We start from the raw sequence: 141,735 nt of genomic DNA, 5'->3' as shown, positions 1-141,735 counted from the left end.
TCATCACTTTGATTCTGGAGACAGGGTCTCTCACTGTGACCTGAGGCTCTTTGCTTGGGTGTTCTGATGGGTGAGCAAATCCCATTTAATCCCCGTTTCCGCCTCCCCTCCTATCCGGGGCATTGGAATTGTGCCAATCCCAATGTGCCTCACCATGGCTTTTTATGTGAGGGCTGGGACTTGAACTCAGGCCCTTAGGTGTGAGCTGCAAGCACCTTATTAACTAAGCCATCTGTTCAGCCCCGGCTTAGGGTCTTTTCTGGGGGTGGTTTTACACAACCTTTCCAGATAGGTATGGGTCCTCCATAAGAGTAGAACATGCTCTTAACCATTGAGCCATCTCTCCAGCTCCTGCTAGGATGGAGGCCACGAGGAACGGCTGTCCCAATCCTTCTTCCCTGCCCCATGCTTCCTGCTATCTCTATTGCCTATGTCCGCTCCCATTTCCAGTCCCATATCCATTCCTACCAGAATCCTGCCATTGCTTGAGTGTCCCACTTAGCTTCCTGCTCTCGCGCAGCCCCGCCCTCGCGCAGCCCTCAGAATAAGGATATTTAAGAGGCAGGGATGCGGCTAAGTCGGTAGTGTTGGCCTGGGTTCCATCCCCAGCATCACTAAGCTGGGCATGATGGTGCACACCAGTAATCCCAGCACTTGGGGAGTAGACACAAGATCAAGACATTCAGGGTCATCCTTGAAGCTCCGCCAGGCCGCTTGTGTGTGTGTGTGTGTGTGTGTGTGTGTGTGTGTGTGTGTGTGTGTGTGTGTGCACATGCATATTCAAAGCATCGAGTGTGTATGGAGAGTCAGTTAAAAGAGTCAGTTCTCTTCTTCCACCATGTGGGACCCAGGGATTGAACTCAGGTTGTCAGCTGATCCATTTTGCCAACCCCCCCTTTTTTTTGGTTGAGATTGTATCTTACCCTGGAGCCCACCGATTTCGACTAGACTGCCTATCTAGCAAGTCTGAGAATCCTCCTGTCTCTGCTTCCCTGACTTTGACATTACCCATATAGCCTGCACCTATTACATGGACACCAAGGATCCACCTCAGGTCCTCATGCTTGCACAATAAGTGTCTTAGCCACTGAATTCTCTCCCCAGTTCCATCCCTTGGGCTCTTGGTGCTAGAGGCCTAGACTCCTGCACTAAAGGGGGAGTAGTATATAAATTAAGTCCTTCAGTTAAGAGACCCCAGTAGCAAAATGAAGTGAAGTGGTCAGTGCTAGAGTGAGAAGAGCCAACAAGAGCTCTGGCTTTCCTGGCATCCAACCTAGTAGGAAAGGCCCCACCCATATGCTTGCCCGGAGTGGCAAGATCATGTCTTTAATCCCAGTACTTGGGAGACATTAATGTAAGCCTGATCTAAATAACGTCCCAGGCCAGTCAAGGCTACACAGTGAGACTCTGTCTCCAAAACAAACAAACAAGTAAACAAACAAAGTTAATTAACTAATTAAATGAAGGACTCATCATTACTATGGAGGGAACTTGGACCCGAAGCAGAACCTTCAGGCTGGTACTTGCTGTGGCCCCACCCACTCCCAGAATCCCTTCCTCGCCAATGTAGAGACTCACTATCCTCCCTTCCTGGGGGTGATTCTGCTGCACCCTTGCTGTGCTCCCCAATCCGGGTCAGGAACTACCAGACGGGATGAGTAAGGTCTGATGCAGGCAGGGCGAGTAACCGAGTAACCGTTATTCATATCAGTTCACTTTGAAGCACGGTCTTCCTGGGGGCCCCAGGGGAGGGGCCGGGGCTGCAGGGGGCAAGGAGAGCTGAGGTGGCAGATATGAGGCAGCTTCTGCTCAGTAGCTGGAAGAGTGGGTTAACCTGGGGTGTGTTTTGTATGCCAGGAATCAAGGGCTCTCTTGAAATTAGCATGTGAGTGATAGCAAGATTTGATTCATGTCTCTTTCTCGCCTTACAAATGCCACTGGCTCCAGCATGGTGGCCTACAGCCGTAAGCCCAACACACCCGAGGCTGAAGCAGGAAGGTTTCAAGTTCAAGGCCAGTCTAGGCTACAGAGTCAGACCCTGAGTCTCCACAAACTAAGGCTGGAGATACAGCCGGCATGGACAAAACCTTGGACTGAATCTTCAGCCCTACGTAAACTGGGCATGGTGGTGATATTGTAATTCTTGTACTTGGGATGTAGAGGCGGGGGGGGGGGGGTCAAAAGTTCAAGGTCATTCTCAGTGATGCAGGGAGCTAGGGGCCGGCTGTCTTAGTTAGGGTTTTCACTGCTGTGAAGACACCACGACCAAGACAATTCTTATAAGGACAACATTTTACTGGGGCTGGCTTACAGGTTCAGAGGCTCAGTCCATTATCATCATGGCAGGGAACATGGCAGTGTGCAGGCAGACATGGTGCTGGAGAAGGAGCTGAGAGTTCTGCATCTTGATGGGAAGGCAACCAAGAGAAGACTGACATCCAGGAAGCTAGGAGGGGGGTCTCAAAGCCCACCCCCACAGTGACACACTTCCTCCAACAAGGCCACACCTCCTACAACAGGGCCACACCTCCTACAACAAGGCCACACCTCCTACAACAGGGCCACACCTCCTACAAGGCACACCTCCTACAAGGCCACACCTCCTACAACAGAGCCACACCTCCTACAACAGAGCCACACCTCCTACAACAAGGCCAAATCTCCTAATAGTACCACTCCCTGGGCCAAGCACATTTAAACCACCATATCGACAAAGGCTACATAGGAAGTTAGAGGCCAGCCTGGGCTACATGAGACTCTGTCTTAAATAAATGAAGAGGAGGAGGAGAGATGGAGGAAGGGAAGGAGAGGGGGAGAGAGAGACAGAAAGAGAGAGAAGGGGAGAGGGAGAGGGAGAGGGAAAGGGAGGGCATCAGGCTACTCTGCCAGTGGGCAAGCCTCTGACCCGTGGCCAGCTCACGTCTGGACAGGAGGAAATGAGGATCTGTGAAGCACTACACGATGTCCTCCAGAGCAGAAATTCCACCAGAAAGGAAACAATAAGCTGAGGAAAGCCATTCTCCAGAGAGCTGTGATCCAGGAGAATAACCGGACCTTCCTGCCTCAGCCGGATAAACAAGCCCACGGGGCAGCCCCGGCTACATGCCACCCTCCAGGTGTGCATATGGCAGTCTGAGCTGTCGGGGAGGAGCTGTTGGGAGGCGGTCCTCTGTTTTGAAACCATGGAGAGTAGTTCTCTGTTACATCATGTTCTGGCCATAAGGTAGATGAATTCCTACTAGGAGAGTTTAGACCAGCAGGGGCTGCGAGTTGGCTCAGCTAGTAAAGAGGCTTGCTGACAAGCCCCCACAACCCGAGTTCGGTCCCAACCGACTTCCCAAATTGTTCTCTGCTTTTTTTTTTTGAGCTGGGGACCGAACCCAGGGCCTTGCGCTTCCTAGGCAAGCGCTCTATCACTGAGCTAAATCCCCAGCCCCTGTTCTCTGCTTTCTACACGCTGCAGCATGCATCACTTCCCCCCACCCCACACACAGTAAAATAAATAAATATACTTTAAAGAAAGAGTTACGGTCACAGGGATCAGATTAAGTCCAAAGGTGTGGGTTGGGGATTTAGCTCAGTGGTAGAGCGCTTGCCTAGCAAGCGCAAGGCCCTGGGTTCGGTCCCCAGCTCCGGAAAAAAGAAAAGAAAAAAAATAAAGTCCAAAGGTGTACTGAAGAAACATCTGGGTAAAGAATGTCAGCGTGGAAGCCAGGACAGCCACAGACACCAGTGGCAAAGTGGCTTCTAGAGACCAAGAAGACGGTTGTAGGTTTTAGGGAAATTCAGAAAACTCCATGATGGATAGAGGAGGCTATCCCAGAGTAACTATCTGAGTAACTGACTAAAGAAGGCATGTAACTAACTCTCCAGCGTCTTTTCTCTGAGACATATAGTCGGGGTAGACTTTGAATTCTTCCTGATCCTCCTGCTTTAGCCTCCCCAATCATGACATTACAGGGCTACAGGTATGCCACCATGCCAGCTCTTTCTTCCTTCAGAGCTCAGACACGGCTTGCTTTCAGGTAGGATACAGCCAATCAGGAAGGAAGAAAGCCTCAAAACTGAAGAAGGAACACAAGAGTCTTAGCTAGAGTCCCCCAGTGAGGGGCTGGGGGCGTGACTCAGTGGTAGAGCCCCTGCCTAGAATCCCCCAGTGAGGGGCTGGGGGCGTGGCTCAGTGGTAGAGCCCCTGCCTAGAATCCCCCAGTGAGGGGCTGGGGGCGTGGCTCAGTGGTAGAGCCCCTGCCTAGAATCCCCCAGGGAGGGGCTGGGGGCGTGGCTCAGTGGTAGAGCCTCTGTCTAGAATCCCCCAGTGAAGGGCTGGGGGCGTGGCTCAGTGGTAGAGCCCCTGCCTAGAATCCCCCAGTGAGGGGCTGGGGGCGTGGCTCAGTGGTAGAGCCCCTACCTAACGTTAATGAGGCCCAGTTTACAAAAGCAGGCTTAAGTAAGGACTCACACCCAACCTAAGTTAACGGGTGTCTAAAAGTCTGTAATGGTGTTTGGTCCTTTTGTCAGTGTGGCCATTTTCCTTTCTGCAAAACTCAACTAATTTTTAAGATTTGGGGGTCTCCTTCCCCAGATTTGGACAGTGGCCATGACTAAAGCATGTGGGCCAATGCTTTGGACAAATCCTATTTCATACCCATCACTCTTCATCACAGTGCTCAGAGTGGGCATGGCTCGCTGCCCATCCTGTGCAGAAAGAAATGGATACACAGAGGGGTTGGTACCTTGCTGGGACCAAAACTCCTTGAAGAAGCCAGAATCTTGACAATTCCCCAGAATTACTGGAAGTTGGGAATTGTGAAGAGGTGATGTTGTAGTCAAGTTATTGGAGTGGGGGCATTCATGGCCCTTCCTTCCTTCCTTCCTTCCTTCCTTCCTTCCTTCCTTCCTTCCTTGTTTTTTTAAGACAAGGTTTCTCTGTGTAGCCCTGGCTGTCCTCAAACTCACTCCATAGACCAGGCTGGCCTTGGACTCAGAGATCTACCTGCCTCTGCCTCCCAAGTGCTGGGATCAAAGGTGTGTGCCACCATCACCTGGCTTCATAGTTATTTCTTGACCACCTCTTCATCTGACTTAACATCTCTGTGACTTGTAGATAAAAAGTTTGAGCTTCCAGAATCCACCTGTCTCTGTCCCCAGATTCCAGGGGTTGACAGATAGTCATAGTCACGCCTGGCTCTGTACTGGAGTACTGAAATGCAAACTCAGCTCCTCCTGCGTGCACAGGAAGTCCTCTTACCTACTGAGCCAGTTCTCCCTCCTCCCCCTCCCCCCCCCTCTTCCCGCTTGGGACAGGGTCTCTCCCTGAACCACTGAACTTGGAACTCACTGATTCTGCCAGGTTGACTGGCCAGAATGCTTCTGGGCTTGTCTCCTTCCCCAGGGGTGGGATTTCAGGTGTGTGCCATCATGTCTGGTTTTCAAGTGGGTGCAGGGGATCGAACCTGGGTCCTCAAGTTTGCATAGCAAGTGAGTACTTTATGACAGACTGAGCCATCTCCCTAGGGCCTTTCCCAGGAGCTTTAGAGATAACTGGAGAAAAATTTGAAGATTCTCATCGGAATTCTAGAACATGGCTGTTTGGGTTTGATTTTGTTCTGTAGCTGTCTAGGAGCATCTAGGATGGAGGTGACAGCAAACGTCATGGTATTTGAAGTCCTTGCTGCCCCGAGGCAGGTGGTGAAGTCAGAGTCCTCTGTCATACTGGAAGCCCCAGGGTTCAGGGTAGACCTCCAGGGACTGAAAAGAATTCAGTCAATTTCCCAAGAAGGTCAACGCTGAAGATGGGCTGGGAGGTGAGGCTGGACTAAAACGGTTCATTAAAATGATTTCATCTGAAAAACATTTCTTTGTCTTGTGACCCAGAGAGACTCTGAGTCTACGGAGGGAAGGATGAACACTCAGATGTTTCGCCTTTATCTTTAAAACCGTTAACCTTTTTCATTTTAATATTTGTTCGTTTATGTTAGTATGTGTTTGGCACATGTGTGTACAAAAGTGTAAGTCCCAGAGGTTGATTCTGGATGTTTCCTTTGTCATTCAACACCTTACTTGGTATATTTAAATGGTTTTAAAAATCATGTTTTATGAGCTGGCCCAGACCTTTAATCCCAGCACCGGGGAGGCAGAGGCAGGCAGGGATAGGCAGATCTCTGTGTATTCAAGGCTAGCCTTGTCTAAAGAGTGAGTTCTAGGACAGCCAAGGCTATACAGTGAACCCTGTCTAGAAAAGGAAAAAAAATTAATTTATATATTATTCTATGTGTGTGTATGTGTGTGTTTTCTGTGTGTGTATATGTGTGTGTGCATGTAAGTGTATGTGAGTGTGCATGTGAGTGTGTGTTTTGTGTGTGTGTCTGTGTGTGTGTTTTGTGTGTGTGTCTGTGTGTGTGTAGTGTGTGTCTGTTTTCTGTGTGTGTCTGCGTGTGTGTGTATGTGTGTGTGTCTGTGTGTGTATGTGTGTGTGTCTGTGTGTGTATGTGAGTGTGTGTGTGTCTGTGTGTGTTTTGTGTGTGTGTCTGTGTGTGTGTTTTGTGTGTGTCTGTGTGTGTGTTTTGTGTGTGTGTGTCTGTGTGTGTATGTGAGTGTGTGTGTTTTCTCTGTGTGTGTGTGTGTGTGTGTGTGTGTGTGTGTGTGTGTGTTAAGGCTGGAGACTGATACTGGGTGTCTTCATTTCTCATTCTTCACCTTGTATTTTGAGGAAGGCTCTCTCACTTGACCCTGACTTGCGGATGTCACTAATCTAGCTAGCCAGTTTATTCCAGAGATTACCCGTCCTTGTCTTCAGAACTCTGGGCTTACAGCCAGTGCCTCCCGCCCCCCACTCAGCACTTCAGATGAGGCTGAGGAGCTGGACTCCAGCCCTCGGGTTTGTGCAGCAAACATTTTGCTGGCTGATGCCTCTCCATAGTCTTACCTTAGTCTTTGACACACGATCTCTGATCTTTCCCTGAACCCGGCACTCACTGATTTAGCTACGCCTGATAAAAAGCCCCAGAATCCTCTTGTCTCAGAGCTGGGTTTGTGGGCTTGTTATATACTACTGTGCCTGGCTTTTATGTTGGTGCTGGGAATTGAACCCGGACCCTCCTGCGTTTTATTGACAGTTATTCCTGTTCCCCCCACTCCTTATGCCTGCCAGCACCCACACAAGAGAAGCTTCTAGAGAAGCCTGTGACAGTTACTTCTTAAAATGGGCAATTCAGCCAGGAGGGTATTGAGATCGGGGTAAGCAAGAGAAAGTCCACAGACTTGACCTATGTGGAGTAAGAATATGGGGCATGATGGGTAGAAATGGGACAGGAGAGCTTGGAAATGGGAAGCCCTGATGGAGCCTGGCCTCAGGGGAGCCTGGCAGAGCCTCCCTGTTCCCTGCCTGTCTGTCACTCACCTGCCCCAACCTGCTGTGTGAGTCAGTGCCAGGTGCTTCCTCTCTTGCTGTTCCAGGCCAGCCGATGAGGCCCTTGTTATTCACAGCTTAAATCTTGACTCCCAGGCTACAGCCTGGCCTGCCAGCTAACTATTCCCCAGATCCAGACAGCCCCGGGTGTGCCCGGGTCAGAAGCAGCTCAGGCCCTGCAGGCAGAGCCCTCAGTCTGCAACAGCTAATGTCCTGGAAGGAACTGACTTCTCGGGAAGCTTGAGGCTAACTGTGTTTCCAAGCCTAGCTCCTTCAGAGGGATCCCCAGTGGACTGGAGAAACCAGCTAAAGCAGGCTTTGAGGTTCAGGAAAGATGGGCTTTCCCTTCTCGTCCTGAATCCTGATTTAAAAAGACATAAGATTTTTTTCATTATTAAGTGTACGTGCCTTGTAGAAAATGATAAATTTCAAGGCAGGGTCAGTCTCCCTTGTATTGAAGAATGGCCTTGAACTCGCAACCCTCCTGCCTCAGTTTCCCAAGTGCCGACACCACATGTATTTGTTTATTGCTGTTGTTTTGAATTTTAATTGAATTTAATTTTTATGTGTGTGTGGGTGCTCTGCCTGTGTGAATGCCTACATGTGTGCCATACCCACAGAAGAGGACACTCGATCCCCTGGAACTAAAGTTACAGAGAATTGCAAATGTGGGTGCTGGGACTCAAATGCAGGTCTTGGGGAAGAGCAGCCAAAGCTCTTAATCTCTGAGCTAGCGCTCCAGTCCCTGTTGCTTTGTTTTTGAGGCCAAGTCTTATAGAATTCAGAATGGCCTTTAACTTACTATGTAGCAGGGGATGACCTTGAACTTATGACCTCATCCCTCCCAGCACAGCACTGATGGTCAGGCTTATACCAACACATTCAGTTTATGCAGTATGGGTGATGGAGTCCAGGGGTTCATGCATGCTAGGGGAACACTCCCTCAACTAAGTTCATTTCCAGCTGCATCACTGACTTAGTGAAATGTGTGCATGGGTGCGTGCGTGCGTGCGTGCGTGTGTGTGTGTGTGTGTGTGTGTGTGTGTGCTTGGACAAGTGTGTGTACATGTGACTTTTTCACATGTGTATCATGTGCTTTGGTCAGTCACAATCTATCATTCTCTTGTCTCCCTCCGCCACCCCCCGACACTGAACCCCCTCCTTTCTCTTCTTTTTTTTTTTTCTTTCTTTTTTTCGGAGCTGGGGACCGAACCCAGGGCCTTGCGCTTGCTAGGCAAGTGCTCTACCACTGAGCTAAATCCCCAACCCCAACCCCCTCCTTTCTCAAACAACTCTGCTTCTATTGTCTGGTTTAAAAAGCATCTGGATCTCACATTTGTGAAAAATCACAGAACCTCTTTCTTCCCAAGTCTGACTTACTTCACTTCCTGACCTTCAGTCTCACCCATATTCCTGAAAATTATGTTATTTTACTGTATTGCTTATCTTTTTAACAATTTATGTCCTTGTACTTTACGTCATTGGTGTTTTGCCTGCATGCATTCTGCAAGAGGGTGTCAGTTCCTTGGAACTGGAGTTACAGACAGTTGTGAGCGGCCACATGGGTGCTGGGGTGTTGGGAATTGAACTCAGGACCTCTGGAAGAGCAGCCAGTGCTCTTAACCACTGAGCCACCTCTCCAACTCCTATTCTTTGTCTTTTTAAGACACAGTCTTGTGGGGTTGGGGATTTGGCTCAGTGGTAGAGCGCTTGCCTAGCAAGCGCAAGGCCCTGGGTTCGATCCCCAGCTCTGAAAAAAGAATAGAAAAAAAAAAAAAAGACACGGTCTTGTTATGTAGCATGGTCTGGCCTTAAACTCATGATCCTCCTGCCTGGTCTCCCAAAAGCTGGTATTAACAGCACTATACCATTCCACCTTACTTAATTTTCTTTCTTAAATAATTCATTTATTTATAACATTATTTTATGTATTGTGGGGGAGCATGCCTTTGGAGGTCAGAGGACAACTTTTGAGAATTGGTTCTTTCTTTTCACCATGTCGGCCCCAGGGATTGAACTTGGGTCATAAGGCTTGGCAACAAGCACCTTTACTCTCTGCACCATTTTGTTGGCCCTCCTTATGTCTTTATAAAACTCCACTGTGTGGATGTAAGGCATGCCAGTGTAGACTAGCAAACACAGACAGCACTCTACTTTGACGTGCTTCTCTTATCTCCGGACTTAAATTACCGGAGCTGCTGTCAAAGGGCTTTACTTCCCAGTCGTTATTTCTTCAGGAAATGGTGAGCCAATGTTTGTTTTGCTCTTGTCTGCCGTTAGAAGTGGCTCATGGACTCAGGGAAATGAGTGTGGCGATAGATGGGCGGCAGTGCTTGAGCGTGCGGATGGGATAGAAGGTTCTGGAAACTCCCAGCTACTCCTTCTGAGAATCCCAGGGGCTTGCAGGTGAGAGGTCATGTTGTGTCTGGAACGCCTGACTGCTTTTCCGGCCTCGCAGCAGGTGGAAGGCGTAGGGGTTTGGCTGGACAGCGCTATCCTGGAGAGACAGTTAGGTCCAACGTCTGTGCAGAGAGGAGTGTGTGTGTGAGTGTGTGTGTGTGTGTGTGTGTGTGTGCGCGCGCGTGCGTGTGCGAGATGAGCAACTGCTGGGGCTATGGGGATTTTTGTTTTTGTTTTTATGAGACAGGATCTGACTGCATACCCCAGGCTGGGCCTATAACTCACGATCTCCTGCCTCAGCCTCCTGAGTGCTGGGACTACCATTGTAGGTCTGTGCTGTGTTAGTTATAGGCTATCCTTCGAATATGGTGAGTTTCTTTCAAAATAAATAAATATTGTGGTTGTGGCGGTGGTGTTGATGATAGCGATGATGGTGGTGGTGGTGATGATGATGATGCAGTACTGGGCCTCCCGCATGCTACAAAAGCACCCCGATTCTTGTGTGTGTGAGCATGGACATGCATGTGCCTCACGTGCCTGTGGAGGTCAGAGAGCAACTTCAGGGAGTCAGTTAACGCCTTCCACAGTGGGTCCCAGCGATGGGACTCAGGTCCTCAGGTTTGCAGGGCAGGTACTTGAAAATCTGCTGACCTCCCTCGCCAGTTCCCGGGTTGATATTCTTAGTGTCATTTACATGTCTCCGAAGTCTCATGACATGTCTACGGTGTCCTTCTTCCAACTGTAGCACAGATTTCCAGAGATGGTGGTGTACACCTTTAATCTCAGCACTCGGGAGGCAGAGGCAGGTGGACTTCTGAGTTCGAGGACAGTCTGGTCTACAGAGCGAGTTCTACAACAGCCAGAGCTATACAGGGAAACCCTGCCTCCAAAAAAAAAAAAAAAAAAAAAAAACCAAAAACAAAAACAAAAGAAAGAAAAGGGAGGAGCTGGAGGAGGAGAAGGAGAAAGAGGAGGAGGAGGAGGAAGAGGAGGAGGAGGAGGAGGGGGAGGAGGGGGAGGAGGAGGAGGAGGAGGAGGAAGAAGTTGTTCGGGGTTCAAGCATTCCACGTTCCACGCAGAGGTCACACCACCATCAACAGTGAGGTGAGTAGTGACTTGGAATTCAGTCGAGCTCTGCTCTCCATGCCCTTCCTCCAAGGAGAAGAGGGCAATATTAATTAACATATCACATTACTGGCAAAACGCCAGAGGAGAGCAACTTAGGGGAGAGAATGTTCCTTAGACCCACAGCTGCAGAGAGAACTCAGTCCGTCATGGTGGGGAAGGCGGGGCAGCAGGAGCCTGAGGCCAGCCAATCACATTTCATCTGAATACAGGAAGCCGAGAAAGAAGGGACAGAAGGTGGGACCCGGCTATAAAACCACAAACACCACCTGAGTGACGTACTTCCGCCAGCTAGGCTCCACCTCATAAAGGTTCCATAACCGTCCTAAGCAGTGCCAACACCTGGAGACTTAGTGTTTAAACACGTGATCCTGTGGGGGACGGTTTCTCACTCAAAACACCACGAAGAGATACCTTTTATATTGGGACAGAGGGATGCCTGTGGATAAAGGGATGGAGTGGTAGTTAGGATCACCAAGTTCACAGGGTCTAGAATGTCCTAGAAGGCAGTCCTCTGAACATGCCTGTGAGGGATGATCTGGGAAACCGAGGTGGGAAGACCCCCCCCCCCTTAACTGTGTGTGGTGCCATTTCATAGGGTAGGAGCCAAGCTCCTGACTGAGGACGCAATGTGACCAGCTATCTAGAGCTTCTCCCACCATAGCTTCCCTGCCACAATGGACTAGACCTTAGAACTATGAGCCAAAAATAAACCCGCCCTCTTAGAGGTTTAATCGCGTATTTTTTTTTTCTTTTTTTTGGAGCTGGGGACCGAACCCAGGGCCTTGCGGTTGCTAGGTAAGCGCTCTACCACTGAGCTAAATCCCCAACCCAATCGCGTATTTTTTTAAGCTACATTTGTATTTATTTTTCTGTGAGTGTGTGTACCTGAAGTGTGTGTGTGTATGTGTGTGTACGCACTCCCATATGTGTGCATATTTATGCCTTGATGCATATATGGAGGTCGGAGGATCCCTTTCTATCATGTGGGTTCCAGGGATCCAACTCAGGTCATCAGGCTTGGTGGCAAGCACCTTTGCCTGCCCAGCCCTCTTGCTGGCTCTTGGTCAGACATTTTGTTGTGGCAACAGGGTGAGTAACTCCTACAGGTAGACAAGACAGGAATACACTTGTGGAGGGGCCCGGCTCCTTGTCCATATCCAGTATTCAGCCTTGGTAGCTAGACTTGGCAGCTGTGGTCCTCAGCTAAGGATTAAATGGTAGGAAATGAGCTTTCCAGGGGGAAATTCCAGTCTTGATTATTTAAAGAGGCGAGCTCTGGCATGGCGCCTGGGAGCACCCTGACAGTCCAAGTTTCGTTTCTGTTGCTGTGATAAAATATACAGAAAGGAGACAAGTTAAGGACAGAGAACGGAAAAAGCTGGTGATATCATACTGTTGTCGTTAGGCCTGGATCCTCCTCCCAGCCCCATGCTCTCAAGAAGATTCAGACTCAAAATATCTTTACAAATACCTTGGCAATATAGCTAGGCTCTACTCTGACTACATTGAAACTTAGACAACCCGATTATTTTGACCTACATTCTGCCACATGACTGGTTACTTGTACTCAGGTACCTGGCATCCATCTGTCCACATCTTCCCAGGGAAGATCTCCCACCTGGATTCCTCCCAGAATTCTTTCTCCTCCTGGACATCCCACCTTCTATTTCCTGCCTAAGCCATAGGCCATAGGCTTTTTAATTGGCAGGTGATACATCTATACAACACATGAGATATTCTTTCTACATCATACCCACAGCCAAGAGCAGAGAAATGAATGCATATATGCTTACAGCCCAGGAACTCTTGTCTAGGGAATGGTGCTGCCCATGGTGGGCTATGTCTTCCCACATTAATTAATGCCATCAGGAAAATCCACACCCCACCCTGACATGCCCACAGGTCAACCTGATCTACTTAATCTCACATAGATGATCTCATCCCAAGTGTGTCCAGGTTGTGTCAAAGTGACAAATGACCCATCCCATCTCTTCTCCCGTGTAGTCATGGATGAGGACAACCACCCTTGGCACTACGAAGAGTCCATGGTACTACCTCTAACCTGAACACAGGTCTTCCTGGATGTCACAGCTCTGTGCTTCCCCGAGCATAAGACTCTCAAGGGGTCCTTACTATGCAGCGCTGGCTTGCCTGGAACTCACTACATAGACAAAGCAAGCCTCAAGTTCACAGAGATCCACCTGCCCTGCCTCTCAAGTGCTGGGATTAAAGACAAGAACCACCACACAGGGCCTCTCCCATCCCATTCACAAGGATCATTGAGGAACCAGTATTTGGGCAGAGGCCGATGTCTATTATAGCCAGATTGGATCAAATTTCCCCCTATGTTCTGGTAAGGATTGAAGTGTACATGAATGCACACCCCCAAGTAATTTAGTGTGGTCAGTATTTTCCCTTTTCTTTTCTTTTTTTTTTTTTCTTTTTTTCGGAGCTGGGGACCGAACCCAGGGCCTTGCGCTTGCTAGGCAAGTGCTCTACCACTGAGCTAAATCCCCAACCCCTTCCCTTTTCTTTTTAAAAAATATTTTAGAATTATTTTTAAAATTTATGGTTGTACATGACATGTTGGGGGGGTGCACTGTGTGCAGCATGTATGTGGAGATCGGAGGACAACTTAGTAGAGTCAATCTTGGGATTGAACTCAGGTCATCAGGTCGGAAGCAAGAAACTTTTCCTATTGAGTCATCTCCCTGGCCCTACCTTATTATAAATAAATAAATTATTAATTAATTAATCAATTAATTAATGTTCATATGTGTGTTTGCCCTGCATGTATGTCTGTGCACCACATGTACACCTGGTGTTTTCAGGGGCCAGAACGGGCCTGAGAGAGACTGAGTGAGCCACCGTGTGGTTGCTGGGAATCAAACCTGTGCCCTCTGGAAGAGCAGCCAGTGCTCTTACCCCTGAGTCATCTCTTCAACACTCCTCCCCCCACACCTGCCTTATGTTTTGAGGTAGGACTCTCAGTGAGAGACCTGGGGCTCACTAAGTAGGTTAGGCTGGCCAGCAAGCTTCAAGGAGATAACTGCTTGTGAACAGTGCTGATGCAGTTAGGTGTACTGCCTTGCCTGGCTTTCACACCCGGTTCTGGGATTTGAACCAACACCTTCACATTTGTGTGGAAAGCACTTTAACCGATGGAGACACTTTCCTAGTTTCCCCTTTTCCTTTTTTCCCTTCTTTCTTTTCTGAAACAAGGCTCCCTATGTAAACTAGGTAGGCTTTGAACTTGCAGCCATCCTCCTGCCTCTGACTCCTGAAGCCTGGAATTAGGAGCGGGTATCGCCATGCCTGACTGGTCAGTATTTTCAGTCACACATAACCTGAAATCACTTGCAAAAGAAATTTCCCTCTGCCTTGATGGGCAACTTTTCTTTGACTGTAAAGATATTTTTCTTCCTCTTCAGGAAGTAAGAACTGATGGGTGAATGGAGACCGGTAGTGGTTGAAAACACACACGTGCATTAAGCCTTCTGTTCATATATTGATGATGTCTGGAAGGGAGACCTAGGGAGGGAATATTAAACAGGGTCCTGAGGGTGGGGCCACCACCCACTTCTTAGAAGATACTTCTTAGAAGACGTGGCACAGGCTGGTTCTGACTCAGCATAAGATGTCATCTGTCATGTTAAAGTAGCAAGAAGATCCTTATCAGATGGTAGCACTGTGCCCTTGGACTTCCTTGGAACTGTGAGTTAAGTAAATGCAGCATGCATGTCATTGTTGTTTATTGAGATGGGCTCTCTGTCTGTGACTCAGGCTGCCCTGGAACTCAGAACAAAGCCCAAGTTGGCTTCAAATCCATTATAATCCTCTGGCCTCAGCCTCCTACGAGCTGTGAACCACCACTCCCAGCTGAACTCATTATTTATAAATAATGGTCAAGTCTCAGGCATTTTGTTATAGCAACCGAAAACAGATTAAGAGTTGCCTGACTTTGTCTAGTAGACATAAGTACCTATTCATCCCAGACAGAGAGCATCCCAACACACTACAGAAGGATTCCATCCGAGTCTAGCTTGGTGAACCAATGAATTTATTTGGGGTAACTTTCAGGGGCAGGGGTGACTCACAGTTGGCTACCTCCCTGGAAAGTCCCCTAAATGACTTACAGGCAGCTACAGCATGGAAATGTCCCACCCGATCCATTGTTTACTGTGTATAGCGTGGGGATTGGAATGTCCAAGAGGAAAGTGGCCTCATGAGGGGGTCTCAGCTCCTGCTCTCCTGAGGTCATCACAACGGCTCAGCGCCCGTGGAGGCCAGAAGAGACCACTGGGAGGTCATGTCCCACCCACAGGAAGGATCAAGACAGAGGTGAGGCAGGGAGTGGGTTCCTATTCAAACAGACGGGAGGCTCATGGGCCCAAGGATCCCACTGCTCTTAACCCCTAGCTTCCGTGCCTGTTCTGATAGACTGCCCAGGAGCTTCCCAAGTTCAAGAGCAGGGAAGGGACTTGCCCCATTTTTCCTGTGGGTTTCTTGCCTGTAAAGCTAAACACCAGCAGAGAAAAGCCCTGCTCACCGAAACACCGGCTCCCGGGCAGGAGCAAGGGTGTGGTGGGGAGGATGCCTCATTTGGCAATGTGTTTGCCTTGAAACCATGAGGACCTGACTTAGAACCCCAGATGTTATATAAAGAAGCCAGGTATGGGGGATACACACAGGGAGTCCCAGAGCTGCAGAGGCAAGAGAACCCCTCCACCTGGCTGGCCAGCCAGTTCAGCCTAATAGGTGATCTAGATCAAGAGGAGATCTTGTCTCAAAGGAGGTGGCTGGTGTTCTAAAGGACAACTTCCAAGGATGTCCCTTGACCTCCACATGCACACACTTACATGTAAATGCTTACATACATGGTCATCTATCCATCCTGGAATATGCACGGCACATGTGTTACTATAGGATGAATCTTTTTTTTTTTTTTTTCGGAGCTGGGGACTGAACCCAGGGCCTTGCACTTCCTAGGCAAGCGCTCTACCACTGAGCTAAATCCCCAACCCCAATGTTACTATAACAACAGCAAAATGGAGCTTGAAAGAGATGGCTTAGCAGTTAAGAGGGCTTCTCTCAATGTTCCGTTCCCATTACCTATGTCAAATGACTCACAACTGACTATAACTCCCGCCCCTGGGAATCCAGTGGTCTCTTCTGGCCTCCATGAGCACTGATCGTGCAGATACCCAATCCCAACACACAGAGAAGGATAATACTAATACCAGTAATACCTGGAATCGAAAGCTAGAAACACCACCATCACCACCACCTAAGTTCCAACATCCTAGGCCCCCTTGGAGGGCAGAGAAAAACCTGAAGCTTCAGGCCAGCTTGAAGGGGCAGATCTCTGCCATCACTGGCCACTTCTCCCTTCCCACCAACTCCTGTTTCTCCCCAGATGAAGAGAAAGTATATATCCGAGCAGAGAAATATGAAGGGAGCTAGAATGGTGTCCATTGAGAAGTGGGAAAGACACACACACACACACAGACACACACACACACAGACACACACACACACAGACACAGACACACACAGACACACACACGCACACAGACACACACACACACAGACACACATACACACACAGACACACACACACACACACACACACACACACAGAGACACACACACACCGGGGTTAGGGAGATATTGGCCAGATCTGATATGGGGTGTGGCTTTGCTTCCTGGGAAGGTCTCCAGTGTAGCTTTTCCTTGTTAGGCTGTGACAACAGTTGGCCTCAGTAGGCCCTGGAGGGCTCTGGCCTCTGCCTGGCTCCTGGCAATCCTGCATGTATCACATAATTCTGTCCTCTCACATTCCACAGCCTGAAAATAGGCAGTATAGGAAGGCCTGGCTTAGACCTAGTGTTCCTGGAGAGCATCCATCCATCTATCCATCCATCCATCTATCCATCCATCCATCCATCCATCCATCCATCCATCCACTCACCTGATATATTCACGTATATCTCAGGAACTGTCCTTTTTCCAGTTTAACTGGTTTTAATAATTTTGTGTGTACACATGTGCACGCCTGTGTGTTCACATGTGCATGCATGTGTGTGTCTGTCATACATGTGCACATAGAGAAGAATGTCAGTGTCTTGCTGTATCACTCTCCATCATAGCCCTTTGATACGGTGTCTCTCGCTGTACCTGGAACTTGACAGGAATCCCCAGTCATCCTCCTGTCTCTGCCCCCTAACCTCAGCACTGAGGTTAGAGGCTTGTGTGTGTGCCTGGCTTTTTAGGTGGGTGCTGGGAATTGAACTCCGATCCTGATGCTTGTGCGCAGACTTCTTTTACCTGCTGTGCCATCTCCTCGGCCTTCCAGGTGCTCTTCTAAGGAATGATCATCTATCCATGAGCAAACAAAGCTTCTAGCTTGTGTGGGGGTGCATGACTACAGTCCCAATAATCAGGAGCCGGAAGCTGGAGGAGATCTTGATTTTGAGTCCAGCTCGGGCTTCACAAAACAAGGCTCTGTTCCATAAAAGCCCAAAGGAGCCAGTTGTGGTGGCTCCTGCATACAATCCTAGTGCTTGGGAGGCTGAGGCAGGAGGATTGTCACAACTTTGAAGCCAGGGACTCTGCCTCAAAAAATAACAACAACCAAAACAAAACAAAACAAAAAAACAAAAAACAAACAAACAAAAAAACCAAAAAAACCCCCACCAAACCAAAACCAAACAATAACAACACAATAACAGCAAAAAACCACCCCACCACCCCACCACCCCACCACCCCACCACCCCACAAAACAAACCCCAAACCCAAGGCAGAGTTAGGGGTGTATCTCAGTTGGCCCGGTGCCTGCCTGGCCTGCACTAATCCCCAGTACCACATGAACTGTCTGTGGTGACACACTTCCATCAACCCAGCGACTGGGAGGCAGAAGCAGGAGGATCGGAAGTTCAGAGTCATCCTCAGCTACACCGTGAGTATGAGGCCAGCCCGGGCTATCTGAAACCATCTCAAAACTAAATAAAACCTGCAAGAGAAAGCTCTCCTAGATGAACCCAGCATCTTTTCTTCCCAGATTTGAGCTATCCCAGTCTTCCTCATGCTTCCCTGCTAAGGAAAATCCAGCCCTGTGTTTGGGCCTCAGGGCCTTACCCCAGCTACAAAGTTGCCAGTAACTCCTAAGGCCGGGTTCAAGCTGGATGCAAGGAACGAGGTTTGGCACAAACACACGATGTGCTTTCTCAGCCTGTAGATCGTTAGAGAGTTCTTACCCAGAATGCACTCTGCTGAGTCAGGGTCCTTATGCTGTGTGTGTATGAGCCTGCCTATGCTAAACAGGTTTAGGAATGAATGCCAGCAAGGGCCAAGGGTAGAGGAAGATGGGTCGTGTGTGAGAGACATTCTCTTTACATGACCATGCCACCGCCATGGTGCCCTCCTTCCCTCCCTACCTCCCTCCTGTCCTGTCGTCGCAGCTGCCGTCTTCCTCCTCCTCCTCCTCCTCCTCCTCCTCCTCCTCCTCCTTCTCCTCCTCCTCCTCCTCTTCCTCCTCCTCCTCCTCCCCCTCCTCCTCCCCCTCCTCCTCCCCCTCCTCCTCCCCCTCCCCCTCCTCCTCCTCCTCCTCCACCTCCTCCTCTTCCTCCTCCTCCTCCACCTCCTCCTCTTCCTCCTCCTCCCCGTCTCTCTCCCTCTTCCTCACCCCCCCCCTCTCTCAGAATGTTATTCTCCTCCTCTCTTTCCCTTCCCTTCCCTTCCCCCATTCATGTGTGTTCTTCGTTTGACACAGTCTTGCTATGTAGCTGAGGCTGCCTCTTGGACTCTCCATTCCCTCTACTTCTACTTCCTAGGTGCTGGGATTACAGGCGCGGCCCACCAGGCCGAGCTGGGGATACGTCCCCTCCAGACAGCTCATGGAACCATCAGACTGGTCTGGAGAGGAGAACTAAGACGCTATTCTTTCTGAATACACAAAGATGTTTTCAGAGCTGGCCCCTTAGAAAAGTGAAGCCTTGGAGCTCCCTTCTCCAGTTCCTCAAGGCAGGCAGGAAGCCCAGATCATGTCTCCAGCCCCGGAAGAGTCTCTCCATCCCCCATCTCTCTCTATGTCTCTCTTGCTCTCTCTGGGACCCACACTCTCCCTGCACCCAGGCTTTTCACCCAGAGCTGTGGGCGCCGGGGTGGTCCCCGACACTTGTGTGGCCATGGTTTCCCCAGTGCAGAGCAAGAGAAGCGGGTTTGGAGGGAGGAGGCTCACAGCCACATGGCCTTGGAGCACGAGCCCCTCGTGGGTCTGACCACAGAGGCAGGCTTTCCGCCTTGGGGTTTGGAGCTGGGAACTGGTTGTCCTCTCTGTAATCTTGGCTCACATGGACTGAGGCAGTCTCCTGTCGCCGCCAGGCCCCTCAGCTTGCTCCTGAGTCACGTTCCCCCGGGTTCGCCCAAGCGCCCAGGTCTGGGCTTAGTCATCGGAGAATGAATTGCAGAATTCTTCTGTAGGCTGTCACTGCAGCAGCGAGGCTGTCCCTGAGCCAGGCCATTCACAGCATTCCCTCCTAGGCTGTCATTCTTTCTCTTTGTTGGGGGTCCTGGCTGGAAGAACAAGGCAGTGGAGGGAAGGGGGGGGCGGGAGCCCAGAGTGGAAAGCGTCTCAGAGTTATCGTCCCATATCCCCGTGACGGCCTTCTTCAAGGCCTCCAACCCCCTTTGTTCCATCTATCTTCCTGTTTTGTGTGTGGGCGTTTCTGTGCACGTGTCAGCCGGCGTGAGGTAGCAGAAACCAGAGGGCAGCCATGGCTGTTGGGCCTCGGGCACTGTTTACTTCGTGTATTTTTGGGACGGGGTCTCTCATTGGCCTAGGACTCACAAGTAGGAGAGGCTGACTAGCCAGAGAACTCCAGAACGAGCCATATCTTTAGAGCTAGGATTGTAAGGGAATGCTATCGTGTCTCTCTTAAAAACAAATAAACAATAACATTATTGGTTGTGTGTCTGTGCGTGCGTGTGTGTGTGTGTGTGTGTGTGTGTGTGTGTGTGTGTCTATGTGTGTACACCACTGCCTACATGTGGAGGTCAGAGGACAACCCATGAGAGACACTTCTTTCCCTCCACCCATGGGTTTCAGGCTTGGCAGCACACATCTTTTCCTGCTGCCCAGTGCCTGGCTTTCGGGAAGGCTCAGATCAGAAGTAGCATATTACTATGGAAGGCTCCAGTTGTCCTGCAGAAGCAGCAGGGCTGAGAGGGGCTGGATCTCAGGCAGTCACTGTGTGGGTTACTCTGCCTACTACAATGTCTCCAAGGCAGCTGTGGCCATCCTGGGAGTGACCACCAGGCAGCCATGGCAATCTTTTTCTGCTTCCTAGGTCCAGGTGTTGAATTCTCCAGGCCGGAGAGCTCATCTGCCTCGGTTTGAGTCTGAAATGTCTCCCACAGGCTCATGTTTTGAGATTCTATTTCTTTTCAGCCAGGTGTATATGTGGGTTTGTGTTTGGGCATGGACACTTGCATGCAGTACCTGCAGAAGCCAAAAGAGGGAGTCAGATCCTCTGGCACTCGAGTTAAGGGAGGTTCATGAGATGCTGGAAACTCGTCACAGGGCCTCTGCAAGAGCAGTACATGCTTTTAACTCTCACCACCTCCAAGCTCATGTTCCTGGCTTACAGTTGTCTTCTGAAGGCTGGGCTGAGGGGCAGAGTCTTGAGGAGGTGGGGCTATGTCACCAAGGGTGAGCTTTGGAAAGTCACACCTACCCCTGGCCCCAGTCTGCACTACAGAGTCTTTGTCACACATTCCTGTTGCCATGGCGAACTGAGACCCTCTGGAACTGTGAGCTGAGATGCAGTTCTCCAACCTTGTTTCTGCAGGGTTACTGTGTGTGCTGGTCTGTGTGACTATGTCTGTGTGGGGTACATATACACATGTGAGCCAGAAGTCAATGTTGGGTGTCCTCATAAATCCCCCCCTCTTTCACACACACACACACACACACACACACACACACACACACACTTTGTGTTGTTTTGGGTTTATACTTGGGGCAGGAGCATACACATGCCATGCTTGGCGTCTGAAAGCCGCAGGACCGCTTGCAGGAGTCATCTTATGTTTGTACCCAGGTGGATTCCAGGGATCAAACTCAGGTCATCTGGCTTGGTGACAAGTGCACTTGTCACTACACATCTGAGGGTCCCTCATTTAACTCGAAGCTCATCGATTCAGCTAGGCTAGCTAACCAATGAACCCCAGGGATCTATCTGCCCTCTGCCTCCCCAGGACTGGGGGCCATGGGCACATCAGCAAGCCGGGTGGTTTGTGGGTGCTGGGGAGCTGAATTCAGTCCCTCCTGCTTCATTTGGCAAATGCTTTATTCTCTGAGCCGTTTCCCCAGCCCCTGTGAGGTACTTTCAGTCACAGCCACTGTCCTGGCCAGCTTCTTTGTCAACTTGACACAAACTCGAGTCATCTAGGAAGAGGAATGTCAGTGAGGAATAGCCTCCATTAGATTGGCCAGAAGGGAAGCCCGTGAGACATCTTCTTGATTGACAGTTGATGTAGCAGGGCCCAGCCTATTAAGGGTGATACGCGGATGGGCCTGCGTGGCATTCATAAAAGAGCAATCCAGGGGCCTGGAGAAATGGCTCAGGCTGCTCTTCCAGAGGTGCTGGTTTCAATTCCCAGCTCACACAGGGGCTCACAACCATGGGGATCTGACTTCTGGCCTCTGAGGGCACTGCACACATGTGCTGCACAGACATACATGTAGGACAAATATTGACATGCATTCTAAAAAGTAAAATAAATAAATAAATAAATGAATGAATGAATGAATGAATGACCAAACTGAGCAAGCTAGGGGGAGCAGGCCAGTAAGCTATAAGCTGAAATAAATCCTTTCTTTCCCGAACTGCTTTTGGTCATGGTGTCTTTTCTCACTGCCACAGAAGGCAAGGAAGGCTAGGTACACAAAAGTAATTGATACAGGAATGGTTCCAGAGAACTTTATTAGAAACAGGAGGTACAAATATGTAACGATAAGGCTTCACAGCATAGGCACTTGGTCCCATGGCAACGGGGGAAGTGGGCGGGGCTGACCCTCAGGATCTCTCCTCAACCCATTCTCTCCTGGTCCCTAAGATAACCAGCTACAATTTCCTCTGGAGACACCTTGTGCTGTCTTCCCATGGTTTCCGCCTTCTTCTGACCTTCTTCCCTGTGTATGCCCACTGTCTTCTACTTGGTCACTGAGATACCTCACCTTGAGGTATCTTGAGGAGAGGGAGGAATGTTTGATGTCACTGCTCCACCAATGCCAGGTGTCTGGAAGTCCCTGAAGATCTAACATCCCCCCCCCCCTGCCCTCATGGGTCATTTTGATATGCTAAGTCCACAAGTCACTTGGTGGGCCAACTCTGGTACCTTCCAGCACACCCACTTCCGGTGCTCTCTCTGGCAGCTTCACTACCAGCTAGGGTAAGGCAGCTCTCTCCCTACTTCACAGATTGCCTCTCTCCTCTGCAATCCCCCCTTAGAGGACTGTTTCCACCTTCAACTTCCTGCCAAATAGAGATGGCCAGGCCTCTGGACCCTGGCGCCCGTCACTCAAACTCTGTCTAGCTCAGATCTCCATCACCACCCATTTCCTTAGACACATTTTTAAAAACTTCCCTTGGCCATCCGTACCCACAGGGATTAAGGAAATGATACTATGGAGTAATAGATTCAATCCTGAAAGAGCACGATCTTGCCCCACTTCCCCCAAATCCTATTTTCTCTAAACTATCCAAAGATAAACAGGGCCACTCTTGCCATATTGAAAATAAAAATCAAACTTTCCTGAAATGTCAAGGGTAATTGGTCCTCGATCAGAGCAGCTAATTCCCAGCTGGCGTTGAGAATGGCCCTGGCTCTTAGCCACAGGACCATTGGTCCCTCGTACTTCTGTGGTCACTTGTATGCTTTGCTGAGTGGCTTGTTTGTGTAACTTCTGGAAAGTAATACAAATACTGAGTGTAAACAAACTGAGTTCAGCATCTCCCTTCATCTTCCAAGGTCCCCGGAGAAGCCTTTGGTTCTGTCTCTGAAGCATTTGTGGAATTCTCTCTCAGAACCAGAAAACTCCTCCCTCTTTCCGGTGGCAGGTTGGGCAGCCCCTCACTGGGAGATTCTAGGCAAGCCCTCTATGCCCAACCCTCTTTTATTTCTTTTTTTTTTTTTCTTTTTCTTTTTTTCGGAGCTGGGGACCGAACCCAGGGCCTTGCGCTTGCTAGGCAAGCGCTCTACCACTGAGCTAAATCCCCAACCCCTATTTCTTTTAAAATATGATCTCGCTAAGTTGTGAAGGGAGGTCTTGAATCTACTACTGTTCTGCCTCAGTCTCCCAACATGCTGGGGCAGCAGCCTGCACTACGAGGTCTGGCTTCATTTCTGAAGCTCTCTCACTGAATCACACCCCCCCCTCCCCGACACACACACACCATCTGGGTTCCCCTGCACCTCTGTGTCTCTGCCGCTACACAAAAAAACGCCTGCCCAGGAGCCCCTACAGTCTTGTCCCTTACTCCTCCCTTTCCTAAAAGAAGCGGGACATCCCAATCTTCTCTCTGCTTTTGAAGTCTATCTTAGGAGGCACAACAGTGCCCCCTGCTGGAAACTTCCCGCCAGCCACGATTACTGCAGTTTGGATGGCTTAAGGTTGTGGCATACTGAGGTTAAGAAACCTTTGGTGTCAGAGCGCTGTTTGCTCTCTCTACACATTAAGTCACTTCACAGATGTTTAATGAGCAGCTACCTGTGCAGATCTAGAGCAACAACACACACGCTGTCTGGCCCTTTATACAACTGCTCTGACCCCACCAGGTTCTGTATTCCCACTACTTGGTCTGGATTGGTCAGGAGACTCAAGACTTAATGAATGCTGGGAACTTCATAGCCATCCCTTCACCTGTGGAGACCACCGGGTCTCAAAATAGCAATCCTCCTGCCTCACCCTATGTGCTAGAGTGACCAGTGTGCACTAACCGCATCTGGCCGGCTAGTTAGTTATTCTTAAGTATTATTTATAGAAGTATGTTTTTCATGAAGTATTCAAGCATATAATACTAACTGAAGTAGAAGTACACAGATGTGAGTATCAGCCCAAATAACTCAAAGAAAAAAAAGACATAACCTCGGAAATAAATCACTGACTATTTACAGATGAGGAGTCCATTGTCTGCCTGGCAGTTATTCAGACACAGTCCCACTGGTCGCTGACATGACACAGTCAGAATCCAATCAATCGAGCTCTCTCCTTCCCTGTGTGTGCGCGCTGGCACAAGGTCTAGAGGACACCGAGAGTCCTTTGCTGTCACAGGGTCTGTCGCTGAACCCGCAAGCCTGCCAGGAAACAGGTCTGACTCTGTCCCCCACCCTTATAAGTTCTGCTACCTGGGGCCACACCTGGCTTTGTATATGGGCACTGGGGACTTGAACTCACATCCTTGAAGAATGGATAGCAAGCATCCTTACCCACTGAGCTATCTCCCCAGCCCCATGCTCTCCCTTCCCTCTCTTATGACTGCGTCCCACACAATTTCTTCCAAATGCTTGTCATAGCTGTGAGCCACGGAGGTTCATTCTTCTAACACACCACAGTCTACTCAGTCGTTGCCCCACCACGGAGCGGTTTCCAGTTAATGAAGCAGCTATAAAGGTCTCTCTGCCAATATTTTTCTGCTACCGAATTATTTTCCCAGAATGTATTCCCCAAAGGGGGATAACATCCCCACCCCCACCCCACCCCAATGCCAGAGACTGAGCCACTCACTGGCCCTCTAATCCTTAGCCCCTGTTGGATTCTAGGCAGGCTGAGATTAACAGTTTTACAATCATACACCCCCCCAAAAAATGTGGCAAATATTGCCAAATGACTCCCTGGGAGGCATTATTTTATAGTGCCAGGAATCTACATGTTTCTTCAGAACACATTTTTATCTTTGGCATATGCCAGCGGTTTTATTTGGTGAATTCTTTTTCGTTTTACAAGTCGTTGCTCATAGATGCCTCCCCTGGGTGCATAAACTATTTTGTTCTTTGTCCAGCTAGGCATCTTTTTGCCAGAATGCCAGCATTTCAGCTTTTCCTTATCAAATCAGAATTCTCTGCTGTTTATAATCCCACGGGCTCTAGAGTCTTCTTTACGCTTCTCCGTGTATATATTTTGATCTCTACTTATCCATTTTGGATTTTTTGTTTATTTGTTTGCTTTTTTTGTTTTTAAGAGTGCTTTTTTTTTTTTTAAGAGCCAAGGTCTCGTGTAGCCTAGGCTGGTTTTGAATTTGCTTTGTAGCCAAAGATAACCATGAACTTCTGAGTCTCCCACCTCTACCCGACTGCTGCGACTGCAGGTGTGTGCTATACCTGATTTCATTCAGTGCTGTGACTCAAACCCAGGGACTGGGTATGCCAGGCAAGCACTGTGCCAATTGCGAGCCACAGCCCCTCCTGCTTTTTATTTGGGGGGGGTCTCACTATGGAGCCTCGGCTGGCCTTGAGCTCACAATTTTACCCCACCTCCTGAGTCCTGGGATTACAACCAGGCTTGCACCCCCCTAGCCAGCCTTTAGAATTTATATGTAATCCAAGTTGACCACCTGGACATCGGTGATTCCCTGCACTGGTTTCTACAAACAGACGACCCTTCTCTATCCCTAAACTTCCATCTAGACTTTGTCCCAAAGACCCCTGGATTCCCCTACACACTGAGTCATCACGGTCCCTATCTTAAGTCTCTCTTCAGCCTCGTTTTTTCACAGCCCCTGGCTAAATACACTCTACCATCTCTATCCAAAGACGCCACCACAGACTCAAAGCGCTGAGGTGACAGTGGCTCGCTTCCAACTGTATCTGCCTCCACAGTTTTATGCCTCCTCCTATCTTAGGTCCCCCCACCCCCACCCCGTCCGCCACTGCTGACTTCCCAAATTCTGCTTGGCACTCCAATCCCATGCTGGCCTTTTGGCTTCAGCACCTCGTCACACCCCTCCCATCACAGACGAAATCACTTCACATCATTCACATAAAGGCTAACATTTCCGAAAAGGGATTTTGCCGAGAAAGCTAACAAAAAGCATAAACAAGATCCTAGGAAACACGTAGAAAGCATAAGAAAGTATTATAGAGATTTCATGCCCTGTTTAAATGTCACATCCTATTTAAAAGTTAAATCCTATTTAACTTCAGATTGCCTAAACTGTCTGTTTAGTGGTTTTATTTTGCCTCTAGGATTATATATTAAAGATACCCACTTTTTGCATATTAAATCTACCACTCTGCATCCAACCATCACTACTGCCTCCCTGCTTGTCCCATATGGCTTTTAAAGATATATGTTTTTCTTACTCTAGAGCCAAGGAAACATGACTAAGTTTTTATGGACCTTGAAACATGGTGACACTGGACCTCCCTAATCTCTGCCTCCCAGGCCCCGCCCACCTGGGCAGGCGCAGAGATGGTGGGAGGAGAACAGCAGCTCAGGGTGGGGGAGTCAACTTGTGCCTCTGCTTAGAAGGTGGGGTGAGGTGTCAGTGGGCGGCCCTTGGTCCCCCAGCTTTACCTGAATGATGTGGTTACTGGCTAGCGGCATCAGGCGAGCTGGAATTCACCATCTTCCTTGGTGTGGGCACCTGGGATCTTGCAGTTGATGGCAGGGGAAGGGCTGGAGTGTGTGTGTAGATCTTGTGGTATTGTCCTTGCCAGACCAACATTGTCCACACCTTCACTGAAGTAAAACCCAAACACTGTCATCAAGACTTCCACCCTTCACAGGCTGCAAGGGTATCAGGGAGTCCTTCAGACCCCTATGTCTGCACATTGTTCACAATGTCCCCCATGTTGGACTTCAAGGCCTGAGACTTGCTGATATCCGAGGTCTGTAAGAATTCCTGCATTTCCTGCAAGCCTAGGACGTAACCAGGAAGGACCTGATGTTCCTTTGCCATATTCTGACGTATCCTGTTCACCGACTCTTCTTATCCTGTCTCCTACAGACACTGGACATCTCCTTTGTGAGGGGACCCTGGCCAGCTTGCTACCTCTGAGGTCACTGAGCTTCCTGAGGGGGCCTTTCAGGGAAGACTGGTATCTTTGATAAGATTCTGCTCTTCTGTCTCCAAGAACTTCTGTTTGTCCAGTTAGAACCAGTTGATGTAGCCTTTGACCACCTTGGGGTGTCGTGTCGATGGGCTTCACCAGCAGCCATAAGCACCCCTCCCCCACTAGCTGCTGTGTCTGCAGCTGGCGAGCCTTATTCAGCACCGCCCAGATCTCATCCTCATGGCTTCCGAGAGCTTCATTGCCTTCCAAGAACTTGGGAGATGTCTGGTTTGTGGGCAATAAGGACAGGATGGTGTGGTCCATGTCCTTGGTGAAGAACTTAGGAGTGGTCACAGAATCATGGCCTCCATGAGTCAGCCCTCCTCTCTGCACACCCCTCAGCCACCATCAGGAAGAGTTAGGATCTATCTTAACGGTGGGCATCTTTGCTGATCCACTTGAACATGCGGCCAGAGATGGGGCTTCTGTGGGACAGACTGGTGCTCGAGAGTTGCAAGAGAGACCAGTTTTTTACAGTCTCTGCATGTAGCCCAGGCTAGGCTCAAACATGATTCTCCTGCCTCAGCTTCCCAAGTGCTGGGATAACAGAGGTGTGTGTGTGTGTGTGTGTGTGTGTGTGTGTGTGTGTGTGTGTGATGCTGCACCTGGATTTAAACTCACACCTATGGCCTTTGCTTGTGCCTGCACTCCCTGACTCCTGGCTTCTTGAAACCCACCCCATACTTCACCGAGGAAGTTTCTACTCCCTGATGGATTGGCAGAACACAGCAGTTATTGCTGTTCTGAGATCTCTAGCCTCTTCTGACTCCATATTCCCCTGTGAGAACGGCCAGTTCTCATCCTCTTTCCAGTATGCCTAACATACCCTGACTGACATGTACTGGGTCTTCCTTTCCTTAGCGGATGACTTATGTCACCTCCATAGGACTCTAGTTCCCCTGCTCCAAGGTTTTGTTTTGTTTGTTTTGTTTCTAGGAAGGAAGATATGCCTGGGAATTGGATGGCATTGTTTGGACTTCCTGCAGACCAGACAAGTCTTCTAAGACCAAGCCACGCCCCCAGCCCCTCCCTGGGGGATTCTAGGCAGGGGCTCTACCACTGAGCCACACCCCCAGCCCCTCACTGGGGGATTCTAGGCAGGGGCTCTACCACTGAGCCACACCCCCAGCCCCTCACTGGGGGATTCTAGGCAGGGGCTCTACCACTGAGCCATGCCCCCAGCCCCTCACTGGGGGATTCTAGGCAGGGGCTCTACCACTGAGCCACATCTCCACCCTCATTGGTGGATTCTAGACAGGCCCTCTACAGCTAGCAGTGGTAGGAGCTAGGCAGGCGCTCTACAGAGGAGCCAGGCCAGCATCCCAGGAATGGTTGTGAAGAATACAAATCAAGAATCGGGCTTTAGATTGAAGACACCTAAAGCACAGCAGAAGCCACAGGTGCAGGGAGCACTGGAAAGCAAGCGGTTTGCTGACTCCCGGCACCTCTGTGTGCTCAGAGCTATCACGCCGCCGCCAGCATCACTCAGTATCTTCTATCCCCGCATAGCAAAAGGAGCAAGCGTTTTTCTGGTTGGGAAAATGCCCTTGGCCACCTCATTCTACAAGTGGCTCTGATTCTATTATGCCCTCCCCCCTCCCTTCCCACCTGCCCTCCACCCCAGCCGTAAGCCCCTTTAACTGTCAGGAAACCTGACCCTAAAGACATGGATGGTCCCATTACTAAGTGACACCACCAAGTATTTGCCATCTACCATGGTGGTTACCCGGGGCTTTTCCAGGCCGTGGTATGCTGTTAGGAAGTCACCCAGAAGTGACCCCTTGGGATCCAGGATCACCACCTTATTCACCTCTCGAAGGGTCAGAAATATGTAGCCCTTCTTATCCACAGACACAGAACCTGGCTGGCAGCCATGGAGCCCAGGGCCTTTGTATTCCCAGATCACCTGACCTAGCCCATCACAGAAAACCACACTGTTCTGCTGCCAATCTGACCCTACGAAATTGCCCTGGGGGCTGGTGGTCAGGAACACCAGTGCCCTCTGGCCTCGGCTAGCCTTGCCTCCAGGGATAAACCGGGTAGCCAGGCTGCCTTCTTTCTTGTATACCTCCACGTGGCCTGCCACACTGACAGCCACCCGGTCTCCACACGGCATCGCGGCCACGGCGTGGCTGGACTGGGCGAGGCTCAGGGACCTGCGCCACTGAACTTCCCCCTCAGGACTGACGAGATAGAGCTTTGCGTTGGCCGAGAAAGCCACGGCGTTCTGCAGGGCAGCCACGCTGCACGGGGAACAGCCCTCGGGGACCGGCACTGTGCCCTTGTAGTCGCCATTGAGGGAGAAGCGTTTCAAGACCCTGTTCTGCTCATCGGCCACCAAGATCTCCTGGGGGCCGTAGGGACAGAGCCCAGTGATTCGTGGGGAGCGCTTGTCCCCAGGCATCCTTGTGGGGAAACTCCAGGAGAACACAGGCCGAGGGAGGGGGCCCGAACCTTCCAGGTTTGGCCTCAGGATGGGGCTGGGCTCCCGAGAGACAGACTTGCCCCTGCCTTTGCACTTTTTCTTCTTGTTAGGTCTGTTACCCCTTTCGATTAGGACCTCGTCATCTTCTGGGGGGTTCTGGGCTTTGCCTTCCTTGGGAATCAGGGGCTGGGCTCCGCCCTGCTTCCCTGTCTTGGTTCTGTCATCCCCTTGGCTTTGAGCTTCATCTCCACCTTGGGTGCCAGCTCCAACCTTCCCACCGTCCTTCTGGGATTGCCTTGGCTCCTCAAAGGAGAGTCGGAGCAAGTGGCAGTTCTTGTCCTCGAGCCCAGGGTGGAGCTCCAGCTGGGGCAGCACGCAGCGGGTGGGCCCAGATGTCCAGGGAGTGTCTTGAAGCTGGCGCAGGCGCTGTGTGATCGCTCCCTCCAGCGAAAGGATCTCCGCCTCCAGACCCAGGCTGAGCACCCGACGGGCAAAGGCAGCAGCCGCCTTGGCCACCTGCTCCTGGCTCTCTATCTTGGTCAGCCTCTCCCTCGTAGCCTCCTCAGCAGCCTCCACGAGGGCCCGGAGTTGTCCCAACACCTCCTGCTTCTGGGCCAGCAGGGATTTGAGGATTCGTTCGGCCGCCTCCTCCACCTGAGTCCCCACACTGGCTGCCTGCTCTCGGAGCAAGGCCAGTGCTTCCTTTTCTGCCACCCGAGTGGCTTCTAGCTCCAGCAGATTACTGTCCACACCCGCCAATAACTCCTCAAGGCCTGGCTTCCTGGAACGCACTGCTTCCGCCAGGGGCAGGCAGGGGTGATCAATATGGGGACCCAGGCGGCAGTCCTTGCAGAGCAACTGAGAACAAGGCTGACACAGGAAGCAGAGGGTTTCCCCGGGGTGCTGGGGACACTGGGATGCCTGGCGCTCTCGAGCTTCTTCATCGTACCACCCGGCTCGATAACCCACCAGGTCGACTACACGGTGCTTGTGGGTCTGTCGGGAGCAGCGGTGCCCGTCAGCACAGGCCTGGCATAAGTCATCTGCGCAGTCCAGGCACCTGGCTGTCGCGGGTCCCCCCGAGCTCTTGCCCCCCACCAGAGGGCACAGAGCGCAGGTTGGCTTCCCTGAATGGCTGTCCCCGGCAGCTCTGGCCTTGACAAGATCCAAGAGCCCATTGACAAAGAAGTTGGTCTTGAAGGCGGCCACACCTTCCGGGGGGACAGGCACAGTCTCCCGACACTCGGGGCAGCGGACCTGGCCACCGATGTCCAGTTGGGCCAGACAGTCCTGGCAGTAGGTATGTAGACATGGCAGAGTCTTGGGCGTGTGTAACTGCTCCAGGCAGATTTTACAGGCTAGGAAATCGCTGCTCAGTGCCTCCAGCAGGGTTGGGGAAGAGACTTTGGAGGTCATACTGTAAGGGAAGGGGCAGAGGTCAGAGGTCAGAGGTCACCGGGCCATGCCCCTAGCTTGTTTCTTCCCCTCTCCCGCTCCCCACAAACACACTTCACCCTGGTCCCTCCCCTCCCCTTTCCTGGTGTCCGCACTCGCCTGGATGTCTGGTAAGTTCTGGCTTGCGTTGTGAGAGGCACTGGGTACTAAGGGAAGGCCTTCTTTCTTCCAGTCTGTCTCCTTCACTCACGGATCATAAACACGCGAACACGGTAGGAAGTGCTGAGCCTATGGGGAAAATGAGACCAGGGAGCCCCCAGGCCTCAGAGATGGAGTAATCTAATTAGTAACATACCAGGATGGGCCAAAGGTAGGTATAGCCCAGGCCCTTCCCAGCTCATGTAGCCCAGGCTGGCTTCAAGCTGCCAAGTAGCCCAGGATGACCCCGACTTTCTGAACTTCCTGCCTCTGCTCCCGGAGGCCTGGGATTACAGGTGTGTGACAGAACACCCAGTTTATGTAGCACTGGGGAAGGAACCTGGAGTTTCTTGCATGCTAGGCAAGTTCTCTACCAAGTCAGCCACACCCCTAGGGTCTAGGTCCAAGCTTGTGCTTCCCCTGCCTCAGTTTCCCGAGTGCTCACATTACAGGCAAGGTCCACCACGTTCATCTTGGTCATGGGGTCCTGTTATGAGTGGGTACTGGGGCTCAAAGGGGCAGCCAGGAAGGACACCTAGGTCAGGTGCATGACAGCACCCCGCTTTTCCATGTCGGACGGCGTCCCGCAGTCTTTTGTCTGTCCATCTGTCTGAGAAGGTGTCCTGGGAAGGAGGGGAGCCTACTTCCTGCCCCAACTAGTTTTGAAAGTAATCACTGATCAGGATGAAGGATGGGGGGGGGGGGCTCATTTCCTTCCTTTTGCTAGACTTTGGGGTCATGAAGATCTGGCCTGACTGACTCCTGGAGCCCTCTGATTTTAACATTCCCTACCAAATGCATTCTGGAGTTGTTTGGAGGAAAGGTACTACTAGTCCCCAGCACTGTGGCGACTTAATAAGGAGAGTTGGTGGAATCCTAGCACTCAGGAGCCTGACACGGGCTAGCCTGGGTTACAAAGTGAGCTTCAGGACAGCCTGGGGCTACAACAGTGAGTTCTGGCTGAGCCTGCCCTACAGAGAGACTTTTCTTTTAAAAAGGGAGAGAGGGGGTTGGAGAGAGAGAGAGAGAGGAAGAGGGAGAGGGAGGGTGAGGGTGAGGGGGGGAGGGTGAGGGAGAGGGAGAGGGGGAGGGAGAGGGAGAGGGAGAGGGAGAGGGAGAGGGAGAGGGAGAGGGAGAGGGAGAGGGAGAGGGAGAGGGAGAGGGAGAGGGAGAGGGAGAGGGAGAGGGAGAGGGAGAGGGAGAGGGAGAGGGAGAGGGAGAGGGAGAGGGAGAGGGAGAGGGAGAGGGAGAGGGAGAGGGAGAGAGATTTACTTTTCCCCCAGTGTAGGGAGAGAAAACTCGGAGTGGGGGTGGGGGTGCGGCTGCCTACACTCAGGGAGTGTAGGATTCCGGACTCAAGGTGGGAGGTTGAGGGATAGGCCTGGCCCCAAGCTTGTCCTCTTAAGCTTTCCAGGTCCCCTCTGCCCTCTCCCCCCTCCCTTCCTTTCCCTCTCCCGGGCTTTCTCACTTCCCTCCCCTTTCCTCTCTCCCCTCCCCCAAGCCTCGTCTTTCTGGGTCCTGGCTCTTACCCCTACCCGCCTCCTCCGGCTTCCCTTACCCAGACACAGCAGATCTTGGATTCTCCCAGCGGGACCCGGGGAGCCCCAAAAACCCGCTGCCGCTGCCTCCGGCAGTTGGCTACCAGCAAGAGAAACAAAACTGAAAGTAATCGTACTGTGGTGGTGTGTAACTTCCGTCCCCGGCCCGGGACAGCTACTCTGGGGCGCAAGCCCCGCCTTCCTCCCCACCCCACCCTGGAACCCTCCCTCCCCTCTGGCCCCGGCTGTAAGGCCAGACCCGCCTCCAGCAGGAAAGTCTGGGGGCCACAGGGCAGGGCGTCAGTGTATTCACTGTGTTGCAAACAAGACAAGAATCTGTTCTCTGAGCATGTTTATCGGGTCAGGGTGTTTATGTGTGGCAAGGAATGACAGGTGGGTGATTGGCCAGTGGGCGAGGCTACTGGAGGATCCTTTGCTAACCGTTGAAGCTGTGAGCCCCAGATAAGAACATCTCGTCTAGGGGTTAGCGCAGTCTTCCTGCAGGAGGCTCTATCTAGAGATGTGTTTGAGGAGGTCTCACAGCTTTGCGGTTTTCCCGGAACGAGAACTTTCTGAGAGCAACAGGTGTGTGGGGGACGGAGGAAGGAGATCTGAAATCCTCAGTCTGGGGTGGTGGGGTACAGCTGTAATTCCTGCGCTGGGGAGCTGGAGGAAGACCAGAGAGGTTCCATGCTAGCTAGCCTCAGATACTTAGCGAGTTTAAGGCCCGTGGGAGCTACTGAATCCCGTCTGTCAAAAAGAATCACAGGGGACGTTGTGAACTGTGGCAGACAGGACATGGTAAAGGGAGGAACTGACTACATTGTTGGGTGCCACAGACTAGGTAGTCAATCAAAATGAGGACAGGAAGCCATTCAGGTGCTGCCTGACTTAACATGGTTCCCCTTGGCAATCTGTCTACCTCTCTCTTTTTTTTTTTTCTCCCAAGTTTCTGCAACATGAAGGCGTAAAAGCGATACATTAAGTAAAAACTGTGTTTTTGGCCCTTTTCTTATGTGTTTATTTAGACAAAGTCTCCTTATGCAGCTTAGGCTAGCTTCAAATTCAAGATCCTTCTGTCGCAGCCTCTTGAGTGTTGGTGTTACAGGTGCGTGCCACCACCCACATCTTTTGAATTTTTTGGCCTAGGGAAAAAAATTACTACTCTAAGGGGAAGGCCTGAAGAAGCCAGACAGCATAGAAAGACAAGGTCACATGGGGGCGGATTCATCCCATATGCTCACACTGGTAGAAGGCTTGCCTGGCATGCACAAAGCCCTGGATTCCACCCACAACACCCAATAAACTAAGTGTAACCCCAGCACTTGGGAGGCAGTGGCTGGAAGATCAGGAGTTCAAGGTCATCCTCAATATATAGCAAGTTCCAGCCAGTCTGAGATACGTGAGACCCTGTCTCAAACAAACAAACAAAAGGATGTGGGCTTCTTAGCACCGGACAGCAAGAGCCCCTCACTCAGACCTGGTTAAAGTCTCTTGCCAGCTGAAAAGCAAAGGACTCCAGCAGAGTTAAAACCTTTGCTGTGAAGGTTGCCAGCTTGAGGTATTTCAAATGACAGCATTAAAATAGCTGTGAGGCAATAGGGCTCAGTGAATAAAGGGGCTTGCCACCAAACCTGAGGATCCCGGAGTTCAATTCCCAGAACTCCCATAGTTGTTCTCTGACCTCCACACCTAGCCCATGGGACTTGTGTGCCCACACTGTTTCTATGTAGCCAAAGGTGACCTTGAACTTGGGCTCTTCTGCCTCCCCTGTCAAGGGCTGGGATTACAGGATTACAGGAGAACATGTGTGTTACCGCACCTGACTTACTGTTTTTCTCGGTGGTAAACGTAACTTACTGGACCATAAAGACAAGCCTTGTTATAAAAATGTTTCTAAGTTGGGTGTGTTTGCACTGACCTTCAATCCCAGCATTCAGTCCGATCTCGGTGAGTGCCAGGTCATCCTGGCCTACACAGTGAGTTCCAGGAGAGTCAGGGATAGGTAGAGAGACCCTATCTCATAACAACCAGCCAACCAACCAAACAAGCCTTAAGAGAGCCTCAAGCCCTGTGCTCTTCAGGGCTTAAGAGATGGCTCAGCGGTTAAGAGCACTGGCTGCTCTTCCAGAGGACCTGAGTTCAATTCCCAGCAACCACATGGAGGCTCACAACCGTCTAATGAGATGAGATCTGGTGCCCTCTTATGGCCTGCAGGTGTACATGCAGATAGAGCACTCATATAAAAATGTTCTTCAAGGAGAAGGAATGTATTTTCAAAGAAACAATGTTTTTCTCCATCCCCTGTCTGATCTTGATAAAGATATTTCATTTTAGTTAAAAAAAAATGTGTCTGGGGAGAGAGCTCAGTTGGCCAATGCTTGCTGAGTAAGGGTGAGTGTGAGCCTCAGCGCCCGTGTGACTGGCACGTGTTACATCAGTGCTGGGAGGCGGGGCCTGGGGTCACACTGGTACATTCCAGGCCAGTGAGAGACCTTGCCACACAGTGAGGCAAGGTGGTGGTGGCACACACCTTTAATCCTGGCACTCCACAGACAGAGGCAGGCAGGTCTCTGTGAGTTTGAGGCCACCCTGGTCTATAGAGCAAGTTCCAGGACAGCCAGGGCTACACAGAGAAACTCTGACTTTGAAAACAATAAACCAAACCAAAGTTGACCGATAGTTAAAGTTTGACTTCCACATAACTCCCCTTGTCCACCCTCCACCAAACACCATCAAACCAGGAGTGGTGATCCTTACCTGCAATCCCAGGCAGAGGCTGGAAGATCAGGAGTTCAAGGTCATCCTCAGCTATGTAGTGGATTTGAGGCTAGCCTGGGCTAAGGGAGAGCAAGACACTGGGGCTCACCCACTGGTGTGTTTACACACACACAGTGTACAAAGGAAGTAAGTAAAAGAAATCAGGAAAGTACCTAGAATAGTCTATAGCACAAACAAATCGCCATTTTCTTACTGAGAGGAAACTGATCAAGGGCGTGTTCTTGGTGAGTGGGTGGGGAGTTTCAGAGTAAAGAACATGTTTGCTCTTTCGTTTCCTTTTTATACAGGGTTTCACTATGTAGACCAGGCTGGCTGGGAGCTCACAGAGATCACCCTGCCTCTCTGGGCTGGGATTAAAGGTGTGTGTACCCATCTGTCAGGGCTGGGCTCTCCTTTTAATAAGTAGTTGCTGCCAGAGGGGCAGGCTAGCCCTCTTTACCCTGTGTGCTTGTGTCTACCTCATGGACAACAGGAGTGTCTGTAGGTCAGAGGTAACCCTGGTCGTCCTTTCTCAGCTGTCATCCATCTTGTGTTCTGAGATAGGATCTCTCAGTGGTCACCAAATAGGCTAGGCTGGCCAGTCCGAGAGTCTCAGGGATTCACCTGTCCACTTCCCCAGCCACGACGACAAGCCACCACGTAGGTCCCGAGAATCAAAGTCAGGTCTTAATGCTTGCAAAGATTGCTGCCCCACCAGCTTTTCTCTTCCGAGGTTTATTTTCCTTTGACTCTGGGGTTTCCTCTGCATCTGTGTTTAGGTGTTAATTAACGAACTGAGCCGGGAATTCCGCCTGAGGCTGTCATTCTCTGCCAGGTGACCGAGAGCAGCTAGAGAGCTCACGTAGCTCTCACGAGGAACACCTGAATCTCAGTTCTCTTTTATTTCCCTTACACGTGGCTTACCACTGGGTGCATCAGCAGCAACCACCATCACAAAGAACCATCGCAGGGCCAGCAAGTCGGCTCAGCAGGTAAAGGGGCTTGCCACCAAGAATAGCAACCTGAGTTCGATACCCAGGACCCACACGATGGAAGGAGAGACCCAACCCCTGCAAATTATCCTCTGATGGCCACACATATGTGGTGGCGCTCCTCTCCCATAAGTAAATGAATGTAATAATAATTTAAAAAGATATTTACATTCTTGGGGTAGTCATAATGAAAATAGCATTGAATAAAATGGGCTCATAATGCTTATTTAAGGAGTTAAAAATGACACATTATTTCTATTTTGTGTACTGGGAGCAGGCATGTGTGGACCTTAGAGGACAGTGAGAGTTGGTTCACTCTGTGTGGCTTGGCCACCGTGTGGTCCAGGGGATTGGGCTTAGGTTTCATGCCAGGTGGCAAGCACCTTTGCCTATTGGCCATTGATGCTCATCTGAAAGTGCAGCTAAGACCTGGTGTGATACGGCCCTGTAATCCTGACACTGGGAAGTCCGATTAATAAAAGGAGAACGAGGCTAGCCTGAACTAAAAAAAAAAAAAAATCAGGTCTGGGGCTAGATCCACCAACACGAGCAAAAAAAAAATGAAAAGAAAATAACAAATCAGCACTGTACAACAGCGAACGTGCCCTGCTGCTGGGCGAAGGCCTCTTTCCAGGGCTGCCCTAGATAGATCTGGAACCGTCTACTCCAAAGCGGTTTTTACTACCTTTGCCCACCAGAGGGCGCTAGGCACCTTCCAGAGCTGACCTTACCCTCACTAAAGAATCCCTGCTTTCCAGTCCCCGTTAAAACCACCTCTCTTCCTTCCTGAACCTCAAAGGGTCCTTATCTCTGTGCCTCCCCTGGGATTTACAGCCTTCCAACTAACAAATCATAACGTTGCTATGGCAACGCTGCCTTGGTTGTGTTTTTCTCCTTCGCCAATTGGCTTGGGATAGAACGACTCCCCCGTGAGAGGCTCCTTTGGGGAAAGTCAAAGAGGTTCTGAGAAGCTTCCAAGACAATGGGCCTGTGGGGTGTGGCTCAGAGCGCAGGGAGCCTTTTAGTTTGTACAGAACCCTGGCTTCCCACCCCAGCACCATTTAAACTTGGCATTGGGTCCGCACCTGCAGTCACAGCAAAGGCGAGGCAGAGGCGGGAGGATCAGAAATCCAAGGTTATCCACAGCTACATATCAAGTTTAAGGCCAGCCTGAGCGGCCTGGGGCGCCGTTTAATCTTATAATCCCAGCATTCCGGAGGTTGAGGCAGATCATAAATTCAAGGACAACTAGGATTACGTAGTGAGTTCCAGGCTACCCACGGCTCAGAGTTAAACCTTGTCTCAAAAACAAGACAAGACAAAACACACACCCATGCATGCACGTGGGAAGATGCGCACACACACACACACACACACACACACACACACACACACACAGGAGACCCTTTTGTGGTGACCATTCCATGTTTAGCTGTTGCAGAGAGGAATGGGCTGTTCATAGACAGCCATAGAGCAGTGGGTGAGGGCCTGGTGTACCTGTATGTCTCTCTCATTAGAAGCCCCACTAACTAACTCATTTGTAGGCATTTCCCAGGCTGGGGATTTGGCTCAGCTGATAAGTACTCATGTAGCATACATGGAGTCCTCAGTTCTAGGCCGCAGAAAGCCTAACCCAGGGAAGGTGGGCGGAAGCCTGTGATCCCAGCACTCAGGATCCCAGCTCTTCACATTTAGTGGGAAGACCAAGGCCAGCCTCCACTAGGCAGAGACGTTGAGGCCAGCCTTGGCTACATAAGACTGTCTGAAAACAGAAGTATTTCACCTAATTCCTTTAACCTCTCTGTCTCAGACTCTAAGCCTAACAGCTCACCCACGTCTCAGCACAGCCGTCAAGACCACATCTCTCTGCTAATTGCGATGACTAAAGCTGTCAGGACTTAGAAACACCTAGGACACACATCTCGGGGCTGACTGTGAGGGAGTTTCTAGACTGGATTAACTGAGGGGAAGGCCTATCCTGAAAACATTGGCAGGGGCTGGGGATTTAGCTCAGTGGCAGAGTGCTTGCCTAGGAAGCGCAAGGCCCTGGGTTCGGTACCCAGCTCCGAAAAAAAGAACCAAAAAAAGAAAAAAAAAACAAAACATTGGCAGTGGCGTCCCACAGACTGGGGTCCTGGACTGTAGATGAAATGTGACCATCCGCCACACACTCCAGCCGTCCTGTCTGTCCCACCATGTGGGAACACAATAAACGCTTCCTGCTTGAATTGCTTTTGTCAGGCAGTGAGGGAGGGGCTGAGTCCCAACACAGTGGAAAGAGACCTGTGCCTGTGGCTGAAACCGCCTTTAAATCACTCTGTGTGTGTGTGTGTGTGTGTGTGTGTGTGTGTGTGTGTGTGTGTAACTCAGGCTTGGCAGCCAGAGCTTTTATCCGCTGGGCCACCTCACTGTCCCAAAGCTCATTGCTTTGTAAGCCTACTTTAATATTAGTAGATGGGGTCTAAGAGACGGCTCGGTTCATAAAAGGCTTGTGTGAGGACCAGAGTTGGGATTCCCAGCACCCACGTAAATACCGAGACAGGCCTAAATGATGGCTGGACTGTAATCCCAGGGCTCAAGCAAGCAGAGACAGGAGGTCCTCGGAGCAAGCTGGCTAGGTACGTTTTAGCTGAATAAACGAACTCAGGGTTCGACCTGTAAGAGAGAGAACATTGGAGAAGACACTTGACAGTAACCTCTTGGCTACACACACACACACACACACACACACACACACACACACACACAATTATAAAAACAGAAACAATTCTTTTTAAAAGGATGCAATTGGTGCTAGTGATTTCCTCTGCCTGGGACTCTGACAGGTGGGTCGTCACTCACTTCCGGACTCTTTTCTGCACTTCCCCCTCTCTTGCAACACCCCAGTCCCTTTGGCTTATCTGGCTTCTCCCTGACCTCCATTTGCCCTGTTAACATTCTCCGTCTCATGCAGCAGAAAGCAGAGGGTGACTTTCTTTTTTTTTTTTTTTTTTTTTGGTTCTTTTTTTCGGAGCTGGGGACCGAACCCAGGGCCTTGCACTTCCTAGGTAAGCGCTCTACCACTGAGCTAAATCCCCAGCCCCAGAGGGTGACTTTCAATGTCTGATGCTTCTGACTCAGCCTTCCCAGTCCTGGGATCACGAGTGTTCTCTGACCACACTTGACTTAGGCAGTTTTCTGGGAAATGGAATCTAGGCTAAGCTGGGCCGCATCCTCAGTTTTACCATCCTGACCTGCAGGTCACAGCATTTTATCGCTGCTCTCCCCATGCTTCTTCCCTGAATGAGCTCATCTGGTTTTATAATCCAATTATGTTGTATCTTGTATAAAATGGTGAGTTAGTCTGCCTTGCGTGACTATAACAAAAGGCATGGGTCCCGGTAACCGTATAAGGGAAAGAGGTTTGTTTTGGCTCGCGGTCCTGGAGGCACGAGGGTGAAGGACTGGGTCTGGTCCTCAGAGCCAAGAGGACACAGGTCACCAGGGGCCAAGAGACAGGGAGGCTGGACATGTACCTTCTGGTTCTCTTTCTTCCTACAAGCCACTGGAGTTAACCATGGAGATTGATAACCAGTCCAGCCCTAGTCACATCTGGAAGGCTCTACCCCTAAGGCCATAGTCAGGTTAGGCTTTTGTTACCAATGGTGAAGTCTATAGAGCTTTCACAGATGGACACACAAGACAGCATTTCTGGGTTCCTAACTCCATCAAAGATAAAGATCCCAAGCTGGGGAGACGGCTCAGTGGGGAAAGGCATTTTCTGTGTACACTAACTCAGCTCCTCCCTGAACCCATGTAAAAAGCTGGATGCAGGGCACCATGGTAATCCCAGTTGGCCTGCATGAAGGTGGGAGGCAGAGGTAGGAGGGGCACCTGGAAGCTTCTGTGTCAGTGTACACGACATGGCAGAAAAGATGAGACTCATCAAGATTCCTGAAAAACTCAACTGATTCCTGAAAGCTGTCCTCTACAGGGCATGTACACACACACACACACACACACACACACACACACACACACACGCATGCTTAGTACATACACACCATGTACATACACAAATACCACATACACACATACATCACTTATACACCATGTACATACCACACACCAAATAAACACAAATATACACATGCCACATACATACATTCATACATACATACACAACTACACAACACAAACAATGCCCCCTTTACATAATCCTGTACAGACACATACCTTGTGCACACACACCCTGTACACATACACGCGTAATCACACATTCACATCCCATGTACACACACACATACTACATACAACATACACAGACAAATTCACACCACACACACCACACAGTATACAAACATACACAAATGCACAACACACACACACCCCTCCACCCACATCCTGTACACACATATACCACACACATGCCTTGTACATACATACCCTGTACACACACACCACACACGCACACACACTATACACCACACACACACCCCCACACAGGCATACTTCACAAACATACACCTTACACACACTATACAAACACAAATGCACAAGACACACACACCTCCTTAAAGACTCCCAGAAGCAGTCATCAGCCATTCATGGAGTATTTGCCCTCCCTCCCTGGAATTCACTGGGATATACTTCTGGGGCCAGTCAGTGTTAGGTCTTACAAACGTCACATCCGTGTTTGAGGAAAATGTCTCTTTAAATTGCTGGGTTTGGTGCCAGAGACAGCTCAACAAGCAAGGTACTTGCATGCAAGGCTGAGCACTTGAGTCTGGGTCTCGAGAGCCTCAGGAGAAGCTGGACATGGAAGAACGTGCATCTACAGCCCAGCACCTCCTCAGTGAGGAGGAAGGCCGAGACAGAATCCTGGAAGCTCACAGGCCACACACAGCAGCCAACAATGAGAGAGAGAGAGAGAGAGAGAGAGAGAGAGAGAGAGAGAGAGAGAGAGAGAGAGGAGAGGGAGAAGAGAGGAGAGAGAGGAGAGAGAGAGAGAGAGAGAGAGAGAGAGAGAGAGAGAGAGAGAGAGGAGAGAGAGAGAGGAGAGAGAGAGGAGAGAGATAGAGAAAGAGAGAGAGAGAGAGAGAGAGAGAGAGAGAGAGATAGAGAGATATTATGTGTAGTATAGTAGTGTAGTCTGCCATGCAGGTCATGCAGAAGAAGGCCATAGGTCAACCTTGGGTCTCCTTTTTTATGGTCTCTGTTGACTTTTATTAGCTTTGTCTTAGGTTTGGGTTTTTTTGTTTTTTGTCTGTTTGGTTTTTTGTTTGTTTGTTTGTTTGTTTTTTCCCTGTTACTGTGATAAAAAAAAAATCCTGATGAAAGTTACTCAAGAAAGGATTTATTGTGGGTGACATCCAAGGGTGCAGGTCACCATGGTGAGGAATCCATGGTGGCAAGCGTCACGCCCCACACACAATCAGGAAGCAGAGAGCAATGCTCAGCTCCCTTTCTCCACTGATACAGTCCGGCATCCCAGCCAGGGGAATGGTGCTGCCCACATGGGCAGGTCTTTCCACTTCAACTAATGGGCATGTCTAGATCGGTCCAGTTGACATTCTATGCTAATCATCAGACCTGGAGCCCTCGGTTTCTGCTAAGCTGGGTGGCCAGTCAGCCTCAGGACTTGCCCGACTCCCCAGTAGCCCCACTCTCTTGTCAAAGCAAATGTCACACCCCTCCACGTGTTTTCTTTCAAGGTCCCTAGAAATGGGACTCCACCCAATGCCTGCTACATAGACATTTTATCATCTTCCCCTTCCAGAATCGTCCTGTCTAGAATGTAACTCCATTCCACCTCCTCCAGGAAGCCCTCTGGGATATAGCCATTCACAAACAAATTTCTCTTACCCAAGTCTCTGGGGTTCTTATGCGGACTTCGAGCACTCCTCTCCTTTCCTCTTTCCTGTCTTCCTTCCCTGGCTGCCTCCATCTTCCCCCCTCACTCCCGCCCGCCCGACACCCTGTGCCTTGTGTACAGAAGATGCAAGTCTGGCTTGTTAAGCCAGCACCAGCGCTTAATTGAATCATTGCTCCCCTCTCAGAGTTCTCTCCGCTTTCCTCTCCTCGCGAGCAGGGCCAGGCCTCCCTCAACCTTCCTCTGGAAGGAAATAAAGCAAAAGGAATGGCCAACGGGGCTTCTTTCTCCATCCCAGGGGACCCGGGCTTTGTAAATTCAGCCTCTTCTCCATCTCTGGTTCTTTTCCGGTCACACTCTAAAAGACAAAAGGAGCGGGGAGGACAGAAGTCCGAAATTGAGCCAGAGAGAGCTTCAGAGTTTATCGTGTAATAAATAAGCCACGAGGAATGCCAGTGCCTACCTCCAGAGTCTGCGGAGATGGGGGACAGTTGGGGGGAAAGTGTCAGGTCTCCAGTCCATTAACCATGTGGCTTTTAGATCCCCTGGGGGGTCCCCGCATAACCCAGAACGGTGATGTACCTCTGTAGATGGAGTTTAAGTGACACCCCCAGGTGGGGAAGGTCTGATTCATCTGTGATGATACAGCATGTCGGGGGCAGGGCGGCAGCTACCTAGGTTGAGCTGCCAGACAGGAGGCTAGTCTCACAGGGGAGCCCAGCAGTGAAGGAAATTTACAGCCTGCGTTGGAGCCAGAGAAAGTGGAATTGAACTTGGGCGATAATCAGTCTGATTAGGTTTGCACCTCCTGGAGGGAGCCAGGGGAGGGAGGGAGGACGAGCCAAGGAGGGGTGGGGGGGGGGGTTGGGAAGCCAGGCTAGCTTAGCTAGCATAGAGGTGAGAACCCCAGAGGTTTCCTGAGGTCAAGAGCAACTGGAGGGCTGGGAGTGGTGGTGAAGGGGTGGGGGCACTTACCTGTAGCCTGCAGTCCCAGCGCTTGGGAGAATGAAGCTGGAACTTTAGTTAAAACGCTCTAGGTGAGCCTGGGCCACACAGTGAGTTCTGTGCCAGCTGGGACTACTTGGAAAGAACTGCCTCACCCTCCCCCATCACCACCCCAAGAACAAAAGAACAATGGCGGGGGAGATTGTGTGAATGAGTAAACCCCAAATGTATGGGGAGTGAGTGAGTGAGGGCACCCAGGCTGGGCACACATGGGCTCAGGTGCGCATGGTAAGGAAGATGGGGGAAGGCTGTGCGCAGGCTGGAGGGTACATGACCTTGCCCTCCCCGTGTCAGCTTAAAGGCAGGTGCTGGCATGAGGAAAGACTCAAGATCCCTCACCAGAGCAAGGCGTGATGGTGCAGGCCTGCCGAGATCCTACTTAGAAGACTGAAGGCAAGAGGATGGAAGAAACTTCAAGGCCAGCCTGGGCTACTTAGTGAGAACTTGTCTCAAAAAGCAAAAGAAGGGCCTTGGGCGTGGCTCAGTGGTAGAGCCCCTGCCTAGAATCCCCCAGTGAGGGGCTGGGGGCGTGGCTCAGTGGGAGAGCCCCTGCCTAGAATCCCCCAGTGAGGGGCTGGGGGCGTGGCTCAGTGGGAGAACCCCTGCCTAGAATCCCCCAGTGAGGGGCTGGGGGCGTGGCTCAGTGGGAAAGCACCTGCTTAGAATCCCCAGTGAGGGACTGGGGGCGTGGCTGAATGGTTAGAGTTTTAAGCATGGGTGAGATTCTGGTTTCAATCCTCAGCTCAGGGAAAAAACCAAAACCAAACCACCTTCATAAACAGTCCCCACCACATTTTGCTGGCCATCTCTGGTGTCCTCCGCTTGTATTCTCATCACCTGCCTCATCCCATCTCCCCGTGTTAGCTGGCGAGCTCTCAGCATGTGTGTCTTTGTGTCCAAACATCCCCCTTTGGTAAGAACACCTTTTAGACTAGGGTCCTCCCCTCTTTTAGCAAGAGCCTGTTTGCTGTCATCCTTGTTTCAATCTTGGAGACAGGATCTCACTATGATGTCCAGGGTGTTCTCGACCTTATGATCATCTTGCCTCAGCCTGCCAGTGTCCTTAGAGTGTCTCTTCAGCGCTCTGGGCAAATCACTGTTCTCTGCCTCAGATGCCCTCATTTATGACATAACAGTCACTCCGTTTTACACGTTTAGCTAATTAATGATTAACTGTTGTGTGCACAGCTTTGTGCATGTGCAGCGCTCAAGAATCAGCTTATAGAAATCAATAGTTCTGTTGTGTGGCTCTCAGGAATTGAACTTGGGTTGTTGGGCTTGGCAGCACGTGCTTTTACTCGCTGAGTCATCCTGCAGGTCCTGGTCGCTCCGTTTTTACAAATTCGATAACAGGGTCCGGAGGAAGTGACCTTCCCACATGGCCAGTGGCTGCTGAGTGTGGGAGCTAGACACTGTCTGCTCGACTGAGTGGGTGGGAGCAAGCAGGGAAAGGTGTCAACATGGATCATGAGAAATGGAGGTAATGGTCCACTGAAAGCCCTACTCTTGGTGTGGTGGTTCACGTCTGCAATCCCAGCACTCAGGAGATAGAGGCAGGAAGATCAGAAGTTCAAGGTTATCTTCGGCTACATCTCAAGTGAGAGACCAGCCTGGTCTACAAGAGACCCTGTTTCAGATGCAAAGAAAGAAGAAAAAAAAGGTTTCATGGATGGGCAGGCTCATGAGAGAGAATTCCTTTTTTTTTTTAATTAAAAAATTTACTTGTTTTATTCATGTGCATGTGCGTGCATGCGTGTGTATGTGTGTGCACCTTGGCAAGTAAGGTCAAAGACACTGGCAGGAATTGGCTTCCTCTTACCCTGAGAGTCCCAAGAATCAAGCTCAGGTCGTTAGTCTTGACGGCACGTGCCTTTACCCACTGAGTCATCTCGCCAGTCCCCAGGGAAGCAGTTCTTAGTGAGGACATCTAGATTCAACACGCTGAGGGGTTTGAGAGTACATGCAAGAATGAGCCAAGTGTAGGCGGCAGATTTTCTTAGGGAATGGTTGAGAAACTGACCAATGCCTGCAGATGCTCATCGTGCACGCCAGGGGGCAGCAGAGTCAAGGCTGTGTCTTAGATTAGGCTCTAAAGAGGAGTGAAGTGGGAGGCCTTCTAAGGGCAAAATGGACACTCAATCTGGAGACCGGAAGAATAGAAAATGAACGTCCCTTTCTTGCCAGGCCACGCCTTTAATCCCAGCACTCAGGAGACACGTGGATCTCTGTAAGTCACAGGCCAGCCTGATCTACACAGCAAGTTCTTAGCTGGCCAGTGCTACCACAGTGAGACACTGTCTCAAAAGTAAATAAATAAGGGGCCTGGAGAGACGTCAGCAGTTGAGAACACTGGCTGTTCTTCCAGAGGACCCGGCTTCAATTCCCACAGTATGCACAGGGCAGCTCACAACTGTCTGTAACTCCAGTTCCAGGGGATCTGCCTCCCTCACACAGACATACATGCAGGCATGCACAAATATAAATAAACAGATCAAATAAATAAAAAATAAATAAAACAGTGTCATCCCCAAGGATTGGAGGAGGGCTCACTGGGTAAAGTGATGTGCAAGTGTAAAGACCTGATCGAGGATGCACAGAATCACACATAGATGGACCAGTAGCACACGTCTGACACCCCAGTGTTCCTGTGTTGAGATGGGAGCCAGGAGTGGGAGAACGCCTGGAAGTTGGTGGCTCAGCTTGTCTGGCACAGGTAGCAGTGAACAGGAAGATACCTTTTCTTAACCAAGATGGGAGGGAAGTCAGAGGACACCAGAGGTTGTTCTCATGTTATCTATGGTACACATGTGACTGCCTTCCTCCACACAAACCTGTACATGCATGCATTTACAAAGCTAAAAAAGAATCACATTTAAAACTTAGGCCTAACAGCCCAGTGAGAATATTTTAGCAGTTAAAGGTTCTTGCTGCCAAGCCTGACAACCTGAGTTCAATGCCCCAGACCTGGGTTGTTTTCAAATTTACTATTATTGTATGTATGTAGAGTGTGCATGTGTATATTGAGTGTGTGTGCTCATGTGTGTATGTGGATTGTGTGTGTGCATGTGGAGTGTGTGTGTATATGTGACATATGTAGCATGTGTGTGTCTGTAGAGTGTGTGTGTGCTCATGTGTGTCTGTGGAGTGTGTGTGAGCATGTGGAGTATGTGTGTGTATGTGAAGTATGTATGCATGTGTGTGTGGAGTATGTGTGCTTATGTATGTATGCGGAGTATGTGCACATGTGTGCATGCATGTGTGTGTGCTCATGTGTATATGAGGAGTGGGTATGCATGTGTGTGCTCATGTGTGCACGTGGAGTGTGTACTTGTGTGTGTGTGCTCATGTGTGTATGCATAGTGTGTATGAGTGCTCATGTGTGTATGTGAAGTTTGTATGCATGTGGGTGTATGCGGAGTGTGTGTGTCTGTCCTCATGTGTGTATGTGGAGTGTGTGTGCTCATGTGTGTATATGGAGTGTGTATGAGTATGTATGTATGTATGTGGAGTGTGTGTCTGTTCTCATGTATGTATGTGGAGTGTGTATGTGTGTGCTCATGTGTGCACATGAGGTGTGTGTGCGGTCATGTGTGTATGCAGAGTGTGTATGAGTGCTTGTGTGTGTATGTGAAGTTTGTATGCATGTGTGTGTATGCAGAGTGTGTCTGTCCTCATGTGTGTGTGCATGTGTGTGCACATGTATGTGTTCTCATGTGTATATGTGGAGTGTGTGTTCTCATGTGTGTATGTGGAGAATGTATGAGTGCCTATTTTTGTATGTGGAGTGTGTGTTTGTTCTCATGAGTGTAAGTGGAGCGTGTGCCAGTGCACAAGCATGAGCGAGTGTGTGCACGCGCACGCGCACACACACACAGACACACACACGGAGATGAGAGGAGAGAAAGTCAGGTGACTTGTTCCATCGCTCTGATTCCTTCAGATGGGATCCTGGCTCTGCAGCTGGGCTGGCAGCTGGGGTTCAGATAATGTGGGTGACCATGCACAGCTTTTTATTTTTTAAATGTTTATTTTTCTGAGACATGCTGTATGGCTCCAAACTGGCTGGTTTTCTATGTCAACTTGATACAAGCTAGAATCATCAGAGAGGAAGGAGCCTCAGTTGAGGAAATGCCTCCATGAGATCCAGCTGTTGGGCATTTTCTTAATTAGTGATCAATGGGGAGGATCCAGTTCATTGTGGGTGGTGCCATCCCTGGGCTGGTGGTCCTGCGTTCTATAAGAAGACATGTTGAGCAAGCCAGGGGAAGCAAGCCAGTAAGCAACATCCTTCCATGACCTCTGCATACCCTCCAGTCTCCAGGTTCCTGCCCTGCTTGACAGCCTGTCCTGACTTCCTCCATTGATGGACTATGATCTGGAAATGTAAGCTGAATTAATCCTTTCTCTTCCAACTTGCTTTTTGGTCATAGTGTTTTAGTCACAGTAATAGAAACCCTGACTAACACAGGCTCTGACTGGCTGGAATTCATTCTGTAGACTAGGCTGGCTTTGAACTCACAGAGACCTGCCTTTCTTTGTTTTCAAAGTGCAAGGATTAAAGTTTTGAGGCATCATCTCTGGCAATTACAGCTTTCTAAAAGCATTTCGTATATTTTAATTGTGTGTTTTGTGTATGTATATGTATGCATGTATCTTTCTCTGGGGTGGGGGGTTCAACTCAAGTCTTCATGCTTGCCCAAAAAGTGTTCTCTCCAAACCGCAGAGAGCGCGATCCTCAGGTGTGTGAATAAATGTGGTTCTGCCTCATGTCATTCCCCAGAGACCAGCAAGTGATGCTGGGGAAGGGTGGGGGGATGGTACCTTTCTTGGGTGAAAACAATCTCTCTCATAATGTTGAGGGTTGAATTACATCCTGGAGGGAAGAGGACAGAGAACCCAGGAACCTGCATGATGGGGCAACTAGAGAAAGTTCTAGAATCTATAAAACTTGCAACCAATTTGCTTTGGTTGCTTTTAGTTATTATAAGCCTATATGGGGGATGGGGGGGGGATCAGAGAGACTATTAAGAGTGTGACTGCGGGGCTGGGGATTTAGCTCAGTGGTAGAGCGCTTACCTAGGAAGCGCAAGGCCCTGGGTTCGGTCCCCAGCTCAAAAAAAAAAAAAAAAAAAAAAAAAAAAAGAGTGTGACTGCTCTTACAGAGGAATTTGAGTTCACTTCCCAGTTCTAGAACAAAAGACTCACAATAAAAGCCTGTTACTCAGTTCAGAGGATCTGATGCCCTCTTCTGACCATCATGGGCAATTGCACTCATGCGTGCGGGACACACACACACACACACACACACACACAGAGAGAGAGAGAGAGAGAGAGAGAGAGAGAGAGAGAGAGAGAGAGAGAGATAGAGAGATACGTTCACATATGCATAATTAAAAACAAAATAAGCCTTAGAAAATAAGCATATACTTTTATTTACATAAGGTAAACTAGAATTCAACAAAATAAAAGCTTTAATATGTTAAAGAGAAACTTAAAACTAAGTATGACCTTAAAAAGATGGATAGTCTGTGTTAAAAACAGTGCTTGTCATGGAGATGGGAGGTAAGCTTTCTTAGAAGTGTGTTTTGTAAAATGCAATCTAATGTTATACCAATGGCAATGGCAGCAGGTGGGCACTGTCCTTGGTGCTGAATGTGGGCCCACGGGAAGGAGAGCATCTCTGGGGATGAGGTTCCGGTAGGGATCATCGCTTGCCGTCATAACATGGCCACTGCAGTTTCCATACTGTCTGAGCTTCCAGCATCGTCTCTCTCGTATCCATTCTTGCTAACTGCAGGGTCTATTTCCCAATAAGTCTCCATGGGGAAATCTCAACGTAGGGTGTGTTCCGCCATGCTTGGTCAAACACACTTCTCGGTCTTCAGCTCCACAGATCCATGCAAAACCGTTTTTGTGTTAGTATTTACAACGATGTCATGACCACCTGGGGTCTCTGAATCTGGATCTGAAAAGAGGAACAGAAACGGATGAGAGCTGAGCACAGGAGAAATCAAGTTTGAGAGGCATGTAAGGATTGAGTCTATAGAAACTTGGCTGGAGCTTTTCTTTTAAAAAGTTATTCTCTCTCTCTCTCTCTCTCTCTCTCTCTCTCTCTCTCTCTCTCTCTCCCCCTCCCTCCCTCCCCCTCTCTCCTCTCTCTCTCCCCACTCCCCTCTCTCTCTGTCTTTTGAGACAGAGTCTCACTATATATCCCTGGATAGCTTGGATCTTACTCTATAGACCAAGTTGGCCTTGAACTCACAGAGATCCACCTGCCTCTGCCTCCTGTTGGAATTAAATATGTGTTACCATGCTGATTCTACATTTGATTTTGTGTGTGTGTGTGTGTGTGTGTGTGTGTGTGTGTGTTTGTGTGTGTCCAGGAGCAACAAATGGGAACTAGTTTCCTCTTTCTACCATGTGGGTCTTGGGAATTAAGTCATCAGGTTTGTTGGGCAAGCATCCTTACCCACCAAGTTGTCTTGCCTGCCCTGGAATCTTGTTCTTTAGAGTCTAATTCAAACAAATTATATTCTCTCTTCCTGGCCAGATGGGTTGATCTATCTTCACCCTAAGGCTTCTCCTGTCCTCAAATAGTCCACATATTTGAAATGAAATGCTTGGAGACAGTCTCATGTAGCCCAAGCTAGCCTTAAACTCATGCCGTAGCCAAGGAAGACCACAAATTTCTGATCCTCTTGCGTCTACCCTACCAGGCTGTACCAGCAGCTTATGAAAGGGCAGGATGGATACCGGGGTTCTGTGCATGCTAGGCAGGCACTCTACCAACTGAGCCCCATGCCCAGCAGCAAACTAAACTTTAAACAGTATAATGACCCAGCTTGGGCGCAGGAGGAGCACAAATTTGATGCCAGCTTGGGCGACACAGTAAGATCCTCTTTAAAAAGAAATTAAATTTTTAAAGAAGAGATTTATTTATTTTATGTTTGTGAGTGTTTGCCTACACGTATGTAAATGTGCCATATGCATGCGTGGTGCCTATGGGGTCACATCTCCTAGTGTCATGTTCCCTGGAACTGGAGGTGGATGGATGTCAGCCATGATGTGAGTGCTGGGAACTAAACACAGTCCTCGTAAGAACAATGGTATGCTTCACCACTGAGCCATTTCTCCAGCCTCTCCCCCATAAAATTAACCTTTAAAGCCCTAGGGTAACAAGGACATACCTAAAGCCCAGAAAGAAACAGAGTCTGAAGCCAGGAGTTCCTCCTCCCTAACTCCTGCCCTTCTGGAGTACCACCACTGAACTGTGTTTCAGAGGCCACTGACTGGACCAACACACAATGGCTTTGCTGGCCTGAGGAGCAATGCAGGGCTCAGGGTGCAGGAGGGGTGGCTCATCCGGGTCATTCTTACCTTTCCTTCAGGGTTTATGTGGCTTAGGGAGGGCTGGAAGTTGCTGTACACAGAGTCCAAGGAAATACCGTTTTCTTGTTCTGAGGGAGAAAAAAGCACAAGGAGTGGGTATTTAGGAAGACCAATGCCTACCATTGCTTCGGGCCCTACGATGGGAAGGAGGCTCATCCCACAACCATGAAACAAAAACCGATGGGAATGGGACAGACTGTGTAAATCAGTTGCGGTCAGTATGAGTTACACAGATAAGCTGTGTCTCAGAAAGTACACAGACACACTGGGCTTGAAATTTAGAGACCCACTTCTTCCAGCTTCCAGAGTGCTGGAATGAAAGGTATCCACTACCAGGTTGGCATTTTTTTTTCCCTTTTGGGGACAGGGTCTTATGCACCATAGGCTGGCTTCACATTCACTGTATAGTGAAGCATGACTGACTCCTGGTGGCCCTGTCCGCTGGGACTATGCAGGCACACCACCACATCTGATTTATGTGGCATTGGAGGTCAAACTCCACGCATGCTCAGCCAGTGCTCTACCCACTGACTCAGACCCTCAGCCCCGCTTTTAGAAATTATAACATTAACCTCTTTTCTGAGGAAACTCACTCCAGGGTCCTCATCTGTGCCTCTTTAAGGCACAGATTTATGCTCTAGAGAAACCTAGACCATGAGCTGGCTCCGTGCCTCCTCTAGGCTGTTGCCGTATAATCCCCATGTTGTGTCTGACCCAGGTTCCAGGGAAGCCATTGAATGTGCACTAAGTGTTCAGAGATGGGAAACGATCCCAGATCTCTCCCGGGTCTCCTGTCTCCCATCTTTCCTATGATTCTGATTGTGATCTCCACAGAGATTGCCAGTTTACCTTCGTTGTACTCAAAGCCAATGTTGTGGAAGGTTCTGGGAGATGCTCTGCCTTCCTCTTCACCCCACCTGTACATCTCAGACACTCTGGACTTTTGCCTATTGGGGGAAAGAGCCATGGGACCCAGTTATGATCACAGACGAGAGACAAGGACCCAAGATGAGCTACAAGTCTGCTTCCAACAGCCCACCGTCTTCCTCGAGGACGGAGACTGCCCAAGGAGAGAAAGCAGAAAGAGGATTAGGGATGGCGAAGGAAGAATGCGCATGCACCATACCTTTGTGCATCTCTTCTGTAGTGGACGGAGAACACAGCGAGGATCACAAGAATCACCAACAGCACTGCCACCCCGGCTCCCACGAGCCCATACACCAGACTTTTCTGGATGCCCCAGTCGCAGTTTTCACCGCTGTACCAGTGAGTATCCGTGGACAAGCAGCTGAGATAGGAGAAGGAACAGAGAGGAGAGAAGAGAGTCAGTCATTGCTCCGGGCTCATGGATACCTAATGGGGTGCAAATTCGAATGGAGTTCTGAGGACATGAACGGGTGACAGGTCCGAGTCCAATCTCTTTAAGCAGGTCCTACCAGAAGCCCAATTAACAGACCTTTGCCCCCAACAGTAGTCCGGGACCCAGGGCAGTTGTTCTAACCCGGTTCCCTTCATCTACACCCCAAGTTAGTGGTCACTCGGTGTTTTCAGTTTCAGTCCTATTTGCAAACACCCTCGCCTCCGTTTCTGATCCAGAGCCTGTCTTTCCTGCCCCAAGCTTTTCTTGCCTGAGCTGCTCTCTCTCTCTATCCCTTTCTTCCTGGATCCACCTAAAATCAGCTTGGGAGCCGCTGCTCCAAGAAGCTATCCCAGAGAAACCACTCAGGTTAGTCTGGGATAGCAATTCAGGCCTCTGAATTGTTCCTTCTGCTATTCCTGATTTGCGTGTGCGTGCGTGTGTGTGCGTGTGTATGTTCACAGCCGTGTGCATGTGTGTGCGCACATGTGTAGACAGAGGTGTTATTCCTCGGGCACTGTCCACCTGGGTTTTTGAGACAAGTCACTCCAAGTTGTAATGGTTTGACTGAAAAATGTCCCCCACAGTTTTTGGATGTTTGACTCCTACTTAGCTATGCTCTTTTGGGAGGTTATGGGACCTTTAAGATGTGGGGGGGCCTTACGGCTGGAGAGATGGCTCAGTGGTTAAGAGCACTGACGGCTCTTCCAGAGGTCCTGAGTTCAATTCCCAGCAACCACATGGTGGCTCACAACCATCTGTAGTGGGGATCTGGCGCCACCTTCTGGTGTGTCTGATGACAGCTACAGTGTACTCACATACATGAAATAAAAAAAGTTATTAAGAAAAAAAGATGTGGGGCCTTGCTAGAAGTGCACCTCAAAGTCAGCTTTCAGAACTTCTAGCCCAATAGCCTCTCACCATTTCCGGTTTGCTCCCTCAGCTTCCGGTGTGATGAAAGGTGATTGGCTAGCTCCTGTCTGGGTTACCTGCTCTCATGGCTTCCTTGCCAGTATGAGACCCCACTACAGAACGATAAATCTAAATAAATGCCCTTCCATACGTTGCTTTTGGTCATGGTGTTTCATCATAGCCACAAAAGTAATTAATTCACTGGTTCGGAGCTTGAAAAGTAGTCCATGTGGACTGGCCAGACAGCCCCACAGATCCACTTGTCGCCAGTGCTGAAACATGTTTTTAAAATTATCTTTAATTTTTGAAGTAAGTTAATATCTTATGTAATATGACAGTGTCCGCACATACACTGAGGTACCATATGCATTCAGTACCTGTAGCAACCAGAAGAGGGCATAACATTTCCTGGACCTGGAGTTATAGGGGATTGTCAGTCACCAGGTGGGTCCCATGCCCAGCATTTTTTTTTCTTTTTTTTTTCTCCGGAGCTGGGGACTGAACCCAGGACTTTGCGCTCGCTAGGCAAGCACTCTACCACTGAGCTAAATCCCCAACCCTCCAGCTTTTTACATAGGCGCTGGGGATCGGAACTCACGTCCTCATGCTTGCCTGGCAAGCATTTTGATCAGCTGAGCCATCTTTCAAGCCTCGGATGTTTTTGAGACAGAGCCTCTCTGGGTAGCTCAGACTGACCATGAACTCTTGATCTTCCTGGAGTCTCTACCTCCCAAGTGCTGGCAACACAGATTCAAGGCACTAACTCAGTGTTCAGTTTGCAATGCCTCTCCTGATTTTCCTATGTCCTGTGTCTGTGATTAGGCTACATGGGCTTCCTGTCCTCATGGAGACACAAAGCTTTCTTTATCTATTTCTATAGCGGGGGCCATTTTTAAAAAATATGAAATTGGGACTGGAGACATGGCTCAGTGGTTAAGAGCACTCACTGCTCTTCTAGAGGTCCTGAGTTCAATTCCCAGCAACCACATGGTGGCTCACAACCATCTGTAATGGGATTCGATGTTCTTGTCTGGTGTGTCTGAAGACAGCTACAGTATACTCATATACATAAAATAAATTTATAATTCTAAAATGAGAAAGATTATTTTTAAAAAATTATGAAATTATATGTATTTACTCTCTCTCCATCTCTCCATCTCTCTGTCTCTGTCTCTCTGTCTCTCTCTCTCCCTCTGTGTGTGTGTGTGTGTGTGTCTGTGTGTGTGTGTGTGTATGTTGTGGAGGTTAGAGAACTTGACAATGTTGGTTCTCTTGGGGCTTAGTAGTGAGCACCTTTTCCACTTTACCCACCTGTCCTCGTCCTCTGAGAAAGAGACCCTGTGTTCTCTGCTAGCCCAGGAGCCTCGTGAAGCTGGAACATCTCTTAGTCTGTCCTGGAGATGTTTTCTACCAGGTTGGACAGTTCCTGACCCACTTTAGTCACTTTGGACTTGGCCACCCGTACTCCTTTAACACACCCACCCACTCTGATTCTTTCACAACTGTATACTTTCAAGAGGTGTAGGGATAGAATCTCATGACCTTGGTCTCTAAGAGTGGAGCAGCCCCATGGCAAAGGGGGTTACTCACAGGCACCGGGGTCCACTTCGCTGCAACTGACATTTGCCATAGCTGCAGTTCTTGGAGGTACTGTAGCCTGATGAACAAGGCGTGACACAGTACCACTTATTGTCCTTGAGCCCCAGGGTGACATACTTTGCAAAGTCCTCTCCAGCCTCTTTCTTGCACACCTCTGAGGGGGTGGCATGGAAGAACAGTAAAGAATTAGGAGACCAGGAACACTGCCTTGATCCTCCCTGGCAGGCTCCTCCCTACCCAGCTCCTCCCTTCCTGGCTCCTCCCTGTCTCCTGCCTTGCTCCCCCCCCCCATGCCCAACTCCTCCCTGCCTGCTCCTCCCTGCCTTCTGCCTGCTCCTCCCAGCCTCCTGCCTTGCTCCCCCTGCCCAACTCCTCCCTGCCTGCTCCTCCCTGCCTCCTGCCTTGCTCCCCCCCATGCCTAGCTCCTCCCTGCCTGCTCCTCCCTGCCTCCTGCCCTGTTCCCCCCCCCCTGCCCAGCTCCTACCTGCCTGCTCCTCCCTGCCACCTGCTTGCTCCTCCCTGCCTCCTGCCTGCTCCTCCCAGCCTCCTGCCCTGCTCGCCCCCTGCCCGGCTCCTCTCTGCCCCAGCCTTCTGCCTCTCCAGCCTTTCCCAGAACCACACATATCATATTACGTACCCTCAAGATTGTCACTGACTACTGTAACGTTGGTTTGCACCCGGGTGGCAGTCGAGTTGAAACACAGTAAGGCTGTGAAGGAGACACATAAAGCCTTTGTTACAGAGACCCCTTAGCACCTTCAGTGTGTGGGGAAGAAGGGAAGGACCGAGATAGCGCAGTGGTTAAATGGGAAGTGATCTCTGCCAGCTTGTGTGTTTGGACACTTGGTTTCCCAGGATGATGCTCTATGGGAAGGTTGTGGCACCTTTAGGGGAGGTCATGAGACTTCCCTGGGACTAGGTTGGAAGGTTATAGACCATGCCACTTTCGTCTGAGCCTTCTGCTCTAAGGATTTGTTTGTTTGTTTGTTTGTTTGTTTATGAATGACAGGGTTTCACTGTGCCTGTAGCCCTGACTGTCCTGGAATTCAATGTGTGACCAGGTTGGTCTCAAATTCGCAAAGCTCTGCCTGCCTCTGACTCCCCCAGGGCTGAGTTCTAAGACGGCCACCACATAGGCCAGATCAGAACTTCCTAAGGAATGGCAGAGAGCAGGCTTTGACTATCACAGGGCTGCCCAAGGCCATGCCTTCCCCTCCAGGGGAGACTGTGTCCTGCAAACCAGGAGCCAAAGAAATCCTTCCTCTTTTGAGTTGTTTCCATCAAGTTTGGCCATGGCACTTTTAACTAGTAGGTGTGGACGTAGAGGGGGATGTCAGGCTTTGATTCCAGATGGTCACACTCTATGGCTCCTCTTTGGCCCACACCCCCTCGGCCGAAATCCCCACACTCCTCACTGTATTACGTAGTGAGTCATGAGATGCCTTAGCACCCAGCAGCCATCTGTCTCAGTCCCCTTGATATCGACACTCTACGGGAATTCCCCATCCTAGCCTGCTCGGTGCCCTCCCATCCAGGCTTGTCTCGGAGCGAGACAGGAATGACAAGCCCCAGCCCTGGACACAGATCCCAGTGTTCCACAAGCTCCACCTGCCTTCTTTCCCAGCATCCCACCTGTCTCTCTTGGGTGGGGAGATGAATGGGACACTCTGAGAGTGCATCCCTCCACGACTACGTTACCTGAACAGGTATTATTGGCATCTTGTACTTGAACTGTTGTCGCATTCTTGATTTTTGTCTCCAGGTTACTGACGATGTTATCTAAGGTGTTGTCGAATCCTGGGGTGTACTGGGCCTTCAGGATGACATCATAATCCACCACGATACTGCCTTTGCTGGGGGGAGAGAGGGGCGGCACACTTGAGCATCCTTCTATGGCCATCCCTGCTACTTATCCTTTCCATCCCTTCCCTGAACAGGATTTGCCTCCTCTACAATCCTGGGAAGAATTCCAGGCAAGAGGATGGAGAGCTTGTGGCTAACCTGGGCTATGTAGTGAGTTTAAGCTAGCCTAGAGTACAGAGTAAGGTTTTACTGGAAAAACAGACGGAGAGAGGGAAAAAGGGAGATAGAGACAGAGGCACAGAGAAAGATACGCACGCGCGCACGCACACACACAGAGAGAGAGAGAGAGAGAGAGAGAGAGAGAGAGAGAGAGAGAGGAGAGAGAGGGGCAGACATACATACATACATACATACATACATACATACATACATACATACGTGTGTTGGGGAGCTCTGGAGAGATTGCTCAGCTAATAAAGTCTCTGTTGTATAAACATGAGGAACTAGATTCAGGTGCTCAGGTGAAACTCGGATGCCCTGGCATGCGTCTGTAACCCTGGCACCAGGGGCAGCAGAGACTGGGGGGTCCCTTGATCTCCTTGGCCAGTAAGCCTAACCAAACTGATGAACCCCTGGCTATGTGATAGACCCGCTCACTAACAATGGGAAGAAGAGGTTCAGTGGTAGAGCGCTTGCCTAGCAAGCGCAAGGCCCTGGGTTCGGTCCCCAGCTCCGAAAAAAAGAAAAACAAAAAACAATGGGAAGAAGAGAAAGATTGAGGAAGGCACCCATTGTGGGCCTCCAGCTTCCACATGCATTCACATGTGTGCACATGTATAAACACACACACACACACACACATTTGGTTAGACAAAGAGATAGCTAACATATGAACACAGGGAAAACAAATCATACAAGGACGCAGGAAGAAGGCACTGTACTTGAGCTCAGCCTTCCAGGGGCTTCCAGAGCTGTGAGCTCAGAACAAGTTACTGCTGTTCAAGCTACAACCGATGGTGTCCCTGCATGGCACCCGTTGTGGGGCATGCAGGCAGCCCCCTAAATGGCCTCTGTAATCATGACCCTTGTTCATGACCCTTGTTCCCATGCAAACGGCCTTCCTCCTTCCAGACACAGGCACTCACCTCAGATTTTTGATGATAACTCCTTCATACTCCGGGATACCAGCATAAATTATCGCCATCTGCAAGGCAAGGCAATATGTCATCCCACAGATCCCACCTCCAGGATTCTCTGTGTGGGATATCAGCACTCCCTGATTCTCATCCTACCCACCAGTGACACAGAGACCAAATAGAAAGTTCTCCTGTCATGGGACCAGGTCTGTCCTGCTACCAGGCAAATCCTGCTTCCCATCCCTCACCTGCCCTGGCTGGCTCTGAGGACCCAGGGAAGCTGTGAACAATATGCATCTAACATACCCAGCTGCCATCTTAATCCCTCCAGACTCCTAGGGATTAGGGATGGGGTTGGGGTGGAGAGCTGAGGGCCCTGGTGGGGGGCGGGGTGGCTCTCTCAGCCTTACCTGCTTTGTGAATGTCTCATTGAAGTTACGGAATTCTGTGGAGTTTCGGTCCTGTAGCTCATTACTATATTCTTGACTGGTTACTGTCACACTCACTTCCACAGATGCAGAGACCGTCGGCTCTAAGTGGGACAGACAGGAACACTGATCATTGAGATGGACCCTTACCAGTGAAATCCTCAGTCCCTGAAGGCCCACCCTGGATGCAGGGAGAGACGAGGGCCTCTTCCAGCATATTGTCCCTTGGAGGAAGCCAGCCATAGTTTACTCCTTAGGGCTTATGGATGACAACTGTATTGGATGTAGAGTGCCCCCCAGCCCCCACTTATGGTAGAGTTATATCCTGATAAGTCCATAGGACATTGAACTTTTCATAAATTAAAAATGTCTTTAATCTGGGGATGTAGCTCAGTGAGTGAGTGGTAGAATGCTTGCTTAGGATGCACAAAGCATGTCTACCTCTCTCTCTCTCTCTCTCTCTCTCTCTCTCTCTCTCTCTCACACACACACACACACACACACTCATACATACCACACACACTCACACTCACACACACACCTCACAACATGCTCACACACACTCACGACATGTTCACACATACACACACAGACACTCACTCACATACACACATACTCACACACACTCACAAACTCACACACACTCACAACATGCTCACACACTCACACATACACACACATACACACTCATACACACACTCACATGCATGTTCACACACACTCAAACCCACTCTCTCACACAACTCACATACTCACACACTCACACATGCTCACACACACTCACACACACTCACACACACTCACACACACACACAATATGTAGAGCATTTGCTCCTGAAACCTACAGCACACTCTTGTTTGGTAGCACAACCTGGTTGATTGTTTCTGTGTGTGTGTGTGTGTGTGTGTGTGTGTGTGTGTGCATGTGCTGTGTATCCTTGGCTGGTCTGGATCTCACTATGTAGATCAGGCTAGCCTCCAGACCATAGAGATTCTTCTGCCTCTGCTAAACCCTGGGATTAAAGGTGTGCACCCCCACCCCCAGTCTGATCACTTGTGTGTGTCTGCCTGTCTGACTGTGGGAGCTACAGCTCAGTATTTCGAGATAGCATGGCTCCACACAGCACATGGCACCAGCCCAGAGGAAGATTCAAAATCTGAAGTAGGGTCTCTGCAGAATAGCACTACTGTTTCAGCAAAGTAAAAACAGAGTCTTATTCTTCTGTTTATTTTCTTGTTTGTATGTAGAGGGGTCTGTGTGCTCTCATGCATGTGCACATGTCAGAGGACAGCTTGTGGGTACCAGTTCTCTCTTTCTGCCATGTGGGTTTCAGGGATCGAAGTCTCTTGCCATCAGGATTGGTGGCAAGGGCCATCTTGCTTGCTTCTGTTTATTGTTGTTGTTTGTTCATTTAAAAACGTCCTTACCACTAGGTAAATGTAAGATAAGGGATGACTGGAGCGGTGGTCCAGTGATTGACAGTGTGTATTGCTCTTGTAGGGGACTGGAGTTCAGTTCCCAGCCCGTGTCAGGAAGCTCACAACCACCTGTGACTCAAGTTCCAGGTGATCCAGCACTTTTCTGCTGGCCTCTGTGGGTGCTCACACATTTGGCCCTTGTACACACATGCGCACACATGCACACAAATAAATATTTTTTAAAAATATGGGCCATAAGGAGTAAGGCAAGGACCAGTGTCTGTGGGGACTTTTTATGCTTGGTACTGGGGAGAGCCCCACCCACACTGGGGAGAGCCCCACCCACACTTTGTAGTCCAATTGAATTTCACTTACTTATCTCTACGCTCTCCATCACTTCCTCACACCTTGGGCCATAGAAGAGGCCGGTACACTGACATTTGAGCCCATCCCACGTGCCTCCGTTCTGGCAGTCGACCACAGGGACTCTGTTCTGACAGCGATCCCCTGAGAAGCCATTGGGGCAGACGCACATCGCACCTGACCAGTACCCTCCGTTCAGGCAATTCACTGCAAAAGACAAAGCAGAGATCTGGTAACACACATTTCCATAGAATGTTACAACTTGACATGTTACCCCTCCCTCTCTCCTTCCTTTTCCCCCATCCTTTTAAAATTTCTTTTCTTTCCCTCCTTCCCTCTTTCTCAACTTCTCTTATTCTCTGAGACAGCCTCTTACTATGTAGTTCAGGCCGACTTTGAACTTGCAACCCTCTTGCCTCAGCCTCTGAGTCCTGGGATTAGAGACCAGGAATGGACGACCATGTCTGGGTTTCACCCAGTGTGCCCATGTAATGAGACACTCTGACAAGACCCTCTATTCACAGGAGTCAGCATCACCCTCATGTCCCAGACAGAAGCAATGTAGATGAGACCCCTGTTCACACGTTCAGACCCCACCATGGCTGGCTTGACCCCTTCTTGGAGTCCAGTTTGCACCACAGCCACTCAAAGGCATGGAAGAGAAAACTCTTGGGGAGTGGGTGACATATTGGAGACAGAGACAAAGACTGAGTGGGCTGGGGCAGCCCAGCAGTGCAGATCCCACCAAGGGTGGCTAGTATTGAGCTAGCTCTTCAGTGCCCAAGAGGAGTCTGTCGGTTCTGCTTACAATTCCTGACTTTTAGAGACATGGGGCTTGAGGGAGTAGACACTGTTTAAATAGATAGGCAGGAGCTGCTCATAACTCCTCATGACCGACAGAGAGCAGCTTGAAGTAGCTAAATTTCTTTTTGTCTTATTTACTTATTTCATGTCATGCACACAGTTTGTGTGTGTGTGTGTGTGTGTGTGTGTGTATGTGTGTGTGGTGTGTATGTGTGTGTGGTGTGTATGTGTGTGTGGTGTGTATGTGTGTGTGGTGTGTGGTGTGTATGTGTGTGTGGTGTGTATGTGTGTGTGGTGTGTGGTGTGTATGTGTGTGTGTGGTGTGTATGTGTGTGTGGTGTGTGGTGTGTATGTGTGTGTGTGGTGTGTATGTGTGTGTGGTGTGTGGTGTGTATGTGTGTGTGTGGTGTGTATGTGTGTGTGTGGTGTGGTGTGTATGTGTGTGTGGTGTGTATGTGTGTGTGGTGTGTATGTGTGTGTGGTGTGTATGTGTGTGTGGTGTGTGTATGTGTATGTGTGTGTGGTGTGTGTGCATGTGTGTGTGGTGTGTGGTATGTGTGTGTATCTGTGTGTGGTATGTGGTATGTGTGTGTATGTATGTATGGTGTGGCGTGTATGTATGTATGGTGTGACGCGCACGCGCGCGCGCGCGTGTGTGTGTGTCTGTGTGGTATGTATGTGGTGTGTGTGTGTGTGTGTGTGTGTGTGTGTGTGTGTGTGTGTGGTGTGGTGTAGGCCAGAGGTTGATATCAGTGTCTGTCTCAACTGCTCTCTACCCTCCTTACTTCTGTATATTCAGATTAAGTCTCACAGAGCCCAGAGCTCACTGCTCTCTCTTGCCTTGCTGGCCAGTGAAGTCTCAGGGTCCTCCTGTGTCTGCCTTCCCAGTATCAGGATTGCAGATGTGCACTGGCCTGCTCAGCTCTTTATGTGGGTTCAATCCACATCCTTGCTTAGGTGGCACTTTACTGACTAGGCATCTCCCCCAACCTCATTCATTCATTCATTCTTAGGATTGCTATCTCATGAATATATATTTATATTTTCTGATATCTATACATAAATATGTATAGATAGTCTGGGATGGGCTGTAACTCAATATGTAGCTCAGGTTGTCCTTAAGTTATCAATTTTCTTGCCTCCACCTCCCGAGTGGGTGGATTACAGGCTCCGGCCACCATGTTTTTAGCATTAGTTAACATTTTTAAGCACTTAGGATAGAATATTATTGACTACACATAGAAGGTTCTTTCTGAATTTGGAGGGAGACTATGAAGAATCCCTTACATTATGAAAGGCATGCTTCATACAAAATACAACATAACACGTAATAGGGCAAGCGTGCACCAGGAGGAAAAAGAGAGCTAGAGCTGATAGCATCAAAACCAGAGGGAAGGCTGCCTGGCCCAAAGGAGGGAAGGGGAGCGACCGACTCTCCACCCGCATTGGACTACAGTTCAGACAGCACAAACTGGAGCAAAGCTTCCATAAGTAAAAGAGAGATAGGGTGGAAGACAGGAGCAGAGAGACCCGTGATCGCCACTGACTTCTCGCAAAGCCATCCACACTGAGGTATCAAAGAACAGAGAAAGAAAAAGCACAAATAAAAATATAGAGTTACATGAAATTGTAACATTAAAAAAAGGCAGACACAAAGAAAAAAACACAAGAGAAACATGATGCTGTGCACAGTTTTAAATGTGTGTGTATGAGTATGTGTATGTGTGTGAGTGTGTGTATGAGTGTGTGCATGATTTTGTATGTGTGTGTATGTATGTGAATGTTTGTGTCTGTAATGTGTGTACATGAGTGAGTTTGTGAATGAGCATGTATGTGTGTTAGTGTGTATATGTGTCAATGTGAGTATGAGTGTGTGTATGTGTGAGACTGTGTGTATGAGTGTAGATATGTGTATGAGTATATGAGTGTGCATGTGTGCGAGTGTGTCTGGGTGTCTGGGTGTGTAGGTGTAAGTGTGTATGTGTGTGAGTGTTGTGAGCATGTGCCTGTGATTGAGTGTATGGTGATAGAGAATGGAACACATGCTGTAGAAAAGTAAACATTGAAAAGAGGAAAAGAACAACACCATGTGTGGTAGAACAGGAGGATAAGGACAAAAAAGGGCAACTAAGACAGCTGTACAATGAGGTACAAACAACGCAGCAGGGGATGAAGAGGAGGAAGACGAAGTGCTAAAGAAATATCAGATATGGGAGTGAGAATTTAAAAAAATAGAAATATAAGATGCAAAAAAAACAATAAAAAGAGGTATTGAAAAAGCAGCTACATGAAGATGCATGCTACAATATAAAAACAAAAGGAAGAAATATCAATAAAAATTACTAATGGAATTGTAGAAAGATTAAAAACACACATGGAAGATTCAGAAAAGACAAATAGAAAACAGGGGAGAAAAGAAAAAAAAAAGAAAAACAAACCTGGAGTGGTGGTCATGACAGGCGTAGTAGTGATGACAGGCATGGTGGTGATGACACGTGTCGTAGTGACAGCAGGAGTGGTAGTGACACGAGGCGTGGTGGTGACAGCAGGAGTGGTGGTGACCTCAGGAGTGGTGGTGACATCAGCAGTGGTGGTGACACTAGCAGTGGTGGTGACGTCAGGAGTGGTGGTCACATCAGGAGTCGTGGTGACATCTGGAGTGGTGGTGACACCAGCAGTGGTGGTGACACCAGCAGTGGTGGTGACATCAGCAGTGGTGGTGACCTGAGGAGTGGTGGTTGCATCAGGAGTGGTGGTGGCATCAGGAGTGGTGGTGACACCAGCAGTGGTGGTCACATCAGGAGTGGTGGTGACATCAGGAGTGGTGGTGACATCAGGAGTGGTGGTGACACTAGCAGTGGTGGTGACATCAGCAGTGGTGGTCACATCAGAAGTGGTGGTGACATCAGGAGTGGTGGTGACACCATCAGTGGTGGTTGCCTCAGGAGTGGTGGTGACGTCAGTAGTGGTGGTTGCATCAGGAGAGGTGGTGACCTCAGTAGTGGTGGTGACCTCAGCAGTGGTGGTGACATCAACAGTGGTCGTGACATCAACAGTGGTGGTGACCTGAGGAGTGGTGGTTGTATCAGGAGTGGTGGTTGTATCAGGAGTGGTGGTGACGTCAGGAGTGGTGGTGACATCAGGAGTGGTGGTGACATCAGGAGTGGTGGTGACATCAGGAGTGGTGGTGACACCAGCAGTGGTGGTCACATTAGGAGTGGTGGTGATACCAGCAGTGGTGGTGACATCAGCAGTGGTGGTCACATCAGGAGTGGTGGTGACATCAGCAGTGGTGGTGACGTCAGGAGTGGTGGTGACACCAGCAGTGGTGGTGACATCAGGAGTGGTGGTGACACCAGCAGTGGTGGTGACACCAGGGGTGGTGGTCACATCAGGAGTGGTGGTGACATCAGGAGTGGTGGTGAACTCAGCAGTGGTCGTGAAATCAACAGTGGTGGTGACCTGAGGAGTGGTGGTTGCATCAGGAATGGTGGTGACGTCAGGAGTGGTGGTGATGTCAGGGGTCGTGGTGACGTCAGGAGTGGTGGTGACATCAGGAGTGGTGGTGACATCAGCAGTGGTGGTCACATCAGGAGTGGTGGTGATCTCAAGAGTGGTTGTGTCACTAGCAGTGGTGGTGACATCAGGAGTGGTGGTGACATCAGAAGTTGTGGTGACACCATCAGTGGTGGTTGCCTCAGGAGTGGTGGTGACACCAGCAGTGGTGGTTGCATCAGGAGTTGTGGTGACACCAGCAGTGGAGGTGACATCAGCCGTGGTGGTGACATCAGGAGTGGTGGTGACATCAGGAGTGGTGGTGACATCAGGAGTGGTGGTGACATCAGGAGTGGTGGTGACACCAGCAGTGGTGGTCACATCAGGAGTGGTGGTGATACCAGCAGTGGTGGTGACATCAGCAGTGGTGGTCACATCAGGAGTGGTGGTGACACCAGCAGTGGTGGTGACATCAGGAGTGGTGGTGACACCAGCAGTGGTGGTGACACCAGGGGTGGTGGTCACATCAGGAGTGGTGGTGACATCAGGAGTGGTGGTGAACTCAGCAGTGGTCGTGAAATCAACAGTGGTGGTGACCTGAGGAGTGGTGGTTGCATCAGGAATGGTGGTGACGTCAGGAGTGGTGGTGATGTCAGGGGTCGTGGTGACGTCAGGAGTGGTGGTGACATCAGGAGTGGTGGTGACATCAGCAGTGGTGGTCACATCAGGAGTGGTGGTGATCTCAAGAGTGGTTGTGTCACTAGCAGTGGTGGTGATGTCAGGAGTGGTGGTGACATCAGAAGTTGTGGTGACACCATCAGTGGTGGTTGCCTCAGAAGTGGTGGTGACACCAGCAGTGGTGGTTGCATCAGGAGTTGTGGTGACACCAGCAGTGGAGGTGACATCAGCCGTGGTGGTGACATCAGGAGTGGTGGTGACATCAGGAGTGGTGGTGACACCAGTACTGGTGGTGATGTCAGGAGTGGTGGTCACATCAGCAGTGGTCGTGACATCAACAGTGGTGGTGAACTGAGGAGTGGTGGTTGCACCAGGAGTGGTGGTGACGTAAGGAGTGGTGGTGACACCAGCAGTGGTGGTCACATCAGGAGTGGTGGTGATACCAGCAGTGGTGGTGACATCAGCAGTGGTGGTCACATCAGCAGTGGTGGTGATCTCAAGAGTGGTCGTGTCACTAGCAGTGGTGGTGACATCAGCAGTGGTGGTCACATCAGGAGTGGTAGTGATCTCAAGAGTGGTTGTGTCACTAGCAGTGGTGGTGATGTCAGGAGTGGTGGTGATGTCAGGAGTTGTGGTGACGTCAGGAGTGGTGGTGACATCAGGAGTGGTGATGATACCAGCAGTGGTGGTGACATCAGGAGTGGTGGTGATACCAGCAGTGGTGGTGACATCAGCAGTGGTGGTCACATCAGGAGTGGTGGTGATCTCAAGAGTGGTCGTGTCACTAGCAGTGGTGGTGATGTCAGGAGTGGTGGTGACATCAGGAGTTGTGGTGACACCATCAGTGGTGGTTGCCTCAGGAGTGGTGGTGACATCAGGAGTGGTGGTGACCCCAGTAGTGGTGGTGACGTCAGGAGTGGTGGTGACCTCAGCAGTGGTGGTGATACCAGCAGTGGTGGTGACATGAGCAGTGGTGGTCACATCAGGAGTGGTGGTGATACCAGCAGTGGTGGTGACATCAGGAGTGGTGGTGACATCACGAGTGGTGGTGATCTCAAGAGTGGTTGTGTCACTAGCAGTGGTGGTGATGTCAGGAGTAGTGGTGACATCAGAAGTTGTGGTGACACCATCAGTGGTGGTTGCCTCAGAAGTGGTGGTGACACCAGCAGTGGTGGTTGCATCAGGAGTTGTGGTAACACCAGCAGTGGAGGTGACATCACCCGTGGTGGTGACATCAGGAGTGGTGGTGACATCAGGAGTGGTGATGACGTCAGGAGTGGTGGTCACATCAGCAGTGGTCGTGAAATCAACAGTGGTGGTGACCTGAGGAGTGGTGGTTGCACCAGGAGTGGTGGTGACGTCAGGAGTGGTGGTGATACCAGCAGTGGTGGTCACATCAGGAGTGGTGGTGATACCAGCAGTGGTGGTGACATCAGCAGTTGTGGTCACATCAGGAGTGGTGGTGATCTCAAGAGTGGTCGTGTCACTAGCAGTGGTGGTGACATCAGCAGTGGTGGTCACATCAGGAGTGGTGGTGATCTCAAGAGTGGTTGTGTCACTAGCAGTGGTGGTGATGTCAGGAGTGGTGGTGATGTCAGGAGTTGTGGTGACGTCAGGAGTGGTGGTGACATCAGGAGTTGTGGTGACACCATCAGTGGTGGTTGCCTCAGGAGTGGTGGTGACATCAGGAGTGGTGGTGATACCAGCAGTGGTGGTGACATCAGGAGTGGTGGTAACATCACGAGTGGTGGTGACACCAGCAGTGGTGGTCACATCAGGAGTGGTGGTGACATCAGCAGTGGTGGTCACATCAGGAGTGGTGGTGATGTCAGGAGTTGTGGTGATGTCAGGAGTGGTGGTGACATCAGGAGTGGTGGTGATACCAGCAGTGGTGGTGACATCAGGAGTGGTGGTGACACCAGCAGTGGTGGTGACATCAGGAGTGGTGGTGATACCAGCAGTGGTGGTGACATCAGCAGTGGTGGTCACATCAGGAGTGGTGGTGATCTCAAGAGTGGTCGTGTCACTAGCAGTGGTGGTGATGTCAGGAGTGGTGGTGACATCAGGAGTGGTGGTGACCCCAGTAGTGGTGGTGACGTCAGGAGTGGTGGTGACCTCAGCAGTGGTGGTGATACCAGCAGTGGTGGTGACATCAGGGGTGGTGGTGACATCAGGAGTGGTGGTGATACCAGCAGTGGTGGTGACATCAGGAGTGGTGGTTACATCACGAGTGGTGGTGACACCAGCAGTGGTGGTGACATCAGGGGTGGTGGTCACATCAGGAGTGGTGGTGACATCAGCAGTGGTGGTCACATCAGGAGTGGTGGTGATACCAGCAGTGGTGGTGACATCAGGAGTGGTGGTGACACCAGCAGTGGTGGTGACATCAGGAGTGGTGGTGATACCAGCAGTGGTGGTGACATCAGCAGTGGTGGTCACATCAGGAGTGGTGGTGATCTCAAGAGTGGTTGTGTCACTAGCAGTGGTGGTGATGTCAGGAGTGGTGGTGATGTCAGGAGTTGTGGTGACGTCAGGAATGGTGGTGATACCAGCAGTAGTGGTGACATCAGGAGTGGTGGTGATACCAGCAGTGGTGGTCACATCAGGAGTGGTGGTGATCTCAAGAGTGGTCGTGTCACTAGCAGTGGTGGTGATGTCAGGATTGGTGGTGACATCAGGAGTTGTGGTGACACCATCAGTGGTGGTTGCCTCAGGAGTGGTGGTGACATCAGGAGTGGTGGTGACCCCAGTAGTGGTGGTGACGTCAGGAGTGGTGGTGACCTCAGCAGTGGTGGTCACATCAGGAGTGGTGGTGATACCAGCAGTGGTGGTGACATCAGCAGTGGTGGTGATCTCAAGAGTGGTTGTGTCACTAGCAGTGGTGGTCACATCAGCAGTTGTGGTGATACCAGCAGTGGTGGTGACACCATCAGTGGTGGTTACCTCAGGAGTGGTGGTGACACCAGCAGTGGTGGTGACATCAGGAGTGGTGGTGACACCAGCAGTGGTGGTGACATCAGGAGTGGTGGTGATACCAGCAGTGGTGGTGACATCAGCAGTGGTGGTCACATCAGGAGTGGTGATCTCAAGAGTGGTCGTGTCACTAGCAGTGGTGGTGATGTCAGGAGTGGTGGTGACATCAGGAGTTGTGGTGACACCATCAGTGGTGGTTGCCTCAGGAGTGGTGGTGACATCAGGAGTGGTGGTGACCCCAGTAGTGGTGGTGACGTCTGGAATGGTGGTGACCTCAGCAGTGGTGGTGATACCAGCAGTGGTGGTCACATCAGCAGTGGTGGTCACATCAGGAGTGGTGGTGATACCAGCAGTGGTGGTGACATCAGGAGTGGTGGTTACATCACGAGTGGTGGTGACACCAGCAGTGGTGGTGACGTCAGGGGTGGTGGTCACATCAGGAGTGGTGGTGACATCAGCAGTGGTGGTCACATCAGGAGTGGTGGTGATACCAGCAGTGGTGGTGACATCAGCAGTGGTGGTGATCTCAAGAGTGGTTGTGTCACTAGCAGTGGTGGTCACACCAGCAGTGGTGGTGACATCAGCAGTGGTGGTGATACCAGCAGTGGTGGTGACACCATCAGTGGTGGTTGCCTCAGGAGTTGTGGTGACACCAGCAGTGGTGGTTGCATCTGGAGTTGTGGTGACACCAGCAGTGGAGGTGACATCAGCCGTGCTGGTGACATCAGGAGTGGTGGTGACACCAGTACTGGTGGTGACATCAGGAGTGGTGGTCACATCAGCAGTGGTCGTGACATCAACAGTGGTGGTGACCTGAGGAGTGGTGGTTGCACCAGGAGTGGTGGTGACGTCAGGAGTGGTGGTGATGGCAGGAGTTGTGGTGACGTCAGGAGTGGTGGTGACATCAGGAGTGGTGGTGATACCAGTAGTGGTGGTGACATCAGCAGTGGTGGTCACATCAGGAGTGGTGGTGATCTCAAGAGTGGTCCTGTCACTAGCAGTGGTGGTGATGTCAGGAGTGGTGGTGACATCAGGAGTTGTGGTGACACCATCAGTGGTGGTTGCCTCAGGAGTGGTGGCGACATCAGGAGTGGTGGTAACCCCAGTAGTGGTGGTGACGTCAGGAGTGGTGGTGACCTCAGCAGTGGTGGTGACATCAGGAGTGGTGGTGACACCAGCAGTGGTGGTCACATCAGGAGTGGTGGTGATACCAGCAGTGGTGGTGACATCAGCAGTGGTGGTCACATCAGGGGTGGTGGTCACATCAGGAGTGGTGGTGATACTAGCAGTGGTGGTGACATCAGCAATGGTGGTCACATCAGGAGTGGTGGTGACATCAGCAGTGGTGTTCACATCAGGAGTGGTGGTGATCTCAAGAGTGGTCGTGTCACTAGCAGTGGTGGTGATGTCAGGAGTGGTGGTGACATCAGGAGTTGTGGTGACACCATCAGTGGTGGTTGCCTCAGGAGTGGTGGTGACATCAGGAGTGGTGGTGACCCTAGTAGTGGTGGTGACGTCAGGAGTGGTGGTGGTGACCTCAGCAGTGGTGGTGATACCAGCAGTGGTGGTAAAGTCAGGAGTGGTGTTCACATCAGTAGTAGTGGTGTCACCAGCAGTGGTGGTGATGTCAGGAGTGGTGGTGACCTCAGCAGTGGTGGTCACATCAGGAGTGGTGGTCACATCAGTAGTTGTGGTGGCATGAGGAGTGGTGGTGACAGCAGCAGTGGTGGTCCTGTCAGGAGAGGTGATTGCATCAGAATGGGTGGTGTCCCCAGTAGTGGTGGTCAATGGAAGACTGCTTCTGACAGCAGTAGTAGTGGAGACACTTGCTGCATTGGTGACATCAGTAGTGGTGCTTCCTTCAGGAGTGGTGGTGATATAAAAAAATAATTTCAGCAAAATTACAAAGACAACATAACTCTAGGTTCACTTGTTTAAGAAGGTTGCCTCACTCTCAACACCAGAGGAAGGAAATGGCCAAAATGTTTCTATTCTACAGCTATTAAAAGGCAATTTCATATGCAACTGTCTCCCATATGTTTCACAACTTAGGCTAAATGAACCGGTTTCTTGAAAGATAAACAATGAAAACTCACCCAGCAAGATGGTGTACTGGGTAAAGATGGTTGCCTCCAAGAGTCACAACCTGAGTTCTATCCCCTCATTTCCCAGCCCTTGGGCGGTGGAGGATAGCACTGTAAGTTAATGGCTAACCTAGATTACATGGCGAGCCTGAGGCCAGGTGCTAGGCTTGTCACCTGAGAACCGTGGGCTCACTGAGGTCTTTCAATTCAGGGATACTTTCAGACAGCTCAGCAGTAAGGGAGCAGAGAATCCTGAGGGAGGACGAGATGTCCCAGTGGCTCCAAGAACTAGTTGGTTTTTATAACAGAGATGGATCAAAGGTCCAGGTCCACAACCGGTTTCTCTAGAACCACCGGGTTTGTCCCTGCCGGACACAGTACAAGGGAGTTGGGCAAGGCACAGGGCCAGAGATCAGGCTCCGAGACTACTGTACTATTTTCAGTAACCCTGACCTCGCCATCTCCCAAGCAGTGGAGGAAGTTCCAGCTGGTGGGACAAGGGGGACAGGTGGGTGGAGGAACGAGAGTGGACCAGACTCGGGGACGGACCACAAGACACTCCAGGCTGTCAGTCTCTCCAGTGAGGTCTTTTCGCTCGAGATCTCCATGTTTGCTCTGTTCAAGCGTGCACACGCGCGCGCATTGTGTGTGTGTGTGTGTGTGTGTGTTATGTATACGTATGTGTTCATATATGTACATGCCCGTGAAGACCACGGGACATATTCCTAGGTGCTATGTACTGGGGTTTTTTTTGTGTGTTTTTTTTTTTTTTGTGTGTGTTTTTTTGTTTGTTTGTTTTTTTTGTGTTGTTGGGTTGTTTTGTTTTGTTTTTTAAGACAGGGACTCCCATTGGTCTAAACTAGTCAGGTTAGACTAGGCAGACAGTCAGAGAGCCCCAGGGTCCTTGTGTCTCTGCCTCCCTGGTATAAATGTGCACCACCAAGCCTGACTTTTTTTTTTTAAAATATTATCTCCTGTGTATGTGGCTGTGACTGTGGCTGAGTCCATGTGTGTCCAAGTACACAAGCATGCCAGAAGAGGGCGGTAGATCCTCTTGCAGCCGCAGTTACGGCGGTTGCAAGCCTCCTGTAGAGGGCGCTCTTATCCACTGAGCTCTGTCCAGCCCCTTCCCCGACTTCTTTCTGTGGGTTCTGGGAATCGAGCTTGGGTCATGGTGCCTGCAAGACAAGCACTATCTCCCTGGCCCTTCTTTGCTTTGTTTCTTTTGTTTGGGGGCTTTCTCCCCGCCCCCCACCCCAATAAAAGTCACTATACTGTAATGAAATCACAAGTAAAAACCCCACACAGCCAGTTTTGGACAAAGGCGGGTGTTTGAGTGGCTTCCTTAAACTAGCTGTTTCCTCTACAGACACCTGACAGGTCCTAATGCTGTGCATCTCAGTGTACCTGTCAGAGTGACCGTTCTGAAGCCACGGAGCCTCACTTAGGGTGTTACTCTGGCTGTCAACTACATTCTTTCATCACTTAACACAGACACGCACACGCACACGCACTCGCACGGGTGTACACACCGCGGACATACACGCACACACACTCTAACAGAGTTGAAACTGGAAGAAATAAGCTTTTTAATATCATATCCACACTTAGAGCTGATGATATGGGCATATGTGCTTTATAGAATATTATTATATAATATATTAATATGTTATATACGATAATATATAATATAACATATTAATATGTTATATACTATAATATATTAATATGTTATATTAATATTAATATATTATATAATATGTTATATTATATATTATAATATATTAAATATATATTAAATAATATAAAGAAAAACAAACTCAGAATTTTCAGGAAAATGAGTGGACTTGGATAACATAATAATAAGCAAGGTGATTAAACTGAGAAATCTCTCTCTCTCTCTCTCTCTCTCTCTCTCTCTCTCTCTCTCTCCTCCCCATCCCCATTCATCTGTGCAAACTATAATGCACACAGTAAACTATGTGGCCAGGCGTAAGCCCCTCTTTTATTTGCTTCCTTGGGTGGTCTATTTCTGTTTGTTGAGACTGCGTCTTACTAGGTCGCCCAGAGTGACCTCCAGTTCATTCCCTTCCGGCTTCAGACTTCACAGTGGTTACAAGCCAGCCAATTGTGATCTTATCCTTCATTTTATTGGTTTGTTTTTCACATGAAATCTTGACCAATTATTAAGGAATAGATTGCCCAGACTGAGGCTAAAAGAGGATTTTAGGATTTAAGAGATGAAGGAAAAATGCCAAACAGACAAAGGGCGTGGTGAGGATAAGACATGGACTTGACAAAGATGACTGGGGTCCCTTCTGCCTCTTCCCCACCAGCTAACCTCCCTCAGTGTTATTTCTGGCCAATAGCAATTATTTTAATCTGGTTACATTGATTGATTATCTATCCATCCATCTGATTTATTATCTTCTATCTATCTATCTATCTATCCATCTATCTATGGATGACCGTGTGTGCCACAAATTTCAGGAGACAGTCCCTCCTTCTCCCATGTAAGACCTTGGGTCATCAGGCTTGGCGGGTGCTTCGCCCTGCTGAGCCAGGTAGAGTCTCGCTAGCCCAGTGATTACTATTTTAAAGAAAGCCTTGAGCTGGGGCTACAGCTCAATGGTAAAGTGCTTGTCTAGCTTGCATGAGGCTCTAAGTCGGAGCCTCAGTGTCACAGGAGGAAAGGGGGAAGGGAGGGAGAGATAGAAGGAGGGAGGTGATAGAGGGGTAGAGGCAAGGAAACAAGGGAAGAATCAAGTCCCTCTACCTCGGGGACCCATCTCCCGTCTCTCTTTTCCTGTTATTTAAATTGAAACCCTAACCCTCAGCACCTCAGGAGACCCCTGTCTGTTTTGTTTTGTTTTGTTTTTGCCATGGCAGTCATATTTGACTTTAGTCTTTGCGAGGTACTACATCAAAATGAGATCATGCCCACGATCCCCAACCCAACATCACTAGTGTCCTTAGGAAGACCTGGACTCGAGACTGACGTAGACATGTGGAGAACGCCATGGGGTCTGAGAAAACAGAGGCACACGAGGGTCACAAAACGTCAGAGATTTGCCAGCCGCTATTAGGGTCTTGGGGACGGAACCTTGCAGAGCTGCCTTCGAAATGAGTGAAGCGGGCTGGTGAGATGGCTCGGCAAATACAGTAACACTCGGTGCCTACTGTGATGGCCTGAGTTGGATCCCTGGATCCCACATGATGGGACGACAGAGCTGACTCTAATTCGACAATCATCACCGCAACCACAGCCACAGCCCTGCTTTATCCCTCCAGCCAGAGCTGTGAGGAGAGAAATCTTTGCCATTCTAAGGCTTCCAGATTGTGGGTTGTTGTGCCAGCAAACCTGGGACAGAACAGTGACGGGAATAAAGGGCGGGAAAAGCACCTGGGAACGGCGAAAGGTGGTGATCAAAGGCACGAGTTGTGAACAGTAAACGTTAGGCCTTAGTCGTTATCATCATGGGTGTGGGAACAAGAGGGTAATTGTTAAGGCTAAACAGGGTTAGGCCAGCCTAGAGGACATTGTGTCCTATCAATAACACATATATCCAGATACAGGAGCAAGATAAGAGGGCATCTTCCAGGCAGCTGAGGTCACAGGATTATTTCTGTAGCCACACCCTGTCCTGCCATTGCCAAGAACAGTGGCCTTGAAGAGGCATGGTGTTCTGGGTCCTCAGGTTTGGGACACAGAAGGACCTAGATGCTAATGGACTCTGATCAGGCTCCTAGAGACCAGGCCCAAGGGAGGAGGGAGCATGTAAGCTTCACCAGAGCAGAAAGAATTTAGAAGCTTCCAGCCTACAGAGGGGAAGACTGAGGCTAGAGACGGATGGGTCATAGCATATGGGGTGGGCTATGGGGTGAGAAAAAGTGGATAGGAGATGCAGAGAGAGAGAGAGAGAGAGAGAGAGAGAGAGAGAGAGAGACAGAGACAGAGACAGAGAGACAGAGACAGAGACAGAGACAGAGACAGAGACAGAGACAGAGACACAGAGACACAGAGACACAGAGACACAGAGAGAGAATGGGGTAGAGGACGAGGAAGCTCCTGCCCTAGTGAGACTGACAGGATCCTAAACCAGGCTTTATAAGAGCTGTTCTCAGATGGTCTGCTTCTTTGTCCTTCATGCCAAGCCTTCATTAGAGAAGAGCGGGAAGGGGCCACGGCCTAGGGGTCAATGCCTCTGGCAAAGTGAATCCCAAGGTAGGACAAAGTCCAAGGCAGGCCCTTTATGATGGTGGGATATTGTCCACAGGTGACTAAGGGAACTCCACTCCTGACTCTGTCCTCTTCCTGTCTCCCCTGACCCACCCAAGGTGTGACCTTGTTGGGGGAGAAGGGAACGCTGGAGTCTGTGGGTTTTGTTTCTGCCTCAGTTTCCCTTCCTTCCCTAGGACCAGGCAAAATGGCTCTGGGTGTGAGCCATTCTCCTCTCTTGTTTTCATGAGCCTGGTCCTCAGGACCAATGAGTCCTAAGCAACTAAGATCCTTAGACATTCCAACCCCCCACTGGGGGACTGGGGAGGTGGCTGTGGGGTCGAGCGTGTTTATTGTTCTGTGGGAGACTGGGAGTTCAGACCTCAGCATCCCACATCAGGGCGGTTCACAACCACCTGTAACTCCAGCTCAAGGGACCCAAGATTCCCTTCTGGTCTCCGTGGGAGCCCATATCAGACACACATACTCATAAGCAAAATGAACTTTAAGAAGAAAAAGAAATCCCAACCTAGGGCTTCACAGGGGTAGCTAGGCAAGCCCTCTACCACTGAACCATATCATACCAGCCTGGTCCCTGGCTCAAGGTCCTGTGCAGGCGCTCTACTGCTGAGCCACACCCTAGCACCACACTGGAGAATTCTAGGCAAGTGCTTTGCTGCTGAGCTACATCTCCAGTCCTCCTTTTTGCTTTGTCTGTCTGTCTGTCTGTCTGTCTGTCTGTCTGTCTGTCCATCTGTCCGTCCGTCTATCTATCTATCTATCTATCTATCTATCTATCTATCTATCTATCTATCTATCTATCTATCTATCTACCTATCCACCTATCTATCTATTTATTTGAGACAGAGTCTCTGTAGCCCTAGATTTCCTGGGGCTCACTCTCTAGAGCAGGTCGGCCCCAAACTCATAGAGAGCTACCTGCCTCTGCCTCCCAAGTCCTAAAGGTTTGTTCTACCCCACCCCACTCCCAGCCCTATGTTTACTTTTTATTTTGAGACAGGGTCTCACTAATTTGCTGAGGCTGGCCTTGAACTCACTGTATAGTAGGTCTTGAATTTCCTGAGTCTCAGGGATAACAGACTTTCCTCACATAGCATGGACCATCCCTTGTCTTTTCAGGGGAGGAAACAGACCAGAGAGGAGTTGAGCTGACTCTGACACATGGCTAGTTCATGACCCTGCTGTGGTCCTGAGGCTTCTGCTTCTAAGGCAGGAGTGGAAGGGACACCAAGGGTGGGGAGGAAAGGGAGAGTGGCAGGGATGGGGACAGGGAGAGGGAGAGGGAGAGAGCGAGACAATGAGAGAGGGAGAGAGGGAGGGAGAAGAGGAAGGAGAGAGAGGGAAGAGAGAAAAAAGAAGAAAAGGAATAATAAAAAGAAGGGAAGAAAAGAAGAGGAGGAGGAAGAAGAAAAGAAGAAGAAGAAGAAGAAGAAGAAGAAGAAGAAGAAGAAGAAGAAGAAGAAGAAGAAGAAGAAGAAGAAGAAGAAGAAGATGACGACGACAATGACGACCAGGACAGAAGTTAGAGAAGGCAGAAGGAGGCAGGTGTTGTATTGTCTGAAGAACTGCAAAGCCAAGTGTACCCTCCCAGTCTTTGGGAGGCTGAGGCAGGAGGATGAGAATAGGTCACAGTGTGAGTTTTAGGTCAGCCTGGTCTATATCGTGGTGTGACTTTGTCATCCACCCTCTCCTCACACACAAGGACTTTGGGGGCTTTCAACACTGACTGGAGATAAGAGAACTGGATGGGGACATTCAGAAGATAAACAGGGGCTCAGTTTAGCATGGCCGGGTGTCTACCTCACACCAAAGGGAGGATTCTGTTTAATCCAAGCAGCTATGTCAACTGACACCTGTTACTGTCACTCCCTGGGGACAGACCAGAGAGGCAAACTGGTCTTTCCCCAAAGCTCATTTGAGGAAAGGAAAGATGTTCAGAGAAGGCTGAGTTTGAGCTCCAAGTGGAAGTTGTCCCAGCTGCCCTTGACGGGGAGGGAGCTCTGCCTGGAGCCTGGCAGGTCGGGGATGCAGGCTCGTGGGCAAGGTGCTCAAGGCAGAACTGGGAGGGTACTCACTTGTCTGAGCAGCAATATGTTGGGGCAGGGAGTGGAGGACGAGAGCCAGCAGGCAGAACGCGGCAGTCTTCCTCATCCGCCTCGACATCGACAGATAGCGAGCAGCAGGCAGAAGAGATAGTCGCGCCCGCTTCGCGCTCTTGGAAGTGGCAAAATGAGCGTGAGCCTGGGAACCCAGGAAATAAAAGCAGACAAGAGACCTTTGACCTCTGAGATACTGAGGGGCCGGGGGGGGGGTGCGGTGTAAGTATGACTAAGAATCCATCTGAGAGCTTCCCGAATGACCAAGGGGGGTGGGGGGGGTACGGCTACACTGGGCCAAAGAGCAAAGGGAGCGGTTCTCGCTCCTGGCCTGTCAAGTGTATAAGTGTTCAGGTTATGAGATTTATCACCCCGGTAAGAGGGTGGTGCTTCAGCCAGCAAGAAGAAAGGGGTAGTGTTCCTGATTTTTCCACAGAGATGGAAGGAAGAGGGTGTGTTTTAGCCAGAAAGAGGAATATCCTGGATTTAGCTCCAGTCCCTGGCGAGAATATCCACCACTCCTCAAGCCCTCGCTCGGTTCTATAGGTACCCCCAGCAGAACACAGGTTACAAGTTATAACACCCCGGGATGGTCAGCAGTCCTTAAGGGTGTGAGTTCGAGAGGTAAGCCAGGCCCTCTCACCATGGGGACATGGCTACCTGCAGTGTGACCTTGATCGTTTTGAAGAACAGTGGAACCAGCACTCAGTAATTCGCCTCCTGGAGGTCCCCACCTGTTGCTCTTGGACCTGAGGAATTCTATCGCCAAGGCCTGGTCCTGGGTTTGTCTGCTCTCAGCAACCTCAGGCAGGGATGGACCCGTCCCCACCTCCATTGGAAGAGGCAAGGGAAGGGAATGTTTAATCCTGGGAAGATTGTTCTGCCCGGAAAGGGGCACAAGCTGGTTCCTTCTGTTACTCCAGACGAGTCCCAGAAGACCATCTATCTCCTACCCTCTCCCTCCCAACACACGCGCGCGCGCACACACACACACACACACATACACACACACACAAACGCATGCACACACACAAACGCATGCACACACACATACACACACATGCACACACACACGCATGCACACACACATGCACACACACACATGCATGCACACACACACACACACACACACACACACACACACACACACACACACGAAGAGAAAACCAAAACCCAAGACTCTTCTTTTAAAAAGTGCTTTATTAATAGGGAAATTCCAGAATAGAGCAATGCCTACACGCAAATGAAGATGGTGAGATGCCTAAGAGTCTTTGGGTCCCTGGCATGTGGAGGTGACGGTGAGGAGGAGAAGGTACCTGGCTCCCAGTCCTCTTCTCTGCTGCTTTGATAAGTCCTTCTAGCAGTGACACACAGACTGAGTCCAAGCGCCTCAGAATAGCTTTGGGATCTGGTGTCAGCATCATCTTAACCAAGCAGGGATACAGGTGGTGGGGACTCTGTCCCTCTCTTGTCTAAATTTGGGCTGCTGGTTTCACCACCTTAGGCCTCTGGATGTTGAGGTAGGGAGTAGGAGACAATGATGACGTTAATAAGGATTGGGAGGCGCTAGGGAGGGTGTGGGAGTAGGGCAAACCTGGGGTGGGAGAAGCTCGGAGCTGCAGCACCTGGGTTTTCGTGTCCACATTCTCCTGGTTTGGGCGGAAATGGCTGTGTGCTTTCTCCAGGCTAAATTTGTCCTCTTTCAGATCGTCACCTGTAGGGAAAGATAGGGTGTAAGAGGGGTCGCCCCCCAGAGGAGGCCGGGACACCCATGAACAGGTGGGATGTGTGTGGGATGAGGGATCTGGAAAATGAAGGTCACTACTTCAATATTCAAATCCTTGATGGAGTCTTAGAGGATTTGATGTGAGGCTAGGAGCTGGTCCGGGGGAGAGGCAGGGACACCAGGGAAGGTCACTAGGGTAGGGACACCAGAATAGCATGCCTACCCACTTTGTACTATGTACCAGGGGTCACAAGTCATAGCCATGGGGAGCTACTGTCATTGGTGTGAAGGACGGATGGGAGTGGAGCTGGTGGCAGCCAGTTGAGTCACAAACTACCCTCCTTACGTGCCCAGCCCTTAGCAACAGTAAACACAGCAGACAACCTAGGTTTTTTTTTTAGAAATCGTGTCTGTTATTTGCCAATGACATCTACTTCCTCTTCTGGGACCTTGCAGACTTTTGTGGTCTCCTGGACTCCAGCTTAGGGCTTGGTTTTTTTCCTTACCACCTTGGCCATTCCTCAGTGGGTGTGTTAGAGTGTTTCCGGTACTTCTGGGTGGTTCTAGGAGGCCCCTTCCTTCCTTTAATTCCACCCCTGTCTTTGCCCCTTCGAGACTCCTGGTGCTACACTCAGGTCAAAAAGCCACCCCCTTCAGCAGCCCCTCCCCACAGGTTCAGGGAGTCAGTGTGCCCCACAGATTTCTCTGTTGGATGCCCAGCTTAGGTGGCAGCCACCATACTCCTAAGGTGAGCCTGAGATGCTCTGTCCTCCCGGATCCCCTCTCCAGCCTGCCAGCAACCCATTCCCCTTCAGACAGCCTTAGTTGCTTGCCTCCTGAACCATCCCATTCTCTCACAGTGACCCCATCTCCCATGTCATCCCCCCACCCAGAACCACCTGAGTGAACCACTTAAAGTTCATCCATGGCCTTGGCGGTGTGTACTCAGCTGCTGGACAGACTGGGGTAGGACGCTTGTGAGTTCAGAGCTAGCTTGGGCTACCACAGTGGGACCTTCTTCTTGACAAATGAATGGATGAACAAATAATACCACATATCTGATCAAAGCCCTCCGAAGCCTCCTTCCTTCCTTCCTTCCTTCCTTCCTTCCTTCCTTCCTTCCTTTCTTTTTCCTTTCTTTCTTTCTTTCTTCTTCCTTTCTTCCTTCCTTCCTTTCTTTTTTCTTCCTTCCTTTCTTTTTTCTTTCTTCCTTTCTTTCTTTCTTTTTTCTTCCTTTCTTCCTTTCTTCCTTCCTTTCTTTCTTTTTTCTTCCTTTCTTCCTTCCTTCCTTTCTTTCTTTTTTCTTCCTTCCTTCCTTTCTTTCTTTTTTCTTCCTTTCTTCCTTTCTTCCTTCCTTTCCTTTTCCTTCCTTCCTTTCTTTTTTCTTCCTTCCTTTCTTTCTTTCTCCCCCCTCTCTCTTTTTCTTTCTTCCCTTCTTTGAGACATGTAAACCAGTTAGCCTCAAACTTGTTATATAACAGAGAATGACCTTGAACTGACTATTGATTGTCACCTCCCTAATGCTGAGATTACAGCTGTGCGACATCATACCATTTCTTAAACAGTGCCTCCAGCTGAAGAATGGCCTTTCTCTGTCCACCCAGGGACAGTTTGAAGGCACAGGAGGCCAACTTCTAAGCTGCTGCTTGGAGACTCAGGTTTAAATCAGAAACCTTCAGTGAGACCCCGGGCTGAGCCATATCTGGTCAGGTACTCCATCAGTCCTAACCTGGGCACTGATATATCCTGGTGCTCCATGGAGAGTCTGTGTGTGTCTAACACCTTGTCTTGTGGGGCAGGAGATGACTTGGAGCCTAGGAAAGGGCATTAAATAAGGAAGGTCATAAAACACCTAGGAGCAGAAGCTGGGGGTGTGGCAAGATCCATGAGTGTCCTGGTTCGAAGGCCTGAAGTTCAAGGCCAACTCTTACACTACACTGTAGTTAGCTTGAGATTACCCTGGGCTATGCAGTAACAGCGTAGAATTGGGGGAAGGGAAGCTGAAAGACGGCCCAGCTGGTAAGATGTTTGCCTCATAAATACTTTGGACCTAAGTTTGATCATCAGAATAGAATTCACATGAAAAGCTGGGTGGGGTGGCATGTTATAACTCTGTCTCTGGGGAAGCAGACTGGTGGATTAGCGTGGCTCTCCTACCAGCCAGCCTGACCAGGCTGTGTGCCCCAGGCTTCTGTGAGGGCCCTTGTCCCCCCAAACAACTCATACAGCTCCTAAGGAACAATACTGAGACTGAAACGTGCATGCATAAACGTGCACGCACACATGCACACACACACACACATGCACACACAGACACACACACACACAGACACAGACATACACACAGACACAGACACACAGACACACACACAGACACACACACAGACACACACACACAGATAAACACAGACACACAGACACACAGACACACAGACAGACACACACACACACACACACACACACACATACACACACACACACACACACTGGGAAGGTGGGTAGTCCATGCTACCTAGTGGGGAGCTGGGCAGAGGCTATTGACTGCAGAAGGCATTACGTGGTGTGGTCAGAGACGTGGGCAGACACAGCCCTAGGGACCCTGACTTGTTCAGGAACCAAAGGACACTAAATGACAAAGTGGAGGTGGGGAGGAGGGGGTCCCTAGAGAAGGCATGGGTCACAAACAGGTTATGGAAACAATTGGCTTGGTGCTGATATAGGTAGTGAGGGACAGAACTTCCCAGATAGTGGTGTGATGGGTACAGAGACATGGAGGGGAGAGAATGCTCAGTGGAAGCCTTGGGAATTTGATGGGGAGAAGCTAAAAGAGGAGTGAGATGGGTAAGGTGACCTGAGTCCCATCCAGGGACCTGCATGAAGGGAAGGGCTAACTCCTTAAAGTTGTCCTCTGACCTCTGCCTACATATCATGGTACACGCGTGCCCTCACAACCCCACTAAATCAATGTAATCAAAAAGAAAGACTTTAGGTCAGTGACAGAGGCCTGAGAAATTCTGGGGAAGGATCCCGGGCATAAGGGACCATGGAGGAGCAAGGGGTGAGGGGACTGCGGCCCAGGACCAAGTGACATGAGCTGTCGTCAGGATGAGTGCCATCCACTCATGGCCACGGCACCTTCCCTGCCTCCCCAGAACAGTTACCTTCCCAAACGCCTGTGCTCTGGAAAGTTCCAGGAAGGGTTTCTGGCTGCCATGCCCGCCATGCTTAAGAGGGGTCATACGATGACCTGCGAACAGGAGTGCTGTGAGTGACCAGCTGCACGGGAGAGCGGTAGGTGGGGACTCAACAGACCCTGACCCTGAGGGGGACAGTCGCATCTCTGCCCTTTAAAGTCACGGCAGTAGGAAGTGAAGACTAGTATCACTCCGGTTTCTCCATCTCGAGGGGCAGTGGCCAGGCTCCCCAAATATCCCTCAGTTCCCTAATGGGCTTCAGTCTCCTCGGGTATGAAATGGAGGCCTAGCGATAGTCCCTTCTGCCCACTTCTAGCCCAGGCGCTCTAGTGGACATTTCTTGGCAATTCCTGAAAGGTACCTCTCAGCCCATCTGGCTCGGTCCCAGTTTCCTTGTTACGTCTAAGGCAGCTTAGATAATAAAATGTAATTTTATGGTGTAATCCCAACTTAGTGCTTCTGTTTCTGTTTCTATTCCTCACTCAGAGAGATGATCCTATCCTATCAGTTAAAAAAGCCACCCTTGGTGATGCCCAGGAAGGGGTGGAGCATAACACCTTGTTTGACCCTAGCTGTCTCCTTCACTGCCAGGCTGGAAACAACCTAACAGTAGAACACTAAGGCCGTGACTTCTGGGTATAGTGTTGTCACCCTTGGCCCTCTCACTGTGTCATCATGGTTGCTGGCCTCACCTGTGAGCTCTCTGGGAGTGGCCGAAGAAGACAGCCAAGATGATCACAAGAACAAGTAGCAATGCCAGCACGGTGCCCACGAGGCCATACACGAGTCTCTTGCTGGTTCTGAACTCACAAGTCTTTCCCCAGTACCAGTGGTTGTCTGTGTTTGGGCACCTGTGGACAAACACATAGGCTCAGGCGAGGTCCCTTAAACCAGGACTCCAGAAGGGAAATTAAATACCTAAGGCCCAGGCACCTCTTTTAAAGGTAGGTTTGTGCGTCTGGGGAAGCTAGAGTTCCTGAATCTGTAAGGCGTGAGAAGGGAAACTCAGCGAGACTCCAGGGAGCTGAGCGTCTCATCCTAGCTCCGCGCTTGCTTGTATGTCTAATTGTGCAGCAGCCGCCACTGGAATGGGGTTCTCACCATGTTTAATATTTATTTAATGTTTAATATAATTTATCATGATAATTATTTAATTTATCTTGGCAACTAGAGTAGCCAGGCCACAGCTGGAAGAGTTCACGGCTGAAATGTTGTAAGATCGATTACTTAATTTAAACAAACTATATCATTAATTTAATGATTAAGCTGGGCACAATGGGTCAGGACTGGAATCCCAGCACTCGGGGAGGTAGGAATGGAAGAAGGAAAATTGGTTTAAGGTTGAGGCCATCCTGGACTACACAGTGACTGCTGCTTCAACTTGGGGTACTGAGACCCTGGTCTAAAAACATAAAGATAAAAGGGGGGAAAGGGAAGAAAGAAGGAAGAAAATAAAGAAGAAAGGGAGGGGGATGGGAGGAAGAAGGAAGGAATGAACAGCTCAAAGAAATAGAGGAGCGACAGATGACAGGATAGTGGGGCAAATAAATTGAACCCTCTCAGAACAGCCCTGGCTGGACTGCTAAATGTCTGACTCTACACCCATCATTCTCATTGGGGCAGAGGGTGATGGGAGAGCCCTGTAAAGGAAAGAGATGTGTAAGACAGGGGAGCGTGCCTTCCAAGCACCTCTGTCACCAGATACAGTTGTTTTGAGTTGTTTTATTATATATCTACGTCGCAAATCCACCTAGCAACTCACAAGAGAAACTGGGGGTGGGTGGGGTGCAGAACAGATCTCTGATCTACAGGGCACGGTGCAGCAGCCCTATTGGAGACTGTGGGGACGGGAAGCACCCTCTCATCAGGAGAAGGAGTGGGTGCCGGGATGAATAAGGTAGGCACTCACACGCATTGGGGCCCTGCGCGCAGCAGCTGGCAGTAGCCACGGTTACAGTTGAGCCGTGACTTCGTCTCCTGAGTGCAATTGTTCACGCAGGTCAGCGTCCCGTTCAGATCCTCTGGGTAAAAGTAGTGGCCGAAATCCTTGGCAGCCTTCTGGAAGCAATACTCTACAGGGTGGGGGGTGGCAACTACAGTCAGCATGGCCAGAACGCTCCCTGGATCCCTGTTTACCATCCGCACTCCATCTGCGCCTGCGGCCCACAGTTCTAAGGGGATGCTCACCAGCAGGGTCAAAGCTGAAGGTTAGAGACTCCATGTCCATAGTGGTGACGTTACCATTGTAGCACAGTACGTAGTCTGCCAGAGATAAGGGAAGAGAAAAGCACAACAAAAACCATAGAAGCGGGGTTGGGGATTTAGCTCAGTGGTAGAGCGCTTGCCTAGCAAGCGCAAGGCCCTGGGTTCGGTCCCCAGCTCCAAAAAAAAAAAAAAAAAAAAAAAGAAAAGAAAAGAAAAACCATAGAAGCTTCTTTCTACCTGTCAACAGCCAGGCCTCCCGTTCTCCCCCAGGGCTCCACCCCTTCTCCCACCAGGGTTCCTCCTCTTCTCCTACCAGGGTTCCTCCCCTTCTCCTACCAGGGCTCCTCCCCTCTTCTTTCTTTTCCTCCATTCCTTCATTCATCTGCCTCCTCTTCTCTCCACCTCTTTCTACTTCCCTTTCTTCCATATCAGTGATCTACCCTGAACTGACATTAGAGCTCCAGATATACAGCCATATCTGTGAGTAGGCTCACTTGGGGACATGGGCGTGACAACTTCAGCCTGGGACTGAATGGGATGGGAACAGGACAGAGTCAGGGGAGGCTCTAGGGGATGGTTTGGCTTTGTTCTGAATTCTTAAAAAAAAAAATCCTCTCTCTCTCTCTCTCTCTCTCTCTCTCTCTCTCTCTCTCTTTCTCTCTCTCTCTCTCTGTGTGTGTGTGTGTGTGTGTGTGTGTGTGTGTGTGTGTTCACATAAATTGGGATGATGTGGAGAGCGGAAGAGGGCATTGGATCTTCTGGAGCTGGAGTAATAGGTAGCTGTGAGCTGTCCAACCTGGGTGCAGGAACGGAACTGAGGTCCTCTACAAGAGCAGCAAGTGCCGAAAAGGGGCTATAAAGCCTAGAATTCACTGTGGATCCCAGACTAACTCTGAACTCATTGCAATCCTCCTGCCTTGGTGGGGACTCCAGTGTTCCAAGCAAGAAGAGAAGAGGAAGCAGAGACCCAGGTTTCTTCCCACTGAAGTAGAAGAGTTTCAGAAGGACTTACGTTGGCACAGGGAGTGGTCAGTTGTGATTGTGTTAGTCTCATTCAGGATTTTGCCCTTCACAATCTCCGTGGCGTTTCTGAACAGTGTCTCATACTCTGGGGTGTAGCTTGCCTCTAGAACAACATCACTTTCCACCACGATGCTGCCGTTGCTGCAAGCAGGAGAGACTTCAACATTTCCCCCACATCACCAACAAACACCCAGCAAGGAAGACATAGGTAGCAAGAGGGGAGATGGGAAGGGAAAGCGGCCATGTGACCTGAGGGGTGGAAAGAAGAGGATTCCTGTGGGGTGTGGCAGCATACACCCTGAGTCAGCACTTGGAAGATTGAGGCAGGAGGATCATAGTTTCAAGGCCAACCTGGGCTACATACTGAGACCTTGTTTCAAAAGGCCAAAAAAAAAAAAATTAAAGGAGGAATGGTGTGGGGAAGAAAGAGAGGAAGGAAGGAAGGAAGGAAGGAAGGAAGGAAGGAAGGGAGGGAGGGAGGGAGGGAATAGGTAAAGGAAAGAAAGAAAAGAGAAGAAAGGAAAAGAGGAAAAAAGATGGCCCCCACCCTTGAGCAGCTAAAATATTCCAGGGAGCCAGTTAAGCAAGACTATTCAAGATTAGTAAATCTCAGTTTGTCACAAGAGCTAAAGGATGAAATTTAGCTCTGAAAATAGAGGCTTGGATCATCTCTGTAGGCAAAGGCAGTTGCAGCCAAGCTCTGTAGCCTGGGTTCAATTCCCGGATCCACACGGTAGAAGGAGATTCTCAATTCCTCCCAGTTATCCTGTGACCCCCCACACCTCCATGCGTGTGCACACGTACATGCATACATTTGTTGCACACACACAACACACACAGTAAAAATCAATTGGGTGAAGATGAGTCACGGGCTGGAAAACGGTGGGAAAGAGAGGGGTGGAGCCTCGAGATATTAACAACAGTCGAATGTGGTGGCTGATTAACCCAGTGCTTGGAGGAGGGAAAGAAGAAGAGGAAGAGGGTGGAGGAAGAGGGGAAGAAAAGAGGAGAGGAGGAGAATGAATAAGAACTAATGAGGTCCTATTAAAAGGTAGGACCCTAATCTCAAAGCCCCTCACTGTGTGGCCAGTGATGTTGCTAAGAGGAGCGATTTTTTTAAGATGTATTTATTTATTATATCTAAGTACACTGTAGCTGTCTTCAGACACACCAGAAGAGGGCATCGGATCTCATTATAGATGGTTGTGAGCCACCATGTGGTTGTTGGGATTTTGAACTCAGGACCTCTGGAAGAGCAGCCAGTGCTCTTAACCACTGAGCCATCTCTCCAGCCCAAGAGGGGCGATTTTTGAGACAGGGTGAGTCGTCTGTCCTGATCACCAGCAGGAGAGACCAGCAGTCTTCCTCCTCTTCATATCCCTCATCCCAGCACAGGCACCGTACCCCACATCTCAGCAGCTCAGGATTCTGACTCCTTGCCCCCTCCCCTCCTTCTCTCCACAAGTCCCTGTGGTCTTATGGGAAAATCTTGTTGCTCATGAACTTTCCCTTTTCTCCCACGTAGTCCACTCTCTAGTCACTGACACCATCACCCCCAATGTAGACTTCTGGCCTCTCATTCTCTCGCCCGCAGCCAGCTAGAGCTGATCAGATACTGAATGAACTAATAGCGAATGATTGGACATGATGAATAATAAGGAACAGAATGGGCATAAATAATGAACAGGCATGAATAGATGAATGAAGGAGATTGTGAATGAATGGATGATGGCCAAGTAACTGTCACGAGCAAATGGACAGTGATGATGAAACTTCAATGAACGGGAGTAATGAACAAGTGAATGAGCAAATGAGGTATGAATGAACTGTCCAACAAATGATGGGTGGCTGGGTCAATGATGACTTTATGGTGCAGGACAAGTTTTGTGAATGAACGAACAAATTATGAATGGATAGCCATGATAAACAACTGATACGTGACTCAGGACTCCTGGGTGTTGCTTCAGGACTGGAGTTCCCCTGGGCCGAGACAGATATTGACAGCCTAACCTCAGGGTAGGAGGACGCAGTAGGGAGGGAAAGAGGGACACCCCCGCCCCATTCCCGACACTCACAGAAGTTTTCTGATGATCACATTTTTGTACTGGGGAAGGTCGTCACCCTTGAAAACCTTATCCATCTGGAAAAAAGCAAACCAGAGATCATACAGGGCTGGAGTATGTCCTATCTCGGGACAGCTCCAGGCTGGTGTTGGTGGAGCCCCTAGGAAGGAGAAAGAAAAAGACAGGAAGCTGTGATGGGGGCTGGGTGGGGTAGGGGTCAAGGCTGGGTGCTCTGAGAAGACTCAGAATTCTGGGAGGCAAAAAGTGTTTGAGACACTGGGATAGGTAGCCGTTGACCACACTTGGCTGAGGGCTTGCTCCCACCTGGCTCAGGAAGAGGTCTGTGAAGTTCTTGTAGTCCTGGGAGGACATGTTCTTCATGTCAGCTGTGAAGTTCCGTTCAATCACTTTTACTATCACGGTTACGGTAGCGTTAATAACATTGGGGAATTCTGTGGGACCAGACAACATGGTGCATGAGACACCAACCCTTAGGGCCCTCAGGAATGTCTCTGGGGTGTGTAAAATGTTCTGCCTGTTGGTATCGTGGAGAGGAAAAAAAGGATAGAAACTCAAGAATCAGTTGAGGGTGGCTGAGGCCCTATCTCTCTCTCTCTCTCTCTCTCTCTCTCTCTCTCTCTCTCTCTCTCCCTCTCCCTCTCTCTCTCTCCCCCTCTTTTCCCCCCACCTCTCTCTCTCTCCCCTTCTCTCTCTCTCTCTCTCTCTCTCTCTCCCCTTCTCTCTCTCTCTCTCTCTCTCTCTCTCTCTCTCTCTCTCTCCCCTTCTCTCTCTCTCTCTCTCTCTCTCTCTCTCTCTCTCTCTGTGTGTGTGTGTGTTCATACATGTACATGTTCATGTGTGCAGTCCATGTATGGAGTTGACATCCAGTTGCAAGTCTCCCTTTATTGCCTCTCTTCATTGTTTGAGACAGGGTCTCTCACTGGATGTCACCAACTTGGGTAGAATGGCTGGTCAGCAAGACCCAAGTCTGTGAATCTCCTTGTCAGGTTACAGGAGCACAGCACTATGCCCAGAGTTTCACATCAGTTCTGGGCATCCAGACTGAGGTCTCCATACCTGCACTGTGAATACTTTCACTGGTAGAACTCCCTGTCCCCAGCCCCCAGTCCTTGTCTCTTATATCACAGACCTAATGGCCAGACGAAGACCCAGGGAGTCACGTGGAAGGCTTACAAAGGGTTAGGATAGAAACCTCCTACTAGAGAAGAGGAGAACCCCAAAGTTAGAGCAGGAGGACCAGAGCAGGGGAAGCATTACCTCCTCTCCCTGAAGTGAAGCCATGGGAATGATCATCATTCCAACATGGCCATCTAGCTGTAAGGGTCAAGGGGCACAGGGAGGGCTTCAGGTATCAGAGGAGTCATTACCTACTGGGAAGGAAAACAGCATGGAGTCACAGAGCTGACCCGTGTAGCCTGATTGGCATTCACACTGTCTGCCGTTCCAATTTCCATTCTTGCAGTCCTCTGGGAAAGGGCAGAATTCAAAAAGATCATTGAGAAAGCTCTAGGAACAAAACCACTTGCTCCCATCAAGGTGTCATCATGGCCCTACCCTGGACAAGGGGAACGAGAGCAGATGATGCTACAACCTCACATTCCCACCTCGTTCCAAGAGACTAGAGGGTAAAGCACAAGAAAAAGGTGTTTAAGGATACAAGAAACAGAGAAGAAAGAGAGAGACAGAGAGAGAGAGAGAGAGAGAGAGAGAGAGAGAGAGAGAAGGTGGGAGGGAGGAAGAAACCCTATGAATCAAACAACAGCAACAACATGTTGAGCATGGTGACTTACACTTGTAATCACAGCACTCAGGAGGCTGAGGCAGAAGGATCACAAGATTGAATGCAGCCTGAGCACATGGCGATGCTGTTCCAGCATCCCTAACCTCATACCAAAGAAAACACATATCAGTGTGAGAAATATACATCAATAGCTATATAGGTCAGAGTCACGTGACATCTTTTTATGTCCACACAGAAAAAGATGATTAAGAACTAAGCCCTAAGAGAGAAACACAGAGTCAATCGCATGAAACTTACTTAGTGGCAGAGTGGAAAAAGTCGGCGATGTTTCTGATGATGGTGGGATAGAAAATGTTGATTCAGCAGGAATGGTGGTCGATTGAGAGCTCGAAGGAGGGTGACTAGTGTCCATTGAAATCCCACTGCTTGGAAAGGTTGTAGATGCCTGTGGGAAGGCTGTTGGAGATGTCTCAGATGCTTGAGTTGCTTGGGTTGAAGTTGGACGGCTTGGGGAGGAGGTTGCAGATGCCTCAGTCAAGGCTGAGATGTGGCTGACCTCAGGAGGTACAGAAGATTCAATTGAAATTGGGCTGCTTTGGGAGGTCACAGTTTCCTGAGGGAAGATTGTGGTTTGGTCAGTCTGACTGGGTGGAGTTCTCAGTGTTGACATCAGGCTGCTTGGGTGTGTTGTAGCTCCCTCAGGTTGGTTTGTGATGTGGGTTACAGCTGTTTCTGTGGAAACCAATCTTGTAGGGAAGGTTGTAGATTCCTGAGTGAACACTGTTTGGGAAGTCTGAGCGGATTGAGTTTCCTGTGTTGAAACTGGGGTGTTAGGGAAAGTTGTATATGCCTCAGGGGGAAAGGGGGTATGGGTGACCTCTGGTGGTACAGATGTTTCTGTCGAAATGGATGCTGTTGGGAAAGATATGGACTCCTGAGGGAAGACTGTATGGGATGTCTCTGTTGTTTGAGACACTTGAGTTGAAACTGGGTTTCCTGGAGAAGGTGTTGAAGGATCACTCATTGTTGAACTGAAAGAGGATTCAGTAGTTATACCTCTTTCTGTAGACCATGAACGTGTAGGAAAGGTTAGAGATACAGGGCTGAAGACCGTTTGGGAAGTTTCAATTGCCTGAGTTCCTTGTGTTGAAATTAGGAACCATGGAGAGGTTGAAGATGTATCATTCAGGGCTCTGGAGGGTGAGGTGTCAGGAGATACAGTTGTTTCTGTGGAAGTTGGCCTGCTTGGGTAGGTCGTAGACTCCTGAGTCAAGACTATTGTGTGAGAATTCTCAGTCGGTGGAGTCCCAGGGGTAGAAATTTGGCTGCTTGTCCAGGTCTGAGGGGCCTCAGTCGTGGCTGTGGTGAAGGAGGTGTCAGATGGGACGGTGGTTTCCGTTGAACCAGAGCTACCTGTCAGTGATGTAGATTCCTGAGTGAAGACTCTTTGGGATGTCCCCATTGTCTGACTGGACACTGAGGTTCTTGGGACAGGGGTAGAAGCTTCATTCAGGAGCGATGTGTAAGAGGACTCAGGAAGTAGAGTTGTTTCTGTGGACCTAGAGCTGGTGGGGAAGGTTGTAGAGCCCAGAGCAAAGACTGTTTGGGAAGTCTCAGTTCCACCAGTGGTTTGTGTTGAAATTGAGCTGCTTGAAGAGATGGCAGATGAACCACTCGTCTCAGTGGAGAGTGAGGTGTGGGAGGTGACAGCTGTTTCTGTGGACTGGGAGCTGGTTGGGAAGGTTGTAGATCCCGGTGTGAACATGGTGTGTGAAGTCTCAGTTTCATGAGGTTCTTGTGTTGAAAGTGTGATTGTGGGAGAGGTTGTAAAGTAGTCACTCAGGGCTGTGGAGAGCAAGATGTCAGGAGGTACAGATGTATCTGTGGAAAGTGTGCTTGGAGGGAACGTTGTTGATTCCTGTGTGAGGGCTGTTTGGGAAGTGTCGGTTGCTTGAGTTTCTTGGGTTGAAACCGGGACTGTTGTGGAGGTGGTGAATGTACCAGTCACAGCTGTGGAGGGTGAGGTGTCAGGAGGCACCGCTGTCTCTGTGGAAATTGTGGTGTGTGGGTAGGTAGTAGTTTCCTGAGTGAAGATGGTTTGGGGCTTCTCAGAGGGTTGAGTTCCTTGTGTTGAAATTGGGCTGCCAGGAGATGTTGTGGAAGTCTCCGTTAGAGACGTGGTATGGGTCATCGGAGGTGATCCAGCCGTTTCTGTGGAAACTGACCCTGTCGGGAGAGTTGTAGATTCCTGAGTGGGGACAGTTTGGGATGTGCCAATTGTTTGTGTTGCTTGAGTTGAAATCACTGTGCTTGGGGAAGCTGTAGAAGCCTCGTTGTCAGCTGAAGTGTAGGAGGTCTCAGAAGTTACAGCGGGTTCTGTGGACCACGAGCTTGTTGGGAAGGTGGCAGATCCCGGAGTGAACCCTGTTTGGGAAGTCACAGTCCCGTGAGTTTCGTTAGTTGAAGCAGTCCTTGCTGGGGAGGTTGTAGACACATCAGTCAGCGCTGTGGAGAACGATGTTTCAGGAGCTACAGCTGTTTCGGTGGAAATTGAGCTGCTTCTCCAGGTGGTGGATTCCGCAGTCAAGACTGTTTGGGGAGCTGTTTGACTTCGTGGTGTTGAAATTGGGCTGCTGGCTGACGCTGCAGATGTCTCCGTTTGTGCTGTAGTGGTGGAGGTGTCGGTGGGCACGGTTGTTTCTGTGGAAGTTGGCCTGCTTGGGTAGGTCGTCGACCCCTGAGTCAAGACTATTGTGTGAGGATTCTCAGTCGGTGGAGTCCCAAGGGTAGAAATTTGGCTGCTTGTCCAGGTCTGAGGGGCCTCAGTCGTGGCTGTGGTGAAGGAGGTGTCAGATGGGACGGTGGTTTCCGTTGAACCAGAGCTACCTGTCAGTGATGTAGATTCCTGAGTGAAGACTCTTTGGGATGTCCCCATGGTCTGACTGGACACTGAGGTTCTTGGGACAGGGGTAGAAGCTTCATTCAGGAGCGATGTGTAAGAGGACTCAGGAAGTAGAGTTGTTTCTGTGGACCTAGAGCTGGTGGGGAAGGTTGTAGAGCCCAGAGCAAAGACTGTTTGGGAAGTCTCAGTTCCACCAGTGGTTTGTGTTGAAATTGAGCTGCTTGAAGAGATGGCAGATGAACCACTCGTCTCAGTGGAGAGTGAGGTGTGGGAGGTGACAGCTGTTTCTGTGGACTGCGAAGTGGTTATGAATTTGGAATATCCCGGAATGAACACTGTTTGGGTAGTCCCAGTCCCGTGAGTTTCTTCTGTTGAAATATTCATTGTTTGGGAGGTTGTAGACACATCAGTTAGCACTGTGGAGAATGACGTGTCAGGAGCTACAGATGTCTCTGTGGAAATTGTTCTGCGTCTGATTGCCTCAGTCATGGTTGTTTTAAAACTTATTTGACTCTCTTTTGTTGAAATGAGACTGCTTGGGGAACTTGTGAATGTCTCAGTTTGTGCTGCAGTGTGTAAGTTGTTAGTGGGCATCGTTGTTTCTGTGGAAATTGTCCCACTTGGGTAGGTTGTAGATTTGTGAGCCAAGAGTATTGTTTGAGGGTTTTCAGTTGGTTGAGTTTGAAGTGTTGAAATTTGGCTGCTTGTCCAGGTTTTACTTTCTTCAGTAAGGTCTTTGGTTTTGGAGGTATCTTGAGGTGCAGTCGTTTCTATTGAAATTGACCTCCTTGGGATGCTTGTAGGATCCTCAGTGAAGCCTGTCGTTTGTACCTTCTCAGTGGACTGAGTCCCATGTGTCCATTCTGAGTTGCTTGGGTAATTTGTATATATATCTGTTTTGGATTTTGTGTGTGTGATGGCAGGAGATACAGGTGTTCCCGTTGATGCTTGGTTGTTTGGGGAGGTTGTAGATTCCCCATTGACGATAGTTGTTTGGGAGGACCTAGTAACTTGAGTTGTGTTTTTTGAGATCATCCTTTTGGAGGAATTTGTCAAATCCTCAGTCAGGCCTGTGGTGTCCGAGGTTTCAGGATTTCCGTCTCTTTCTGTTGAAGTTGAGTTCTTTTGGAAAGTTGTTGTACCCTGAGTGAGGACTGTCGATGCTGAAATTTCAGGGGTCGGAACTGTACCACTTGTAGGAACTGTGTTTTGAGAGTTTTCAGTGGTCCTTGGTGTTGATGGTAAATGTGAGATGGTTCGGTCAGATGCTATTCCTTCTTTTGGAACTGTACTTTGGGAGTTTCCAGTCATCACCAATGTGGATGTTGAACTCAGGTCTCCTATTTCAGTTGCTAATCCATGTCCTGGCGCTGTGCTCCGAGAATCTTCCGTTGTCTTGGACATGCGTGCCAAACTTCTTGTATGTTCGGCTACATCTGTTTCTCTTGTTTGCTTGCTGTCAGTGGACGCTGCTACAAGTGTTGAATTTGTGCTGCTTGGCAAAGTTGTGGAGCCATTTGTACCAGATTCGAGACTTCTTTTCTCTCTTAGACCTGTTTTAGTTGGGGTAGGGGAGGAATTAGAGAAGAAGGGATGATTTATCAATTTTTGCCTTTTTTCCTGTTATTCCTGAGAAACCATGAGAGCTAGTTCTGTCTCCCACTAAAGAACAATTGGTTTTTTCTCCCCAGTGTGTACAAACCCACCCATAAACCCATGAATTTGATCAGTGGTCCTGTATTCCCCCTTTCTCTTCTGAGCAGCCTAATATTTTGGGGCAGCAGTAACTGTGTCACACAATAATTCATGACTTGGATTGCTTGTAGTATGGAGTTGCTGGTGTGGCAAGGGCCTTGTGGGTCACCTCAAGCCAGCATTTCCTGCACTCGCCTTCCTCCATGTCCAGAGCTGTGCTCACTGTCCCCGGTGCTCTGAAACAAGTGCCCCAAGGTGCCAGGCACATTCTCCTGTCCCTACCCTTTCTCTCACCTCATGAGTCACACTTGCCACATGTCCTGTGGACTAGTGTGAGCATCACAGTCCCCCGACCCCACTCTTTACATTGGACCCCTGCAGCAGCATTTCGCATGAACCTAGAAGGCACCAGAGGGCTGATGGGATCACCCAACTCTGTGGGCAGTTCTCTCTGTGTCCTTTCTCCCCTGCACACACATGTGCATGCACAAGGGCTGAAACACATACTTGCTAGAATATCGCCATGGCTGCATGCCAGCCTGTGGTCCTCACTGCGTCCCACAATAGGTTTCTCCTCCGTTGCCACTCCCCCATCCCGCTTATGGGCTATGGTTGTGCAGAAGGAGGGTTTGCAGCTCCTTCCAGGAGGACAGGCAACTCTGCATGCAGCACAATTTCTTATATCACATAATGGGGCAGCCAATCTTCACTGTCAGCTTGTGTGGATTTGGGATCCCCTACACACCCTCTTCTGGGTCTATCTTTGAGGGTGTTTCCAGAGAATTATAGATCAGGAGGGAGGGCCTACCCTGGGTATGGGTGGTACCATCTCACTGGCTGGGATCTCCGACTGAATAAAAGAAACTGTTCTTCCCTGAAGCTGCCACTGTCGGGTAATTTGTCATAGCAACAGCAACAAAGTAAGCTGTGGACATTTCTGAGACAGCACAATGTTTGCAGCTTAAGCATGAGGACCTGAGTCTTGATGCTTGGCATCTACGTGAAAAGCCGGGTGTGGGGAAACACGCCCCTAATCCTGGCCCTGGGGAGGCAGAGACAAAAAGATGCTTACAGTACATCTTTGGCCTTACTGTACAGTCTAGCCAAAGGGGTGAGCTCAGCGTTTAGTGAGGGACCCTGTCTTAATATGTGCAGCTTGATCTTCTTGTGGAGCTCCTAACAGAAGGAGTTGGGGTGTCTCTGACTCTTTTACTTGCTTTCCCTCCTACTGGGTTGCCTCATCCAGCATTACTATGAGAGGAGGCACCTAATCTGATTGCAACCTGATATACTATGTTTGGCTGATATCCCTGGGAGACCTGCTGTTTTCTGAAGGGAAATGGAGGAGGAAATGGGAGGTGCAGAGAAGGGACTGGGAGGGGAGGATGGAGTGGAAACTGTAGTCAGAATAAACTCTATGAGAGGAGAATAAATGTAAAACGTTTAAAACAAGTTTTTAAAGTGGGAAGTGATTAAGGAAGATCTCTATGTTAACCTCTGCCTCCTACAGGTCTTCTCTCCCTCTCTCTGAAACACACACACACACACACACATACACACACACACACACAACACACTAAATATGAATATTCACAGAGAAAGTATCTGATATGGATGAGAATATAATACCCGATTCCCGTTCATCTACCTAAGAATGGGCTGGAGATACGACTAGGGGCTGGGGGCATGGCTCAGTGGTAGAGTCCCTGCCTAGAATCCCCCAGTGAGGGGCTGGGGCGTGGCTCAGTGGTAGAGCCCCTGCCTAGAATCCCCCAGTGAGGGGCTGGGGCGTGGCTCAGTGGTAGAGCCCCTGCCTAGAATCCCCCAGTGAGGGGCTGGGGCGTGGCTCAGTGGTAGAGCCCCTGCCTAGAATCCCCCAGTGAGGGGCTGGGGGCGTGGCTCAGTGGTAGAGCCCCTGCCTAGAATCCCCCAGTAAGGGGCTGTGGGCGTGGCTCAGTGGTAGAGCCTCTGCCTAGAGTCCCCCAGTGAGGGGCTGGGGGCGTGGCTCCAATGAAGAGCCCTTCATTTTCTATCATAAATGAAGCCCTAGATTCAATTCCCAGTACTCTAAATAAAATAAAACAAAACCCTAAAGAGAAAACCAACAGCAGTCTGTCTGTCTTTTTCATGAATTTATAATTCATTATTTATAATTCTAAAACCTTAAGCATTATTGCACCCTCTACCTGAATCACACTGATTGGTCTTGGCACAGCTGTCACTTCTGTGGCTGTTTCTCTCAGGCCCCTGTGATGACAGAGAACATCTCTCTCCTGCCAGCTCTGTTAGGGCCTACCAGGTGACCAAGATGCAGATCTGGCTGGCATCGTGACACAGATCTTTAATCCTAGTGCTGGGAAAACAGAGGCAAGCAGGTTGTCTGTGAGTTATAGGCCAGTCCTCCTTTTACTTTTATTTTGAGATGAGGACTCACTAAGTTATCCAGACTGGCCTTAAACTCATGTGGTGCCTCAATCAGGCCTTGGAATTTTAGTCCACCTGCTTCAGCCTCCCAAGTAGCCAGGATGACAGGCCTGCACCACCAGGGCCAATCTGGTTTTCGTTTTTTGTTTGTTTGTTTGTTTGGTTGGTTGGTTGGTTGGTGTTTTGATTTTTGTTTGGTTTGGATTCCTGCTAGCAAAGCTTCTACCACTGAGACACACCCTCAGTCCCTTTTTAAAAAAGTTATTAAATGTTTGATTTTGCCCTGTCTTTTCTCCCTAAGCTAATGGAGGCAAAAGGCCTGAGTGGTTGGTTGCCGGGAGAGTCAGACCTCACTCAATGGTGTGTACAGGACGCAGCTAAAGAAAGCGACCATGAACTGGCGAGAGAATCAACTGAGCAGGGCTCATCGGGGCTTACAGAGACTCAAGTGACAATCGAGGGCCTGGTACGGGTCCTCTGCTTATGCACTATGATTGCATAGCTTGGTGTTCTTCTGGGACCCTAACAGTGGGAGTGAGGGCTGTTTCTGACTCCTTTGCTTGTCCTTGGGACTCCTTTCCTTCTTCTGGGTCTCCTCATCCAGCCTTGATATGAGGGTCCATGCTTAGTCTTATTGTAACTTGTTATATGCCATTTTTGATGTTCCACTGATATCCCTGGGATGCCTGTTCCCCTCCCTCCCTTCCTCCCTCCCTCCCTTCCTGCATTCCTTCCTTCTTTCCTTTCCTTTCCTTTCCTTTCCTGATCCTCCTCTTCCTCTTCCTCCTCCTCTTCCTCCTCCTCTTCCTCCTCCTCTTCCTCCTCCTCCTCTCTCTCTCTCTCTCTCTCTCTCTCTCTCTCTCTCTCTCTCTCTCTCCTTCTTACTGGATCTAGAGGAGAGGCAAGGCGTGTGGGGTTAGTGACTGGAAGGAGTAGAGGAAGCCATGGTCAGGATTCAATGTATGTAAAGAATAAAAATTTTTTTAAAAAAATTTTATCTGGGAGTGAGGAGGTCTGGTGGGGTGGGGGTGGGAGTGGGAACCTCCTCTTGGAGACAGGGGAGGGGAAGTAGGATGGGGAGTGGTCACAGGATGGACCTGAAGGGGAATGGAGACTGGACTGTGAAAAAAGATTAAATAACAACAATAACAACAACAACTACTACTACTACTACAATTTTAAAGCATTCTTTAAAGAGAAAGGGTGTTAGTTGAATAACTTTGAAGAAGTAACTCCCCACCTGATGGAGGAACCTCAGAGGGATATGGCTTCCCACAAAATGCCTTTTCTTCCTTCTTGGTAGGCAAGGAAGTCTCTGTCCTCAACTGTCTCCTCCCAAACGCGCCATTAACAGATCCCTGTACACATCTCCTTCCAAAGCCACCCTGCCCGTGTGCACCTACAGGCAACCCCCTCAGTTCTGTGCCACTCATCCACGGTTCCACTCCACTCTGTTGCTTGGGACCAACCCCAGGCACCACCCCAGGCCCGGGAATTAGAGACAAATTAATTCCAAACCCTACCCAACCTAGTAATGAAGTGAAAGAGGCCAGGAATTCCTGTAATCCCAGAACTGTGGGGCTGAGGCAGGGGGATCATTAGCTCGAGGCTGGGATGGGGCTACAGTGTGAAGGTCTATCTTCAAGAAAACCAAAGGGAGTAAGGACTGGGGATGGGGCTCAGCTGGCAGAGTGCCTGCCTAGCATGCACAAGGCCATGGGTTCCAAGCTCAGCACCATAGAACCTGGGGGGATGGGGATGGCAGGGGTATGCTTGTCATGTAAGCACTGAGACTGAGGCAAGAAGGCGGTGAGCATGAGGGGCAGCCTGGGCTACATTGTGAGGTCCTGGCTCAAAGACCCAAAGGAAGAGTTGCAGAGGCAGCTTGACTGGATACAGTGAGCCCTGGGTTCTATCAGAAGGTGGCGGCAAGGGGACCATTTTCTTTCAAGGACAGCCTTAGAAACACTGCATTCTGGGCCAGCTTGGGCTACAGGAGGGTTCTGTCTCAGAGAGTGAGAGGGAAAAAGAGAAGGAGGAGAGAGAGGGGGGAGGGAGAGGGAGAGAAATATGGAAAGAGGGAGGGGAGGGAGGATACATTGCAAAGGCTAACCCCAGGAGCCAGTGAGGGAGGGCACAGTCCCTCTGTCTCTAGTTTACAAAGGCCTAAGGGAGGAGGTAATACTTAGGCTGTTGTGTTTCCCTCAAGAAAAAAAAATTGAAAAGGAGTTTCTTAGATGTATTCATGAATTTTACTGGACTTTTTACGCCGAGACAAAGGAACATTGTTGTTGTGGCTGGTCGAACAATAAAAAGGATATAAAATGCAGTTTATGACCACCATTCTCCCCGACTCAGAGAAGATGAAAAGAGATGAGGAGAGGTGGTTTTTACCAGCCCTCCACCTGTCAGGAGCCCTGGCAGAACTCACTGACTTCCTGCCTGCCTAGCGACTGTAAATGCCATCAGACTGAAAAGCATTCTCTCCCACATAGGGGACCCAGCATCCACATTCCTTTGTAACTGTTGTCTTCTTTTAAAACAGTCTCAGGGCTAGAGACATGTCTCAGCGGCTAAGAGCACTGGCTTCTCTTTTGAAGAACCTGGGTTTAATTCCCGGAACCCACAAAGGGGCTCACTCAGTGTGTCACTCCAACTCCAGGAGATCTAAACCTTTCTGGCCTCCCTAGGCACCAAGTGTTCCTGGGGGTACACAGACATATGTTACGTGCAGGCAAAATACGCAAACAAAGAAAGCAAGAATAGCGTTTGCCTGCACCTTTAATCCTAGCACTTGGGAGGCAGAGGCAGGTAGATCTCTGAGTTCAAGGCCAGCCTGGTCTACAGAGTGAATTCCAGGACAGCCAGGGCTACACAGAGAAACCCTGTCTCAAAAAACCAGAACACACACACACACACACACACACACACACACACACACACACACAGAGAGAGAGAGAGAGAGAGAGAGAGAGAGGGAGGGAGGGAGGGAAGGTGTCTTACGTCTTACTATGCAGCCCAGGCTGGTCTCAAGATTTTCCTGCCTTGGCCTCCCAAGTGATGAGATTGTGGACATGCACCAGCATACGGTGCCGGGAACACAACCTACTTTATTAACTGAGCCACACCCTCAGCAGTATCTCACAGCGTCCTAAGAAGACGGCCACAGGCAAGTCAGAGAGAAATGAGCCTCCCCTCTCTCTGATGTGGCAAAAGCATCAACAAATCCAGTTTCCTTGTCAATTGCTATTTCCTACCTTCCTTTCTGCATTCAGGGAAAACTCTCAAGGGTGGGGTTTCAGATGTGACTCCAGTAACACTTTCTCTTTCTAGCATCTCTCCTGCTGTTAACACCCAAGATACCTTAACTCTTAACAGTCCTCTGTTGCTTTTGCTCATTGGTTGGTTGAGTTTTCGAGCTGTCTTTTTTTTTTTTAAACATAGGATGTTGTGTAGCCCAGGCTAGATTCAAACTTGTAGCTAAGGATGGCCTTTGTGCTTCTGCTGTTCTGCTTCCCATTCCCGACTGTAGTGTTCCTAACGTGCGCGGCCATGCTCGTTTTGTACAGTGCTGGGGGCCTAATGTGCACTCTGTCAACTGAGCTTTGTCTCTGGCCCTCAACCGTCCTGCTGTTCTTCCTAACCTACTATCTCAGGGGAAGCTTGCACTCTGTCACTTGTCAACTTTCTCCAGGTGAGCACCTCCCTGCTGGGGCTTTTCTCAGGCCCTGGGAGAAGCGACTAGGGATAAGAACATTGGTGAAAAGATTCACACTCTCCTAGCCTAAGGAAGCAGGGAAAGCTGGCCTGCGAGGTTAAGGACACTGAATTAGGTAGGAGTGTGTGTGTGTGTGTGTGTGTGTGTGTGTGTGTGTAAGTGTTGCCTGTGTATGCTCCTATGTGTACACTGAGCTGGTGTACACATCTGGGAAAGCCAGAGGTCAGAGGTCAGAGGTCAGATGTCTTCCTCTACTGCCTCGACAGTGACCTCTGGGGAGCTCTACATCCTCAATGTGAGGGTTACTACAGAAAGGCAGGGGACGCCTGGCTGCAGAGGTACACTTCTCCTCCAGAGAAACACAAGTGGCCAAGAAGCTTATGAGAAGGAGGAAAGTAAGTCAACCTTGTCAGGAAACAAAGCCAGCCAGCATCAGCATCAGTGGTAGAAAGTAATCCTCGCTGGCTGGTGGCCAGGCGTGGCAATACATTCCCGTAAGCAGGAGGATCTGGGGATTAACGTCATCTTCGATTACAGAGCAAACTTGAGACCAGCCTGGGTTTCAGGAGACACAGCCTCTAAACAAACAGGCTAACAAATAGAGGTGGGGAGAGAACTTAGTCCAGAAAGTGCCTACCCTAAGGGGATGTGAGTCTGTATTAAATGAATTAAAACCATACTTGTAATCACAGTTTTAGGGAAGTGGAGACAGGCTCAACTCCAAGATTTCCTGACCAGTCAGCTCAGCCAAGTTAGAGAGACCCAGGCCAATAGGAGACCCTGTCTCAAAGGCAGTGTGGGAACTGGGAGCTGGGAGCTGGGAGCTGGGAGCTGGGAGAGCTGGGAGCTGGGAGCTGGGAGAGCTGGGAGCTGGGAGAGCTGGGAGCTGGGAGCTGGGAGAGCTGGGAGCTGGGAACTGGGAGCTGGGAACTGGGAGCTGGGAGAGCTGGGAGCTGGGAGAGCTGGGAGCTGGGAGCTGGGAGAACTGGGAGCTGGGAGAGTTGGGAGCTGGGAGAGCTGGGAGCTGGGAGCTGGGAGCTGGGAGAGCTGGGAGCTGGGAGAGCTGGGAGCTGGGAGAGCTGGAAGCTGGGAGCTGGGAGCTGGGAACTGGGAGCTGGGAGAGCTGGGAGCTGGGAGAGCTGGGAGCTGGGAGCTGGGAGAACTGGGAGCTGGGAGAGTTGGGAGCTGGGAGAGCTGGGAGCTGGGAGCTGGGAGAGCTGGGAGCTGGGAGCTGGGAGAGCTGGGAGCTGGGAGAGCTGGAAGCTGGGAGCTGGGAGCTGGGAACTGGGAGCTGGGAGAGCTGGGAGCTGGGAGCTGGGAGAGCTGGGAGCTGGGAACTGGGAGCTGGGAGAGCTGGGAGCTGGGAGCTGGGAGCTGGGAGAGCTGGGAGCTGGGAGCTGGGAGAGCTGGGGGCTTGGAGCTGGGAGCTGGGAGAGCTGGGAGCTGGGAGAGCTGGGAGCTGGGAGCTGGGAGAGCTGGGGGCTTGGAGCTGGGAGCTGGGAGAGCTGGGAGCTGCTGGTTCAGCAATAGAGTGAATACTACCTTTCCAGAGCACCTGAGTTCAGTTCCCAGTACCCACCTTAGACAGCTCCTAACTGCCTGTGGCTCCAGCTCCAGGGGTTCTAACGCCCTGTTCTTGCCTGAGGGCACAAGCACATATGCAACACACACACACACCACACAGACACTCAACACACACACAGAGACACACACACAGACACTCAACACACACACACAGACACACACACAGACACACACACAGACACTCAACACACACACACACAGACACACACACACAGACACTCAACACACACACACACAGACACCACACAGACACTCAACACACACAGAGACACACACACACAGACACACACACAGACACTCAACACACACACACAGACACACACACAGACACACACACACAGACACCACACAGACACTCAACACACACACACACACACACAAGCATATAAAAAATAAGAGTCCAGAGTGCTAAAATAAATCATATTTATCGCCCTGCCAAAAACTCAAGTCCAAGTGGATCAAAGGTTTCAACATAAAACTAGACACACTGAACCTAACAGAGGAGAAAGTGGGGAAGAGCCTTGAGTGCATTGGCACTGGAGACGACTTCCTGAACAGAATTTGGATAGCACAAGCACCAAGTTTGACACTGAATAAATGGGACATCGTGAAACTGAAAAGTGCCTTCCTGGTAGGCAAAGGGCACCATTAATAGGACATTCCCTACAGAATTGGGAAAAGGCTTTCACCAACGCCGGATCTGGACAGCAACAAAGCAAACGATCCAGTTTAAAAATGGGGTTCAGGCCTGAGCAGAGCATTCTCATCAGAGGAGTCTCAAACGTCTGAGAAACACGTGAAGAAATATTTGACATCCTCAGCCACCCAGGAAATGCTAATCAAAACCTCGAGATTCTGTCTTACATCTGTCAGAATGGCTAAGATCAACAACACAAGTGACAGCTTGTGCTGGCGAGGATGTGGAGCAAAGGGAACACTCCTCCATTGCTGGTGGGAGTGCAAACTCCTACAACCACTCTGGAAATCAATATGGAGGCTCCTCAGAAAACTGGGACTCAATCTACCTCAAGATCCGCCTATACCACTCTTGGCGAAATACCCAAAAGATGCCCCATCCTACCACAGGGACGCTTGCTCAGTTACATTCAACAGCAGTTTTTATTCATAGCAGCCGGAAACCAGAAACAACCTAGATGTCCTCAACTGAAGAGGGGATAAAACAAATGTGGTCCATTTACACAATGGAATATTACTCAGCCGTTTTTTAAAAGAAGGGAATATTAATCAGCTGTTAAAAATGACACCATGAGCTTTGCAGAGGACGCAGCACAGACCCATGCAGACTCTGAGATCGTTGATTCAGTCTCTGTGAGCCCCTCTGAGCCCTGCTTAGTTGATTCTGTGCAGTATTTTCCTGGTTTCCTCAACCTCTCTGGCTCCTACAATTCTTCCTCCCCCCTCTCCGGAATTCGCCTTGCTCTGCCTAATGTTTGACTGTGGGTCACTGTTGTGTTTTATAAAAAGATAATGAAAGAGGAAGGAATATGCTTAACGGTGATGCGGTAAGGTATAGGGGAAGGGGGTAGACCAGCCTTGAACTCACAATCCTCCTGCCTCAGCCTCCAACATGCTAGAATTACAGGCATGTATCATCATGGCTTAGCTTATTAAGGACTTTCTTATTCTAACATTGGGACACAGTATTTCATGAAACATAGGGAGAACCTTCCTGTGCAGTTACAGTGTATTTCTTATGCAGTGTATGTGTGTCTGGGTCTTTCCTTTAAAAGACTAGTCTAACACTGAGGTCTAGCTCATGCCTGGAATCCCAGCACTGGGGAAGCTGAGACCAGAGGACTGCAAGTATGAACCTAGCCTGGGCTGCAGGGTGAATTCCAGGGCAACCTGGGCTACATAGCAAGACATTGTCTTAGAAAGAAAGAAAACAAAAGGAAGGAAGGAAGGAAGGGAAAGGAGGAAGGAGAAAAGAAGGAAGGAGGGAAGGAAAGAAGAAAAGAGTAAAAAGAAAAAAACAGAAAAATAGGACTGGGGAAATGGTTCAGGGGGCAAGGAGCTTGTTGTGCAGGCATGAAGACCTGAGTTCAAATCCCCAGCACCCGTATGTGCGCCTGTAACCCCAGCAGGGAGACTGACGGGCATATTCCTGGGGCTCGTCAGCCAACCCAGCCAGTCAACCCAGCAATCTCTAAGTTCAGTTAAGACCCACACCCACAGCCACACCCAACCCCATCTCAAAAACTGAGGCAGAGGAGAAATGGAGAAGGATGTCCTATGTTAACCTCTGGCCTCCACGTGTGCCGCCACGTGCTTCACACCTGCACCCACAGGTGAGTCCACCACCCACATATTATAGCCTGATGAACAAACATTTCACACCAGAAGGTACCTTGAGAGAATAGGGCTGAAGCCCTGAGCTCTCCTACCTCCTCCAAAACATACGTATGCTTGTAGAGCAGTCAAGCATGGAGATCCCCAGTGCAAATGCCCTGAAGCGGCAGCAGCAATATGGGAGGCCCCTGTAGCTGTGTGTACTGAGAGGACTCAGGCACCTCTGAGGTCAGCCTGACATGGCTGTGACTTTGTGCTATGGTACAGTGAGCTCCTCTACCTTCCCATTTCACACGGAGAACTGGAGACGGTGATTGCTATAACCACGCTACTTGCTCCGGAATATTCTAGTGTATGCCAAAATTGTGGTGAGGGACACAGGTGAGCTTCAGCCAGTTGTCATGGGAGCACACTCTGTCCTGCAACGCATGTACCCAATGGTTTGGGCCTCATGGCCCTTCCTTTCTCTCTTCCTCCTCTTCTTCTTCTCCTCCTCCTCGTCTTCCTCCTGTGGGGGGTGTGTGTGTGTGTGTGTGTGTGTGTGTGTGTGTGTGTGTAGCACAGACTGTCCTTGAACTCACTAAGTACCCAAGGATGACCTTGAAATCCTGATCTTGCAGCCTCTACCTCCCAAGTGCTGGGACTGCACTTCCCCTGGTTTATTAGGGAGCTGGGGCTTGAACCTACTGCTTTGTGTACGCTAGGCAGACACTGTACTAACTGACCATAGCCCAGCCCTTTATTCCTTTCCTGAAAGTTCCTTTCTATCTGTCATGGTTGTGAAACTGAATGAGACAAGACCACCCTCTCTCATTCCTTCCTCTGCAGACCCTATGGCAAGAAGATGAATCCCTCATTTTTCCATGTCAGCCAGTAGTGTCACTCCTGCCTTTGCCTGCTGCCTTCTTCAAGCCAGAGCCCTCTTCTCTCTGCGTCTGCTTTGGTCACCCAGTATAGTTCATTGAATAGTGTATTCCCCACCCTTCCCGCCCGTCTTAGTGAGAGTTACTCTTGGTGTGATGAAACACCATGACCAAAAGTCAAGTTATGGTGGAAAGGGTTTATTTGGCTTACACTTTCACATCTATCACTGTTCATCATCAAAGGAGGTCAGGGCAGGAACTCAAACAGGACAGGAACCTGGAGGCAGGAACTGATGCAGAGGCCATGGAGGGGTGCTGCTTATTGGCTTGCTCCTCATGCCTTGCTCAGCCTGCTTGCTTACAGAACCCAGGACCACCAGTCCATGCATGGAACCATCCACCATGTGCTGAGTCTCTACCCCCCTCCCCACTGATCACTAAGAAAATGCCTTTACAGCTGGATCTCAGGGATGCATTTTCTCAATGAAGGTTCACTCCTCTCAGACATCTTTAGCTTGCATCAAGCTGACGTAAAACTATCCAGCACACCTTGAGGTGTGGACAGGTCCTGACCCTAGGTAACTGTAGATATGATCTTATGGGGCAATAATTTTTTTTGCAAGTGTAATTATGCTCAAGATCTCAAGATCAGATTTAGGGTGGGTCTGAAATCCAAATAGTGGTGTTCTTCTAAGAGGATTCAATTTCCATCTCATTAAAGCCCCTGTAAACATTTTATTTGATCTGCCTTATCTGGAGCACCTGCACAGGTAGAGCAGACCTGCACACTTGACCCGCACGGGATGCAGATGAGGCAGAGAATGGAGCGATACAGCCATGAGCCAAAGACTGTTAGACACTCCCAGAAGCTGCAAGAAGCAAGGAAGCATGTCCCCAACGAGATTTCGAGAGAATAGGCTCCCAGAATGTTCTTATTTAGGTTTCTTCCCTCCACATGTTAAGAGAATAAATGTCTGTTTTGAAGTCACCAACTTGGGGTCATTTGTTAGAGCAGTCACAAGAAATGACAAGAGATTTCCTGCTATAACACATGGTGAAAACTATGGGCTCTGGACCTAAAAGACTTGGGTTCAAATCCCTACTCCTCCTCATGAAAGATGGGTGACCTTGAAGAAATCAGCAGCGGCCTCTGGGTCTCGATATCCCCAAAGCTGAAAATGGAAGGTGCCAGAAACCTTTTTCTGAGGGTCAATGTGAAAGTTAAATGAAGCTGGACGCTTCATTTAACTGAATTCCGGCTTGGAATTTCAGCTGCCTGGGAGGCTAAGACATGAGGATCACAAGTTCAAGGCCTGTCTGAGGTACAGAGTGAGTTCAAGAGCAGCCTAGGCAACTTAATAAAAAGTAAAAAGAGGCCTGGGGATGAGACTCAGTAATAAGCTGCTTTCCTACACAAGAGGTCCTAGGTTCAATTCCAAGTACCATCAAAGAGAAAAGAGTGGGGCAGTGAAACGGATGGAAGGGTGCTTGCCACCAAGCCTGGCAATCCTCCAGAGTCCAATCCCAGGGTCTACATAACAGAAAGAACTGAACTCCACAAGCCCAGCGCCCACCACCACATGAATAAATGTAGCAACAGAAGCTGAGCACCAGCACTCACTCTCTCTGTCTCCTGACTCCATTGTCAGGAAGATACAATGAGACACAATGTAACCAGCTGTCTCACACTCCTGTTGCCAAGTCATTCCCGCCATGATGGACTGTATCCTACTAAACCTTAAGCTTGTCCTAAATTGCCCCCTTCCTTTTATTTTGTCACAGTCACAGGGAGAAATAACTAAGATACTGTATTAGTACTCAGACTCCTGGGGACAGGCTAGCTTCTCCAGTCTTAGGACATCTGAAAGCAGTAAGCATCTCTCTTCAAAGCTCTGTGAGAGCTTTGAAGCTTTCCTTCTCTCCTTCTGTATTTTCTGTCCTTCTGTATTTGTCTAAGTCAGTAGTTCTCAAATGTGGGTCGGGACCCCTTTGAGGAGTGATCAAGACCATGGGAAAACACAGGTATTTATTTACCTTATGATTCATAACAGTAGCAAAGTCAGTCATGTAGTCGCAACAAAAAATATTGATGGTTGGGGTCACCACACCATGAGGAACTGTATTAAAGGGTTGTAGCATTAGGAAGGTTGAGCACCACAGGTCCAAGCCTTTGTGTGGTTAACTATGTTTCCTTCACTGTTCCGCAGCAGCCATCACATCCCCAGACCATAGCCTCATCACCCTGGACAGTGGCAGCCTCCCCTACCCCTAGGTGCTGTTCGTACCCCAGTAGCTTCGGCACCAGATTGGGTGGTGGCTCTTTTCACACTGTTCCCATCTCATTAAATGCTCCATAAACTTTTTATTCATCCTGTCTGGTCCTGAGTACCTGCCCTAGAGAGGCTGCTCCTCGCTGGGCTGTATTTGCTGTGTGAGTGACTTTATGATGCTCTGTACAGAGCGGCGTTTCCTCTCCTCGCCTTATGTAAGTTTCAAAGGTTGTTTCTTCCTCATAGGCAAATATCTTAGCACCCACACACAATGTTCTCTTCCCACTTTTTCCCAGCTGGTTTCTTCTCGTTTATTTATTTTTAAATCTTGTTACTATTTACTATGGTTATATTGTGTGTGCTTAATGAGGGGCAGGCTCATGCCTTGGAGCGTGTGTGTGTGTGTGTGTGTGTGTGTGTGTGTGTGTGTGGGTCAGAGGGGGCTCTGAAGAGTCAGTCCTCTCCTCCCTCCCCCTATTTTTGGGTCTACACCTTGAACTCGGGTCCTGAAGTACGACAAGTGTCATCTTGTTGGACCCCTGCTTTTTTGTTTGCTTGGTTTTCACACGGGATATTTGAAGCTAGCTTTGAACTTGCTATATAGCTAAAGATAACCTGGAACTTCTGATCTTCCTGTGCCTACCCCCTGGGTGTTAGGATTACAGGCATGAACCATCATGCTGGGTTTTCTATGGCATGGGTAATGGAACCCCAGGACTGTGTGTTTCCTAGGCAAGCATTCTCGCCATCTCCTTTCAAAAAATTTTTTTAAAGATATATTTATTTCATGCATGTGAATACATTGTCACTCACTTCAGACACACCAGAAGAGGGCATCGGGTCCCATTAAAGATGGTTGTGAGCCATCACGTGGTTGCTGGGAATTGAACTCAGGACCTCTGGAAGAGCAGTCAGTGCTCTTAACCACTGAGCCATCTCTCCAGCCCCCTCAAAAATCTTTTATTATATTGAGTTACATAAGTGTTATGGGTAAAAATTAAAGAAGGAAAATTTTCTGTCAGTTCCCACAAGCTGGATCTGCTTGCTCTGGCTGCTACTCTGCCACGAGGTCCACAGGCTGCTCTCTCCCACATGTCTCCCTTTTAGCCGCCCTCTTCATGCGGTCCCCTAAGTGGTAGTTACCATACCTGGCTTACACTTACACACACACACACACACACACACACACACACACACACACACACACACCTTCTTCTGCGGGCCCTGCATGTTCTCCCTCTGCGAGGTCAACAGAACCAGATCTTCGAGCTCCAAGTGCCTCTCAGCCATTCCTTTCACACGCTGTCCTCTTTAGCCCAGTAGAATCAAAGTCTCAGAAATTTGTAATTTAGCAATTAGATTTACATGTTAGATTCTCAATCCACAATTCATCCACACAATAAATTCACTGCCAATTGACAAAGATATAGACTGCCCACCTAGACAAGATTAAATTGATCTGGTTCACCTAAATCTGAACCATCCCCCTCCAGAGACTCCATCTTGATCCCTCCTTCCTCCTCCTCTTCCTCCTCCTCCCTTGACTTTTTCCCCCCGACTACCCTTCCTTCTCATCCAATGATAGGCTTTGCCTTATCCTGGACCTGCCTTGCTGCATAATGACATTGTCCTACACACAAGGCTGCTTTCCTATAAGAGGGTCTATCTTAGACCACCCCGGAATCCTGATCCACCACCCTCAGCATCTGGCTACCTGCATGCAGCACTGTGATTGGCCCTGCCACACATTCGTAAGAGAACGTCCCTCCATATCTCCTCTATCCATCTGGGATAAAGACCTCTGGTTCCTTCAGACTCCTGCCTCAGTCCCTCCAGGACAGGCACTTTCTCCCCTGGCCCCATGTCACCAAGGAACCCCCTCCCCTTACTGTGACCTTCACATTCCCAAAACACTCATATTCATTTTATTTTTGTATGTGTGAGAGAGACAGAGTCTTGTAGCCCAGGCTAACTTCCAACTTCATAGTAGCTGAGGATAACCCTCTCAGTCCTGCCTCTACCTCAGTGCTGGGATTACAGGCCAGTGCTACCACATCCAATCCTCATGTTGACATTTGACATTTTTCTGGCATTTTCTAACCCCTGTGCCCCTAGCAAATCATGACCAGAGAATTGTTGATTGTGTCCCCTGTTCCTGAAGGCCTTTTCTCAGAGTCCCAGATGCCCCCTGGGACAGCTCCCCAAATGATAAGGGTTCTAATCCTAAACCCAACAGGTACAAATGGTAACCACTGTGAATCACCAAAGCCAGGCTCCTGCCATCACAGGCAGTGTGGGTTCAAGGACTGGCCATGCCCTCTGGATCACCAACAGGTTGAGCCTTTGTTTCTAGAAGGCTGGGTAAACAATTGGACCCCCACAGGCTTTCCTGCAGCCTGTTGCCTGGCTGGCAGGACCTTCCATAGCTCTGCTTAGCCCACAGGGCTCCCTGTGGAGTGTGAAAGTCCTGGCCTTGTCACACGCACACACTCCTGTGCCACTGTGCTTTTGATACCAAGAACTCACTTTCCCTGGCATAGCTCTCTTATATTCTAGAACCTTCTTATGCCTTGGTTCCCTCTCCATGGCCACGGATCCAAAACCCTGAGGAGCGCACAGAACAGACGGGAGGAGTTCTGAACTTGACCTCTAAAGCTCTCCCCCAGGAAGCAGCCTGTGCGCCTTGGGGCTTGAGAAGACTGCAGAAGACCAAGGTCCTCCAAGAGTCCAGGCAGCGGGCTCAAATGCCACGTCAGAGTGGGGTTGTATTATTTGCTGTGTGGCCCCCAGAAGGTTACACACCCTCTCAGAGCTTTGATTCTTCATCCCTCCTGACTTCTTCACACAGTCTTCCTTGTGTGCGTCATAGGAAATGCCCACAGTGGAGTGTCTTGGGAAATAGCAGGGCCGTCTGCCAGGAGGGAGGCTAGGTACACAGTCAGATCTTCTGAGTTTCTGGGTGGCTCTGTTTCCCTGGACTCACACATTCCTAGCTGCTTTTGATAATAGTTGCATTTCTGAGACAGGGTCTCACTGTGTTCCAGATGGCTTCCAGCACCAAGCTCCTGATCTTCCTGACTCTACCTCTCAAGTGCTAGGGTTATAGACATGTGCCACCATGCCTAGTTAATTCAGTGCCAGGGCTAGAACCCGGGGCTCTGTGAATGCTAGGCAAGTGCTCTACCCACTGAGCCACATCCCCAGACCGTTACTGTTTTTTTGAAACAGGGTCTCTCTGTAGCCTAAGCTGGCCTTGAACTCGTGATCTTCTGTTTCCACCTCCAGGGTATGAGGATTACAGGCCTGTAACACCTTCCCTGGCTTGCACAGACACTTGTAGGAGATGGATGTCTGCCTGGCTTTCTTGTATGCCAATGGGCTCACATATGTCACCTTTTACATGCAAGTTTGAGTACTTGAAGGAGAGGGTGGATTGGTCAGTTGTGGTTGGGCACACAGATACAATAGCTAGGTAATGGCTTTCATCACTACCACCTCCACCACCACCACCAACGCCGCCATCGCCACCACCTTCAACATTACCAGCATCACCTACACCAGCACCACCAACACCAGCCCCCTCAGAATGCTGGGTCCCAGGCTCCACTGAGAGCAAGGAACAGGATGACCCTCCCTCCTAACATGGACCCTGTGCAGATTTCTCTCCTCTTGACTTAAAGCTGATGGTCTGATATAATACACTCTTATAATGCCCCTCAAATTCACGCAGCTCACCCCTTAGTTGCCCCCTCACGCTCTGCTCCCTAAATCATAGTAAAATGTGGAATAGAGAGAGGGTCTAGGAGGACTCCTGGAGCTGGGACAGCCTCTGAGGGACTGAGCTCCTTACCAGGGTCCTGAGCTTCCTCTGGGTTTTCTGAGAACCAACCCACAGGGTTCTAGAAGCTTCCAGCCCCAGATGCTTGCATGCCATAGACATTCTCCTTCCACCAATAAGCTTCAGTTTAAGGCCTCCTTCCACCTACAGCCTTACCCCCAACAAACACCCTGGCACCCTGGTCCCCAAAGAGGGGGGGTCTTTTATGCTTCAGGGGCAATCAGGAGATCGGCTATAATTGAGAGAGATCCGCCTCTAGCCAGTTACATAGCAGATATGGTTCTGACAGCCCCCACAGAAGAGCACACTTCCACTCCTACACCCCTCTCCCATATGCACAGAGCCAAGCCCCCCCCCACTCAGCCCCTCAACTATTTCAAACAGAGGGGGCTTTCCCAGATACACTCAGACAAGTCAGGAGTAGAAGATGAGCTGGGATGGTGGCGTGCACCTGTAATCCCAGCGCTCAGGAAGCTGAGGCAGGAGGATTGCCATGAGTTGGAGACTAGCCTGGACTGTATGGAGTGGTTTTGTCACAGAAGTGAAAAATAAAAGTGAAGTAAAAAGGTGGAGAGGAAAATAGTCCAACACTCTCCTACAGCCGTTCCCTGCCGAGAACCTCTATGGTTGAAGAGAACCAACTCTTAAAAGCTGTCCACTGGCTTCCACACATCATCTGGAAAGGCTTGAGATGCCAGGGCTCTTGGGAATGCACAGCCCCAAGGACAGCAACAAGCAGAGAGCACCAAGTGACCAAAGAGCCTGTCGTCCTGCAAGGAATGGCTGAAGGGCAAGAGAGGTGGATTTTAGCAGTCCCCCCACATGCCAGGGGCAACACCTCAGGCCACCAGCTGCCCAACTCTGAACCAGGCCACTTCCTCTACACCTGCAGACTCTCTCGGTGGTCCCTGAGCACCCCAAAGGCCAATGGAGGACCTAACATAAATTTCCAACCCTTTCCCTGGAAAGAGAAGCCAGACCATCTACAGCTCTGCCCAAAGTCCCAGTGCACAAGGCTGGGTGTCACTCACCAGAAACTTCTGGAACAACAGAGAAGAGCTGGAGAACCAGCAACAGGATCCATGCCACCAGCATCTCCCGGGGAGAGGGCTCTGGCTGTGAGAGCCTCCCTCCTCAAGAGGCCCAAGAAGTGAGAGCCCTGAGCAAAAGGAGCTCTTATAAGGACCCTAGAGACCTTTTCCTCAGGGAAGAATGGTGTCTGGCCCTGGGTGGGGATGACTGTGTCGTAGGTGGGGGGACGGTCACAGGGAGTTGGCCAAAGGACAGCCTGTCAACCTTCCTCCCCTCTAATTCCAGGTGTGTTGACTGCCCCAAGCAACGGTCAACAGAAGTTGAGAATCACTGGGTGGGTGGGGCAAGACAGACAGAGCAAACGGAAGGCTGAGGTGTTGAGCCTCTGAAGAAAGTAGCCAAGAGGTATGCCAAGGAGCACAAAGGTGTGGTAACAATGAGGGGAGGAGCACGGGGACCCTTGAAAGGGACAATCTCTAAGAAGTCAGGCTAGATGAAAGAGAACCTTCCTCTGTGTCCAGTCACCTCTCCCCTGAGTCTGCTTTCTCCATTGTCCCTCTCTCCCCCACCCCAGAGCTGCCCCCTTTCCATTGCTTTCCTTGGGGGGGGAGGGGTGATGACATTTACACCTAAGATTTTTATGGACGATTCTCCACCCCTGATCAGAGTCAGAGATGAGAGAAACCTATAGTCATGGTCTCTTCCCAGAACAGAGCCAAAGTCAGAGTGACTTCTCCCTCCTCATCTCCTCCTCTTTCCCTCCTCCTTCACCCAAATAGCCACTGGATTAGATTACTGCTCCCTGTCCCTGTCACTGTCCCAGGCAAGAACACTGACTGTCCATCACTGTGGAAGCTGGAGGGGCTAAGGTCAAGCCTGACGACCCGAGTTCAATCCCCAGAAGCCACACAGTGGAAGAAGAACATGAACTCCCACAAGTTGTCTTCTGACCTCCACACACATGCAATGACACACATGAACACACACACACACCCTGTAAAATAAATGTAATAAAATAAGCCATCTCTTTACCTCCCTGACCCAGTGCCAGTGGTCTAACTCCTTCAAGCTAATTCCAGCCCTAAGCTTCTATGGCCAAGGCAAGAAAGGGCAAGATTGCAGAACTCAGGGGACTCCCATTCACTGTTGATGGAGAGACTCCCCTGCACCCCACCCCATCTCACTCATCAGTGAGACTCATCCCTCCTCATAAGATCTAGGTACAGCCGTGGCCCTGAGAGATGCTGGCCTTTCTCCCTGGGAGAAAAAGATGCTAACAAACCTTCTTCTATCCCAAGCAGATGGAGACCACTGGGTGGGGAGGGGGGAGGCGCGGCGGGTAGGAGAACACACGGAGAGAGCAGTTTTATTTACAGTAAATGTATTTATTGGATGTATATGGGGATCGAGACACTCGCTGACTTCCTGTCCCCAGATCTGTTCTGGCAAAGGAGATTAAGGGTTCCAGGGTCTGAGGTCACAACAGTGACAGACAGGAAGCGAAGGAAGAGACGTCGTGGAAGAGGTGGTGACAACGGTAAAGGAGATAAGGAGACAGGCTCCTGACTGCTCATCCTGGGACAAATCCATGCCCGACCCCTGCCTAGGACTTAAAATCGCCAAGGGTGAAAAGAGGAAGGAGGTGGGAACCTTGGGGTCGGGAAGTAGGAGCGTGGGAAGCATTAACCGGGGACCCCATGACACCCTGGCTGTATGAGGACCTAGGAACAGGGAGTCATGGGAACGAGGTGGGATTTGGGGATAGCTGCAGGGATGAAGAAGGGAGCAGGATAAGAGGGGCAAGGAATCAAGGTCCGTCATGTTCAGCTACTTAGAGAGTTCCAGAGGAGAGAGTGGGGGTGTGACTCATGCTGCCCTGGGGGGAGGGGGGGAGTGTCAGGTTACCTATGCGTGCAAGAGTGCAAGATGAAGGATTAGCCAGTAAGCCAGGATGGCGATAGAGCGTAAATCCAAAAGTAAGAGCCAATGACTGAGGGATGTGGCTCAGCGGGTAGGGCCCTTGCCTAGCATGCACAGAATCCTAGCTTCCATCCCCAGCACCGTGTTAAACTCTGTCTCAAAGGAACAATGGAGACCTGAGACAAAGAAGGAGTAAAGTCAGGTGGGAGAGAGAATCCGAGAAAAGCAACAGGAGAATGTAAAAGTCCCCCAAAAATCAACCAAGCACATGTGAAGTGATTGTGCTAAGTTTTAGGGTAATGGTATTAAGTGCATCACACCCATTTCACAGATGAGGCGACTGAGGCAAGAGACTGAGACTGCCCTGCCCACCATACTGGAGTGAAGAGCATAGATCTATGTTCTCCAAGTGGGTTTCAGCCAAACAAAGAGAAGGATGGGAGGTCAAGGAAACAGGATTCCCCTCGCCCCCAAGAACACTGGAACCTGGGCTGTGTGGGCACTGGAACTAATTCTTCCATAATGGGCTCAGGCCTACAGCTCCAGTAGGGGCACAAAAGAGGCCCTTCAAGGGCTCAGAATGATGATGATGATGGTGATGATGGTGATGATGATGATGAAGATGATGATGATGGTGATGGTGATGGTGATGATGGTGGTGGTGATGGTGATGCTATTGCTGCTGAGGGTGATAAAGTCAACTCGGGTCTCTGGATGTGAACCTGCCACAGAAGGAACATTGAGAGTAGAGACTACTCAGAGAACCAGCTGAGAGAGGCCATTGCCTGTTCCCAACCCAGCCAACTGTCTAGACAGAGAAGAAACAGAGGATTCGAGTTCGGGAAGGTTGTGACCTCACCGCCATGTTGGTATCCACCTTCTCCAAGGCGACGTAGAAGTTTTCATTAGTGACTGCAGAGGAAAGAAAGGAGGGTGGTAGAGTAGAAGAAACAGTGGCCCAGGGAGGGTCTGGGAATGACACACACTCTAGGGCACCCTGGCTAAGGAAGTCAACCTACCCTCCTCAGATTGTGGTACAGCCCAGGGCAAGCCCTGTTCCCAGGTATTAAGACTTACCTGGTGGGGCATCCTGGAAGCCCCTTTTGGAAAAAGTCCCCGCGATGTCTTCATCCCAGATCTCAAACCATTTCCTGTCCTTGGTCCAGGTCCTAAGTTATAGCTCAGGAGGTCAAGTAATGGCACAAAACCGAGGTGTCTGGGGATCCCTAACCAGCCCTCCATCCCTCTAGCTCACCTGCCCGAGAGCTGGCGGTCCTTGCTTCTTGCCCGAGAATGTGCCACCCAGATACTTAAGGCCACCAGTAACAGCAGCAGCAATATGGCAGCCCCCACCAGGCCTCCAACCAACACCCTCCAGTCAACCGTCACCTCACAGCGTGGCCCTGAGACCCAGTATGTGTCTGTGGAAAAGCAGCTGGAGAGAGAGAGAGTCACAGTGTTCAGACAGGTCAGACGCTGTTAGGCAGGACCACAGAGGCTGGGGTCTGCCATCCTAAAGCAAGTGGCCAGGACCTTGGAGAATTTGGTCTGTATAGGGCAGAGTCTCCAGAAGGGACAGTGGGGGTGTGGTGGCTCACTTTTATAATTCTAGAACTTGGGGGATGAAGGCACGGGCATCAGGAGTTGAAAGCTAGACTTCACCCCTAAGTTAAAAGTTGAGGTCAACCTGGATCAAATAAGACCTAAAAAGGGTCAGGAAAGACAGTAGAGAGGGAGGGAAGGAAGAAGGAAGGAAGGGAGAGAGGGAGGAGAAAGGGCAAACAATATGGCTGGAGTGGGGACGGGGGAGCAAAGGTGCTTGCTGCTCAAGCCTGGTGAGGCAACCTGGGTTCACTCCCAGAAGTCACCTTTAAGGTAAGAATCGAATTCACGGAGTTATCCTCTTACCTCCACATGGTCATGGATTCACACTCCCACGTGCATACAAGATACATAAATACAAGATAATTTTCAAAATTAAAGCATTTGAAAATAATTTAAAAAAAAAAAGATAGAAAGGAAGGGTCAGCGGGGCTGCAGGGAGTTGTCTCCACCCTAAGGCTGTCGGTGGGACTCCTCTGGGTGGGGCTGGGAGGTGGGGGCGTGGCACTGAGAGAGTGGGCGTGACCTATGGAGTGGGGCGGGACCTCACCGACAGGTTGGACCACTCTTCTGCAGAAAACACTGTCCCTGGTTGCAATTGATGGTGCCATTCAATCCAGGTGTGCAATTGGTGACGCAGCGGAGCCTGCTCAGCTCCACCAAAGGAAAATAGTGTTCCTCAAAGTCCTTGGGGGCAGTTCGGTGACAGATGGCTGGGGAGAGAGACAGGAGAGATGACAGAAACAGGGGCTGCATTCTGTCTACTCAGAACCTGGCTTTAGTGAAGGGAAGTAAGGCGGGAGGAGGGGTGCGAGGGCGGGCTTTTCCAAGCCGGGGGGTCCTGAAAAAGATCTTAATATATTAAGATCTTAATATATATAATATTAATATATTAGATGGGGGGAACGAACCCTGGCCCCCTGGTCTAGTTACTGGGGTGTAGTGTTCTCTCTCTCTCTCTCTCTCTCTCTCTCTCTCTTTCTGTGTAAGCCTGAACCCACAAAGTGAAAGGGGAGAACTGACTCCCACAAGTTGTCTTCTTACCCTACACGCATGCCGTGCGCGCGCGCGCGCGCGTACACACACACACACACACACACACACACACACACACACACACACTCAAGCACTCACACAAAACAAAACAAAATGAAAATGAAAAATAAGAATAGGTGCCCAGAAAGGTACCATTCATCCACAACAATGGCTTCTCCTAAGGTCTCCCCCTTCTTCCCTGGGAACTTCAAGGGTTGGGTGCTCTTGAAGTTCGAAGTTCGTGGCCACCCAAGGCCACTCAGCCCTTTGCCCTACCCTCACCTTCTGGGCTCAGCTCTTTCTCAGTGCCATTGTTCACTTTGATGGAGTCAGACTTAAAACACAGGGCTGTTGGGAAAAGGACAGTGCACAGGTATGGGACAGGAAGAGAACTCCCTTGGTGTCCCCAGAATGGGGAGGCACCACAGAGAAAGCGTGGATCTCTCTCCTCCCCCCTGAGTAGGCATCCTCACGGCACCCTCCCGAGCCCCGCCTTTGACCCAGCTGAGCATGGACTTGGCCATTCTCTCAGTCTGTCACAAGAACCTCAGGGCTGGCACCTGAGTGCCCAAAGGTTCCCTGACTCCAGCAGTGACCCTGTCCCGTCCCCCCAGCCGTAGCTCACTCTGGTTGTTCTGACAGCTGTCACCATCTTGACTGGCGCTCTGCAGCTCCTCCTTCAGCATTGTCTTCACCTTCTCATAGTCGCTCTTCAGTTGGGGGCTGAAGGACAGCTTCAGCAGCACCCGGTAGTCTACCACAATACTGCCCCTCCTGAGGGGCCAGGGGCGTCAGAGGCCACAGGGGGTCTGTGGGACACCTTAGGACCAGCCATAGTGTCCAGGAATAAAGGGGGGACTCGGGCTGTGATGTGAAGTGTCACATTCCGTGTGCGTGTGTGTGTGTGCGCTCGTGTGTGCGTGTGCGCGTGTGCGTGTGAGTTTGTGTGTGCGCGCGTGTGTGCGTGTGTGTGTTTGAGTGTGTGTGTGCATGTGTGTGCGTGCGTGTGTGAGCGTGTGTGTGTGCGTGCATGTGTGTGAGTGTGTGTGCATGTGTGTGCGTGTGCGCGTGTGCGTGTGAGTTTGTGTGTGCGCGTGTGTGCGTGTGTGTGTTTGAGTGTGTGCGTGCATGTGTGTGCGTGCGTGTGTGAGCGTGTGTGTGCGTGCATGTGTGTGAGTGTGTGTGCGCGTGTGTGTGCGTGCATGTGTGTGTGAGTGTGTGTGAGTGTGAGTGTGCATGTGTGTGAGTGTGTGTGTGCGTGAGTGTGTGTACGTGTGTGTGTGTGTGCATGTGTGTGTGTAGATGTATGTCTGTGCACCCATATGCAAGGACACTGTGTATGTCAGGGACAACCTCAAGCATTGGTCCTCAGGTCCCTTCCACTGTTTGTTTGCTTGTTTGGTTTTTGTTTTGTTTTTTTGACAGAATGTCACCACATAGTCCATGTAGGGTTTCCAGGGATCTGTGTCATCATCATCACCATCACCACCACCACCACCACCACCACCACCACCACCACCACCACCACCACCACCACCACCACCATCAACTGCTGCCTGTGGGTATATAGTGTGTGTGCATGTGTGTAGAAGATGCTTGCCCCTGCTCAGAGACCAAAGGATGATGTCTGGGGTCATGCCCTGCCACTCTGTCTTACTTCCTCGAGACACGGTCCATCAAGGGATCCTCAAACTAGGACAGCAGTCAGCAGTCCCCAGCAATCCTCCAGCCTCTGCATCCTACATCCCTGTTGTTATGGGCATGCATGCCCATGCCTTATTTTTTTGCATGAGTGCTGGAATTTGAACTCCAATCTTCATGGCTGCACAAAAACGCATCTCCCTGGCCCCAAGCCCAGCTTTTTACGTGGCTTCTTGAAATCTGAGCTTGGGGTCTTTACACCTTCAGGACAAACACTTTCCTGACTAAGTGTTTTCTCTAGTCTCACCTACATCCTACTGGATGCTCAGCCAGGGAAGAGGGAAAAAATGAGAAATATGCTCCTCCTCTTATATCAAGACATCACCAAACTAGCGGCTGGACAGACGGCTCAGTGGTTAAGGAAACTGGCTTATCCAGATAACCTGAGTTCTGTTCCCAGTTCCCACATGGTAGCTCACAACCATCTGTAAATCCAGTCCCAGGGGATCTGACACCTTCTTGACTTCTGGCACATTTGTGGTACATGGACAAATATATCCCTATCTCTTTCTTCACACACACACACACACACACACACACACACACACACACACGTATGTATGCATGTATGTATGTATGATCCCTATCTCTCCATATTTGTGTGTATATATATTATATATTATATATATATATATCTTCACATACACACACACACACACATATGTATAAAAACCCTACCCCCTCTCTCTCCCCTCCTTCTCCTTCCCCCTCTCTCTGACAAACAAAACTGGTACCAGCCGAAAAAAGACTAAGACAAACCCCACCTCTGCGTCTGCTATGCAGTTGTTCTCTAAGGAGTGCGATTCCTCCCATGAAGAAACAGGCCCTAAAATGACTGTGAAAGTCAAGGGAGTTCCCTTGAAGACTCCTTCTGCTCGCTCTCTCTCTCTCTCTCTCTCTCTCTCTCTCTCTCTCTCTCTCTCTCGGCTGATGGCTTCAAGAGGGAGGTGTGGATTCTTCAGCCTCCTTCCCAGCCTTCCCCTCTACCCAACAATGCCGCCACAGACACCAAAGGGTCTCTTACCTCAAGGACAGGATTTCCACACCCTGGAAGCCTTGAACGGCCTGGTAAATCTTCTGCATCTGAAATGCCAATGGCCTCTGGGATCGTGTCTGAGCCTGCGGACCTGAGGGTCAGGGACCCATGCCCAAGTCCACGGGAGGATTGCTAAGTTCCCTCCTCTCTGCTCACCTGACCCTGGAAGGCATTGCTGAAGTCTCTGTAGGCCTTGGAAGTGTTGTCTTCGAGGTCCGGAGAGAATTCCTGCTCCACAGCTACCTCCATGCCCACTTCAGTGTCCACTGTGTCTGTATCATGGAAGACCTAGTTCTGACTACTTCCTCATCTGCCCACGTCCGCCACAGCTCTCACCCACAGGATTCTCTTCTCTTTCTCCATCATATCTGAAGACTTAACTGAAGTATACCGGGAAAGGAGAAGAAATCTGGAATGATAGCTGGGGGCGTGGCTCAGTGGTAGAGCCCCTGCCTAGAAACCCCCAGTGAGGGGCTGGGGGTGTGGCTCAGTGGGAGAGCCCCTGCCTAGAATCCCCCAGTGAGGGGCTGGGGGCGTGGCTCAGTGGTAGAGCACCTGCCTAGAATCCCCCAATGAGGGGCTGGGGGCATGGCTCAGTGGTAGAGCCCCTGCCTAGAATCCCCCAGTGAGGGGCTGGGGGCGTGGCTCAGTGGTAGAGCCCCTGCCTAGAATCCCCCAGTGAGGGGCTGGGGGTGTGGCTCAGTGGTAGAGCACCTGCCTAGAATCCCCCAGTGAGGGGCTGGGGGCGTGGCTCAGTGGTAGAGCCCCTGCTTAGAATCCCCCAGTGAGGGGCTGGGGGCGTGGCTCAGTGGTAGAGCCCCTGCTTAGAATCCCCCAGTGAGGGGCTGGGGGCGTGGCTCAGTGGTAGAGCACCTGCCTAGAATCCCCCAGTGAGGGGCTGGGGGCGTGGCTCAGTGGTAGAGCACCTGCCTAGAATCCCCCAGTGAGGGGCTGGGGGTGTGGCTCAGTGGTAGAGCCCCTGCCTAGAATCCCCCAGTGAGGGGCTGGGGGCGTGGCTCAGTGGTAGAGCACCTGCCTAGAATCCCCCAGTGAGGGGCTGGGGGCGTGGCTCAGTGGTAGAGCCCCTGCCTAGAATCCCCCAGTGAGGGGCTGGGGGCGTGGCTCAGTGGTAGAGCACCTGCCTAGAATCCCCCAGTGAGGGGCTGGGGGCGTGGCTCAGTGGTAGAGCCCCTGCCTAGAATCCCCCAGTGAGGGGCTGGGGGCGTGGCTCAGTGGTAGAGCCCCTGCCTAGAATCCCCCAGTGAGGGGCTGGGGGTGTGGCTCAGTGGTAGAGCACCTGCCTAGAATCCCCCAGTGAGGGGCTGGGGGCGTGGCTCAGTGGTAGAGCCCCTGCCTAGAATCCCCCAGTGAGGGGCTGGGGGCGTGGCTCAGTGGTAGAGCACCTGCCTAGAATCCCCCAGTGAGGGGCTGGGGGTGTGGCTCAGTGGTAGAGCACCTGCCTAGAATCCCCCAGTGAGGGGCTGGGGGCGTGGCTCAGTGGTAGAGCCCCTGCTTAGAATCCCCCAGTGAGGGGCTGGGGGCGTGGCTCAGTGGTAGAGCACCTGCCTAGAATCCCCAGTGAGGGGCTGGGGTGTGGCTCAGCGGTAGAGCCCCTGCCTAGAATCCCCCAGGGAGAGGCTGGGGGCGTGGCTCAGTGGTAGAGCCCCTGCCTAGAATCCCCCAGGGAGGGGCTGGGGGCGTGGCTCAGTGGTTATGGGCTCACGCTTTTCCTCTACAGAACCCAAGTTCAGTTCCTAGCAATCCTATCAGGCAGATCAACTGCCCGTAACTCCAGGTCAGGGGAGTCTAACATCTCTGGCTTCTCTGTCTCCTGCATGCATGTTCACGGACACACACACAATTAAAAAAAGGATAGCAGTGAATTTTAACTGATTTGTTAAGAGTTTTGGGGTTTGGTTTGCTTTTTAGTCAGGATCTCACCGTGTAGCCCTGAGTGGCCTAGAACTGGCTACAATAGACCACACATAGTTCAGAATCGCAGAGATCCACCTGTCTCTGCTTCCTGAGCGCTGAGATTCAAAGCACGCACGAGCATGCACTGCCCGTGTTTGACTTTGTAATGGTTAATCTCCACTGTCAGATTGGCAGACTCTAGATGCACCGAGGAGACAATCCTCTGGGCACATTTGTGAGGGAGTCTCTAGGTTGAATAACTGAGATGGGAAGACTCATCTTAAATATGGTGGGACGATCTCAAGGTCTGGACTCATGGACCGAGATAAAAGAAGAGAACTGAGCACCAACATATCTCTCTTTCTATCTCCCTCGCTCTCTCTCTCTCTCTCCCTCCCTCCCCCCTCCCTCCCTTCTTCTCTCTCAGCTTCCTGACTATGGGTACCATGGGACCAGATGCCGCCATGCCTTCTCCGCCATGATGGACTGTGCACCCTTAGCCCGTGAGCCACAGTCAACCCTTTCTACCTTAAATTGCATGTCTCTCCACTCACGATGGTGCCATCTGTAGTCCCACCTCTGAAGAGACAGAGGCAGGGAGATCTCTGTGAGTGTTAAGCCAGCCTGATCTACAGAGTGAGTTCCAGGGTCACAAAACAAAACCCTATCTCAAAAAAAAAAATGCTGTTGTCAGGGATTCGAGCACAGCCATGGAAGAAGCAACCAAGAGAGACTCGTAATCCACAGCACTGCACTACAGCTACTAGCTCTGAGGTCATTCACTGTGGCAGCCATTGGGAAACAGTACGGTTCAGAGCTCAAAGAAGGTAGGGGAAGCCTGCCAGAGGTTTAGGGTGAAGGGCGTGTGTATGTGGAGTAGCAGAGGGCATGGGAGAGAAGTCAGGAGTGGATGAGAGAGAGGGGAGCAGAGCGCACAGGGCTTCTCTAAGGAGGAGACCGGAGCTCGTGGCTCTGGCCACTCACCTATTTCTAACTGCTCCACTGGCAGCTCACAGAAAGAGCCCTGGAAGGTGCTGGGGCAGACACACCTGATGCCATTCCATGAACCCCCATTCTGGCATCTGTTATCCAGATCTTGACAGTGGTCTCCAGAGAAGCCAGGTAGGCAAATGCACCGGTCCTTCTCCCAAGTGCCACCATTGTCACAAACGCCTGGGAAGCACAGGTACAACGAGAAGTCTAACGAGAACCTGACCTCGGTGACACAGAACTCGAGTAAACAAGGAAAGAATGGGGAAAGAAACAAAACAGAAGATAAGAGGTCCAACCTGGGGTCGTGGTCAAGCTCGCCGGTGTAGTCGTCGGAGTAGAGGTTGAGGTTGATCTCGATGTAAGAGTGGTAGGGGGCTTCGTGGTGGACACCGATGTCTCTGGCATCTTTGTGGTCGACCGAACAGGGTAGATCACCTTGCTTGACGTTGCGGTCATTGGAACACTGTTGCTTGGTTTCAGGCTTGAGGGGACGCTGATGGAGTCGAGCATATTTGGGGTGGTGACAGAGGTGGCACTCAACTGGTTGTCCCTGGTGGATGCTGAGGTGCTAACTGTGTCTGTAACTATTGCCCTCGTGTCCGTCGAGCTAGGAGCATCCGTGACGGTGTCTGGGGGCTCTGTTTTTGGTGTCATGGTAGGGGTATCCAAATGCGTGGGGAGGAATGGTCTTTCACTGGTATAACTGGAGGAGGTAACCATTTTGGTGAAAGAGGGAATGACTGAGAACGGGGTGATGGGAGCAGATGTCACCCCGGTACTAGGATTGATGTCAACACACGGAGTCGAGGGAGAGCTGGGGACTATGGTGATGGTGATGGTTTCTGGACAGGGTGTAGTAGAAGGGAGAGAGATATAAGAGAAAGGGGTTGATTGGGTCTGAGCTGTGGAGAGCAGGGAGGTGGTTGGAGATGTTCTGGTGGTTGAAGAAGGAGGAAAGGATGTCGCTAGAGAGGAGGTTATAGCTTCTGTACTGGAGCTAAGGGGGAAGGGAGAAAGAGACCTAGAAGTAGTACTTAGCACTGGTCTAGTAGCCGGAAAAGACTGGGAGGCAGACATTATCACTGTGGGTGTAGAAGAGATCAAGGTAGCAAAAGAGGTTACCACTGTCGACGGAGGAAGGGAAGTCTCTACAGAGGTGGGAGTTGTGAGTGCTGTGAGGGCTGTGGGTGTCCGGGTGGACTCAGGTGAGGAGGGCAGTGTATGGGTGATGGTTGGAGCTGAGGGGACACTGACACTCTGTGTGGTCCCTACTGTACTGGCAGAGATGGTTGAGGAGGAGGCAGATGCAGCAGGGGAGCTCGAGGCAAGGGGAGGTGGAGAGTTTCCAGTACTGACGGGGACAGCTGTCACACTGCTCGTGGTGTGGGCTGTGTAGACAAGAGTGGTTACGGTGTGCCCGCTGGTGGGATTAGATGGGGTGGAGTCAGTAGGAGACAGGCTGGGAACTGTGAGGGTGGCAGTGTGTGACACTGAGGTCAAGGGCTCCGTGAAGCCCATGGATGAGGAGGTGAGAGCTGTGTCTGTCATGGTGGGCAGGCCTGAGCTATGTGAAGATGGAATTTTGTGTGTGAGGGTCACTGTGGTGTCTGAACTGACAGGAGGTAAAGAGATGTCAGTCGTGGACAAGCTGACGGTGGGGTAGCTGTTTAAGGAGGTGAGGCTGGGCCAGCTGGGAGTGGTGGCCATGGTGGTCATCTGTGTGGTGACAGCACTCCTTGTTTCTGAAGGGAGCGTGGAGGGCCATGAGGGTGGGGCAGAGGTGTCTGGGGAACTTGTACCTAAGGTGGAGGTGGGTGAAGTGATGTGGGAAAGTGATTGTGTAACAGAGCTACTAAAAGAGTTGGGAAAGGTGACCTGAGGTGTAGCTGCAGATGTGGCATTAGTGCTTAGGAGTGAGGTCACCAAGGCAGACAATGGGGAGCTGGACACACTGCCAGTGGCATCTGACTGTGAACCAGAGACAGACATAGAGGACAGTGTTGTACTCGTGTGTGAGGTCCCCATATTGGAGGTGACATGGGAAGGCACTGTGGATCTGCCATAGGTGAGTGGGCCTGTGACAGTGACAGTGACCGAGGATGTGACTGGGGAACGCCGGGCTGTGTACGTCGTGAGTGAGTCTGTAGGAAGGCCTGTGGCAGCATTCTCTGTGGTTTTCCCAGTGGAAGTGGCATCGAGGCTGGGGATAGGGTGTTGATCTGTCCCAGTCACAGCCGAGGGAGGAAGGGAAGTCTCTACAGAGGTGGGAGTTGTGAGTGCTGTGAGGGCTGTGGGCGTCTGGGTGGACTCAGGTGAGGAGGGCAGTGTATGGGTGATGGTTGGAGCTGAGGGGACACTGACACTCTGTGTGGTCCCTACTGTACTGGCAGAGATGGTTGAGGAGGAGGCAGATGCAGCAGGGGAGCTCGAGGCAAGGGGAGGTGGAGAGTTTCCAGTACTGACGGGGACAGCTGTCACACTGCTCGTGGTGTGGGCTGTGTAGACAAGAGTGGTTACGGTGTGCCCGCTGGTGGGATTAGATGGGGTGGAGTCAGTAGGAGACAGGCTGGGAACTGTGAGGGTGGCAGTGTGTGACGCTGTGGTCAAGGGCTCCGTGAAGCCCATGGATGAGGAGGTGAGAGCTGTGTCTGTCATGGTGGGCAGGCCTGAGCTATGTGTTGATGGAATGGTGGATGTGAGAGTCCTCATGGTCTCTATAGTGGCAGGAGTTAAAGAGATGTCAGTCGTGGACAAGCTGACAGTGGGGTAGCTGTTTAAGGAGGTGAGGCTGGGCCAGCTGGGAGTGGTGGCCATGGTGGTCATCTGTGTGGTGCTTGTTTCTGAAGGGAGTGTGGAGGGCCATGACGGTGTGGCAGAGGTGTCTGGGGATCTTGTACCTAAGGTGGAGGTGGGAGAAATGTTGTGGGATGGGGAATGGGTAACAGAGCTACTGACAGAGTTGGGGGAGGTCACCTCAGGTGTAGCTGCAGATGTCGCTTGTGTAACTGGGAGTGTGGTCTCCAAGGCAGATATCGTCGTGCTGAGTGTGGGACCAGCTGTGACTAGTTTTGTGCTTGAGTCAGACACAGAGGGCAGAACCCCATTTGTTGTGGAAGTCAGAGCACTGCTGGTCCCTGGAGAAGAAGGGATAGGTGAGCCAGAAGCCAGAGTATCAGTGGGTGTGACTGAAGAAGTGGTTGGTGGAGCTGAGGGTCTTTGTGTCTGGGGAGATTCTGTTGTAAGGTCTGTATGAGGCGTCAGTGTGGCTTCCCCACTGGATGTAGCAGCTGTGCTAGGGGAGGAAGGCCATCCTGCTCCACTCACTGCTGTAGGAGCACTCCCTTCTGGAGACAAGGAGACTGGGAGTGTGTCTGTGATCGTGGGTGGTGGGGTGGAGACAGCAGTTGTGTACAATGTGTGCAGAAGTGTTGGAGCTGAAGGCTCATGTTCGTTCTGTGTAGTTTCAGGAGTGCTGCCCTCCGTGGCTGAGGAGAACACAGAAGTGACCGGAATACTCGTGCCCAGGGACTGAACAGGAGTGTTTCCCGTCAGAGCAGAGGCAGTGCTGTGGGCTGGGAAGACAAGAGTGGTTACAGTGTGCCCAATGGTGGTCTTAGATGGGGTGGAGTCAGTAGGAGACAGGCTGGGAACTGTGAGGGTGGCAGTGTGTGACGCTGTGGTCAAGGGCTCCGTGAAGCCCATGGATGAGGAGGTGAGAGCTGTGTCTGTCATGGTGGGCAGGCCTGAGCTATGTGTTGATGGAATTTTGTGTGTGAGGGTCCCTGTGGTGTCTGAACTGACAGGAGGTAAAGAGATGTCAGTCGTGGACAAGCTGATGGTGGGGTAGCTGTTTAAGGAGGTGAGGCTGGGCCAGCTGGGAGTGGTGGCCATGGTGGTCATCTGTGTGGTGACAGCACTCCTTGTTTCTGAAGGGAGTGTGGAGGGCCATGAGGGTGTGGCAGAGGTGTCTGGGGAACTTGTACCTAAGGTGGAGGTGGGTGAAGTGATGTGGGAAGGTGATTGTGTAACAGAGCTACTAAAAGAGTTGGGAAAGGTGACCTGAGGTGTAGCTGCAGATGTGGCATTAGTGCTTGGGAGTGAGGTCACCAAAGCAGACAATGGGGAGCTGGACACACTGCCAGTGGCATCTGACTGTGAACCAGAGACAGACATAGAGGACAGTGTTGTACTCGTGTGTGAGGTCCCCATATTGGAGGTGACATGGGAAGGCACTGTGGATCTGCCATAGGTGAGTGGGCCTGTGACAGTGACAGTGACCGAGGATGTGACTGGGGAACGCCCGGCTGTGTACGTCGTGAGTGAGTCTGTAGGAGGGCCTGTGGCAGCATTCTCTGTGGTTTTCCCAGTGGAAGTGGCAGCGAGGCTGGGGATAGGGTGTTGATCTGTCCCAGTCACAGCCGAGGGAGGAAGGGAAGTCTCTACAGAGGTGGGAGTTGTGAGTGTTGTGAGGGCTGTGGGCGTCTGGGTGGACTCAGGTGAGGAGGGCAGTGTATGGGTGATGGTTGGAGCTGAGGGGACACTGACACTCTGTGTGGTCCCTACTGTACTGGCAGAGATGGTTGAGGAGGAGGCAGATGCAGCAGGGGAGCTCGAGGCAAGGGGAGGTGGAGAGTTTCCAGTACTGACGGGGACAGCTGTCACACTGCTCGTGGTGTGGGCTGTGTAGACAAGAGTGGTTACGGTGTGCCCGCTGGTGGGATTAGATGGGGTGGAGTCAGTAGGAGACAGGCTGGGAACTGTGAGGGTGGCAGTGTGTGACGCTGTGGTCAAGGGCTCCGTGAAGCCCATGGATGAGGAGGTGAGAGCTGTGTCTGTCATGGTGGGCAGGCCTGAGCTATGTGAAGATGGAATTTTGTGTGTGAGGGTCACTGTGGTGTCTGAACTGACAGGAGGTAAAGAGATGTCAGTCGTGGACAAGCTGACAGTGGGGTAGCTGTTTAAGGAGGTGAGGCTGGGCCAGCTGGGAGTGGTGGCCATGGTGGTCATCTGTGTGGTGCTTATTTCTGAAGGGAGTGTGGAGGGCCATGACGGTGTGGCAGAGGTGTCTGGGGAACTTGTACCTAAGGTGGAGGTGGGAGAAATGTTGTGGGATGGGGAATGGGTAACAGAGCTACTGACAGAGTTGGGGGAGGTCACCTCAGGTGTAGCTGCAGATGTCGCTTGTGTAACTGGGAGTGTGGTCTCCAAGGCAGATATCGTCGTGCTGAGTGTGGGACCAGCTGTGACTAGTTTTGTGCTTGAGTCAGACACAGAGGGCAGAACCCCATTTGTTGTGGAAGTCAGAGCACTGCTGGTCCCTGGAGAAGAAGGGATAGGTGAGCCAGAAGCCAGAGTATCAGTGGGTGTGACTGAAGAAGTGGTTGGTGGAGCTGAGGGTCTTTGTGTCTGGGGAGATTCTGTTGTAAGGTCTGTATGAGGCGTCAGTGTGGCTTCCCCACTGGATGTAGCAGCTGTGCTAGGGGAGGAAGGCCATCCTGCTCCACTCACTGCTGTAGGAGCACTCCCTTCTGGAGACAAGGAGACTGGGAGTGTGTCTGTGATCGTGGGTGGTGGGGTGGAGACAGCAGTTGTGTACAATGTGTGCAGAAGTGTTGGAGCTGAAGGCTCATGTTCGTTCTGTGTAGTTTCAGGAGTGCTGCCCTCCGTGGCTGAGGAGAACACAGAAGTGACCGGAATACTCGTGCCCAGGGACTGAACAGGAGTGTTTCCCGTCAGAGCAGAGGCAGTGCTGTGGGCTGGGAAGACAAGAGTGGTTACAGTGTGCCCAATGGAGGTCTTAGATGGGGTGGAGTCAGTAGGAGACAGGCTGGGAACTGTGAGGGTGGCAGTGTGTGACGCTGTGGTCAAGGGCTCCGTGAAGCCCATGGATGAGGAGGTGAGAGCTGTGTCTGTCATGGTGGGCAGGCCTGAGCTATGTGTTGATGGAATTTTGTGTGTGAGGGTCCCTGTGGTGTCTGAACTGACAGGAGGTAAAGAGATGTCAGTCGTGGACAAGCTGATGGTGGGGTAGCTGTTTAAGGAGGTGAGGCTGGGCCAGCTGGGAGTGGTGGCCATGGTGGTCATCTGTGTGGTGACAGCACTCCTTGTTTCTGAAGGGAGTGTGGAGGGCCATGAGGGTGTGGCAGAGGTGTCTGGGGAACTTGTACCTAAGGTGGAGGTGGGTGAAGTGATGTGGGAAGGTAATTGTGTAACAGAGCTACTAAAAGAGTTGGGAAAGGTGACCTGAGGTGTAGCTGCAGATGTGGCATTAGTGCTTGGGAGTGAGGTCACCAAGGCAGACAATGGGGAGCTGGACACACTGCCAGTGGCATCTGACTGTGAACCAGAGACAGACATAGAGGACAGTGTTGTACTCGTGTGTGAGGTCCCCATATTGGAGGTGACATGGGAAGGCACTGTGGATCTGCCATAGGTGAGTGGGCCTGTGACAGTGACAGTGACCGAGGATGTGACTGGGGAACGCCCGGCTGTGTACGTCGTGAGTGAGTCTGTAGGAGGACCTGTGGCAGCATTCTCTGTGGTTTTCCCAGTGGAAGTGGCAGCGAGGCTGGGGATAGGGTGTTGATCTGTCCCAGTCACAGCCGAGGGAGGAAGGGAAGTCTCTACAGAGGTGGGAGTTGTGAGTGTTGTGAGGGCTGTGGGCGTCTGGGTGGACTCAGGTGAGGAGGGCAGTGTATGGGTGATGGTTGGAGCTGAGGGGACACTGACACTCTGTGTGGTCCCTACTGTACTGGCAGAGATGGTTGAGGAGGAGGCAGATGCAGCAGGGGAGCTCGAGGCAAGGGGAGGTGGAGAGTTTCCAGTACTGACGGGGACAGCTGTCACACTGCTCGTGGTGTGGGCTGTGTAGACAAGAGTGGTTACGGTGTGCCCGCTGGTGGGATTAGATGGGGTGGAGTCAGTAGGAGACAGGCTGGGAACTGTGAGGGTGGCAGTGTGTGACGCTGTGGTCAAGGGCTCCGTGAAGCCCATGGATGAGGAGGTGAGAGCTGTGTCTGTCATGGTGGGCAGGCCTGAGCTATGTGTTGATGGAATGGTGGATGTGAGAGTCCTCATGGTCTCTATAGTGGCAGGAGTTAAAGAGATGTCAGTCGTGGACAAGCTGACAGTGGGGTAGCTGTTTAAGGAGGTGAGGCTGGGCCAGCTGGGAGTGGTGGCCATGGTGGTCATCTGTGTGGTGCTTGTTTCTGAAGGGAGTGTGGAGGGCCATGACGGTGTGGCAGAGGTGTCTGGGGATCTTGTACCTAAGGTGGAGGTGGGAGAAATGTTGTGGGATGGGGAATGGGTAACAGAGCTACTGACAGAGTTGGGGGAGGTCACCTCAGGTGTAGCTGCAGATGTCGCTTGTGTAACTGGGAGTGTGGTCTCCAAGGCAGATATCGTCGTGCTGAGTGTGGGACCAGCTGTGACTAGTTTTGTGCTTGAGTCAGACACAGAGGGCAGAACCCCATTTGTTGTGGAAGTCAGAGCACTGCTGGTCCCTGGAGAAGAAGGGATAGGTGAGCCAGAAGCCAGAGTATCAGTGGGTGTGACTGAAGAAGTGGTTGGTGGAGCTGAGGGTCTTTGTGTCTGGGGAGATTCTGTTGTAAGGTCTGTATGAGGCGTCAGTGTGGCTTCCCCACTGGATGTAGCAGCTGTGCTAGGGGAGGAAGGCCATCCTGCTCCACTCACTGCTGTAGGAGCACTCCCTTCTGGAGACAAGGAGACTGGGAGTGTGTCTGTGATCGTGGGTGGTGGGGTGGAGACAGCAGTTGTGTACAATGTGTGCAGAAGTGTTGGAGCTGAAGGCTCAGGTTCGTTCTGTGTAGTTTCAGGAGTGCTGCCCTCCGTGGCTGAGGAGAACACAGAAGTGACCGGAATACTCGTGCCCAGGGACTGAACAGGAGTGTTTCCCGTCAGAGCAGAGGCAGTGCTGTGGGCTGGGAAGACAAGAGTGGTTACAGTGTGCCCAATGGTGGTCTTAGATGGGGTGGAGTCAGTAGGAGACAGGCTGGGAACTGTGAGGGTGGCAGTGTGTGACGCTGTGGTCAAGGGCTCCGTGAAGCCCATGGATGAGGAGGTGAGAGCTGTGTCTGTCATGGTGGGCAGGCCTGAGCTATGTGTTGATGGAATTTTGTGTGTGAGGATCCCTGTGGTGTCTGAACTGACAGGAGTTAAAGAGATGTCAGTCGTGGACAAGCTGATGGTGGGGTAGCTGTTTAAGGAGGTGAGGCTGGGCCAGCTGGGAGTGGTGGCCATGGTGGTCATCTGTGTGGTGACATCACTCCTTGTTTCTGAAGGGAGCGTGGAGGGCCATGAGGGTGGGGCAGAGGTGTCTGGGGAACTTGTACCTAAGGTTGAGGTGGGAGAAATGTTGTGGGATGGGGAATGGGTAACAGAGCTACTGACAGAGTTGGGGGAGGTCACCTCAGGTGTAGCTGCAGATGTCGCTTGTGTAACTGGGAGTGTGGTCTCCAAGGCAGATATCGTCGTGCTGAGTGTGGGACCAGCTGTGACTAGTTTTGTGCTTGAGTCAGACACAGAGGGCAGAACCCCATTTGTTGTGGAAGTCAGAGCACTGCTGGTCCCTGGAGAAGAAGGGATAGGTGAGCCAGAAGCCAGAGTATCAGTGGGTGTGACTGAAGAAGTGGTTGGTGGAGCTGAGGGTCTTTGTGTCTGGGGAGATTCTGTTGTAAGGTCTGTATGAGGCGTCAGTGTGGCTTCCCCACTGGATGTAGCAGCTGTGCTAGGGGAGGAAGGCCATCCTGCTCCACTCACTGCTGTAGGAGCACTCCCTTCTGGAGACAAGGAGACTGGGAGTGTGTCTGTGATCGTGGGTGGTGGGGTGGAGACAGCAGTTGTGTACAATGTGTGCAGAAGTGTTGGAGCTGAAGGCTCAGGTTCGTTCTGTGTAGTTTCAGGAGTGCTGCCCTCCGTGGCTGAGGAGAACACAGAAGTGACCGGAATACTCGTGCCCAGGGACTGAACAGGAGTGTTTCCCGTCAGAGCAGAGGCAGTGCTGTGGGCTGGGAAGACAAGAGTGGTTACAGTGTGCCCAATGGAGGTCTTAGATGGGGTGGAGTCAGTAGGAGACAGGCTGGGAACTGTGAGGGTGGCAGTGTGTGACGCTGTGGTCAAGGGCTCCGTGAAGCCCATGGATGAGGAGGTGAGAGCTGTGTCTGTCATGGTGGGCAGGCCTGAGCTATGTGTTGATGGAATTTTGTGTGTGAGGGTCCCTGTGGTGTCTGAACTGACAGGAGGTAAAGAGATGTCAGTCGTGGACAAGCTGATGGTGGGGTAGCTGTTTAAGGAGGTGAGGCTGGGCCAGCTGGGAGTGGTGGCCATGGTGGTCATCTGTGTGGTGACAGCACTCCTTGTTTCTGAAGGGAGTGTGGAGGGCCATGAGGGTGTGGCAGAGGTGTCTGGGGAACTTGTACCTAAGGTGGAGGTGGGTGAAGTGATGTGGGAAGGTGATTGTGTAACAGAGCTACTAAAAGAGTTGGGAAAGGTGACCTGAGGTGTAGCTGCAGATGTGGCATTAGTGCTTGGGAGTGAGGTCACCAAGGCAGACAATGGGGAGCTGGACACACTGCCAGTGGCATCTGACTGTGAACCAGAGACAGACATAGAGGACAGTGTTGTACTCGTGTGTGAGGTCCCCATATTGGAGGTGACATGGGAAGGCACTGTGGATCTGCCATAGGTGAGTGGGCCTGTGACAGTGACAGTGACCGAGGATGTGACTGGGGAACGCCCGGCTGTGTACGTCGTGAGTGAGTCTGTAGGAGGGCCTGTGGCAGCATTCTCTGTGGTTTTCCCAGTGGAAGTGGCAGCGAGGCTGGGGATAGGGTGTTGATCTGTCCCAGTCACAGCCGAGGGAGGAAGGGAAGTCTCTACAGAGGTGGGAGTTGTGAGTGTTGTGAGGGCTGTGGGCGTCTGGGTGGACTCAGGTGAGGAGGGCAGTGTATGGGTGATGGTTGGAGCTGAGGGGACACTGACACTCTGTGTGGTCCCTACTGTACTGGCAGAGATGGTTGAGGAGGAGGCAGATGCAGCAGGGGAGCTCGAGGCAAGGGGAGGTGGAGAGTTTCCAGTACTGACGGGGACAGCTGTCACACTGCTCGTGGTGTGGGCTGTGTAGACAAGAGTGGTTACGGTGTGCCCGCTGGTGGGATTAGATGGGGTGGAGTCAGTAGGAGACAGGCTGGGAACTGTGAGGGTGGCAGTGTGTGACGCTGTGGTCAAGGGCTCCGTGAAGCCCATGGATGAGGAGGTGAGAGCTGTGTCTGTCATGGTGGGCAGGCCTGAGCTATGTGAAGATGGAATTTTGTGTGTGAGGGTCCCTGTGGTGTCTGAACTGACAGGAGGTAAAGAGATGTCAGTCGTGGACAAGCTGATGGTGGGGTAGCTGTTTAAGGAGGTGAGGCTGGGCCAGCTGGGAGTGGTGGCCATGGTGGTCATCTGTGTGGTGACAGCACTCCTTGTTTCTGAAGGGAGTGTGGAGGGCCATGACGGTGTGGCAGAGGTGTCTGGGGATCTTGTACCTAAGGTGGAGGTGGGAGAAATGTTGTGGGATGGGGAATGGGTAACAGAGCTACTGACAGAGTTGGGGGAGGTCACCTCAGGTGTAGCTGCAGATGTCGCTTGTGTAACTGGGAGTGTGGTCTCCAAGGCAGATATCGTCGTGCTGAGTGTGGGACCAGCTGTGACTAGTTTTGTGCTTGAGTCAGACACAGAGGGCAGAACCCCATTTGTTGTGGAAGTCAGAGCACTGCTGGTCCCTGGAGAAGAAGGGATAGGTGAGCCAGAAGCCAGAGTATCAGTGGGTGTGACTGAAGAAGTGGTTGGTGGAGCTGAGGGTCTTTGTGTCTGGGGAGATTCTGTTGTAAGGTCTGTATGAGGCGTCAGTGTGGCTTCCCCACTGGATGTAGCAGCTGTGCTAGGGGAGGAAGGCCATCCTGCTCCACTCACTGCTGTAGGAGCACTCCCTTCTGGAGACAAGGAGACTGGGAGTGTGTCTGTGATCGTGGGTGGTGGGGTGGAGACAGCAGTTGTGTACAATGTGTGCAGAAGTGTTGGAGCTGAAGGCTCAGGTTCGTTCTGTGTAGTTTCAGGAGTGCTGCCCTCCGTGGCTGAGGAGAACACAGAAGTGACCGGAATACTCGTGCCCAGGGACTGAACAGGAGTGTTTCCCGTCAGAGCAGAGGCAGTGCTGTGGGCTGGGAAGACAAGAGTGGTTACAGTGTGCCCAATGGTGGTCTTAGATGGGGTGGAGTCAGTAGGAGACAGGCTGGGAACTGTGAGGGTGGCAGTGTGTGACGCTGTGGTCAAGGGCTCCGTGAAGCCCATGGATGAGGAGGTGAGAGCTGTGTCTGTCATGGTGGGCAGGCCTGAGCTATGTGTTGATGGAATTTTGTGTGTGAGGATCCCTGTGGTGTCTGAACTGACAGGAGTTAAAGAGATGTCAGTCGTGGACAAGCTGATGGTGGGGTAGCTGTTTAAGGAGGTGAGGCTGGGCCAGCTGGGAGTGGTGGCCATGGTGGTCATCTGTGTGGTGACATCACTCCTTGTTTCTGAAGGGAGCGTGGAGGGCCATGAGGGTGGGGCAGAGGTGTCTGGGGAACTTGTACCTAAGGTTGAGGTGGGAGAAATGTTGTGGGATGGGGAATGGGTAACAGAGCTACTGACAGAGTTGGGGGAGGTCACCTCAGGTGTAGCTGCAGATGTCGCTTGTGTAACTGGGAGTGTGGTCTCCAAGGCAGATATCGTCGTGCTGAGTGTGGGACCAGCTGTGACTAGTTTTGTGCTTGAGTCAGAGACAGAGGGCAGAACCCCATTTGCTGTGGAAGTCAGAGCACTGCTGGCAGAGATGGAGGAGGAGAATGCAGTTATCCCTGGAGTCCTTGTAACAGGCTGACTGCTGGGCTTTCCTGTATTTGAGGGATTATCTGTTGTACTTGTGGACGGGGTGTGTTGTGTGCTCACGAGTTGTGTTTCCGTGCTGGAGTGGATGGAGGAAGAAAGGCCGTGGGTTGGTGGAGTGCTGGAGGCTCTGAGGGTGTGAGCGCCTCCTGTGGTAACCAATGGCTCAGCCATGATGGATGTGGGGGTGCGAGATGAGGCTGTGGCGGTGACGGGGTGTGTGATAGGTAAGGAGGAGACCGTAGAAGTGCTGTCAGTCACGTAGCTCTCTACATTTGTAAAGGTGGAAAGTCTGAGGGAGGTGGCCTGGGTAGCCATGTGTGTGGTAACCGTCTCCTCTGTCACAGAAGTGAGCTGAGAGGGCCTGGTGGTTGAAGAGCTGTCAGTGGTGTCCGTGGTATAGGAAGGAGATGTGTAATGGGGTACGGATTCTGTAACTGACCTAGTTGGAGAGCTGGGGAAAGAGATTAGAGGTGTGGTTAGAGATGTCGCACTGGTAGTTGGGAGTGTTGTCACCAAGGTTGACAGTGGGAGAGTATGTGTGCTGTCTGCAGTGATTGGCTGTGAGTTTGGGACAAATGTCGAGGATGGGACCCCACTTGTGTGTGGTGAGGTGGAGGTCTTGAATTCCCCGGAAGTCAATGTATCTGATGGGGCTAAGGAAGAGCTGCTGGACGTTGTGGTTGCCACTTCTGACATCAGAGACCAGGTGGAAAGGTCTGTGGGGGAAGTCATTGTGGCTTTTCTAGTGGGTGTCATAATGGTGGTGAAGAAGATGCTAGTCACTGGTGGGTTAGTAGGAGGTTGTTTGATGGATGTGGCTGTTGTGAATGTGTTGGTGGTCGTGGCTGTTGGGGTGGAGTCAACTGTTGTGTCAAGAGAATGGGGGAAGGTTGAAGATGAGGGTGTACTACCTGTCTGGCTGGTTCCTGTTCTGCCAGTAGAGAGGGACAACGAAGATGCAGATGTGACTGGAAGGTTTGTAGCAAATGGACTCGAGTTGTTTCCAGTGCCTGAGGGTGTAGCTGTCCTACTGGGTGCCAGAGGTGTTGAAGTCATAAATGGTGTTGTTTCCAAGTTCTGGGAGCTTGAAAGAAAAGGGACATGTGTGGTGTGGGCTGTTGACGTGATAGAACCTTCATGGGTTGGGGGGATGTCTGTTGTGACCAGTGGGACAGCGTCGCTTGTAGAGGATGTAATAAGAGATGTAGCTGGAATGGTGGAGACGTCCATGGTAGGTGAAGCTGTAGGTGCACCTGTGTCCCTCACATCAGAAGTGGTAGGAGTTGTGGAGATCCTACCTGTGGAGTAGATGTTGAAGGTTGTGAGGCCGGAAGTGACAAGAGATAGGGTCCGGGTGGTCGTGGTGACAAAATGTGTGGTAGACGTCCTGGCTATTTCTGAGGTGGGTAGCAAAGGCCAGGTAGATGTGAAAGAAGTGTCAGGGGCCAGCGTGTCTGTGAAGGAGGGTGGAGAGGAGATCTCCGATGTCAACGCCGTCATGGCATTGGTTGAAGAGCTGAAGTCGGTGGCCTGAGATGTACCTGTGGACAAGGCACTGGAAGCTGGGAATGCCGTCTCCAAGGTGGATGACAGGGCACTGTGTGTGATGTCTGTGGTGACCGGATGCATGCTTGAGATAGACACAGAGGACAGAGCAGTGGTAGTAGGTGAAGTGACCACCTTGGTGTTCACCAGTGGATCAGAGGGTGTGAGTGGAGACATGATCTGGGACGTGGCTGTGATTTCCGTCATGAGAGATTCTGTAAGGAGGTCTGTGGTGGGAGTTAGGCAGGCAGTGGTTAAAAGAGGCTCTGTAGATGGGGTGCTTGTGGGTGTTGGAAGCCATTCTGTTGTTGTGCGCAGTGTGTGGGGGTTGCTCAGAGCTGTACTTTCTGTCTGTGTGTTCCCCAAACTGACCTCAGCCATCGATGTGGAGAGTGTTAGGGCAGGCATGCTGACGGGGAGAGAATGTGGTTGGGTGTTTCCAGTGCTTCCAAAAGCAGCTGCTGTACTCGGTGTGTCGGTATCGGGGGTACTCACTGGTGTTGTTATTGCTGTGCTATTAACAAGAAGGGAAGATGGGGCGATACTGGTGTGGGTTGTGGATATACTGGAATGCGTGTGGGGTGAGGTGAGTACCACAGTAGGTGAACCACTGTTTCCTGTGGATGAGGAAGGGAGGTCTGTGGCTGTGACTGTGGAGAGGCTTACACTAGAAGAGGATGAGGCTATAGATGTGAGTGTCTCTAGAGTACCAGGGGTGTTGGGATGTGAGGCAGAGGTAGCTGTGGACGTCCTGTGCATAGAGTAACTGTCTGAGGTTGTGAGGCCAGGAGTGCTGTGCAAAGATGTCGGGGTGGTTGTGGTGACAGAGCGTGTGGTAGCCGTTCCAGATGTTTCTGTGGTGGGCCAGGTGGTGGGTGTGACAGGGGTGTCAGGGGTCAGTGTGAGTGTGGTGGTTGTAGGAGAGGTGATATCTGATGTGCTGTGTCCAACAGTGGTGTTTGGAAAGCTAGGGGAGTTGACCTGGGACACTGCTGTAGACACGGCACTGGTAATTGGGAGCATTGTTGTTAAGGTAGCGAAAGGGGTGGTGTATACCATGCCAGTGGTGACAGATTGTGTGTCTGGGGCAGGAGAAGAGGAAAGCATGCTACCTGTGGGTGATGTGATCACATTAGTGCTCAGGGGAGAGGGTGGGCTGGATCGCTCAGAAAGCCACACGTCTGTAGAGACAACTAAAGAAGGGGTCGGAGGGGTCGTGGTGAGTTCTGTCTGGAGAGAATCCATAGGAAGGTCTGTGGTGGGATCCAGTGTGGTGTCTCCAGTAAATGTGGCAGCGTGGCTGGGGAAGGGGGAGTGATCTGTCCCAGTCACCGCTGATGTAGGAGGAGGAGGCCCTGTGGGTGTGGGGGCTGTGAGTGTGGTGAGAGTTGTGGGTGTCGGGGTGGACTCAGCTGCCACATGGACTGTCTGGGTGATGGTTGGAGCTGAGGGGACACTGTCAATCTGTGGGGTCCCAGAGCTGCCGGGAAGGATGGATGGAGAGAGTGTGGATGTGACTGGAACACTTGTATTAAGGGTACTTGTGTTTCCAGAATTTTCAGTACTCAAAAGTGTAGGCAGCACACTGGAAGTAGAGGGCTGAGATTTGTTAAGAAGTGTATTAGTGATCTCTGATGTGGAGGAAGATGAAATGAAATTGGTGTGTGTTACCAGCGTGCTGGGAGCTTCCTGGGCCGAGGTGAAGTCTGTCATGGTGCCCCACGAAACAGTGTTGTCCACAGATGATGTGGTGAGACTTGTCCTCGTAGGGGTCTGGGTGTCTTCACTAGGTGGCAAGGTTTCAGATGTGAGTGTCCCATAGGGGGCTGTTTTTGCTGACCCGAGACTTATCATTGTAGCCATGAAACCTGTCGTGTCTACAGGCAGGTGGCTGGTAGCTGCTGATACTGTGGTAGGGATGTCTGGACCATGGGAAGACCGTATGTCTGTGGTTCGGGAAGTCTCCACAAGTCCTGAGGAACTGGAAATTGAGACCGTCCCAGGTGTGGGTGTTTTGGAGGTTGAGTCAATATCAGAAGAAGCAGATGGCAGAAACGTACTTGGTGGTGATGTCACATGGCTGGTGGTCATTGAGGTAGCCATGTCGGATGTGGAAATCGTCACCATGTTGGCAGATGATGTCGTTGGTGTGGGTGGGTAAGAAGAAGCTGTGCTGACAACCTCTCTGGGAATGTTGCTCATGGGCTTATGTGTAGTTTTCCCAGAGCTTGTTATTGTCACCCCTACGGACGGCTCACCTGAATGACTGGTTCTTTCCTTAGCAACAGAAGTAATCAGTGTTGATTTATTGGTGGAACCCAGGGAACGGGTGGAGGAAGTTTCTGTTTTGAGCGAACTGCTTGCTGTAGGAAATGGTTTGGTAATAATGCCTGTGGTGCTGGGTGGGGCAGTGTTATCCGTTATGGTCGTTAAAGAGGTTGTCGTGGGAATTTGAGAAGGAACGGTAGCAGACTGATAAGTAAGCCATGTTGTATGAATACCTGTTGGGGTCATGGTGGTCATTCCTGTGGTCCCCGTGGTAGAAGAAGTCAGAGCACCTTGGGTTGTGTGTATGGTTGAGACAGAAGAAGGAGGTGGTGACGTTATTGTGGGTATGCCACCCATGTCAGTGACAGTGGAAGCAGAGGTCATGGATGAGGTCACTTTCCCCATAGAGACGGTAGGTGATGTAGTAGTGATGGCTGTCACTGATGTGTCAGTCCTGGGAGTGGTGGTGTAAGAATTGGTGAAGGGTACATAGGTCATGGTTACACAGGTCGTGGTGGGGTGCGAGGTGATGATTGAGAAGCCAGAGACCGGAATGCACTCGGTGGTGGACATGTAGACCAAGACAGTAGGAGGATTGGTCTCAACCTTCATGACAAACTTGTACATCGGGGCTGTCACGGTATCAGGACTGAGTAATGACTTGTAAGTGAGCTTTAAGTTGCTGGTCATACCAGCAGTCCTGGGGGTGTCTTCCCCACTGTTGAGAGCTGGATTAGGGGACTGATGAGGGCTGAGAAGCCACTGAGGTGTACCCCCAGCATGCGGTGTTCTGCTGAGAGCCGAGCTGGCTGCTTCCGCACCAAGCATACGTGAGGGAGAGGCGGCTGTGGTCATGGATGGAGTTCCTGTGTTAACAGAGCAGAGGAATCCAAGGGTGAATTCATCAGTCACTCCATTAGCATCACTGTGGGGGGCACTTCTCAGCTTCCACACCCATGTCACAAAAAACATGCGTCTCCGATGGAAGGAACTTGAAGCTGGGACCTTTTGAGTTTGGGGGCCGTGGGGGTGAGGATCCCTCAGTTCCTTAATGGTTACTGAGCGTCCAAGTTCAGCTTACTCTTTCTTTCTTTTGTTCTTTCTTTCTTCCTGTCTGCCTGTCTGTTTTTTGTTTGTTTTTTTTTTCTGGTGGTGGGGTTGTTATGTATGTGAAGTCTATGTATGTGTGTGTTATATGTGTGTTATGTGAATGTAGTTGTTTGTGTTTTGTGTACATATGTGTTATGAGTATATTTGTGTCTGTCATATGCATGTAGTTTGTGTGTGCATGTTGTGTATGGTTTTGTGCGTGCTGTGTGTGTATGGTTTGTGTGTATATGTTATGTGTTTGTGTTTTTTGTGTGTGTGTTATATGTGTATGATTTGTGTGTGTGTATGTTATGTATGTGTGGTTTGTATGCGTTTTATGTGTATGTGGTTTGTACGTGTGTATGTTATATGTATGTGATTCATGTGTGTTATGTGAGTTCCGTGTATGTGATACATATGTGATTTCTATGTGTTATATGTATGGTGTGTGTGTGTAGTGTGTATTACATGTATGCAATGTGTGTGCTATGTGTATGCAGTGTGTGTGTTACATGCATATTGAGTGTGCAGGTGTACATATGCAAAGACCAGAGCAGCACACCAGATGTCTTCCTTTGCTGCCTTCTACCTTAATGTCTTGAGAAGGGTTTCCCACTAACTGGAAGCTCGCTGTTGTAGCTACACTAGATTGTTGGCCAGCAGACCCTCGGGATCCACTGTCTCTGGCCCGAGTGCTGCACTTCTAGGCACACACAGCTCCTCCCAGCTTTTCACATGAGTACTGAGTCTCCAGTCCTCATGTCCGCAAAGCAAGCACCAAATAAGTACCAAATAAGCACCAAATAAGTACCAAATAATCGCCAAATAAGTACCAAATAAGCACCAAATAAGTACCAAATAAGCGCCAAATAAGTACCAAATAAGCACCAAATAAGCACCAAATAAGTACCAAATAAGTACCAAATAAGCGATCCTCCTCCCGACCCCAGTCTCCCCTCCTTTCTTACCCACACCCCATCTTCCCTTCCCCTCTACTGTTGTCTGGAGTCTTCCAGCCCTCTTGGGTTTTGGGTCCCATCTTTTAACCAACCCCTGCCTTTTCTCTCCCTGGCTGAGAGAATTCCAAAGGGGAGCAAGAGACGGGAGTTCACAGACTGCTAAGCCTAAGAGATGGGCAGAGAGGACCACGGAGACGTGAAGGGACCTAGAAGAGGAGGAAGCATCCAGAAAGAGATGTCTGAGTGGAAAAGCGTGGGATATGGTGACTTCAAGGCTTAGAGATCTGCAGTGAGCACAGAAACACACACTTAAGGAGCTGGAGAGACAGCGCGGTGTGTGTGAGTGGCTGCTGCTCTTCCTGACATCATGGGTTTGGTTCCCAGCATCCACGTCAGGCAGCTTAAGGCCACTGAGGTAACCTCAGTTCCACTGTGTTCTCTGGCCTCCGTGGTCTGTGACGTACAGTGAGGGATACACATTTTATATAGTGGTTCTTTCCTGGCTACTGGATTACTTGGTGCATCAAAACAAACTCTTTTTATTTATTTTATTTTATCTTATCTTATTACGTGTATTAGGAAGGGAGCATGTACCCACAGGGCAAATGTGGAAGCCAAACTTTGGAGTATCTATTCTCTCTCCTTAGAGATGGAACTCAGATTTGCCAGCAAGCATCTTTATATGCTGAGCCACACCTGGGCCCAACAAGCTTCCTCCGCCTCTCTCCAAATACATAGATTTATCTCTCCCTGGCAAAACTGTCAATCACAACTTCGGTGCCCTCAGCCATCCTGCCTCAGGCTTAGGAATGCTAGGATTACAGGTATACGCCAACACCCCTGGCTCAAACCCCTTCATTCATTACACATAACACCGTGTGCTATGTATGACTGTACTGAAGATCAGACAGCCACAGTGGGAGTGAGCGTCAGGCATCCCCATCTCCTGAGGAGCGAGCCCCACACTGTGTAGTCTTGGGGCCACACTATTTTTTTCTCCCTTTGCTTGTCCCCCCCCCCCCACTTTGGTGAAGGGATGCTGGTGTTCCAGCCTCGAAGCCTCTCCTACACCCTGTATAACCGCTGTGCTTCTCCAACCTGGGAGAGCCCGGTTTCCCAAGGTGAGGTGGGAAGCAGAAGGCAGAGTGAGGAGAAGAGAAAGGGGGAGAGAGTGAAGAGGAAAGGGAGGAGGAGGAGGAGGAGGAGGAGGAGGAGGAGGAGGAGGAGGAGGAGGAGGAGGAGGAGGAGGAGGAGGAGGAAGATACAAAGGGCAAAGGTGTCAGGACATGGAGGAAGAATTCCCCCTGAAAGAGGCTCTGGAGTTGGGGGGGGGGGCACTGCGGAGTGCGGACAGCTGCAGGGAGGGGAAACAGAGAGCGAGCGGAGGGAGCGGAATCCAGGCAGCGCTTTCTGCTCAGCTGCTGCCCTCTGGGATGCACGTGTGAGCAGCAGAACCCTGCACCTCTCCCCATCGAGCCTGCCTCGGCTCCTCCTGATCCGCAGGCCTCACCCCCAAACTCCCACCCCATTCTTGCTCACGGGTCCCGAGGGTCTCACCAGCCCCTCTCTCCCTGACGCTCCCCCTCACCTGCTTCCCCAGGGGAGGCTCTCAAGAGCCAGAGGAGAATGAGCAGCAACATGAGCGTCAGCTGTCTGGGAGCAGAACCAGATCCAGAGCCACGTGTGGGAACTGTGGGAGCCGGGAGCCCTGGATCCTGGCTTCAACTCAGCAGACTAGTTTTTGGCCCTGCCAAGCTTGAAAACGGAACACTTTCACCTTTGAGCTGCGCAACCTCCCTCTCTTCTCCCGGACCTCAGTGCTGTAGAAAGGGAGGGAACAGGAAGCTAGGGCAGGCCCGTTAGGGGCCAGGTGGGAGAGCCCCACCCTTAGTCTGCCTGTCCCCCATGGCTCCATCCTTTCCAAGGACGCCGCCTTCCTCCCGCTACCTCCTGTAAAGCATACACCAGAACGAAGCCTGAAGCTTCGTTCTGGTCAGCCTTTCTGTTTTGCTTCAAGTCCCCCCTGCCCTCTCTCCACAGCTGCGGGACTCTGAGGAACAATGCAGAATTTAACGCGTAGAGCTGGACTGGATCCCAGGAAAGGAAAGAGAGCTTAGCCACGGGGGGGAGGGGGGGGTGCAGGTTTAGTGTTGAAGGCAATGGCGGGAGAGTTCAAATCCCTCAGAGCCCATAAGGCAATGCGAGGCCTGAGGCCTGCATCACCACGGCTGGGGAATCACCCATGTGGGAGCTCTAAATCATGGGAGACCATGTCTGGAAAAATAAGGTAGAAAGTGAGGGAGTGAGGGTGGGGGTTGGGGAGGAGGGGGTGGGGGTAGTGGGGAGGGGCTTTGTGGGAGGAAGGGTTGGTGGGGGGGAGGAGGAGACAGGAGAGGACCATGGAAGAAATACAGTCAGAGTACATCGCTCAGCTTATACCACACGCGAAACTGCAGGAACACGTTCTAAAAATAAAAACAAGGTGATTTGATTTTTTTAAATTTGATTGGCACTGGGGATCAAACCCTGCGGCCTCCAGAATGCTTGCAAGCACTTTACCGCTGAGCCGCATGTAGAGCCGCAGTCCATCTATCATGATTCTCAATGAGAAGCGGGGAGGCCGCTGAGCAATTACGAGCAGGCACTGCTCTTGGGGAGGACCGTGGTTTGCTTCGCAACACCTGTATGGGTTGGCTCACAACCATCCGTAGCTTCAGTTCCGGTGGATCTGAAGTTCTCCTCCGACCGCTGCACGGATGTGGTACACGAGCATACACTCAGATGCGCATGTGCACGCTAAATGACTCCCTACCCGACAACCTCCCATCCACCCTCTTCTCCGTTCAAGCAAGCATTCCCACAAATGTCTGGTTAATTACAGCTCCAACTTAAAACAAAACAAAAAAACCCAGCAGCAACCCAAATTGGGTTATTGCCACTCTAAAAGATGATGAGGGCAACGAGTGTGTACCTTGATCCAGACCCTTAGTTCAATCTTGGTGGGGCTTGGGAGTGGGGAGTGCCACCAGGAAATCATAGAATAGTCACACTGTACACTACCATGCTTGACTCAGAAGGAAAAGGCAGGGACACCAGGTGTGTGGCACGGATGTCATCTGGGGAGGTGGAGTCAGGAGGATCGAGTT

General features: G+C 50.7%; 4 protein-coding genes across 7 annotated transcripts; all 4 read right to left on the bottom strand.

The window, feature by feature from the left end:
• Window positions 1–21,904: 21,904 nt before the first annotated feature.
• Window positions 21,905–35,584, bottom strand: Trim56 (tripartite motif containing 56). 4 transcript variants are annotated; one of them, XR_015633860.1, is made up of 4 exons: window positions 32,630–32,791; window positions 31,033–31,161; window positions 26,515–30,895; window positions 21,905–22,905 (listed from the first exon to the last, which is right to left on the bottom strand). XR_015633860.1 is itself a non-coding variant. In XM_087577605.1 (3 exons), exon 3 carries the CDS (start codon window positions 30,892–30,894, stop codon window positions 28,690–28,692), a length of 2,205 nt encoding a protein of 734 aa, XP_087433731.1. In that variant the 5' UTR covers window position 30,895; window positions 31,033–31,195; window positions 35,370–35,584; the 3' UTR covers window positions 21,905–28,689.
• A 13,041-nt stretch (window positions 35,585–48,625) lies between these two features.
• Window positions 48,626–76,129, bottom strand: Muc17 (mucin 17, cell surface associated; the record flags this gene model as incomplete). Its single annotated transcript, NM_001432419.1, is given in 16 exon segments — window positions 48,626–49,182; window positions 50,595–50,674; window positions 51,456–51,553; window positions 51,733–51,894; window positions 54,466–54,628; window positions 55,112–55,183; window positions 56,173–56,327; window positions 57,423–57,481; window positions 57,824–57,945; window positions 59,636–59,830; window positions 62,866–62,920; window positions 70,087–70,110; window positions 70,577–70,590; window position 70,592; window positions 75,978–75,979; window positions 75,982–76,129. Coding segments are annotated over 16 exon segments (1,323 nt in total), but the record flags the coding sequence as incomplete, so codon positions are not given.
• Window positions 76,130–77,173: 1,044 nt separating this feature from the next.
• Muc12 (mucin 12, cell surface associated) lies at window positions 77,174–110,823 on the bottom strand. The gene is given in 11 exon segments (NM_001428971.1): window positions 77,174–77,707; window positions 80,881–80,966; window positions 81,606–81,764; window positions 82,823–82,985; window positions 83,101–83,175; window positions 84,131–84,282; window positions 86,217–86,281; window positions 86,529–86,656; window positions 87,593–87,691; window positions 88,264–92,421; window positions 110,602–110,823. Coding segments are annotated over 11 exon segments (5,253 nt in total). The 5' UTR covers window positions 110,666–110,823; the 3' UTR covers window positions 77,174–77,603.
• A 1,856-nt stretch (window positions 110,824–112,679) lies between these two features.
• On the bottom strand, window positions 112,680–141,484 carry Muc3l1 (mucin 3 like 1). The gene is made up of 13 exons (XM_087579733.1): window positions 141,149–141,484; window positions 140,178–140,409; window positions 121,100–137,407; window positions 120,795–120,983; window positions 118,053–118,168; window positions 117,885–117,943; window positions 115,785–115,933; window positions 115,442–115,507; window positions 114,675–114,837; window positions 113,778–113,957; window positions 113,600–113,691; window positions 113,382–113,434; window positions 112,680–113,244 (listed from the first exon to the last, which is right to left on the bottom strand). Exons 2-13 carry the CDS (start codon window positions 140,227–140,229, stop codon window positions 113,098–113,100), a joined length of 17,574 nt encoding a protein of 5,857 aa, XP_087435859.1. The 5' UTR covers window positions 140,230–140,409; window positions 141,149–141,484; the 3' UTR covers window positions 112,680–113,097.
• Window positions 141,485–141,735: the final 251 nt, after the last annotated feature.

Source organism: Rattus norvegicus, chromosome 12 (genome assembly GCF_021556685.1).
Source record: "Rattus norvegicus strain SHRSP/BbbUtx chromosome 12, alternate assembly SHRSP_T2T, whole genome shotgun sequence".
In the NCBI taxonomy this organism is placed as follows: domain Eukaryota; kingdom Metazoa; phylum Chordata; class Mammalia; order Rodentia; family Muridae; genus Rattus; species Rattus norvegicus.
This window is presented reverse-complemented; position numbering and strand designations above follow the sequence as displayed.

Coding starts and splice junctions, on each gene's coding strand:
- Muc3l1 (XM_087579733.1), bottom strand. CDS start 140,229: ATGTTGCTGCTCATTCTCCTCTGGCTCTTGAGAGCCTCCCCTGGGGAA. Junction 118,169..120,794: donor AGTGGAGCAGTTAGAAATAG/GTGAGTGGCCAG, acceptor TCCATGATACAG/ACACAGTGGACACTGAAGTG. Junction 113,692..113,777: donor GACCGCCAGCTCTCGGGCAG/GTGAGCTAGAGG, acceptor GCTATAACTTAG/GACCTGGACCAAGGACAGGA.
- Trim56 (XM_087577605.1), bottom strand. CDS start 30,894: ATGACCTCCAAAGTCTCTTCCCCAACCCTGCTGGAGGCACTGAGCAGC.